Source organism: Coregonus lavaretus (assembly GCF_964263955.1).
Source record: "Coregonus lavaretus genome assembly, chromosome: 5".
In the NCBI taxonomy this organism is placed as follows: domain Eukaryota; kingdom Metazoa; phylum Chordata; class Actinopteri; order Salmoniformes; family Salmonidae; genus Coregonus; species Coregonus lavaretus.
The window spans coordinates 55,057,653-55,201,831 of NC_139992.1; the positions used below are offsets into that span (position 1 = coordinate 55,057,653).

A 144,179-nucleotide genomic window follows, 5' to 3' on the forward strand; every position below is an offset into this window, starting at 1 on the left:
AGAGTTTGGAATCTGATTGATTGCTTCTGTGGACAGGTGTCTTTTATACAGGTAACAAACTGAGATTAGGAGCACTCCCTTTAAGAGTGTGCTCCTAATCTCAGCTCGTTACCTGTATAAAAGACACCTGGGAGCCAGAAATATTTCTGACTGAGAGGGGGTCAAATACTTATTTCCCTCATTAAAATGCAAATCAATTTATAACATTTTTGACATGCGTTTTCCTGGATTTTTTTGTTGTTATTCTGTCTCTCACTGTTCAAATAAACCTACCATTAAAATTATAGACTGATCATTTCTTTGTCAGTTGGCAAACGTACATAATCAGCAGGGGATTAAATACTTTTTTCCCTCACTAGCTAGCTCAGAGATGATGAAACTATGAAAACCAGGGTCTAAACAGCTCTCCAAGTTATAATTAAAGCATGTTTTTATAAGAACCATACTTGCCAATGACATAATTAAGTTGCAGAAGCTTTCCTTACCTGTAAATATTACACTGTACACTCCCGATCAAAAGCTCAAGGACAATTTCCCGCCAAATCCAGGACTTTCAACTGAAAACTCCCGGGAAAGGTTTTGGGTTTGGCTTGTGCACTCAGTCTCAGTTAAAATCACAATTGAAAGGGTCACACTGTATGATGTGGGGTTCTGAATCACTATTAAAATGCAACGCGTACCACATTCACCATTTGAATGGTGGGAAAAAAAATGGTCTCTGAAATGACCGGAACTCTAATCAAAGGCTCGAGTTCCTTGCGGAGTATATTAAGTGACACTCCCGCGGATTTTTTTTTTTGCCTTGCGTAGTTAGCTAATGCTCTACTACTAGCGAGTTTATTTTCTTACGATAGTTTTATTTGTCACTGAATGATAATGTTACGCTTTGATTTTTAAAGGGAGCATTAGGACCATCACAATGAATCTCGACAGACTTCGAAAACGTGTACGACACTACATTGATCAGGTAACAAACGTAGACTAACTGGGCTAAGTAGGTAACGTTAGTTGGCTAGTTTGCCGCTGTCAGATTGGCGTAATTTGTTGCACCGGCTAGTTAGCTAAGTGAATGGACTACTGTTCGTAATGACAAGTCTACAGTTTCCAGCTGTGCAACATACATTTGCGTTAGCGAGCTTAGAAATCAACATTATGCTAACGTTAGTACCTAGTTAACTTCCCTACTACCCAAGTCAGTGAATGACCAGAACTAGCTAACGTTGGCTACTACTGTAACGTTATGTACTTGGGCTACGGTAACGTTAACTATCTACCCTATTCATAGCTCTCAAACTCTATGCGGCATTCTGCCTTCTCCCTACAGTTCTCAGCCGTGAATTTCGCCCACGACGGCCTTATCTGAACTACAATCCCGACGCTGTGTTAAGGTTTAGAAACGTCAACCATCGCTTGCGAGATGTCTTTCGAACCATATGGCCCTCAACTTTAATCAGCAAGAAATAATCATTCAAATAAAAGTTACACGTGTAGCAGTTTTGCACAGATCCATACAGCTATGGTTGCCTCCATCCGACGAAACTAACGTTACACTTCCACTCCGCTTCCACACAGGTGTTCGGAGCATGCTAGATGGCTAATTAGCACATGTGGTCGCCTCTTGTTTACCGTAAACAAGTGCTGTAACATGGAGATATGGCCATATGGGAACCCTATCAAGTTGTGTATCAATTTAACATTTTTGTTTGTTTCTCGCTGACATGAAAGATAAGATTATTATGCTTACAAAACCATTCAACTTGCCATTCACCAGCTTTTCAAGCTTAATGTCAAAATGCGTTTGGTACTTACCATAGTCTGGAGTTTCGCTGAGCAATTATCGTCATTACTGCCGTCATGGCCGGTATGTACTTCTAAAAAAGGTCTAAATGTTACATTCAACCGAAAAAAATGCCTTGTCTGGTATTGTTTTTGACCAAGTGTGCATCCACCTCTTCTGCACCTCCAATAAAATCACTAATTAATGCCATGCACAGCTCAACTGATCCAGCAACAGAAAATGTGATTTATTTTATCCAGAGAGGAAGAGGTGAAACGAGAGGTTTCACTTTGGTCAAAATCTGTCAAAAATAAGCCCAATGCGTTTCTATGGGCTTATTCTGGACCTAAGCTTGTCGTCTACCTTCACGCATCTGTTAACAATGACTCCCATTGTTAGTGCGAAGACATGAGCATCTCGTCATTATATACAGATCTCTGTTTGATCACCTACAACAGTGTATGCATGTCATATTAATCTGTTTCACCCGCGCTACACAGAATACAATAATATTTCATGTAAGTGAATTAAGTAGACAATGTACGGTACGTTTTTACAATGTTTGTATATTTCTAGATATGCTTTATTGTGTGTATTTTAATTGAATTACTAATATTGCAGAAGAGGTAGATTTGCTGCATGCGAACTAAGTCAAAATATTTTTTTGGGGTTGCATGTAACTTTTTATTTCGAAATTTCTTTGAAGATATCGGTGTGATGGTAGTAATGACAAGTTGCTTGAAAAGCTGGTGAATGGAAAGTTGAATGGCTGCTTCCTGGTCTTAAATGAGAATCGCCATATTCAACTTCTCCTGTAAACCCAGAATCTGGTTAAATTCTTGGGCTACTTGGAGGGTAGCCACATATCAAGGCTAGCTAACTGCTAACTTGTATCAGTGAGTATTGACAGCTTCTGACAGTATCAGTTTCATACTTCTAGTCAACACATTCAGAGTGTTTGGTTTCATGCTGCCTTTCCTGTCTGTTTTGTTTGCAGCAACAGTATCAAAGCGCTTTATTTTGGGCAGATAAGATTGCATCCCTGTCTCATGGTGAGTGATCTTCTTGACTGATGAGATCATCTGGCTAGTTACTATAGAAGGTATGTTAGTAGTCTATTTAACTGAAGTTGTACCTTTCACAGAAGACCCCCAGGATATATACTGGCTAGCACAGTGCCTTTACCTCACCTCCCAGTACCACAGAGCCTCCCATGCCCTCCGCTCACGCAAACTAGATAAGGTAAGACCAGCTGGTTGGCTCCCTGGGTACCTGCATATTTCTGTGTCAACTCCGCACTCACTGAAGGGCACTCAGGCTTGCATGCAGCAGGACTAATGACATGTTAATGATATGTAGGGCTACATTATGAGTCCGTCCAGTCTACACATCACATTCTTCTCTGTAGCTTTCAAAACTTTGTGCTATCCAGATTATGCGCTTGTTCTTTTTTTATAAGAAGTATTGTACTGGGTTAGCTCTCGAGAACCCAAGGGGGCATACAGCCATCCCTAGGGTTCTCAGTTGAATGAATGGAACACAGCTGGCTCAATGTGGACTACAATCCCGACGCTCTGTTTTAATGTTTAGAAACGTTAACAATTCTCACTTGCGATACGGTTTTTAAAACCTTTGGAACTTCCATTAGTGAGATGTTATTATTTTTTTATACATAAAAAATACTTATTGTTTGCAGTTTTAGCACAGTTGCACATGGCTGTGTTTTGAATAACACATGCATTCAGCCGGTGTAAGGAATTTCCTTCCACTATGCACTCAAATGTCGTACTTCGGCTGCTGAAGCATGTAATGTGTTATTCAAAACAGCTGTGTGCAACTACAACTGTGTACAGTAAGCGTGTCTTTTGTATTCAAATAGATTTTCTCTCGCTGATATGAAAGTAAAGTTCTAAATGTTTCCAAAACCGCATCGCAAGCGAGGTGTATTAAGGTTTAGACCAGGGGTATTCAACCGGGGGTCCACGGAGGTACTGCAGGGGGTCTGTGAAAATATGAAGTAACTTATTTTATGTTTTTATGAATATCGCTAGCAACAACGGATAACAATACATTTGAATGAGATAGCTACTAGGGATGTGACAAATTCTGCACTTTTTGAGTTACGGGTATGTATCACCATATCTATCAATTTAATACATAGTCGGACGACTGTATGATCACACTCTCCGTATCCGATCTGAGTAAGCCCTTTAAACAGGTTAACATCCACAAGGCCGCGGGGCCAGATGGATTACCAGGACGAGTACTCAGAGCATGTGCTGACCAGCTGGCAAGTGTCTTCACTGACATTTTCAACTTCTCTGACCCAGTCTGTAATACCTACATATTTCACGCAAACCACCATAGTCCCTGTGCATAATAATGCTAAGTAAGGCTGCACGATATATAGTTTCAGCATCGACATTGCGATGTATGCATCCGCAATAGTCACATCGCAGAACGTGCGATTTAGTAAGGTAAACATATCAGTCTACAATATATATATATATATATATATATATATATATATTTTTTTTTTTTTTTTAAATGTTAAACTAGCATTATATCTCTGATATAACGTCATTTACTCAGATTTATGGGTTATTGGATACACAGTTTATTATTATTTTAAACACGGAGTTCGTTGCTGCACGTGGTTGACATGCAGGCTCTGCTTGCGCGTGACGAAATGATGAGCGAGGAACAGGCAAAAAAGACACATGGAGAATTTGGTTGCAAAAAGAAATGCATCGTCAATTATATGGAAATATTTCAGCTACCGACAGGATGATATTGACCAAAAACAGGTACTTTGTCGAGAGTGCCTTGCAATTGTTGCCACAACACGAGGCAACACGACCAATTTGTTCGATCATTTAAGGCGGCACCACAAATCTTCGTATGACGAGTGAAAAGCATCTCAATGCCCTCCAAAGCAAAAATCTATTTTGGATGCCTTTTCCAGTATTACACCATACGAGAAAGGTTCCAAACGGCAGAGGGAAATCACAGATTCAATAACATTTCACATCGCCAAAGACATGGTACCAATTAACACGTTTACCAAAGAGGGTTTTAAAAACATGATCCGGTCGCTTGACAAGCGGTATGTAATGTCATCACGCAACTATTTTTCTCAAGTTGCCATCCCAGAGTTGTACGAGAAATGCAAGGCACAAGTTGAAACCGAGATGTCACAAGTAGAATATTATACAGCAACAATGGACTTGTGGTCCAGCCCTACATAAGTCTGACCGTACACTTTATTAATGAGGACTTCCACCTGAAAAGTCGCTGTTTGCAAACTGCATTTTTCCCAGAGGATCATACAAGTGAGAACATTGCAACAGGGATGAGAGAAGCTTTAGCTGATTGGGGCCTAGATGAGAGTTGTCTAGTCTGTATAATAACAGACAATGCCGCGAACATGGTGAAGGCTGCCGCCCTGAACAAGTGGACCAGATTGCAGTGCTTTGGCCACAGATTGCATCTTGCAGTTGGTAAGTTATACCCAATTGCGCATTCTATTTACTACTGTTGAAAAATCACCCCAATCATTCTAGAATAATTAATTATTCTCAAATGGAGCTTTTCAAGTCATCTGGTGAAGACATCCTATATTTTTTCATATCGCTATATATATATATATATATATATATATATATATATATATATATATATATATATATATACACAGTGGGGGAAAAAAGTATTTAGTCAGCCACCAATTGTGCAAGTTCTCCCACTTAAAAAGATGAGAGGCCTGTAATTTTCATCATAGGTACACGTCAACTATGACAGACAAAATGAGAAAAAAAAAATCCAGAAAATCACATTGTAGGATTTTTTATGAATTTATTTGCAAATGATGGTGGAAAATAAGTATTTGGTCAATAACAAAAGTTTCTCTACTTTGTTATATACCCTTTGTTGGCAATGACACAGGTCAAACGTTTTCTGTAAGTCTTCACAAGGTTTTCACACACTGTTGCTGGTATTTTGGCCCATTCCTCCATGAAGATCTCCTCTAGAGCAGTGATGTTTTGGGGCTGTCGCTGGGCAACACGGACCTTCAACTCCCTCCAAAGATTTTCTATGGGGTTGAGATCTGGAGACTGGCTAGGCCACTCCAGGACCTTAAAATGCTTCTTACGAAGCCACTCCTTCATTGCCCGGGCGGTGTGTTTGGGATCATTGTCATGCTGAAAGACCCAGCCACGTTTAATCTTCAATGCCCTTGCTGATGGAAGGAGGTTGTCTTGCACTGCAGGATTTGAGTCCCTGGTGGCGTAGTGTGTTACTGATGGTAGGCTTTGTTACTTTGGTCCCAGCTCTCTGCAGGTCATTCACTAGGTCCCCCCGTGTGGTTCTGGGATTTTTGCTCACCGTTCTTGTGATCATTTTGACCCCACGGGGTGAGATATTGCGTGGAGCCCCAGATCGAGGGAGATTATCAGTGGTCTTGTATGTCTTCCATTTCCTAATATTTGCGCCCACAGTTGATTTCTTCAAACCAAGCTGCTTACCTATTGCAGATTCAGTCTTCCCAGCCTGGTGCAGGTCTACAATTGTGTTTCTGGTGTCCTTTGACAGCTCTTTGGTCTTGGCCATAGTGGAGTTTGGAGTGTGACTGTTTGAGGTTGTGGACAGGTGTCTTTTTATACTGATAACAAGTTCAAACAGGTGCCATTAATACAGGTAACGAGTGGAGGACAGAGGAGCCTATTAAAGAAGAAGTTACAGCTCTGTGAGAGCCAGAAATCTTTCTTGTTTGTAGGTGACCAAACACTTATTTTCCATCATAATTTGCAAATAAATTCATTAAAAATCCTACAATGTGATTTTCTGGATTATTTTTTTCTCATTTTGTCTGTCATAGTTGACGTGTACCTATGATGAAAATTACAGGCCTCATCTTTTTAAGTGGGAGAACTTGCACAATTGGTGGCTGACTAAATACTTTTTTTCCCCACTGTGTGTGTGTGTGTGTGTGTGTGTGTGTATGTATATATATATATATATGTATGTATGTATGTATGTATGTATGTATGTATGTATATATATATATATATATATAAAAATATAGCAATGTCAGTTATTTCCAATATCGTGCAACCCTAATGCTAAGGTAACCTGTCTAAATTACTACCACCTCTAGCACTCCCATCTGTACCCATTAAACAGATCCACAGATTACGCAATCGCTATTGCACACCACACTGCCCTTTCCCACCTGGACAAAAGGAACACTTACGTGAGCATGCTGTTCATTGACTACAGCTCAGTGTTCAACACCATAGTGCCCTCCAAGCTCATCACTAAGCTATGGACCTTGGGACTGAACACCTCCCTCTGCAACTGGATCCTGGACTTCCTGATGGCCCGCCCCCAGGTGGTGAGGGTAGGCAACAACACATCTGCCACGCTGACCCTTAATCCGGGGGCCCCTTGGGTGCGTGCTCAGTCCCCTCCTGTATTCCCTGTTCACCCATGACTGCGTGGCAGCGCAATATTCCAACACCATCAAGTTTGCCGACGACACAACGGTGGTAGGCCTGATCACCGACAACGATGAGACTGCCTATAGGGAGGAGGTCAGAGACGTGGCAGTGTGGTGCCAGGACATCAACTCTTCCACAACGTGAACAAGACAATGGAGCTTATCGTGGACTACAGAAAACGGAGGGCCGAACACGCCCCAATTCACAGTGACAGGGCTGCAGTAGAGTGGGTCAAGAGCTTCAAGTTGCTCGGTGTCCACATCACTAAGGACCATGGTCCAAACTCACCAACACAGTCGTGAAGAGGGCACGCCAACGACTCTTCCCCCTCAGGAGGCAGAAAAGATTTGGCATGGGCCCTCGGATCCTTAACGCACTACAGCTGCACCATTGAGAGTAATCTTGACTGGCTGCATCACCGCTTGGTATGGCAACTGCTCGGCATCCGACCGCAAGGCGCTATAGAGGGTAGTGCTTACGGCCCAGTACATCACTGTGGCCGAACTCCCTGCCTTCCCGGACCTCTATGCCAGGCGGTGTCAGAGGAAAGGCCCTAAAAATTGTCAGACTCCAGCCACCCAAGTCATAGACTGTTCTCTCTGCTACCGCATGGCAAGCGTTACCGGAGCGCCAAGTCTGTGACCAAAAGGTACTTGAACAGCTTCTATCCCCAAGCCATAAGACTGCTGAACAGTTCATCAAATGGCTACCTGGACAATTTACATTGACCCCCCCCACCCCTCTTTCTTTATCTGAATTATTTTATACTGATTCCACAGCTCTATGCACACTCACTAGACTACCCAAACACCCACACATACTACACTGACACGCCAACACAGACACTACATACGGTCACACGCATAAAACACACACACATGCATATTGACACCACTCGCACAGCTGCTGCTACTCTTTTTTATTATACAGTGCATTTGGAAAGTATTCAGACCCCTTGACTTTTTCCACATTTTGTATTACGTCCACAATACTGTGTTACATCAATTACCTCGTACCCCTGCACATTGACTCTACTGGTACTCCTTTCATATAGCCTTGTTATTGTTTTTGTTACAATTTCCTTTTTTAGTGAGCAAATATTTGTATTTTTATCTCTGCACTGTTGGGAATGGGCTCGTAAGTAAGCGTTTCACTGTAAAGTCTACACCTGTTTTATTCAGCGCATGTGACAAGTACATTTGATTTGATTGAACAACTTCTGCAGCAAAACATATTTGACAACCTTCCATTTCATATATGGGAGACCTTAGAGATATGGATAAACATGGTTGTGCTTTGTTATACCTTGGGTAGTGGTATCTCAAAAACTAAAACCCTTTATGAGGATTTGACACTTAACTAATATGTTATTCAAAACACAGCCGTATCATATGCAACTGATTAAACAGGGTATGGTAAGTACTTTTGTATTAGAAGAACTGTATCAAAAGCCAGGCTTATTAAAGGGGAAACGTGCATTTTTCAACTTCATAATCTCCAGCACCACCCCAACATCAACATATGTAAAAATGGTGCGTTTATATGTGCTGTAGTAAAAATGATCGAGGAAGATAAGTGTTTCCAATGACCTCATCGGTGTGCATCTTGTGATTTTGACCAATTGTTAGTAGGCATTGCCTACTAATTCTCTAAGAATTTCTTGATGTCTTTTGAAACGTCGATTTGACTACAAAACATAAACGCGCCATTTTAACATACTTTGGTATGTATGTAGACACGACTTCAAATTAGTGGATTCGGCTATTTCAACCACACCCGTTGCTGACGCGTATATAAAATCAAGCACACAGCCATGCAATCTCCACAGACAAACATTGGCAGTAGAATGGCCATACTGAAGAGCTCAGTGACTTTCAACGTGGAACCGTCTTAGGATGCCACCTTTCCAACAACTCAGTTCGTCAAATTTCTGCCCTGCTAGAGCTGCTGTTATTGTGAAGTGGAAACTTCTAGGAGCAACAACTGCTTAGCCGCGAAGTGGTAGGCCACACAAGCTCACAGAACGGGACCGCTGAGTGCTGTAGCACATAAAAATCATCTGTCCTCAGTTGCAACACTGACTACCGAGTTCCAAACTGCCTCTGGAAACAACGTCAGCACAAGAACTGTTCGTCGGGAGCTTCATGAAATGGTTTTCCATGGACGAGCATCCGTGCGCAATGCCAAGCGTCGGCTGTAGTGGTGTAAAGCTTGCCGCCATTGCACTCTGGAGCAGTGACACGCGTTCTCTGGAGTAATGAATCACGCTTCACCATCTGGCAGTCCGATGGACAAATCTTGGTTTGGCGGATGCCAGGAGAACGCAACCTGCCCCAATGCATAGTGCCAACTGTAAAGTTTGGTGGAGGAGGAATAATGGTCTGGGGCAGTTTTTCATGGTTCGGCTAGGCTCCTTAGTTTCGGTGAAGGTAATCTTAACGCTACAGCATACAATGACATTCTAGACAATTCTGTGCTTCCAACGTTGTCAAGTTTTGGGAATCCCTTTCCTGTTTCAGCAAGACAATGCCCTTGTGCACAAAGCGAGGTCCATACAGAAATGGTTTGTCGAAGGGTGAGGAAGAACTTGACTGACCTGCACAGAGCCCTGACCTCCAACCCATCGAACACCTTTGGGATGAATTGGAAGGAGACTGCGAGCCAGGCCTAATCGGCCAATATCATTGCCCAACCTCACTAATGCTCTTGTGGCTGAATGGAAGCAAGTCCCCACAGCAATGTTCCAACATCTAGTGGAAAGCCTTCCCAGAAGAGCGGAGGCTGTTATAGCAGCAAAGTGGGGACCAACTCCATATTGCTACCCATGATTTTGGAATGAGATGTTCGACGAGCAGGTGTCCACATACTTTTGGTCATGTCGTTTATTTTGATGTGGGGGTGGTGCTGGAGATGCTGAATATGAAGTTCAACATTTTTTAAATGTCCCTTTATCTTTAGACAGTCTTCATTCCCCCTCACATGGCAGATATTTGTAAATAGATGCTAACCTGCTAGTGTTAGTCTATGAATGGGCAAGTACTGGGTATGCTGGTGCCATTGAGGTGAAGAGTTGTCTGTCAGCTTGTGTGCTTTGGTTTACATTTTTCCAATATGTATCTTTCATTTCACAGTTATATGGCGCGTGTCAATATCTCGCTGCTGGATGCCACGTAAGTATTAACGTTAAGCTACTTCTTGTGATGAAATATACCTGTTCAAGCTCTCCATACTAAATGTAGTTCACTTTGGGTTGGAAAAGGTTTGATGGTGTTAAATCTTTCCCCACAAGCCCCTGATCAAATTGATATATGATAGCCAGTCTAATAGTAGCTTTTTTATATATATATATATATATATACACACACACGCACAGTGGGGAGAACAAGTATTTGATACACTGCAGGTTTTGCTACTTACAAAGCATGTAGAGGTCTGTAATATTTATCATAGGCACACTTCAACTGTGAGAGACGGAATCTAAAACAAAAATCCAGAAAATCACATTGTATGATTTTTAAGTAATTAATTTGCATTTTATTGCATGACATAAGTATTTGATCACCTACCAACCAGTAAGAATTCCGGCTCTCACAGACCTGTTAGTTTTTCTTTAAGAAGCCCTCCTGTTCTCCACTCATTACCTGTATTAACTGCACCTGTTTGAACTTGTTACTTGTATAAAAGACACCTGTCCACACACTCAATCAAACACTCCAACCTCTCCACAATGGCCAAGACCAGAGAGCTGTGTAAGGACATCAGGGATAAAATTGTAGACCTGCACAAGGCTGAGATGGACTACAGGACAATAGGCAAGCAGCTTGGTGAGAAGGCAACAACTGTTGGCGCAATTATTAGAAAATGGAAGAAGTTCAAGATGACGGTCAATCACCCTTGGTCTGGGGCTCCATGCAAGATCTCACCTCGTGGGGCATCAATGATCATGAGGAAGGTGAGGGATCAGCCCAGAACTACATGGCAGGACCTGGTCAATGACCTGAAGAGAGCTGGGACCACAGTCTCAAAGAAAACCATTAGTAACACACTACGCCGTCATGGATTAAAATCCTGCAGCGCACGCAAGGTCCCCCTGCTCAAGCCAGCGCATGTCCAGGCCCGTCTGAAGTTTGCCAATGACCATCTGGATGATCCAGAGGAGGAATGGGAGAAGGTCATGTGGTCTGATGAGACAAAAATAGAGCTTTTTGGTCTAAAATCCACTCGCTGTGTTTGGAGGAAGAAGAAGGATGAGTACAACCCCAAGAACACCATCCCAACTGTGAAGCATGCAGGTGGAAACATCATTCTTTGGGGATGCTTTTCTGCAAAGGGGACAGGACGACTGCACCGTATTGAGGGGTGGATGGATGGGGCCATGTATTGCGAGATCTTGGCCAACAACCTCCTTCCCTCAGTAAGAGCATTGAAGATGGGTCGTGGCTGGGTCTTCCAGCATGACAACGACCCGAAACACAAAGCCAGGGCAACTAAGGAGTGGCTCCGTAAGAAGCATCTCAAGGTCCTGGAGTGGCCTAGCCAGTCTCCAGACCTGAACCCAATAGAAAATCTTTGGAGGGAGCTGAAATTCCATATTGCCCAGCGACAGCCCCGAAACCTGAAGGATCTGGAGAAGGTCTGTATGGAGGAGTGGGCCAAAATCCCTGCTGCAGTGTGTGCAAACCTGGTCAAGACCTACAGGAAACGTATGATCTCTGTAATTGCAAACAAAGGATTCTGTACCAAATATTAAGTTCTGCTTTTCTGATGTATCAAATACTTATGTCATGCAATAAAATGCAAATTATTTACTTAAAAATCATACAATGTGATTTTTTGTATTTTTGTTTTAGATTCCGTCTCTCACAGTTGAAGTGTACCTATGATAAAAATTACAGACCTCTACATGCTTTGTAAGTAGGAAAACCTGCAAAATCGGTAGTGTATCAAATACTTGTTCTCCCCACTGTATATATGTGTTGTATGGGAGACTATACAAAATAATCTTTGCAGGCTGATAAAGGAAATCTGAGACAAGGTGGAATGTAAACATGCTCATTGAAACTGACTATCAAACAACAATTTAACATTTTATTGGGTGGAGTTCATCTGAAAAACCATGGGGTTTGGTTAATTTTCTAATGAATTACCTAGACTGACTCATCTTTTGAAACAACAATGTTAGAAATAGCAGAACTACATATTTGTTTTAGGAAAATTGGTCATGGCCTACTGGGAAATAATACCAAGAGATCCAAATCTGGTATCATATTGGTTTTATAGTTGTCACCTGTAATAGTCAGTATAGCAATGCTAAGATGAAATGTGTGCTATGTCATTTTAGTTGTCCCAGCAAGTTAACACACAGATTTAGGTAAACACAAATTATCTCTAAAAAGGAACATTGGTGATTATAATCTCTTCTGTCCTTGACATCATGATTTTTAAATGATGCTCTCTAACCTTCAACCTTACAAGTTATTTAATGACGTATTACGTAATTTTGTAGCCGTTAGTTCTACGGCTGGTTGACAAATTTGTATAGAAATTATGCAATTGGTGATTAGAAAAAACCCAGCCTATGGGCTTCCCGAGTGGCGCAGCGGTCTGAGGCGTCACTCCAGACCAGGGTTCGATCCCAGTCTGTCGCGCAGCCGGCCGCGACTGGGAGACCCATGAGGCGGCGCACAATTGGCCCAGCGTTGTTCGGGTTAGGGGAGGGTTTGGCCGGCCGGGATGTCCTTGTCCCATTGTGCTCTAGCGACTCCTTGGGGTGGGCCGTGCGCATGCACGCTGACACGATCGCCAGTTGTACAGTGTTTCCTCTGACACATTGGTGCAGCTGGCTTCCGGGTTAAGCGAGCAGTGTGTCAAGAAGCAGTGCGGCTTGGCAGGGTCATGTTTCGGAGGACGCATGGCTCTCGACCTTCACCGTACGGGAGTTTCAGCGATGGGAAAAGACTAACTTCCAATTGGATATCATGAAATTGGGGAGAAGAAATGGGTTAAAAGTACAAAAAATTAAAACAGCCTTTGTGCAATTGGACCATTGCTGATGCCCTCTACAACCCTCGGCAGTCTCTAACCCAGGGCTCTCCAACCCTGTTCCTGGCAAGCTACCCTCCTGTAAGTTTTCACTCCAACCCCAGTTGTAGGTAAGGTGATTTAAGCTGATCAACCAGGTAATTATTAGAATCAGGTGTGCTAGAATAGGGTAGGAGTGAAGCTACAGACGGTAGTGCCCCAGGAACACGGTTGTAGAACCCTGCTCTAACCAGTACATATTTCAGTAGGACCTACACTACAATGTATTATTTTCCCATAAATAGTGTAACTAGACACCATCTATAAAGGCTGTAAACCTAATGTAAGGCTTTAATACACCAGCTATGGAAGTTGATGTCCCCTAATCATCAGGTAGTTTGTTCGAAACTTATGTTGGAATGCAGTGTAGTGTATATGACAGCATTCAATACATAGCTTTTATATTTCACAATATGGCGTAATATTGTATATCATTATAATCACTCCAAAACAGTTAAAGATCCTTTTATGATTATTATACGTAAAATATATTTTTTGCAAATGTATAAATACAGACAAACAGTTGAGGGTTTTTAAAAAACATTTTGCTAGTATTTTACAAAGATTTAGAAATTTGGCAAACCTGGCTGAATTGGTTATCTGCATAACTAAAATATTTGTTTTAATTATCATTAGGCATATTCCAACTATTATTAAAACCAGTGGAGCTGGTTGGTGTCTATATTCGGAAATGTGTACCCTATGCTTAAATCAGCAATAGCTAGGCATCATTGTTTAGACTTTTCCTACCTTGATGTAAAGTTTGGTGCGCTCATTATGAAGGTATTTTGTGAAAATGGGTTCCCTGTACCTCTTTGCTGGACGTAATGGGATTTCATATAGTGCAACGTGTGGGGCAGGTTTCACCTCACATTTCATTGTTAACACAATTTATAGAATAATATTACATATCATAATTATTAGACATCAGTGAATGTTTCTTGAATATTTTCTAAGTGTTTTAATGTACTATATTTGAAATGGCTACAAAACTTTGCAATTCGGACACTTTTTTTTTGGCATTTTCCTACCACTATTCTGGTTATATTTAGCTAAATACATATAACTGGCATGGGCCGTCATTTTGGGTTGTCCTCATTGTAACACACATTTTCAAGACATTATTGGTCTTATTACACAAATGATTTATTCAGTTATGGCCATGCAAAATCAATGCAGTTTCTATGAAATAACACACATGGAATCATGTAGTATCCAAAAATTGTTAAATCAAAATATTTTATATTTGAGATTCTTTAAAGGAGCCACCCTTTGCCTTGATGACAGCTTTGCACACTCTTTACAAAATGTTTTGATTTTGTTTAACACTTTTTTGGTTACTACATGATTCCATATGTGTTATTTCATAGTTTTGATGTCTTCACTATTGTTCTACAATGTAGAAAATAGTAAAAAGAAAAGAAAAACCCTTGACTGAGTAGGTGTCCAAACTTTTGACTGGTACTGTATATAGTCATCATAGACTTTGTCAATCAGTCCTAGCAGCCTATTTCCAAGATTGCCTCCATTCCTTTCAATGGGAATAAACTACATTGATTTTGCATGGCCATAACTGAATAAATAATGTGTGTAATAAGAGGTGTCCAAACTTTTGACTGGTACTGTATAGCTTAAAAAAAAACTTTCCCAATGGGTCTCCTGGTGTAGTCATCTAGGGCAGCCGTACTCAACTGGCAGACCGCGGTCCGGGTCCGGACCCAGAATGGGGTCTGACGGACAGTGTTTAAAAATAAATAATAATAATAATAGGAACTCAGTCAGGTGTTTAACTTATTGCTTTTGAGAGATATTTTTAACCTGTCAAATGTCCAGTTGATCTACTACTGGCCATGTTAGCAAGATGGGTAAGATAGGCTAACCAGCTACAGTGAGGAGAAAAAAGTATTTGATCCCCTGCTGATTTTGTACGTTTGCCCGCTGACGAAGAAATTATCAGTCTATAATTTTAATGGTAGGTTTATTTGAACAGTGAGAGACAGAATAACAACACAAAAATCCAGAAAAAGGCATACATTTTTTTATAAATTGATTTGCATTTTAATGAGGGAAATAAGTATTTGACCCCCTCTCAAAGATTTCTGGCTCCCAGGTGTCTTTTTATACAGGTAACGAGCTAAGATTAGGAGCACACTCTTAAAGAGTGCTCCTAATCTCAGTTTGTTACCTGTATAAAATACACCTGTCCACAGAAGCAATCAATCAGATTCCAAACTCTCCACCATGGCCAAGACCAAAGAGCTCTCCAAGGATGTCAGGGACAAGATTGTAGACCTACACAAGGCTGGAATGGGCTACAAGACCATCGCTAAGCAGCTTGGTGAGAAGGTGACAACGGTTGGTGCGATTATTCGCAAATGGAAGAAACACAAAATAACTGTCAATCTCCCTCGTCCTGGGGCTCCATGCAAGATCTCACCTCGTGGAGTTGCAATGATCATGAGAACGGTGAGGAATCAGCCCAGAACTACACGGGAGGATCTTGTCAATGATATCAAGGCAGCTGGGACCATAGTCGCCAAGAAAACAATTGGTAACACACTACACCGTGAAGGACTGAAATCCTGCAGCGCCTGCAAGGTCCCCCTGCTCAAAGCACATACAGGCCCGTCTGAAGTTTGCCAATGAACATCTGAATGATTCAGAGGAGAACTGGGTGAAAGTGTTGTGGTCAGATGAGACAAATCGAGCTCTTTGGCATCAACTCAACTCGCCGTGTTTGGAGGAGGAGGAATGCTCCCTATGATGACCCCAAGAACACCATCCCCACCGTCAAACATGGAGGTGGAAACATTATGCTTTGGGGGTGTTTTTCTGCTGAGGGGAAAGGACAACTTCACTGAATCAAAGGGACGATGAACGGGGCCATGTACCGTCAAATCTTGCATGAGAACCTCCTTCCCTCAGCCAGGGCATTGAAAAGGGGTCGTGGATGGGTATTCCAGCATGACAATGACCCAAAACACACGGCCAAGGCAACAAAGGAGTGGCTCAAGAAGAAGCACATTAAGGTCCTGGAGTGGCCTAGCCAGTCTCCAGACCTTAATCCCATAGAAAATCTGTGGAGGGAGCTGAAGGTTCGAGTTGCCAAACTTCAGGTTCAAAACCGTAATGACTTGGAGAAGATCTGCAAAGAGGAGTGAGACAAAATCCCTCCTGAGATGTGTGCAAACCTGGTGGCCAACTACAAGAAACGTCTGACCTCTGTGATTGCCAACAAGGGTTTTGCCACCAAGTACTAAGTCATGTTTTGCAGAGGGGTCAAATACTTATTTCCCTAATTTAAAATGCAAATCAATTCATAACATTTTTGACATGCGTTTTTCTGGATTTTTTTGTTGTTATTCTGTCTCTCACTGTTCAAATAAACCTACCATTAAAATTATAGACTGATCATGTCTTTGTCAGTGGGCAAACGTACAAAATCAGCAGGGGATCAAATACTTTTTTCCCTCACTGTATCTAAATATTGTAGTTATGGCCAGATTACGTATTCGGGGGCCTCGACTTATTTTGTCACTCGGGTATAACACACAAGACATGGCAAAATTTGTAGAATTGCAGGAAATTAACTTCTGTCCACCCCATGGCAAAATATGTAGAATTGAGGGGAATGAGCTTTTAAAATGGTAAAAATGTTCTCTCCGCCAACAGGAGTGGTGTGAACAATTTGGGGTCGCGAGGTGGGGGATTGTTACTATCCATCCGGACCTTTGCCATCTAGGAAATATGTGTGACTGGACCCTCTCAAATAGTAGTTGAGTACCCCTGATTCAGGGTACCATGTGATGATAGAGCACATCCTAATACTGTCCATTCTGGCTCTATATATCCCAAAGTGCATAAATGTATATAGAGATGTCATTACAATTGTTTCATACCTTAATGTGTTGTATTATGAAGTTAATAACATATCAAATTGCCTTAGTTTGTGAAGATTGTTCCCTGATAATACAAAATTACATTTCATACCCTGATCCTGTTGGCCCAACTAATCACATGGGGGTCATAAACATAATCACATCAAATTGTATTTGTCACATGCGCCGACTACAACAGGTGTAGAGCTTACCATGAAATGCTTACTTACAAGCCTTAACCAACAATGCAGAATTTGTTACACAAAAAAATTACAATAATGAGGCTATATACAGGGTGTACTGATACCGAGCCAATGTGCGAGGGTACAGGTTAGTTGAGGTAATATGTATATGTAGGTAGGGGTAAAGTGACTATGCATAGATTATAAAAAGCGAGTAGCAGCAGCGTAAACCCCCCCCCGGGGTCAATGCATTTGCAATGAAAGCCATTTGATTTAACTGTTTAGCAGTCTTATGGCTTGGGGGTAGAAGCTGTTAAGGAGCCTTTTGGACCTAGACTTGGTGCTCCGGTACCTCTTGCCGTGCAGTAGCAGAGAGAACAATCTATGACTAGGGTGGCTGGAGTCTTTGACAATTTTGAGGGCCTTCCTCTGACACTGCCTGGTAAAGAGGTCCTGGATGGCAGGAAGCTTGGCCCCAGTGATGTACTGGGACATACGCACTACCCTCTGTAGCGCCTTCAGGTCAGATGCCGAGCAGTTGCCATACCAAGCTGTGATGCAACCAGGCAGGATGCTCTAGATGGTACAGCAGTAGAACTATAATTGGTTAGGAGCCCGTAAAACTGCAGTCAATCCCCTCTGGCGACATTATTCCTTGCGAACATATAATTCATATAACGCAGTGATAGCCACATTTAGCTACCTCCGATACATGGCTATCATACCAAAATACAATCCACAGACATTACGTTAATGAAAATCATCATTAGACTTTGCCACTCCAAAGTGGCCCTCTGGCCCATGGACAATATGTCCTACAGTGAGGGGGAAAAAAGTATTTGATCCCCTGCTGATTTTGTACGTTTGCCCACTGACAAATAAATTATCAGTCTATAATTTTAATGGTAGGTTTATTTGAACAGTGAGAGACAGAATAACAACAACAAAATCCTGAAAAACACATGTCAAAAATGTTAAATTGATTTGCACTTTAATGAGGGAAATAAGTCAGAAAGAATCAGAAAGATTTCTGGCTCCCAGGTGTCTTTTTATACAGGTAACGAGCTGAGATTAGGAGCACACTCTTAAAGGGAGTGCTCCTAATCTCAGTTTGTTACCTGTATAAAAGACACCTGTCCACAGAAGCAATCAATCAATCAGATTCCAAACTCTCCACCATGGCCAAGACCAAAGAGCTCTCCAAGAATGTCAAGGACAAGATTGTAGACCTACAAAAGGCTGGAATGGGCTACAAGACCATCGCCAAGCACCTTGGTGAGAAGGTGACAACTGTTGGTGCGATTATTCGCAAATGGAAGAAACACAAAATAACTGTCAATCTCCCTCGGCCTGGGGCTCCATGCAAGATCTCACCTTGTGGAGTTGCAATGATCATGAGAACGGTGAGGAATCAGCCCAGAACTACACGGGAGGATCTTGTCAATGATCTCAAGGCAGCTGGGACCATCATGGGTGGGACTGATCATGTATTTGTCAGTGGGCAAACGTACAAAATCAGCAGGGGATCAAATACTTTTTTCCCCTCACTATGTTGTCTATTAGACACTTTTCACCCCTTTTTTTTCTTTTGTATTACAAAAGCTGTTGGCTCTACTTTCTCCCACTCTGTTTTACTTGTACTTGTCTCTAGTCTGCAAGGATAAGTACATCCTATTTGTGTGCTGTTATTCCCGAATATTGTAACGTTATAAAAATTTTTTCCCTATATTTAACCATGTAAGCCAGTTGAGAACAAGTTCTCATTTACAACTGCGACCTGGCCAAGATGAAGCAAAGCAGTGCGATTTAAAAACAACAACACAGAGTTACATATAGGATAAACAAAACGTACAGTCAATTACACAATAGAAAATCTATATACAGTGTGTGCAAATGTAGCAAGTTATGGAGTTAAGGCAATAAATAGGCCATAGTGCAAAATAATTACAATTTAGTATTAACACTGGAGTAAAAGATGTGCAGAATATGATGTGCAAATAGAGATACTGTGGTGCAAAATAAATAACAATATGGGCATGAGGTAATTGGATGTGCTGTGTACAGGTGCAGTGATCGGTAAGCTTCTCTGACAACTGATGCTTAAAGTTAGTGAGGGAGATAAGTCTTCAGAAGCAGGTGCTTCCTATCAAAATGGTCTTACAGAACTGTCAGCATCGACAGTGGCGCAAAAATTAATTATATGTGGCCTATGCAGGAATCAATCCCACAACCCTGAGTTTACCAGCACCATGCTCCTAACTGAGCTGACCCATTGGAAGCACTAACTTATTGTTTGTGTTTTGTGCAGTATGCTGCCAAAGAGTTCCAGCAGGCCTTAGACATCCTGGACATGGAGGAGCCAGCCAGCAAGAAGCTGCTGGACTGGAGTATCAAAGAAGACCACGGGATACAAGAGTCGGCCAAGGACTGGGAGATGAGCCCTGCCTCTGTGAGTCTCCCCTCTTACACAATAGGGTCCAATTTGTTTTTGTGGCCCTGTAATGCCACGTTTGTGTTCAAGCCTCTTACAATGTGATTTTCCAGTCTCTTCACATTTATGGTTTTGTGGTTACAGGTTAACTACAGTATTTGCATTCTGTATTTTAGGTGACTGAGGAAGAGATTGAATACTCAGTTGCCATGTCAAAGACCCTTTTCGTTGCATTTTCATGAATTGTTCCTTTTGAAAGCTATGAATGTTCCTTTTTGTAATAATCACCACCATATTATTAAAGGGTTCTGTCGTTCACCAAGTAGCCACACCAGCTGCCATATTCATACAAAATTAATGTGTGGGTCTTTTTTTATGTCAGAGGCCCCTGGAGGCTTCCCCGACTGATGCTGCTTCATTGGTCCTGACCCCTGTGGTCTCACATCTTTCTTTAGCTCGCTCTCCCTCATTCCTCACCTGCCCTCTCTCAGATCAACAGTTCTATCTGTCTGTTGCGGGGGAAGATCTATGATGCCATGGACAACCGGCCTCTGGCCACATCCAGCTACAAAGAGGCCTTGAAACTGGACGTGTACTGCTTTGAAGCCTTCGACCTTCTAACGTCCCATCACATGCTGACCGCTCAGGAAGGTGATCCTTATGGGTTTTGCACGTGTGTAGCAGGAGTAATATAGATTATTTTGTGCAATTATTTTATGTCAATAATGGTATACTGTACACAGATGTTTCTGTAGGGTAAATGTAGTTGTACCGTATATGCTATGTAGGCAGATGACGGTATGCAGTGCATTCGGAAAGTATTCAGACCCCTTGACTTTTTCTACCTTTTTTGTTACGTTACAGCCTTATTCTAAAATGGATTAAAAAATGTAAACAAAAATCCCCTCTTCAATCTACACACAATAACCCATAATGACAAATCAAAAACTGGTTTTTATAAATTCTAGCAAATGTACATTATTCTAAAAACCTGTTTTTGCTTTGTCATTATGGGGTATTGTGTGTAGATTGATGAGGGGGAAAAAAACGATTTAATCAATTTTTGAATAATGCTGTAGCGTAACAAAATGGGGAAAAAGTCAAGGGGTCTGAATACTTTGCGAATGCACTGTTTATTTTTCTTACCCAAGCCCCTCCATTTTTGTGTGTTGTAGAAAAGGACTTCCTGGACTCACTTCCTCTGAGCCAACAGTGCACCGAGGAGGAAGACAAATTACTTCACTTCCTGTTTGAGAATAAATTGAAGAAGGTACATCCACTGTTATCCTCCATGTCATGACGTCCGTTCTGTTTGTATTCCTATGTTACTGTTCAGTTTTTACACGGTCAATGTTGATCACCATGTTTCTGTATTTGAATACCCAGGTCATCATAGGGCTGTTGTGGTGACTATTACCGCCACACCGGCAGTCATGAGTCATGACCGCAGTAAAATTCCACGTGACCATTGAGTCGCAGTAATCTCCTCTTGTGCACTCTGGACATGTTTTGGTAGTACCCAACTTTGTAAGGACCATCAGGTCCTAATGGCCTGATACTCAGGGCTTGATTGTCCCTCTAACCACTCTGACATCATTGCAAAAGCAATCGCAAATCACATCAAACACTTGTCATCAAAACAGTATCTTGCTTTTAAAACTCACCTCACTGTGATGATCAGTTTGAAGAAAGAAGTTCAACAGCAAATATAAATCCAATATGGATAGTGTTAAGAGATAGATGGGTGGTGTTGAATGGAGTTGAAGGATGGGACTAATAACAACTAATAACAACAAGATAACTAATGTAAAGCATATTGTGTCCATAATAAGTATATAGGTTATAGGTTGAGAGCTTTTGTGAAAGCACAGTTAGAAAGATATGGCATATAGAAGCAAACCGGATGGACATCATGAAAATGATCAGAGAGATTGAGGGTAGAGGAAGTTTATAAGTAAAAACAAACCGCAGTAAAATTGACTGTGTCCATAAAATGTATATAGTATGTATAAGCTGGAAGTAGAGGCCTAAGCATTGTTGTTCACTAGTTTACTCCAATTAGGGAAGGGGTGGTGGGGTTGGAAAGTAATAAAGGGAAATATATTTTAAAGGATATATACAGTGAGGGGAAAAAAGTATTTGATCCCCTGCTGATTTTGTACGTTTGCCCACTGACAAAGAAATGATCAGTCTATAATTTTAATGGTAGGTTTATTTGAACAGTGAGAGACAGAATAACAACAAAAAAATCCAGAAAAACGCATGTCAAACATGTTATAAATTGATTTGCATTTTAATGAGGGAAATAAGTATTTGACCCCCTCTCAATCAGAAAGATTTCTGGCTCCCAGGTGTCTTTTATACAGGTCACGAGCTGAGATTAGGAGCACACTCTTAAAGGGAGTGCTCCTAATCTCAGCTTGTTAACTGTATAAAAGACACCTGTCCACAGAAGCAAGCAATCAATCAATCACATTCCAAACTCTCCACCATGGCCAAGACCAAAGAGCTCTCCAAGGATGTCAGGGACAAGATTGTAGACCTACACAAGGCTGGAATGGGCTACAAGACCATCGCCAAGCAGCTTGGTGAGAAGGTGACGACAGTTGGTGCGATTATTCGCAAATGGAAGAAACACAAAAGAACTGTCAATCTCCCTCGGCCTGGGACACCATGCAAGATCTCACCTTGTGGAGTTGCAATGATCATGAGAACGGTGAGGAATCAGCCCAGAACTACACGGGAGGATCTTGTCAATGATCTCAAGGCAGCTGGGACCATAGTCACCAAGAAAACAATTGGAAACACACTACGCCGTGAAGGACTGAAATCCTGCAGCGCCCGCAAGGTCCCCCTGCTCAAGAAAGCACATATACATGGCCGTCTGAAGTTTTGAACATCTGAATGATTCAGAGGAGAACTGGGTGAAAGTGTTGTGGTCAGATAAGACCATTTGGAGGGTCCGTCACCCTGCAAATAAATGCTCTAAATGACTATTTATTTGGAATTTGGGAGAAATGTTGTCAGTAGTTTATAGAATAAATTGTTTTTAATTTCACCCAAACACATACCTATAAATAGTAAAACTAGAGAAACTTATATTTTTGCAGTGGTCTCTTAATTTTTTCCAGAGCTGTGTGTGTGTGTGTGTGTGTATGTATGTGTATATATATATATATATATATATATATATATATATATATATATATATATATATATATATATATATATATATATATATATATATATATATATATATATATATACATATATACATACATACATACATACATACATACATACATACAGTGAGGGAAATAAGTATTTGATCCCCTGCTGATTTTTTACGTTTGCCCACTGACAAAGACATGATCAGTCTATAATTTTAATGGTAGGTTTATTTGAACAGTGAGAGACAGAATAACAACAAAAAAATCCAGAAAAACGCATGTCAAAAATGTTATGAATTGATTTGCATTTAAATGAGGGAAATAAGTATTTGACCCCTCTGCAAAACATGACCTAGTACTTGGTGGCAAAACCCTTGTTGGCAATCACAGAGGTCAGACGTTTCTTGTAGTTGGCCACCAGGTTTGCACACATCTCAGGAGGGATTTTGTCCCACTCCTCTTTGCAGATCTTCTCCAAGTCATTAAGGTTTCGAGGCTGACGTTTGGCAACTCGAACCTTCAGCTCCCTCCACAGATTTTCTATGGGATTAAGGTCTGGAGACTGGCTAGGCCACTCCAGGACCTTAATGTGCTTCTTCTTGAGCCACTCCTTTGTTGCCTTGGCCGTGTGTTTTGGGTCATTGTCATGCTGGAATACCCATCCACGACCCATTTTCAATGCCCTGGCTGAGGGAAGGAGGTTCTCACCCAAGATTTGACAGTACATGGCCCCGTCCATCGTCCCTTTGATGCGGTGAAGTTGTCCTGTCCCCTTAGCAGAAAAACACCCCCAAAGCATAATGTTTCCACCTCCATGTTTGACGGTGGGGATGGTGTTCTTGGGGTCATAGGCAGCATTCCTCCTCCTCCAAACACGGCGTGTTGAGTTGATGCCAAAGAGCTCCATTTTGGTCTCATCTCACCACAACACTTTCACCCAGTTCTCCTCTGAATCATTCAGATGTTCATTGGCAAACTTCAGACGGGCATGTATATGTGCTTTCTTGAGCAGGGGGACCTTGCGGGCGCTGCAGGATTTCAGTCCTTCACGGCGTAGTGTGTTACCAATTGTTTTCTTGGTGACTATGGTCCCAGCTGCCTTGAGATCATTGACAAGATCATCCCGTGTAGTTCTGGGCTGATTCCTCACCGTTCTCATGATCATTGCAACTCCACGAGGTGAGATCTTGTATGGAGCCCCAGGCCGAGGGAGATTGACAGTTATTTTGTGTTTCTTCCATTTGCAAATAATCACACCAACTGTTGTCACCTTCTCACCAAGCTGCTTGGCGATGGTCTTGTAGCCCATTCCAGCCTTGTTTAGGTCTACAATCTCTCTCTTTGGTCTTGGCCATGGTGGAGAGTTTGGAAGCTGATTGATTGATTGCTTCTGTGGACAGGTAACAAACTGAGATTAGGAGCACTCCCTTTAAGAGTGTCTCAGCTCGCTACCTCTATAAAAGGCACCTGGGAGCCAGAAATCTTTCTGATTGAGAGGGGGTCAAATACTTATTTCCCTCAATAAAATGCAAATCAATTTATAACATTTTTGACATGCATTTTTCTTGATTGTTTTGTTGTTATTCTGTCTCTCACTGTTCAAATAAACCTACCATTAAAATTATAGACTGATCATTTCTTTGTCAGTGGGCAAACGTACAAAATCAGCAGGGGATCAAATACTTTTTTCCCTCACTGTATATTACGCATTGCAAAAAAAATACAATAATAATCAATTACACTGATTTCAAGATGTCTTTGGTACATAATTGGTCTAGCCTATACTCCAAAAGTAAACAAATTCGAGTAATCGCCTGTGAGTGTGGATTGTTGTTGTTGTTATTATTATTATTGACTGGTTACCTTATGTTACTCTCCAAAATATCTATCCATGAGTCTGGTAGAGAACGTATAGCCCTTGGCGATGCTGTTGGTTCATTGATTGTGCAGGGTGGCGTACAGAGTTAGCCTATAATTGTACTGAATTTGATTTTGAAAAGCTTAGTAATTTGGTAACACATTACCTTTTAGCTAAACAGAATATATCTCCACCATGCGTTTCCATCTCTCCTTGCTCTCCTTTATTCCTTTCTAGAGCGCGCAGAGGGGCTGTCAACAGTTTAATTAAATGTTTTGTTGTGAACATTTTACTATCGATGTTCCCGAACAGATTTCACCTCCCAAATTAAGCACTGGGTAGCTGCAGGAACAGGGTTGGAGAGCCCATGGCACACAGTTTAGGCGGAATATCACCTGTCGCACTGTGAGCGCATGCTCCTCAAACAGTGGTTGACACGTGGAGTGGAATAGGTGTTTTTATATTTACTTCTCAGCTGCTCGTATTATGAACATGCTCCGCTATAAAACCGAAGTACCGGCATCATTGAAAAACGGACTGGCGGGAAAGCGCGCGCCTCCATTCACTATTCGAGTGCATACGGATTACGTCTTTTTTCTTCTGCCCATTTGGCCCATTTATCATTCTAATTAATTGTACATATTAGTAAAGACTAGTTTAAATTGAGGATAATCTGATGGGTGAAAATATTATCAATTGATGAGAGAACCGCTGTGCGGCTTGAGGCAAGGAACAGAGCGCAAGCATTTTTTTTGAAGCTTTCTTAAATCATCAATAGCCTATAGTAGCATCATGCAGCCCATGTTTTGATTTCTAAGACATTCGAAGGTTTGTATCATTCACAACTAAAGTTGCCAAATACCTCTAAATCTAGCATATAGGAGCTGTTTCAAATGATCACTTTTATGCTCAACATAGCCACTTCAAATTCACACTCTCCAGAATGGGAAAAATATCCATTCTATTTTATTCAGCTAAGTTAAATTAAATTATTCTTACTATAAAATCATATTATAAAATAATGGCACAGGACTTGTAAGCATATCTATCTCTGCTAAATGAACAAGCCTATGGCATGGAGTATAGCCAGAGAACATACAATAGGCCAACTTGTATTTTGTTCTTCTGAAATACATTTTCTTCATATTTCTTTAGACATGACAAAAATAATGGATTTATTGTGATGGTGTATATTAAATTGATAAATCAGACTTTTAAATGTAGATGTTCCAAAGGCACGCATCAGCAGCTTCTATGCATGGAGGCCTAGAGAGGCTGAACGTGTTTGTTAATTAACGGTCAATTACCGTGAGACCGACAGTCTTTTGCATGACATTAACCGGCTGAAGAAATGTCATTCCCGCCACAGTAGGTCATCGCATATCACTTTGGATTTTGCCCTATAGTTCAGAACGAACCATATTACAATTACTCCTATTTAGTATTGGTCATCTACAGTTGCCCTGTCAGTCGAGCAGTTACCATGACAGCAAAACCCTAAAATGTTCTCCCCTGATTTTTACTAAGGTTAAGAGTGGTCATTTGTCTCAAATTAATGTTGATTCAATTGCTAATGATGGTGCTTTTGTTACAATTCCTAATTTGTTCCCCTCCCTTTTCTACCTCCATCCATCCCTCTTTCCTTCTCTCAGTATAACAAGCCCAGTGATATGGTGGTCCCAGAGATGGTCAACGGTCTCCAGGACAACTTGGATGTGGTGGTCTCTCTCGCCGAGAGGCATTATTACAACTGCAACTTCAAAGTGTGCTACAAACTCACTTCCATGTAAGTTTGATAACTAACCGCTGGCCCACCTTTTAACTAGAAATAAACAGACTGGCCCCTCCTATTTATTGGCAGTCTGCTGGTGTTAATCGGCAAAACTAACCTTTTTTTGTTTCTAACCTCTAAACGTCTAAGCTGTTGGGGGGTACTAAGCTAACATATTGAATGCTTTTAAGATGGTCATACCATGGATCATTTAGCTATTTGATTTAGAATTTTAAGACCCCAGGTCAAACATTTTTTGGGGGGAGGGGATAAAATATTGAATTTGGCCTTTACTACTATATATAGCCTATTGAAGCATTAAATAACACGTTCATAAATGACAAAGACAGTCAAAATAAATCATACGATTTTGAAGTGTCTGTCCTATATCTAGGAGATATAAGAAAGCTCAGGAAATATTTACGTTTTTTCTTTTGGACACATTTAACTCCTTTTTGTTGGCACAAAACTACGTCCGTTCGTTTGTATGGGTTACCTTCAGACGAGTCTGCAGGTGTTAAATCGGCCAAACAAACCTTTTTTTTTGTTTATAAGATCTGATATGATATACACTTGAGTGGACAAACCATTAGGAACACCTTCCTAATACTACGTTGCACCCCCTTTTGCCTTAGAACGGCCTCAATTCGTCGGGGCATTGTCTATACAAGGTGTTGAAAGCGTTCCACAGTGATGCTGGCTCATGTTGACTCAATTGCTTCCCACAATTGTGGCAAGTTGGCTGGATGTCCTTTGGGTGGTGGAACATTTTTGATACACAGGAAACTGTTGTGTGTGAAAAACCCAGCAGCGTTGCAGTTCTTGACACAAACCGGTGCCCCGGCACCTACTACCATACCCCGTTCAAAGGCACTTAAATATTTTGTCTTGGCCATTCACCCTCTGAATGGCACACATACAGAATCCATGTCTCAAGGCTTAAAAATCCTTCTTTAACTTGTCTCCTCCCCTTCAAAACACTGATTTGAAGTGAATTTAGCAAGTGATCCCAATAAGGGATCATAGTATTCACCTGGCCAGTCTATCATGGAAAGAGCAGGTGTTCCTAATGTTTTGTATTCCAACAAACATGTTTTGTATGTTTATTGGAATATTATTCTCTCAGCTCGGCTCAGTTCTGTGAAAAGGGTATGTTTCATACTGATAATTTGGCCCGTCTACATATCCTGAATGTTTTGTTTCTTCAAGGGTGATGGTGAAAGACCCATTCCATGCCAACTGTTTACCTGTTCATATAGGAACACTGGTGGAGCTCAGCAAAGCAAATGGTAAGCCTGTTGATGCTCTCCTTTTAAGTGTGTTTATTCATGCATACTCATGAATCTCATAAATCAAAATTGTTTGAGAAAAAATATGTACCATGATTCTCTGCTCTTTATACACCCACAGAACTGTTTTACCTTTCACACAAGCTTGTGGACTTGTATCCCAACAACCCAGTAAGTATAACCCCTGCTTTGTATACCACTACTCTCCTCTGCTATGAGTATACCCGCCACATGAAGCTGCTGAGGGGAAGACTGCTCATAATAATGGCTGGTGCGAATGGAATGGCATCAAACACCTGGAAACCATGTATTTGATACCATCCTGCTCCCAGCCATTACCACCAGCCCATCCTCCCCAATTAAGATGCCACCAACCTCCTGTGATACCCGTCTATACTTGCATATTGACAGTGCACATATCCAAGCTCTAATTGGTACAGTATGTTTGTTTTCTTTATGCATTAACATTTGCCCACTAATCAAATGGTAAACATTGTTTTCATCCAGGTCTCTTGGTTTGCTGTGGGATGCTACTATCTAATGGTCGGTCACAAAAATGAACACGCGCGTCGATATCTCAGGTACATGATGCAATGACTTTTCTCATTGCCAGGCCTATTCTATTTTCAGCAGTCAGACGTTGGTATTCAATAGAATGTAGAATAAAATATATTTTGATTAATTCGCTTGCTGCTGAATCAAATCTACACATTGCAAAGTACTATTTACATACACTACCATTCAAAAGTTTGGGGTCACTTAGAAATGTCCTTGTTTTCGAAAGAAAAGCTATTTTTGTTGTCCATTTTTAAAATAACATAAATTTGATCAGAAATACAGTGTAGACATTGTTAAAGTTGTAAATGGCTATTGTAGCTGGAAACGGCTGATTTTTAATGGAATATCTACATAGGCGTACAGAGGCCCATTATCAGCAACCATCAATCCTGTGTTCCAATGGCACGTTGTTTTAAAATGATAAACTTGGATTAGCAAAGGCTAATTGATCATTAGAAAACCCTTTTGCAATTATGTTAGCACAGCTGAAAACTGTTGTGCTGATTTAAAGAAGCAATATAACTGGCCTTCTGGAGACCAATTGAGTATCTGGAGCATCAGCAATTGTGGCTTCGATTACAGGCTCAAAATTTCTTCTGAAACTCGTCAGTCAATTCTTGTTCTGAGAAATGAAGGCTATTCCATGCGAGAAATTGCCAAGAAACTGACGATCTCGTACAACGCTGTGTACTACTCCCTTCACAGAACAGCGCAAACTGGCTCTAACCAGAATAAAAAGATGAGTGGGAGGCCCCGGTGCACAACTGAGCAAGAGGACAAATACATTAGTGTCTAGTTTGAGAAACGGACGCCTCACAGGTCCTCAACTGGCAGCTTCATTAAATAGTACCCCCAAAACACCAGTCTCAACGTCAACAGTGAAGAGGCGACTCCGGGATGTTGACCTTCCAGGCAGAGTTGCAAAGAAAAAGCCATATATCAGACTGCCCATCTTAATCTTTTCTTTTTATTGACCAGTCTGAGATATGGCCTCCCACTCCTCTTTCTATTCTGTTTAGAGCCAGTTTGCGCTGTTCTGTGAAATTGCTTGTCTTTCGAAAACAAGAAAATGTCTAAGTGACCCCAAACTTTTGAACGGTAGTATACATACATACATACATACATACATACATAAACGCAGCAAAAAAATAAACGTCCTGTTACTGTCAACTGCGTTTATTTTCAGCAAACGTAACGTGTAAATATTTGTATGAACATACCAAGATTCAACAACTGAGACATAAACTGAACAAGTTCCACAGACATGTGACTAACAGAAATTGAATAATGTGTCCCTGAACAAAGGGGGGGTCAAAATCGAAAGTAACAATCAGTATCTGGTGTGGCCACCAGCTGTATTAAGTACTGCAGTGCATCTCCTCCTCATGGACTGCACCAGATTTGCCAGTTCTTGCTGTGAGATGTTACCCCACTCTTCCACCAAGGCACCTGCAAGTTCGCGGACATTTCTGGGGGGAATGGCTCTAGCCCTCACCCTCCGATCCAACAGGTCCCAGACGTGCTCAATGGGATTGAGATCCGGCCTCTTCGCTGGCCATGGCAGAACACTGACATTCCTGTCTTGCAGGAAATCATGCACAGAACGAGCAGTGTGGCTGGTGGCATTGTCGTGCTGGAGGTTCATGTCAGAATGAGCCTGCAGGAAGGGTTCCACATGAGGGAGGAGGATGTCATCCCTGTAAAGCACAGCGTTGAGATTGCCTGCAATGACAACAAGCCCAGACCATGACGTACCCTCCACCTCCAAATCGATCCTGCTCCAGTGTACAGGCCTCACTCATTCCTTCGACGATAAACGCAAATCCGACCAGCATCCCTGGTGAGACAAAACCGCGACTCATCAGTGAAGAGCACTTTTTGCCAGTCCTGTCTGGTCCAGCGACGGTGGTTTTGTGCCCATAGGCGATGGTGTTGCCGGTGAGGACCTGCCTTACAAGCCCTCAGTCCAGCCTCTCTCAGCCTATTGCGGACAGTCTGAGCACTGATGGAGGGATTGTGCATTCCTGGTGTAACTTGTGCAGTTGTTGTTGCCATCCTGTACCTGTCCCGCAGGTGTGACGTTCGGATGTACCGATCCTGTGCAGGTGTTACACGTGGTCTGCCACTGCGAGAACGATCAGCTGTCCGTCCTGTCTCCCTGTAGCGCTGTCTTAGGCGTCTCACAATACGGACATTGCAATTTATTGCCCTGGCCACATCTGCAGTCCTCATGCCTCCTTGCAGCATGCCTAAGGCACATTCACACAGATGAGCAGGGACCCTGGGCATCTTTCTTTTGGTGTTTTTCAGAGTCAGTAGAAAGACCTCTTTAGTGTCCTAAGTTTTCATAACTGTGACCTTAATTGCCTACCGTCTGTAAGCTGTTAAAGACAGCAAAAAAAGAAACGTCCCTTTTTCAGGACCCTGAGTTTGCATTCATACATACAGTTGAAGTCAAAGTTTACATACACTTTAGCCAAATACATTTAAACTCAGTTTTTCACAATTCCTGACATTTAATCCTAGTAAAAAATTCCCTGTTTTAGGTCAATTTGGATCACCACTTTATTTTAAGAATGTGAAATGTCAGAATAATGGTAGAGAGAAATGATTTATTTCATCACATTCCCAGTGGGTCAGAAGTTTACATACACTCAATTAGTATTTGGTAGCATTGCTTTTAAATTGTTTAACTTGTGTCAAACGTTTCGGGTAGCCTTCCACAAGCTTCCCACAATAAGTTGGGTGAATTTTGGCCCATTCCTCCTGACAGAGCTGGTGTAACTGAGTCAGGTTTGTAGGACTCCTTGCTCGCACACGCTTTTTCAGTTCTGCCCCCATATTTTCTATAGGATTGAGGTCAGGGCTTTGTGATGGCCACTCCAATACCTTGACTTTGTTGTCCTTAAGCCATTTTGCCACAACTTTGGAAGTATGCTTGGGGTCATTGTCCATTTGGAAGACCCATTTGCAACCAAGCTTTAACTTCCTGACTGATGTCTTGAGAATGTTGCTTCAATATATCCACATAATTTTCATTCCTCTTGATGCCATCTATTTTGTGAAGTGCACCAGTCCCTCCTGCAGTAACCACCCCCGTGCTTCACGGTTGTGATGGTGTTCTTCGGCTTGCAAGCCACTCCCTTTTTCGTCCAAACATAACGATGTTCATTATGGCCAAAAAGTTATATTTTTGTTTCATCAGACTAGAGGACATTTCTCCAAATAGTACCACCTTTGTCCTCATGTGCAGTTGCAAACCATAGTCTGGCTTTTGTATGGCGGTTTTGGAGCAGTGGCTTCTTCCTTGCTGAGCGGCCTTTCAGGTTATGTCGATATAGGACTCGTTTTACTGTGGATATAGATACTTTTGTACCCGTTTCCTCCAGCATCTTCACAAGGTCCTTTGCTGTTGTTCTGGGATTGATTTGCACTTTTCGCACCAAAGTACGTTCATCTCTAGGAGACAGAACGCATCTCCTTCCTGAGTGGTATGACTGCTGCATGGTCCCATGGTGTTTATACTTGCGTACTGTTGTTTGTACAGATGAACGTGGCACCTTCAGGCATTTGAAATTGCTCCCAAGGATGAACCAGACTTGTGGAGGTCTACCATTTTTTTTCTGAGGTCTTGGTTGATTTCTTTTGATTTCCCTTGATTTCCCCATGATGTCAAGCAAAAAGGCACTGAGTTTGAAGGGAGACCTTGAAATACATCCACAGGTACACCTCTAATTGACTCAAATTATGTCAATTAGCCTATCCGAAGCTTCTAAAGCCATGATGTCATTTTCTGGATTTTTCCAAGCTGTTTAAAGGCACATTCAACTTAGTGTATGTAAACTTCTTACCCACTGGAATTGTGATATAGTGAATTATAAGTGAAATAATCAGTCTGTAAACAATTGTTGGAAAGATTACTTGTCTCATGCACAAAGTAGATGTCCTAACCAACTTGCCAAAACGATAGTTTGTTAATAAGAAATTTGCGGAGTGGTTGAAAAACTAGTTTTAATGACTCCAACCTACATGTATGTAAACCTCTGACTTCAACTGTACGTACATACATACAGTACCAGTCAAAAGTTTGGACACCTACTCATTCAAGGGTTTTTCTTTATTTTGACTATTTTCTACATTGTAGAATAATAGTGAAGACATCAAAACTATGTAATCATGTAGTAACAACAAGTGTGTGTGTGTGTGTGTGTGTGTGTGTGTGTGTGTGTGTGTGTATATATATATATATATATATATATATATATATATATATATATATATATATATATATATATATATATATATATATATATATATATATATATATATATATATATATATACTAATTGACTCTGCATTCGCTCCGTGACAGACTAGAATATCTCTGATTTACACTAACGTCCTAATTCTGTCTCCCGCAGCAAGGCGACAACTCTGGAGCGGACGTACGGTCCGGCATGGATCGCCTACGGTCACTCGTTTGCGGTGGAGAGTGAACACGACCAGGCCATGGCTGCGTACTTCACCGCTGCTCAACTGATGAAGGGGTATGTACTGTTATTGTACCCAGACCCCCCTTCCACACACGCACATAGACACCCCCACATCCACTGAACAGGATGTGTGCTAAAAAGCAAAGTTGAGTGTGTTCAAAGGCATCTTGCTAAACAGGGCTGCCTTGGTCATTGAAAACAGTGAGAAATGTACAGTGTCATAACAAACTGATGCAAATAAAATATCTTCATAAGCATATAACTTGTACTTGCACAACCTTCCTTGCCCATTAGCATTTCCCCTAACCTTTGCATTCATCTCTCCTGTCCAGGTGCCATCTCCCTCTGTTGTACATAGGGCTGGAGTATGGCCTTACTAACAACTCTAAACTGGCCGAGCGCTTCTTCAGCCAGGCCCTAAGCATCGCACCAGAAGACCCCTTTGTCATGCACGAGGTGGCCGTAGTGGCCTTCCAGAACGGAGAGTGAGTAACACGCATACTATTATTTTTGCACAGTCTCAATGCACACTCGCAGGGCCCTGCACACTGACACTCCAACACGAACACTCACTCCATAATTTGCTCACACACACATAATATGCACATACATTTATACTGACTCTACACACGCATACCCACTCACATACAATCATCATATATGCTGCTGCTACTCTGTTTATCATATATCCTTACGCTTATACATATCTACCTCTATCACTCCAGAATCCCTGCACATTGTAAATATGGTACTGGAACTGACTGACCCGTGTGTGTGTGTGTGTGTGTGTGTATATGTGTATATATATGTGTGTATGTATATATAACACACACACACACACACACACACACACACACACACACACACAAAATAAAGGGAACACTAAAATAACACATCCTAGATCTGAATGAATGAAATAATCTTATTAAATACTTTTTTCTTTACATAGTTTAATGTGCTGACAACAAAATCACACATAAATTATCAATGGAAATCAAATGTATCAACCCATGGAGGTCTGGATTTGGAGTCACCCTCAAAATTAAAGTGGAAAACCACACTACAGGCTGATCCAACTTTGATGTAATGTCCTTAAAACAAGTCAAAATGAGGCTCAGTAGTGTGTGTGGCCTCCACGTGACCTCCCTACAACGCCTGGGCATGCTCCTGATGAGGTGGCGGATGGTCTCCTGAGGGATCTCCTCCCAGACCTGGACTAAAGCATCCGCCAACTCCTGGACAGTCTGTGGTGCAATGTGGCGTTGGTGGATGGAGCGAGACATGATGTCCCAGATGTGCTCAATTGGATTCAGGTCTGGAGAACGGGCGGGCCAGTCCATAGCATCAATGCCTTCCTCTTGCAGGAACTGCTGACACACTCCAGCCACATGAGGTCTAGCATTGTCTTGCATTAGGAGGAACCCAGGGCCAACCGCACCAGCATATGGTCTCACAAGGGGTCTGAGGATCTCATCTCGGTACCTAATGGCAGTCAGGCTACCTCTGGCGAGTACATGGAGGGCTGTGCGGCCTTCCAAAGAAATGCCACCCCACACCATGACTGACCCACCGCCAAACCGGTCATGCTGGAGGATGTTGCAGGCAGCAGAACGTTCTCCACGGCGTCTCCAGACTCTGTCACGTCTGTCACATGTGCTCAGTGTGAACCTGCTTTCATCTGTGAAGATGAATTTGCCAGTGACGAATTTGCCAATCTTGGTGTTCTCTGGCAAATGCCAAACGTCCTGCACGGTGTTGGGCTGTATGCACAACCCCCACCTGTGGACGTCGGGCCCTCATACCACCCTCATGGAGTCTGTTTCTGAACGTTTGAGCAGACACATGCACATTTTTGGCCTGCTGGAGGTCATTTTGCAGGGCTCTGGCAGTGCTCCTCCTGCTCCTCCTTGCACAAAGGCGGAGGTAGCAGTCCTGCTGCTGGGTTGTTGCCCTCCTACGGCCTCCTCCACATCTCCTGATGTACTGGCCTGTCTCCTGGTAGCGCCTCCATGCTCTGGACACTACGCTGACAAACACAGCAAACCTTCTTGCCACAGCTCGCATTGATGTGCCATCCTGGATGAGCTGCACTACCTGAGACACTTGTGTGGGTTGTAGACTCCGTCTCATGCTACCACTAGAGTGAAAGCACCGCCAGCATTCAAAAGTGACCAAAACATCAGCCAGGAAGCATAGGAACTGAGAAGTGGTCTGTGGTCACCACCTGCAAAACCAGTCCTTTATTGGGGGTGTCTTGCTAATTGCCTATAATTTCCACCTGTTGTCTATTCCATTTGCACAACAGCATGTGAAATGTATTGTCAATCAGTGTTGCTTCCTAAGTGGAAAGTTTGATTTCACAGACGTGTGATTGACTTGGAGTTACATTGTGTTGTTTAAGTGTTCCCTTTATTTTTTTGAGCAGTGTGTGTGTGTGTATGTGTGTGTATGTGTGTGTGTGTGTGTATATATATATATATATATATATATATATACAGGTAAAAGTCAGTAAATTAGAATATTTTGAAAAACTTGATTTATTTCAGTAATTGCATTCAAAAGGTGTAACTTGTACATTATATTTATTCATTGCACACAGACTGATGCATTCAAATGTTTATTTCATTTAATTTTGATGATTTGAAGTGGCAACAAATGAAAATCCAAAATTCCGTGTGTCACAAAATTAGAATATTGTGTAAGGGTTACATTTTGAAGACACCTGGTGCCACAAAATAATCAGCTGATTAACTCAAAACACCTGCAAAGGGCTTTAAATGGTCTCTCAGTCCAGTTCTGAAGCCTACACAAACATGGGGAAGACTTCAGATTTGACAGCTGTCCAAAAGGCGACCATCGACACATTGCACAAGGAGGGAAAGACACAAAAGGTTATTGCAGAAGAGGCTGGCTGTTCTCAGAGCTCTGTGTCCAAACACATTAATAGAGAGGCAAAGGGAAGGAAAAACTGTGGTCAGAAAAAGTGTACAAGCGATAGGGATCACCGCGCCCTAGTCAAGATTGTGAAAAAAAACCCATTCAAAAATGTGGGGGAGATTCACAAGGAGTGGACAGCTGCTGGAGTCAGGGCTTCAAGATCCACCACCAAGAGACGCTTGAAAGACATGGGTTTCAACTGCCGCATACCTCGTGTCAAGCCACTGTTGACCAAGAAACAGCGCGAAAAGCGTCTCACCTGGGCTAAGGAAAAAAAGAGCTGGACTGCTGCTGAGTGGTCTAAAGTCATGTTTTCTGACGAAAGCAAATTTTGCATTTCCTTTGGAAATCGAGGTCCCAGAGTCTGGAGGAAGACAGGAGAGGCACAGGATCCACGTTGCCTGAAGTCTAGTGTAAAGTTTCCACCATCAGTGATGGTTTGGGGTGCCATGTCATCTGCTGGTGTCGGTCCACTCTGTTTCCTGAGATCAAGGGTCAACGCAGCCGTCTACCAGCAAGTTTTAGAGCACTTCATGCTTCCTGCTGCTGACCTGCTCTATGGAGATGGAGATTTCAGGTTCCAACAGGACTTGGCGCCTGCACACAGCGCAAAATCTACCCGTGCCTGGTTTACGGACCATGGTATTTCTGTTCTAAATTGGCCAGCCAACTCCCCTGACCTTAGCCCCATAGAAAATCTGTGGGGTATTGTGAAAAGGAAGATGCAGAATGCCAGACCCAACAACGCAGAAGAGTTGAAGGCCACTATCAGAGCAACCTGGGCTCTCATAACACCTGAGCAGTGCCAGAAACTCATCGACTCCATGCCACGCCGCATTAATGCAGTAATTGAGGCAAAAGGAGCTCCAACCAAGTATTGAGTATTGTACATGCTCATATTTTTCATTTTCATACTTTTCAGTTGGCCAACATTTCTAAAAAATCCCTTTTTTGTATTAGCCTTAAGTAATATTCTAATTTTGTGACACACGGAATTTTGGATTTTCATTTGTTGCCACTTCAAATCATCAAAATTAAATGAAAAACATTTGAATGCATCAGTCTGTGTGCAATGAATAAATATAATGTACAAGTTACACCTTTTGAATGCAATTACTGAAATAAATCAAGTTTTTCAAAATATTCTAATTTACTGACTTTTACCTGTGTGTGTGTGTGTATGTATATATATATATATATATATATATATATATATATATATATATATACACACACACACACACACACACACACACACACACACACACACACACACACACACACACACACACACACACACACACACACACACACACACACACACACACACACACACACACACACATCTATACAGTGAGGGGAAAAAAGTATTTGATCCCCTGCTGATTTTATACGTTTGCCCACTGACAAAGAAATTATCAGTCTATAATTTTAATGGTAGGTTTATTTGAACAGTGAGAGACAGAATAACAACAACAAAATCCAGAAAAACACATGTCAAAAATGTTAAAAATTGATTTGCATTTTAATGAGGGAAATAAGTATTTGACTCCCTCTCAATCAGAGAGATTTCTGGCTCCCAGGTGTCTTTTTATACAGGTAACGAGCTGAGATTAGGAGCACACTCTTAAAGGGAGTGCTCCTAATCTCAGTTTGTTACCTGTATAAAAGACACATGTCCACAGAAGCAAGCAATCAATCAGATTCCAAACTCTCCACCATGGCCAAGACCAAAGAGCTCTCCAAGGATGTCAGGGACAAGATTGTAGACCTACACAAGGCTGGAATGGGCTACAAGACTTGGCAGCTTGGTGAGAAGGTGACAACAGTTGGTGCGATTATTCACAAATGGAAGAAACATAAAAGAACTGTCAATCTCCCTCGGCCTGGGGCTCCATGCAAGATCTCAGTTGCAATGATCATGAGAACGGTGAGGAATCAGCCCAGAACTACACGGGAGGATCTTGTCAATGATCTCAAGGCAGCTGGGATCATAGTCACCAAGAAAACAATTGGTAACACACTACGCCGTGAAGGACTGAAATCCTGCAGCGCCCGCAAGGTCCCCCTGCTCAAGAAGGCACATATACAGGCCCGTCTGAAGTTTGCCAATGAACATCTGAATGATTCAGAGGAGAAGTCGGAGAAAGTGTTGTGGTCAGATGATGCCAAAGAGCTCCATTTTGGTCTCAACTCAACTCGCCGTGTTTGGAGGAGGAGTAATGCTGCCAATGACCCCAAGAACACCATCCCCACCGTCAAGCATGGAGGTGGAAACATGCTTTGGGGGTGTTTTTCTGCTAAGGGGACAGGAGATCTTCACTGCATCAAAGGGACGATGGACGGGGCCATGTACCGTCAAATATCCTTCCCTCAGCCAGGGCATTGAAAATGGGTTGTGGATGGGTATTCCAGCATGACAATGACCCAAAACACACGGCCAGGGCAACAAAGGAGTGGCTCAAGAAGAAGCACATTAAGGTCCTGGACTTGGTACTTGGTGGCAAAACCCTGGTTGGCAATCACAGAGGTCAGACGTTTCTTGTAGTTGGCCACCAGGTTTGCACACATCTCAGGAGGGATTTTGTCCCACTCCTCTTTGCAGATCTTCTCCAAGTCATTAAGGTTTCGAGGCTGACGTTTGGCAACTCAAACCTTCAGCTCCCTCCACAGATTTTCTATGGGATTATGGTCTGGAGACTGGTTAGGCCACTCCAGGACCTTAATGTGCTTCTTCTTGAGCCACTCCTTTGTTGCATTGGCCGTGTGTTTTGGGTCATTGTCATGCTGGAATACCCATCCACGACCCATTTTCAATGCCCTGGCTGAGGTTCTCACCCAAGATTTGAGGGTACATGGCCCTGTCCATCGTCCCTTTGATGCGGTGAAGTTGTCCTGTCCCCTTACCAGAAAAACACCCCCAAAGCATAAAGTTTCCACCTCCATGTTTGACGGCGTGGATGGTGTTCTTGGGGTCATAGGCAGCATTCCTCCTCCTCCAAACACGGCGAGTTGAGTTGATACCAAAGAGCTCCATTTTGGTCTTATCTGACCACAACACTTTCACCCAGTTCTCCTCTGAATCATTCAGATGTTCATGGGCAAACTTCAGACGGGCCTGTATATGTGCTTTCTTGAGCAGGGGGACCTTGCGGGAGCTGCAGGATTTCAGTCCTTCACAGCGTAGTGTGTTACCAATTGTTTTCTTGGTGACTATGGTCCCAGCTGCCTTGAGATCATTGACAAGATCATCCTGTGTAGTTCTGGGCTGATTGCTCACCGTTCTCATGATCAATGCAACTCCACGAGGTGAGATCTTGCATGGAGCCCCAGGCCGAGGGAGATTGACAAGTCTTTTGTGTTTCTTCCATTTGCGAATAATCGCACCAACTGTTGTCACCTTCTCACCAAGCTGCGTGGCAATGGTCTTGTAGCCCATTCCAGCCTTGTGTAGGTCTACAATCTTGTTCCTGACATCCTTGGAGAGCTCTTTGGTCTTGGCCATGGTGGAGAGTTTGGAATCTGATTGATTGCTTCTGTGGACAGGTGTCTTTTTATACAGGTAACAAACTGAGATTAGGAGCACTCCCTTTAAGAGTGTGCTCCTAATCTCAGCTCATTGCCTGTATAAAAGACACCTGGGAGCCAGAAATCTTTCTGATTGAGAGGGGGTCAAATACTTATTTCCCTCATTAAAATGCAAATCAATTTTTAACATTTTTGACATGTGTTTTTCTGGATTTTGTTGTTGTTATTCTGTCTCTCACTGTTCAAATAAACCTACCATGAAAATTATAGTGATCATTTCTTTCAGTGGGCAAACGTACAAAATCAGCAGGGTATCAAATACTTTTTTCCCTCACTGTATGTGTGTGTGTGTGTGTGTGTGTGTGTGTGTGTGTGTGTATATATATATATATATATATATATATATATATATATATATATATATATATATATATATATATATATATATATATATATATATATATATATATATATATATATATATATATATATATACATATATATATTATTATTTTGTCGTTAACAAACTATAGTTTTGGCAAGTCAGTTAGGACATCTACTTTGTGCATGAGACAAGTAATCTTTTTCCAACAATTGTTTTCAAACAGATTATTTCACTTATAATTCACTGTATCACAATTCCAGTGGGTCAGAGGTTTACATACACTAAGTTGACTGTGCCTTTCAACAGCTTGGAAAATTCCAGGAAATGATGTCACGGTTTTAGAAGCTTCTGATAGACTAATTGACATAGTTTGAGTCAATTGGAGGTGTACCTGTGGATGTATTTCAAGGCCTACTTTCAAAATCAATGCCTCTTTGCTTGACGTCATGGGAAAATCTAAAGAAATCAGCCAAGACCTCAGAAAAATAATCGTAGACCTCCACAAGTCTGGTTCATCCTTGGGAGCAATTTCCAAACGCCTGAAGGTACCACGTTCATCTGTACAAACAATAGTACGCAAGTATAAACACCATGGGACCACACAGCCGTCATACCGCCTTGGAAGGAGACGCGTTCAGTCTCCTAGAGATGAACGTACTTTGGTGCGAAAAGTGCAAATCAATCCCAGAGCAACAGCAAAGGACATTGTGAAGATGCTGGAGGAAACAGGTACAAAAGTATCTATATCCACAGTAAAATGAGTCCTATATCGACATAACCTGAAAGGCTGCTCAGCAAGGAAGAAGCCACTGCTCCAAAACCGCCATACAAAAGGCAGACTGCGGTTTGCAACTGCACATGGGGACAAAGATTGTACTTTTTGGAGAAATGTCCTCTGGTCTGATGAAACAAAAATGGAACTGTTTGGCCATAATGACCATCATTATGTTTGGTGGAAAAAGGGGTTTTCTTGCAAGCCGAAGAACACCATCCCAACCGTGAAGCACGGGGGTGGCAGCATCATGCTGTGGGGGTGCTTTGCTGCAGGAGGGACTGGTGCATTTCACAAAATAGATGGCATCATGAGGAAGGAAAATTATGTGGATATATTGAAGCAACATCTCAAGACATCAGTCAGGAAGTTAAAGCTTGGTCGCAAATGGGTCTTCTAAATGGACAATGACCCCAAGCATACTTCCAAATTTGTGGCAAAATGGCTTAAGGACAACAAAGTCAAGGTATTGGAGTGGCCATCACAAAGCCCTGACCTCAATCCTATAGATAATTTGTGGGCAGAACTGAAAAAGCGTGTGCGAGCAAGGAGTCCTACAAACCTGACTCAGTTACACCAGCTCTGTCAGAAGGAATGGGCCAAAATTCACCCAACTTATTGTGGGAAGCTTGTCGAAGGCTACCTGAAATGTTTGACCCAAGTTAAACAATTTAATGGCAATGCTATCAAATACTAATTGAGTGTATGTAAACTTCTGATCCACTGGGAATGTGATGAAAGAAATAAAAGCTGAAATAAATCACTCTACTATTATTCTGACATTTAACATTCTTAAAATAAAGTGGTGATCCTCACTGACCTAAAACAGGTTATTTTTACTGGTATTAAATGTCAGGAATTGGGAAAAACAGAGTTTAAATGTATTTGGCTAAGGTGTGTGTAAACTTCCGACTTCAACTGTACATACATACATACATAGTATGCTTACTTTCTCGTGTTTTTATTTTGATTTCTCGTGTGTTCGTTGTACTTTGTTATTTTTAGTATTAGATTGTTATTGATTACCGCATTTTTGGGCATTTCACTATACTTGTACATGGGACATTAAAACTTAAGATGATACCAGTATTGCAATATATTTTTTCCATAGCAAAAATGATAACACAAAGCAGACCACAGTCTTTAGTCCTTTAAAAACCTGCTGTATGTCATATATTATGTGCTATAGCTTGGAAAATAAATAAATGTCACTCTAGATAACGGCGACATGTTTGTTTCCAACATTGTGGTTGTTTTCCTAAAGAAGTTACTTTCGCTTTGTGTTTTCTTTCCTTGCCACGATACTAACGAGTATTGCGATACTGGTATCATCCCGGCCCTAACACATACTGGGATAATATGTATTTCTACTCACCCACACTGGGAAAATGTACGCATGTGTACACTCACACGTGTGCTCCGAAGATGATGTATAACACACTAGAATACCTCAACGTGCACACATTTGGCTGAGAGCTTTTCCTTTTGCGAGGGTCGAGACATCTTTGCCGGAAATGTCAATTTCTAACACTTAGACCCAGAAGTTTATCACACAGCTACCAAATTACGCAAGATTTTACTTCTGGGTTAACCGAGATTAGGTTGTGACTAGAAATGTGAGTTCTGTCTATTTAGTAGGAAACGATGATCCAACAGCTGGACCTGGCAATGCGTCCACCATAGTTGCTGGAACTGTGCCGGAAAGGACCATTTGAAAAGACAAAATCTGAGCTAGCACAGTACTGTTCAGGCTGACACGATAGTGTGTGAAAGGTACTATTGCTTTATTTTTAAAATGTATTCATGTGTGGATTTTGCTGAAATGTCTTTTGATTCTTCCCTTTTCAGCTGGAAAACAGCCGAGAAGTTGTTCCTGGATGCCATGGACAAGATCAAAGCCATTGGGAACGAGGTAGCTGGTCATTTGAATCGAGTCCCACATGTATCATGCTCCATCTTTATGTTTTGGGACTTCTTAATCATACTATCAACATATTTTACATACATGGATAACCAACTGGTTTCATTTTGACCCAAAGAAGAAACTATTGGAAAAAGCAACAATCATAGCAAAGTATCAACTTAATTCTTATTAGAACATTATTAGACATGTAAATAATGTTATCTGAAGAAACAAAATTACGAAAATACTTTTAGCACAATTACAGCACATTTGCATATTCTAGAAAACGAAAATATAAATTTTCCTCTTAAATAATGTGCAGCCCTTTTCATTATGTATTTACTTACCTCACAGGCAGCGTTAGCATTGCTGCTAGTGAAACAATGGGAGTGGTAGGGCCTACAGTAGGATGCTTCAAAAAGCATGTACAGTAACCCAAACACCATAACAAGTCTCTCACACAGAATATTATAGGAATTCTGGTATTTATAACACTTCCTGTAAAATATTTTTTTGGGGGGAGAATACACACCAATAGAGCACTGTATACATATCGAGGGTAGCTGGTTTCTGTATTAGTTCTACCAAGTATTTACAGTGAGGGGAAAAAAGTATTTGATCCCCTGCTGATTTTGTACGTTATTTGAACAGTAAGAGACAGAATAACAACAACAAAAAATCCAGAAAAACGCATGTCAAAAATGTTATACATTTATTTGCATTTTAATGAGGGAAATGAGTATTTGACCCCCTCTCAATCAGAAAGATTTCTGGCTCCCAGGTGTCTTTTATACAGGTAACGAGCTGAGATTAGGAGCACACTCTTAAAGGGAATGCTCCTAATCTCAGCTTGTTAACTGTATAAAAGACACCTGTCCACAGCAGCAATCAATCAATCAGATTCCAAACTCTCCACCATGGCCAAAACCAAAGAGCTCTCCAAGGATGTCAGGGACAAGATTGTAGACCTACACAAGGCTGGAATGGGCTACAAGACCATCGCCAAGCAGCTTGGTGAGTAGGTGACAACAGTTGGTGCGATTATTCGCAAATGGAAGAAACACAAAAGAACTGTCAATCTCCCTCGGCCTGGGGCTCCATGCAAGATCTCACCTCGTAGAGTTGCAATGATCATGAAACGGTGAGGAATCAGCCCAGAACTACACGGGAGGATCTTGTCAATGATCTCAATGCAGCTGGGACCATAGTCATCAAGAAAACACTTAGTAACACACTACGTCGTGAAGGACTGAAATCCTGCAACGACCGCAAGGTCCCCCTGCTCAAGAAAGCACATATACATGCCCGTCTGAAGTTTGCCAATGAACATCTGAATGATTCAGAGGAGAACTGGGTGAAAGTGTTGTGGTCAGATGAGACTAAAATGGAGCTCTTTGGCATCAACTCAACTCGCTGTGTTTGGAGGAGGAGGAATGCTGCCTATGACCCCAAGAACACCATCCCCACCGTCAAACATGGAGGTGGAAACATTATGCTTTGGGGGTGTTTTTCTGCTAAGGGGACACGACAACTTCACCGCATCAAAGGGACGATGGACGGGGCCATGTACCGTCAAATCTTGGGTGAGAACCTCCTTCCCTCAGCCAGGGCATTGAAAATGGGTTGTGGATGGGTATTCCAGCATGACATTGACCCAAAACTCACGGCCAAGGCAACAAGGAGTGGCTCAAGAAGAAGCACATTAAGGTCCTGGAGTGGCCTAGCCAGTCTCCAGACCTTAGTCCCATAGAAAATCTGTAGAGGGAGCTGAAGGTTCGAGTTGCCAAACGTCAGCCTCGAAACCTTAATGACGATCTGCAAAGAGGATGTGTGCAAACCTGGTGGCCAACTACAAGAAACATCTGACCTCTGTGATTGCCAACAAGGGTTTTGCCACCAAGAACTAAGTCATGTTTTGCAGAGGGGTCAAATACTTATTTCCTTCATTAAAATGCAAATCAATTTATAACATTTTTGACATGCATTTTTCTGGATTTTTTTGTTGTTACTCTGTCTCACTGTTCAAATAAACCTACCATTAAAATTATAGACTGATCATGTCTTTGTCAGTGGGCAAACATACAAAATCAGCAGGGGATCAAATACTTTTTTACCTCACTGTAGTACTGACAGACTTATGCGCTTTAATATATCAAGGTAATATTTATTTTGTACACGGTCATACCTAGTTTTAACCATAGGTGAGTACATAAGGTGCGTTGTCTCTGCAGGTGTTCTGTCTATACAGGTCCTCCTTCACCCTCTGGTGGATAACTTAATATTATGTCTCCAGAGAATCCTGGATTCAAATAAAGATGTTTTTTAGATTTGCCCTAGAATTACTACCTTTTTAGACAATACACACATGGGGAGATATCTTGTTATTATATCTCCAGATAAACCTAGATTCAAATAAAGGTGATATCTATGAAATTACTAAAGGCAGATATTTTTTTTTTTTTTTTTGGGGGGGGGGGGGGGGTTCAAAAAGTCCATATTGATACAGAAACACTAAACCATTATTTAGATTGTCAAATTTAAAGAATTGAATAAGTCACCTTTGGGCTATGATAAACAATATGACCCCAGTCATTATCTTCAATACCCCCCCAAGGGTTATCTTCAATGCAAACATTCCTATTTTTTCCATGATTTTCAAGCTTTTGTATTTATCAGGTAACTGTGGACAAGTGGGAGCCTCTCCTGAACAACCTGGGTCACGTTTGTCGAAAACTGAAGTGAGTATGGAGATCCTCCCGGCAAGTGTTTCCTCATCAGGACACCAGAGGGGTATGTCACGAAGCGGGATGATGAGTTGTGAGCTCTCTTTGGTTTATTCTGAATTCAACGTTGTCATGAAGATGGCATCACCGTTTACCTAGGTAAGTCGCTGGGCTATCCACGTGCGACATTTAGTGGCAGGTGTTGGATAAATATCCACCTTTTGTGATCTGGATGAAGCCTGAGCTAGAATGTGGAACAAACTGAAGTTAGCTAGTTTTAGCTAATCCAGAATATTTGTAGCTGGCTTTGTGACATTCCCTTTGAGGGTACGGAACTGAACAGAATGGAAGTTCTGACTGGCATCTCTCCTATGACATCATAGTTGTTGTCCTATCCTTGTTCTCACCACACTTATGGGTTAGGTAGGCATGCATTTCTCTATTGTCTTCCAGGTACCACGTTAAAGGACAGGGATCCAAAATTAACCTGAGTGGTATTTCAGGTGGAGAGCTCGAGGTAATGAGAGGACCTATCTCCCGCTCTTTTTTTCTTTCTCTCTCCTCTGACTATTTTCAGAGACACGCACTTGCTCTCCTCAGTCCGTCTGTAGAAGTAGGACTCTAATTGAGTATTCATGCGTAGACCTGTTCATGAATAATGCCTAGTAGCCACTCAGCAGATCTAGGGAGAGGCTTTGCGGTACAAGTGGCAGTTTTGAAAAGGTTTGGGTACTTTTTATGTAAAGGTCCATCTTTGGTAATCTACACCTTGCAGTTAATGTTTTGTTTTTATTTTAATAAAGGCTTCTTAACAGGACTGCAGTGTTTACTGACCAATTGATTGAATCCGTTAAGTCAAACCCATGCGAACAACATACACATGGTAAAGTATTTGATTTGTACAAGACCTGATGGGGGTGTTTTTCCTATGTGGTGAATTTGAAAACGACGACTATTTGGACCTAGGTCTGAGAGGGGATAGTATTTGGTAACATAATTTTTTGGATCTCTGAACACACCACAGGAGACTGCTGAGGGGAGGACGGTGACTGGAATGCTATCAAACACATGGAAACCATGTGTTTTGATGTATTTGATACCATTATCAGGAGCCCGTCCTCCCCAATTTTAGGTGCCACCAACCTCCTGTGGAACGCACCCAGACCAGGTAGAGCTCTAGTTTGGCTCTGGGAGAACTGTCTGATTGGTTGTTTTGTTCTGTCCTCCAATAGGAAGTATGACCAGGCTTTGGAGTACCACCGCCAGGCCCTGGTTCTCATCCCTCAGCACGCCTCAACCTACTCCGCCATCGGATATGTGCACAGCCTCATGGGAGACTTCGAGAGCGCCATCGACTACTTTCACACGGTACTGGTTATTCCGGGTTTTTTTCTTCTTTTTTTCTTTCATTTACATTTTTTTATCCGTTGACACCGAACCTGTGTGACATGTTGAATAAATATTGCTATACATTCTTTGTATGTTACTATTACAGCAATTTATGAGTTTTGCTTCCGTTTCTGACAGGCACTCGGTCTTAAAAGAGATGACACGTTTTCTGTGACGATGCTCGGCCACTGCATTGAGATGTACATTGGAGACACGGATGCCTACATAGGTCAAACTTCCTACATAGGTAAAACGACTTCTTTTGCAACCCATGCTAGAACAAATATGCAAAAAATATTAACTTTTATTTGTTATATTTCTAACAATGAACAGACTTGATGCAAGGTATTTAACAACTGTTGACTTAACTTTTCCGTTTTGCTTTTTCTGAGTGTAGTTGCTAGCGTGTGCCTTGCTGGTGAATTACATATGTTAAAGGGGCAGTGCAGTTAAAAACGTGATATTTCCACACTATAGCTGGTTTTCCATCCATTTGGTGAACATATTTTCATGTGAATATTCTAAAATCTACATGCATTTTCCAAACCAGAGATGTTTTCATCAAATTTACTTGTTGCGGATAAAAGGCGGTGCGTGATGTAGTGCACATAAAAATAACTTTTGCTGTGAAATTCCCATGTAGTTAAATGTGTTTCCATCGCATTTGTCACAAAACATTTTTTAGCAAGTGTGCCCACTGATATAGGCACGTGTGCTCTAGCCAACAGCTCGCAGATACGGTGCAGGTATAGCCGACATGATGAGATTATTATGCACAAAAGATAGATTATTTTTAGTTGTCAAATGGCAGCCGAACATCGATCATCATGTCACCAGAAGAAGACCCTCTATTTATTGGAAAGGAGCATCAAGGTCCTCACCGTGCACTTTCGCCACCCTGTGATAACTTATTGAATCTGTAGCCAAATAAACTGCATGCTTTCCTGAGTCGTAGTGGGAGGAACGCACCAAGTCATCGCGTGACTACAAGTTTACTTCGATATGATGGTTATTATATCTATTTGCTCATAATGCCATTTCTCGCATTATTAATTTTACAGACAAAAATATCCCACTTTGTCTAGCATATTTTGTTTTGTTGACGTTTGGAAAATGTACTGACGAATTTGATGTTTAAATCAGGCCTGTCGTAAAAAAAATATCCGACATGTACTTTACTTGCATAAAAAGGTTGGATGGAAACCTGGTTAATGAGGTCGAAATAACACTCAAACTGTGAAAATGATGATGCCCTTTTTGTGTAAGAGCTGTGGATAGTAACTGAGGATAGTCTAGACTCTAGAGCCTGCCAATCAGGGCTGTGTACAGTGCATTCGGAAAGTATTCAGACCCTTTACTTTTTCCACATTTTGCTATGTTACAGCCTTATTCTAAAATTGATTAAATAGTTTTTTCCCCTCATCAATCTACACACAAAACCCCATAATCACAAAGCAAAGCAGGTTTTTAGAAATTAAGTATTCAGACCCATATTCAGTACTTTGTTGAAGCTCCTTTGGCAGCGATTACAGCCTTGAGTCTTCTTGGGTATGACGCTACAAGCTTGGCACACCTGTATTTGGGGAGTTCCTCCCATTCTTCTCTGCAGATCCTCTCAAGCTCGGATGGGTTCAAGTCTGGCCTCTGGCTGGGCCACTCAAGGACACTTAGAGACTTGTCCCGAAGCCACTCCTGCGTTGTCTTGGCTATGTGCTTAGGGTCGTTGTCCTGTTGGAAGGTGAACCTTCGCTCCAGTCAGGTCCTGAGTGCTCTGGAGCAGGTTTTCATCAAGGATCTCTCTGTACTTTGCTCCGTTCATCTTTCCCTCGATCCTGACTAGTCTCCCAGTCACTGCCGCTGAAAAACATCCCCACAGCATGATGCTGCCACCACCATGCTGCACAGATCTGTACCTCAACACAATCCTGTCTCTGAGCTCTATGGACAATTCCTTCGACCTCATAGCTTGGTTTTTGATCTGACATGCACTGTCAACTGTGGGACCTTTCTGTGCCTTGTCAAATCAATTGAATTTACCGCAGGTGGACTCCAATCAAGTTGTAGAAACATATCAAGTATGATCAATGGAAACAGGATGCACCTGAGCTCAATTTCAAGTCTCATAGCAAATGGTCTGAATACTTATGTAAATAAGGTATTTCTGTTTTTTATTTTTAAGAAATTAGCAAAAATGTCTAAACCTGTTTTCAATTTGTCATTGTGGGGTATTGTGTAGATATTGTGTAATATTTAATCAATTTTAGAATAAGGCTGTAACATGAAAAAATGTGGGAAAAGGGAAGGGGTCTAAATACTTTCCGAATGCACTGTATGTAAATATATTTACATTATCGACATGCCCACATGATCAGACTGAACATTTCAATGGCAAATGGGAGGCTCAGAGAAATAAATGATAAATATATTCATGAAATAAACAGTGATTTATTAGATATAGTGATTACATTTTGTATTTTATTTTTAAACTGTATGGGGCTTTAAGAAATAGTATCTCTTTGTCTCAGGGACTCTGCGCGTCATGCGCTGGGAGTGCGACTCTAGTCCCTGTGTCTTCTGATAGAAAGATGCTGCACGTTAGCGCTGGATTTCTTAACACGCGACGAATGGGAGATTTGCGCAGAGTTAAAGTGGGTGTCAGGTAGCCTAGCGGTTAGAGCGTTGGGCCAGTAACCGAAAGGTCGCTGGTTCGAATACCCGAGTGCTTATAAACTGGTAGCCTTATTGAAATGTATCTCCAATTCACCATTCAAGTGCAGGCAACAGGCTATCAGGCCTCCTGTAGCTCAGCTGGTAGAGCATGGTGCTTGCAACGCCAGTGTTGTGGGTTCGATTCCCACGGGGGGCCAGTATGAAAAATGTATGCACTCACTAACTGTAAGTCGCTCTGGATAAGAGCGTCTGCTAAATGACTAAAATGACTTAAATGTAAATGTCACCACCACTTTACAATGTGAGCTGGAGTTACTATGCATTTTCAAAACATAGGCCTGCTTAGTTTTTTGAAACCTGAATGTTTTACCACATTTTATGAGGCATGTCTTACCTTGCTACAAAGTAGCCTATAGGCAAATCCGACCATGGAAACGTGGAGGCAATTCTTTAAAAAATACTTAATAGGTGGCACGTGAGTTTCAAGTTTGGGGACGCTTTTCATATGCTTGATTTTCATGTGCGCATTTTCGTGGAACAATAATGTATTCGTTTCTCGAGCATTGTCATGTGGTTAATCATAAAAATCTTAATTAAAATGGTAACAATCTCAAAGTAAAAATTCAACTAATTCAATGATTTGATTTCTGTATAGAGGAGTAAATATATACAGTAAATTTGGCAAATTTACTTCCTTAGCTGACGCCTATGAAAGACTTCCTCATATGCCTTTTTCTCCTGTTCTACTATTGGTTTTCATATTAACTTTATTTTGTTGTCCAGAAGCCAAAGGAATAATCCTAGTCATATCAGCAACCCATCCTAGTTGTTTCATCTTAAGATTCTTTCTAAGTTTCTAACTGAGGTTTTCATTTATGTCACATATGGAACTGCTCTCATCAGGTGCGCAGTTTACAATGGCATTTTCCCGCGAATTGCGTTTTTGCAAATGTTTGAAAATGACGTTTTATTGGCTGCTTCATTACAGGAGTTGCATGTTCTATTAAGATGAATTACCATAATCTAATTGTTATTTCTGGCATTCTGAGCACCGTGGGTGGATGCCCTAATGGGTTACGCACCCAATGCGTATGGGTCTCAAATGGCCGGTAAATTAAAATCTTCCTGGTCATGTTGTCCAGCGCCACATTTTCCTATTTTCCTGATAAGTGGAGTAGCATCAGTTTTCGCTTATCACAGCCATTAAACTCTGTTACTGTTTTAAAGTCACCATTGGCCTCATGGTGAAATCCCTGAGCGGGAAGGACGCCTGTATCTTTGTAGAGACTGGGTGTATTGATAACCATCCGAAGTGTAATTAATAACTTTACCATGCTCAAAGGGATATTCAATGCCTTCCCCAAACTGTTGCCACAAAGTTGGAAGCACAGAATCGTCTAGAATGTCATTGTATGCTGTAGTGCAGGGGTACTCAACTCTCACCCTACGAGGTCCGGAGCCTGCTGGTTTTCTGTTCTACATGATAATTAGTTGCACCCACCTGGTGTTCAAGGTCTAAATCAGTCCCTGATACAATGAAAACAATGAAAATACGCAGTGGAACGCTTAGAGGTCCAGTTGAGTTTGAGGGCTGTAGAGTTAAGATGTCCCTTCACTGGAACTAAGGGGCCTAGCCTGAACCATGGAAAAACAGTCCCAGACCAGTATTCCTCCTTCACCAGACTTTACAGTTGGCACTATGCATTGGGGCAGGTAGCGTTCTCCTGGCATCTGCCAAAACCAGATTAGTCCGTTGGACTGCTAGATGGTGAAGTGTGATTCATCACACCAGAGAACGTGTTTCCACTGCTCCAGAGTCCAATGGTGGTGAGCTTTACACCACTCCAGCCAGCGCTTGGCATTGTGCATGGTGATCTTAGGCTTGTGTGCGGCTGCTCGGCCATGGAAACCCATTTTCATGAAGCTCCCAACGAACAGTTCTTGTGCTGACGTTGCTTCCAGAGGCAGGTTGGAACATTTTTACGCCTTCAGTACCACTTAACGACTGAGTCGTTGTTGCTTCTAGACGTTTCCACTTCACAACAACAGTTTTACAATTGACCAGGGGCAGCTCTAGCAGGGCAGAATTTTGACGAACTGACTAGTTGGAAAGATGGCATCCTATGACGGTGCCACGTTAAAAGTCACTGAGCTCTTCAGTAAGGCCATTCTACTACCAATGTTTGTCTATGTAGATTGCATGGCTGTGTGCTCGATTTTTATACACCTGTCAGCAACAGAGTATGCAAAACTGCCATCAAGGAAAAGGGTGGCTACTTTGAATAATCTCAAATATAAAATATACTTTGATTTGATTAACAATTTTGGGTTACTACATGATTCCATGTGTTTAAAAGGCTAATTGATCATTACAAAACCCTTTTGCAATTATGTTAGCACAGCTGAAAACTGTTGTGCTGATTTAAAGAAGCAATAAAACTGGCCTTCTTGAGACCAGTTGAGTATCTGGAGTATCAGCAATTGTGGGTTCGATTACAGGCTCAAAATGGCCAGAAACAAATAACTTTCTTCTGAAACTCGTCAGTCTATTCTTGTTCTGAGAAATGAAGGCTATTCCATGCGAGAAATTGCCAAGAAACTGAAGATCTCGTACAACGCTGTGTACTACTCCCTTCACAGAACAGCGCAAACTGGCTCTATCCAGAATAGAAAGAGGAGTGAGAGGCCCCGGTGCACAACTGAGCATAAGGACAAATATATGAGTGTAGTTTGAGAAACAGACGCCTCACAGGTCCTCAACTGGCAGCTTCATTAAATAGTACTCACAAAACACCAGTCTCAACGTCAGTGAAGAGGCGACTCCGGGATGCTGACCTTCAAGGCAGAGTTGCAAAGAAAAAGCCATATCTCAGACTTTTTTTATTTATTGGCCAGTCTGAGAGATGGCTTTTTCTTTGCAACTCTGCCTAGAAAGTCAGCATCCTGGAGTCGCCTCTTCACTGTTGATGTTGAGACTGGTGTTTTGCAGGTACTATTTAATGAAGCTGCCAGTTGAGGACCTGTGAGGCGTCTGTTTCTCAAACTACACTAAAATATTTGTCCTCTTGCTCAGTTGTGCAACGGGGCCTCCCACTCCTATTTCGATTCTGGTTAGAGCCAGTTTGCAGTTTGGTTGCAACGAAAACAACAGCGGAATAAACTACACTGAACAAAAGTATAAACACAACATGCAACAATTTCAAAGATTTTATGGAGTTACAGTTCATATGAGGAAATCCGTCAATTGAAATAAATTCATTAGGCCCTAATCTATGGATTGTACATGACTAGGAATACAGATATGCATCTGTTTGTCAAATACCTTTTTAAAAAAGGTAGGGGCGTGGATCAGAAAATGAGTCAGTATCTTGTGTGACGACCATTTGCCTCATGCAGCTCCAACACATCTCTCCTTTGCATAGAGCTGATCAGGCTGTTGATTGTGGCCTGTGGAATGTTGTTCCACTCTTCAATGGCTGTGCAAAGTTTCTGGATATTGGCAGAAACTGGTACATGCTGTCGTACACGTCGATCCAGAGCATCCCAAACAGGCTCAATGGGTGACATGTCTGGTGAGTATGCAGGCCATGGAAGAAATGTATACAGATCCTTGCGTCATGGGGCTGTGCATTATCATGTTGAAACACGAGGTGATGGTGGCGGATAATTTGCACGACAATGGGCCTCAGGATCTCGTCCAATATCTCTGTGCATTGAAATTGCCATCGATAAAATGCAATTGTGTTCATTCTCCGTAGCTTATGCCTGCCCATACCATAACCCCACCATGGGCACTCTGTTCACAATGTTGATATCAAACTGCTCGCCCACATGACGCCATACATGCTGTCTGCAATCTGCCCGGTACAGTTGAAACCGGGATTCATCCGTGAATAGCACACTTCTCCAGCGTGCCAGTGGCCATCGAAGGTGAGCATTTGCCAGCTGAAGTCGATTTACGACGCCGAACTGCAGTCAGGTCAAGACCCTGGTGAGGACGACGAGCACGCAGATGAGCTTCCCTGAGACTGTTTCAGACGATCCCGCAGGTGAAGAAGCCGGATGTGGAGGTCCTGGGCTGGCGTGGTTACACATGGTCTGTGGTTGTGAGACCGATTGGATGTACGCCATATTCTCAAAAATGACATTTTGAGGCGGCTTATGGTAGAGAAATTATCATGCAACAGCTCTGGTGGACATTCCTGCAGTCAGCATGCCAATTGCACGCTCCCTCAAAACTTGAGACATCGGTGGCATTGTGTTGTGTGACAAAACTGCACATTTTAGTGTGGCCTTTTGTCCCCAGCACAAGGTGCACCTGTGTAATGATCATGCTGTTTAATCAGCTTCTTGATATGCCACACTTGTCAAGTGGATGGATTATCTTGGCAAAGGAGAAATACTAACAGGGATGTAAACAAATAGGTGCAACATTTTAGAGAAGCTTTTTGTGCGAATGTAATATTTCTGCAATCTTTTATTTCAGCTCATGAAACATGGGACCAACACGTTACATGTTGCGTTTATATTTTTGTTCAGTGTAGCAGACCATCTGATCTGACGTTGTTACGGTGTCAAGCCATCTTGATACTAGACAGCGGAAATGGTCATTGTCTGCATTCACCATTTCCACCCCAATTAATTAACATCCTATCAGGAACAACAAAATCGAAATAGGAAAAAGATAAATGGAAGAATATAACATTGTTTAGCAAATTCTTTTTGTGACTTTTTTTTTGGGGGGGGGTTACAGGGTACAATATGTATCAGTTAATATTCTGTTAATATATTGTCAATTCATTATTTTACACATTGTACCTGTGGACTGCCACTCAGAATAAGAAAACAAACAACGGTACATAACTACAAAGTATTGATGAGATTCTAAATTCAATATATACAGAATGGAGAAAAAAAGTGGGCCTCCACCCCCGATCTCCCAACCCCTCCCAGCCAACAGCTTTCCAAAAGTTGTTAAAATGTTATAAAGATAAGTGATTTCTGGAGCCCATGGGATTTATTAATAAATCCCATCATTGGATGGCCTGGTAATTGGGTTTCCCGAGGGACCCCAGAGGCCAGCACAGCTGACCGAAGTTTTAAATATAGAAAAAAGGAGTTGCCTGGTAATGTCTCTTTTCAAATCATGGAAGGTTCTCAAACCATTACTGTCCGTGATATTGGCAAGGGTACAGATTCCACATTTGGACCATTGGGGGGATGCAAAAGCACACGCCCTCAAGACATTATTGAAAAATATTGGAGTATGGGCATGCCATTTTGATTCCCAGTTACATTGTTTTTCAATTTTGCACCAAATAGAAATTGTGTGAGCAATAATGGGACCAAAGCGTATTTTACATTGTTTATGGGATAAATCAGTGAAGACCACTTATAGGTGTTACGATCCCCAGCAAGAAAACCAAAAATGTCGCTCAAACAGAAGGGGGAACTAAGAAAGAGTCATTGACCAACAACCAAAATGAAACAGGTGGGGTTTTAGAAAGGGTTCTGAAAGACACTCATGGGGGGGTGTCCACTGAAAGTTGACTAAGAACAACAACTGGAACCTAAGAGACCCACCGTGAGTGCCCAATAAATTTGCCCAAGAGGCGGCAATCAAAAGAAAAACCCACACCAAACTTAAAGACAGGAAGCAAACCAAAAAGCTGGAGCAAAACAAAATCAGGGAAATCAGATAAAGGATTGTTTGTCTAGAAATCAAAATAGGGAAAGCAAACTAAAGGTGTTAACCCTCCACATCTATCAAGACAACTGGAGCACTGGGCCAGCCGCTCTTAAATAGCACCTGGGCCAGCACAGGTGAAGCGCCTTCCCACTAACAAGATGGCAACCAGCACCGGTGTAACACATACTGACTAACGAGGTGACACCAACTGGTGCGCCCTACGTGCTAACGAGCTATACGTGCTAAAGTCCAACCTCAAAACATAAATGGAGGGCCTCCCGAGTGACGCAGCGGTCTAAGGCACTGCATCGCAGTGCTTGAGGCTTCACTACAGATCCGGGTTCGATCCCGGGCTGTGTCGCAGCCGGCCGTGACCGGGAGACCAATGAGGTGGCGCACAATTGGCCCAGTGTCGTCCGGGTTCGGGGAGGGTTTGGCCGGCTGGGATGCTCTAGCGACTCCTGTGTTGGGCCGAGTGCATGCACGCTGACACAGTCGGCAGTTGTATGGTGTTTCCTCCGACATATTGGTGCAGCTGGCTTCCGGGTTAAGCGAGCAGTGTGTCAAGAAGCAGTGCGGCATGGCAGGGTCGTGTTTCATAGGACACATGGCTCTCGACCTTCGCCTCTCCCGAGATTGTGCGGGAGTTGCAGCGATCAAACCCACTACCTTGGCGTTTCAAGTGACGTGCTCTACCAGCTGAGCTACAGAGGACCACTACTCAGTCCATCTACTGAGGTCTGATTTAATTGATTTGAGCGTTCTGTGAAAGTTTCTGCCAGTGGTTTTATCTAAGGAAGGAAATATCTACTCCCAAATATTTAAAATGGGAAACGATTGCGATTCCGTAAGTAGAGATGTAGTCCTCCATCAGGGTTTTGAGAGGTAGTAAGGCTGATTTTGGTTAGATGAATTTTAACTATGTTCTTCAATGCGTTGGGAGTGATTTGAGATGCATTATCTAGATTTTAAGAAATTGTCTGCGTATAATGATATGAAGTGATCAGTTGATTTAAAAATAACTATTAGAATACAATATAATTTTATAAATACAACGCAAGATTTAGTTTGAAATGTGTAGCCTACAGTTCAGGAATATTTCCTTTTCCCCCTTTTTTTAATGGATTACATATAAATCGGAAACGGTAAAAAATATATCCTACACCATGATATTTCCATTCATAAAATGTGTAGGGTAGGCTACATTGCCATAGTAGTAGATATGCCATGGTAAACGAGGAAATGAAATATTTTGTCAGTTTTATGGAATGATTGTGAAATAGATAAATCACCCTTATTCTGCTAAAATGGCAGGATTAAGTTGTTCCAACGAGATCTACCAGAGGGCGAAATGGTCATGAACATTTTTGGCAGCAATCAGGACTGAGTACACCCCGACGTCCGCTTTAGGGAGAGGTACATTGATTGATGGTTTGACGAGAGCTCAGCTGGTGATTTAATCTTGTGGCCATCGATAGTTGCAATTCACCCTATAAGGAATATGCATATTTTTTAGTTGGCATAATAAATTGTGCCACTAAATGGCGGGAGATCCCTGTAACAGCCAGGGGAGAACAACTGTCCCCTCTCATTGAAGCCACAGACTTTCAAGGCCGACCGTGGTACTGCAGACATTGTTAGCAGAAAACAGGATCCCCCATTTATAGTGAATGGAAAAATGGCAATCTTTGTGTAAATAAAATGTTTCAAAGACAATCGTGGTACCGTCCCAATAATTGCTTTTAATACACCAGATGTATGTCCTTGAACTGATTTTTTACAAAAACGCATACAGAAGTTATAATTTAGTTGCTAATGGCAGCGTGCCATTTGAGTTACTCAACGAGAGGGGGCAGCACTGAGCTAGCCTTTGTCACTTCCTGGAGTAGCTCAAACTGCACATGTAGTCTCCATGAGACACCATCTTAACCGACTTCATTTGGCTTCAATGCGCTATTGAGTCTTCACATAGGAATGAATGATGTCACGTGATCGATGGCTTTGTCCATTCATATATATATATATATACAATCATTGGTAACAGCTCTGTATGGCTGACATTCCATGAAGATGCCAGAAAGGGCAGAGCTAGAGAAGTACATTTACACTATATGTGTGTGTGTGTGTGTATATATATATATATATATATATATATATATATATATATATACACAAAAGTATATGGACACCCCTTCAAATTAGTGGATTCGGCTATTTCAGCCACACCCGTTGCTGACAGGTGTATAAAATTGAGCACACAGCCATACTATCTCCATAGACGAACATTGGCAGTAGGATGGAGCTCAGTCATAGGATGCCACCTTTCCAACAACGCAGTTCGTCAAATTTCTGCCCTGCTAGAGCTGCCCCGGTCAACTGTAAGTGCTGTTATTATGACGTGGAATCGTCTAGGAGCAACAATGGCTCAGCCACGAACTGGTAGGCCACACAAGCTCACAGAATGGGACCGCCGAGTGCAACACTCGCTACCGAGTTCCAAACTACCTCTGGAAGCAAGGTCAGCACAATAACTGTTTGTCGGGAGCTTCATGAAATGGGTTTCCATGGCCGAGCAGCCGCACACAAGCCTAAGATCACCATGCGTAATTCCAAGCGTTGGCTGGAGTAGTGTAAAGCTCGCCGCCATTGTTCTCTGGAGCATTGGAAACGCGTTCTCTGAAGTAATGAATCACGCTTCACCATCTGGCAGTACAACCGATGAATCTGGGTTTGGCGGATGCCAAGAGAATGCTACCTGCCCCAATGCATAGTGCCAACTGTAAAGTTTGGTGGAGGAGGAATAATGGTCTGGAGCTGTTTTTTAGTTCCAGTGAAGGGAAATCTTAAATACAATGACATTCTAGACAATTCTGTGCTACCAACTTTGTGGCAACAGTTTGGGGAAGGCCCTTAAATGTTTCAGCATGACAATGCCCCCGTGCACAAAGCGAGTTCCATACAGAAATGGTTTGTCGAGATCAGTGTGGAAGAACGACTGGCCTGCACAGAGCCCTGATCTCAACCCCATCGAACACCTTTGGGATGAATTGGAACGCCCATTGCCAGCCAGGCCTAATTGCCCAAAACCTCACTAATGCTCCTGTGGCTGAATTGAAGCATGTCCCCGCAGCAATGTTCCAACATCTAGTGGAAAGCCTTCCCAGAAGAGTGGAGGCTGTTATAGCAGCAAAGGGGGGACCAACTCCATATTAATGCACATGATTTTGGAATGAGATGTTCAACGAGAAGTTGTCCACATACTTTTGGTCATGTAGTGTAACTAGCATAGGGCTAACCATTATAAATTAGCAAGGCAAGCTAGCACATGGTGGAATGTTGCAAGGAGTTATAACTTGGGATAACTGTGGCGATATATACAACTGACATAATACGGTCAGATATTATGACATATTGAAGAAATACTCATGTAGAACTTCAAAATATAGGAAAAGAACACTGGATAATGTTCAAAAGGTGCCATAGTGTAGCTGCGCTGGAATCCAAAGGATGGAGAGAGCGTTGCGTGTGCAGACTTTCACCGGTTTGATACCACAACTCATGACTGAGGGAGCAGGGAGTTCTTCACAGACCGACTATAAGAATAAGGTGGTTAAGACCCTGAACACTGATAGTATATACAGCATTTAATAGTAATATGTGTCTTTCAGGGACGGACATAAAGGACAAAGTCCGCGGGAAGCTGAGCACACCAGCGTTGATGAAGATGCTGAACATGTCAACGGAACCCAGTGACCCTCGAGCCACGCCACTTCTGGAGGAGAGCGGCATCATGGCCCTGGAGACGCCTCCGTCCAATCTGGACAAGGCCTCGTTGGACACGCCCCTGCGGCGCTCGCTGCCTCTGGAGTGTGACATGTATGAGAGCGACATGATGCTTGAGACCTCGATGTCCGACACCAGCACGTGATGTCATTGATGATGACTTGATCGACGTAGTGACCGGTTGTGGGATCAATTCCAAACCAGACCTTTGGCACTTATCTTTAGGTTTCTTGTCGACTTCCCCTCTTGGATTTTAAATTATTGGATTGGTGTAGCCTAAGCGGTGGGGAAGAAACTAGGCAAAGCTTAATAGAAGGTAAGGCAGAGCTTTTTGCATAAATTTGAGCTCTAGTCCAACTGGTTTTGTTGAAAAAGACGACGTCACACTCAATACCGTATTGTAAAATATATATATATTTTTTTGTCTGAATTAATATTGCTCCCAATAATCCAATCCTTTCAGATTCACAAGGGGAAGTTGACAAGGGCCCAGGGATGTGGGGTGAGCGATTTGGTTTGGAATTGGGGCTCAGGCAGGTAGTCTGAAGAAATGGGGAAAAGTGGGGAAAGCAGAGACATTGTCCTTGGATGCTTGACTGAACGGAATTAATGCAGCAGCAACACCTTTGAACTCCACAACTGACTGTGCCCTGTATCCCTGCCTCCTAGCAGGAACATGTGGGTTGCATACCTGTGGATTTTAACTTTGAATAAACAAAACTGTCTGAATGCCAGAACTTTTTGATGAAAAGATTTACTGGTAATTCCTACAATAAACCATACATTTATATTTTTATATTATTTTATTCTGTGTGATCATTGAAATCCTGGCACACTTTGTCTCTTGATATAGTAATAATTCAAAGCATTGACAGGGAGATGAAGATCTCATGTTTTCAATTGTCCCTTGAATTTAACTGTTAATTTCAGAAACAAAAAACCCTTGAGAGGTGAAGTTTGTCAACAGACCCCAATATTTTAAACTTCCCCTAGTGTTATTGATATGGTAATTATACAGTACATTGTGTCAACTCGTCAACCTATTTGCGTTATCAATATTGTGTAATTATGCAACACCTACATGGCTACATCAATTTGATGGTAAAAACTAAATCTCATTGTAAGTCAACACACTACACATTATGCACAGCCCCCTTGAACTTCAGTTTCATAAATAATCATGGTTGATGGGAGTTACGCACACCCAAACAGAAGCTAGGACAGACACAAATACATAATGGCATCGAATAGAACCTAAATCAATGGTTCCTGTTCCAAGTAATGATCTTGGTCGATAAACAAGTGGGCGTTCATTTTTCCATGAATTTCAAGCAGCCGAGCCCAATGATTGTTACTGATAAGCGTACCATGCCCTTATTTGGACCCTACTTAACCACTTCCTCCACCTCTTGTGTGTCCTCACCATCGACTAAAGTGATGCTCAGTGTGTGTGTGTGTGTGTGTGTGTGTGTGTGTGTATTTGTTTTACATAATCTCAAGAGCTGTCGGGATATAGTGCTCAAGCCTACTCACAGCCATGTAATAGAGAAAAGCAAGTTTCGGGTTGTGTTTGTGTGACACCGTCTCATTGGAGAGCTGAGGCAAAACGTCACAAACACACATAAAGGTCTTTAAAGGTCAGATGGAAGGGAGGGATGATATTTAATTTCTGAGAATTCTCCTTGTGCTGCTTCAAATGAGGGCTGGCTACTACTCTCCACTCGGTCTTCTTCCTGACAACTAAAGCAACTATTCTAGCTGCACCCCTGACAACCACCAGAGTTGTCGCTCTCAACCACTCCACTTATCTCGCTCTCCCTCTCTATCCTCTCTCACACACAGACACACCTCCTATAAAGCTCACCTACTCCACTCTACTAGCCTTCCTCTCGCCCCTCTCTTTCACCCTCTCTCCTCCCCCACTCAGGCTCTCAGCAGAACACATGTAGTGAGTGCTCCTTTCCTCATGGAGTATAGTAGCAGCAAGCAGAAGGGGTAGTAATGGGCTGCACTCCGTCTAAGTCCTCCATCACCTACACCCAGGAGAGGGTGTGTCGGGACTTGGACACCTGCTCCACCTTCGTCCCCAGTCTCAAGAGCTCTGTGTCTACCCCAGAGAGACCCTCGCCTCAGCTCTGTGTGGAGACCAGCAGCGGCAAACAGACCTTCCTCAGTGGTGAGTAAGGAGAGAGGATTGTCACTCAATGACTTTATCTGAAAGTTTGGAGAAATAAAGTATATATAACAGGGGGCACTATATTGTGAGTAGCCACCAGTCACATGTAGATGCTTCTCGAAGTACTTAAAGCGCATTGTAAGGGGCTAACACACCCTATTTTCTATTTTAGCATTGTTGATTGTAATTTATTGGTGTTTTAAAATATATAGTGTTTAGGCAATAGGCTTAGGCTGATGTGTTAAGCTATTAGTAGCTCAATTGGTAGAGCATGGCGCTTGTAACGCCAGGGTAGTGGGTTCGATCCCCAGGACCACCCATACGTAAAAATGTATGCACACATGACTGTAAGTCGCTTTGGATAAAAGCATCTGCTAAATGGCATATTATATTATTATAAATAAAATCCTGTTAAACGGCTAGTAGACATTAATGTAAATTAATTGCGAGTGCAGACACCTGTGAGTGATCACTTTGATATGGTCATTACAGTTAATCTCTGCTCTATATGCAGTTCCGTACCGTGACAGCTATGGGCGGTCTATAAGCCAGCCTTCCAGCCCGGACGCGTGGAGCACTTTCAGCACCACGACCACCGCCAGCCCGCTCTGCCTGCCGCACTCTATCCTCAAGCCCAGCTGCAGGGAGAGAGACAGCGACTCAGACGGGGATGAGACTCCCACATGCGGCTAGAGGTGACGGACGGGGGACAGTCTGCGGAGAGAGATTTGCCTCTATACTGTAGGACTGCCAGCAACATCGGACGCATGGCCGGCGTACTGAGGTCCATGAGGAACCAACATGCTAATTTAGTTTCTTAAGATCTTTGAGAATGTTGATTTCCCTTATGAATGTCACTGATGTTATCCTTTATTGCTAAGAATGTCCAGGGAAAGGACACAGTACATCTTTAAAAATGTTATTAAAGGCCCAATGTAGCTGTTTTTATCTCAAAATCATTTCTGGGTAATTAAGTACCTTACTGTGATAGTTTTCAATCAAAATGGTCTAAAATAAACAAACAGCTTCTTAGCAAGAGTAATTTATCAAGCAAGAATTTTGCTAGGGCTGTGGGAGTGGTCCTAGTGGGGATGGGAAAACTGAAAACTCTGTTATTGGCAAATAGGTTTGGAACTCTTTCTTATTGGTCTATTAACTAATTTTACTGCCTGGTGAGGTCAGACAGTAAACTACAGGGAGGCCAAAACTCCATCCCCAACCTGGACTCAGGGGTAGACTTAACATAGTAAACTTAAATCCGGGACACTCCAATTAGTATGATATGGCATTTATTAATTTGTGAATGTCCATCCATTTTGTATGATATGTTACGAATTGCAATTTGTTGTGGTTAACGTTAGCTAGGTGGCTAATGCTAACATTTAATCTAATTATTCATTGTCCTATCATGATGGAAAGATCCCTAACCCTATAACCTGGACACCCACCTGAGCGACCCATACACCAAAGAGAAGTTCCCATCTATTTTATGGACCTGCTGTGAATATGCAGCCTAAACAGAGAAATAAATGCGGTCAGAGACCTACTTGAGCAGCACCGCCCCCTCAAGATTCTGAGCCTGCCTGGCAGGGTTGGTCCTACAAAGCCAGAGCCCCCTGATGGGAGAGCATAATATACAAGGAAATTCTCAAAGCTGCTAATGAGAACCTTGACGACCTTTTACCTAGCCGGTGGGGATTCCAGTGGGGTACGCCCACCCAGGTAGTGGCAGTGCTGGCAACACTGGCTGCAGTAACCCATGGGGAGGGGGTCACACTCGGACAATCAGAGAGGGGGTTTATCATTGTGGCCCAGGTGGCACAAAATAATCAAAGGTCTGACCGCATGGAGATGCTTGGGAAAATGGTTACAACAGGGGATCAGAGTGTTTGTGTCTCAGGTGAAGAGGGTGGATCTGATCTCCATCACCTAGGACTTGACATAGATTAAGTAGATTAATCAAATCTCACATTGTTATCAATTTCTGCTCAATCTGCATGCTTTCTCAATCAGCTTTAACTGTATGTGCACTCGTAGATCAAGTTATTTCTCGGGTTGGGCTCTGGGATATAACAGCCGTTGAGTATCTGATTTTATGGTGGATTGTGGAGGAGGGGGGTTGAGTGTGTTGGAGTATGTGAGTATGTGCGTGTGTGCTTGTCTGGCATCTGTTGTGGGGGGGTGGGGATATGGGATGGACCGCGGGAATTATTTGCTAGGATAATAATTGCTTGTCAATGAATTAAATGTAATACAATGGCAATCCGGGTTATATGTTAGAATCCTATGCGTGAACTGCCGACATTATTACGCATATTAATTGATAATGATGGAAAATAGGATATGCATAATAAATAAATAAATAATAGTTATATATATATATATGAGGTGAAAGCATTGGAAATGCTTTTGGCGGTTAATCTGCTTCTGTTTTGTTGGTGGCACTGTGTGCTGTTTTCGATGGATGGGTCCTGGCCTCTCGGGGCCTTAGGGATACGGAGGGACGTGGGTGGGATGCTGATCACTGGGATGACGGCTCAACTTGGGATGGGGAGGGGCTTTAGCGGGGGAATTAGTGGAGAACAATTGAAGGGTTACTCCGTAGCAATGCAAATATCACAGTACAGCTATATGGACACTCAATCATTACGCTATTTTTTTATTGGTAAATTTACAAACATATATAATGATAAATAGACTTGAAACTTGTATCTCATTATGGTGTATGGTGAAATAAGTATAAACAGTTATAATTGTAATGGCTTAGCTGATAATAACAAAAGAAGAACAATATTTACATGGCTCAAAGAGAAGGAATATAATATCTATTGTATACAGGAAACTCATTCAACAATTCGAGATGAAGTAGCGTGGAAAAAAGAATGGGGGGGGGGGGGGGGGAATATACTTCTCCCATGGGCAAAGAAATTCAAAAGGGGTGATGATATTAATTAATAGTAATTTCGATCCGAATGTGCAAATTGTCCAAATAGATACGCAAGGTAGATGGATTATTTTAAATATGGTATTGGACCATAAACAGATATGGCTCATTAACCTTTACGGACCAAATAATGATGATCCACAATTCTTTGACAATATATATAATAAATTATCAAGCCTGCAAGCAACTCAAGACAATATTATTATGGTGGGGGATTATAATACTGTTTTAAATAGCTCAATGGACCGAAAAGGAAATCACACCACAAACAATCACCCACATGCTCTTAAGGAAATTGTGAATGTCATGGATACATTAGAACTAGTAGATATATGGAGGCTTAAATATGCTGATCTAGTGAGATATACATGGCGGAGACTGAATCAAGCTAGTCGTCTTGACTTCTTTCTTTTCTCATTCTCGTTGGCACCAAAAGTAAAAAAAAGTGTTGATAGGGGACAGAATGCGGTCGGACCATCATATAATAGGCATATACATTACTCTGACTGAATTTCCACGTGGGCGAGGATATTGGAAATGTAATCAAAGCCTATTGGATGATAATTTATTTATAATTAGAACAAAGGAATTTATAACTGACTTTTTCCAACATAACATAGGTACAGCGAATCCCCTTATTGTATGGGACACCTTTAAATGTGCCTTTAGAGGCCATGCAATTCAGTACTCATCTCGAAAACAAAAGCAATTTAGGTCAAAAGAGTTTATACTAAGAAAGGAAATAGAAAGTCTAACAGAACAGATAGATGGCAATAAAAACTGTAACATAGAGGCTCAGAATAAATTAGAGGAAAAACAAAAAGAAATGGAAAAACTTATTCAAGAAAGATCAAGTGTAATATATTATAAAAATAAAGCAAACTGGATGGAATATGGGGAAAAATGCACAAAATTCTTTTTTAATCTTCAACATAGGAATGCTACCAAAAAGAACTTAATGAAACTGGTTACAATTGACGGAGTCACCCATAATTCACCAAATGATATTTTGAAGGAAGAAACAAAGTACTTTAAGCATATGTTTTCTTTTCCGTCGCCTCCATCTCCTCTAACTGAAGCTAATTGTAGAGATTTTTTTTCTATTGATAATGTCAAATTAACAGCCACACAGAAAGACTCATGTGAAGGTGAAATTACAGAGGAGGAACTTCTGGATGCAATTAAAGACTTTAAGTCCGGGAAAACTCCAGGGTTGGATGGCATACCAATCGAGGTATACCAAACCTTTTTTGATATACTAAGAGGACCGTTATTAGCATGTTTTAACCACTCCTATGTAAATGGTAGATTATCTGACACTCAAGAAGAAGGTCTGATCTCATTATTACTGAAACAGGATACAAGTGGAAAATATAAAGATCCAGTCCATTTACAAAATTGGAGGCCCCTTACACTTCAGTGTTGTGATGCAAAAATCCTAGCAAAATGTATAGCGCATAGAATTAAAAAGGTATTGTCGGATATTATTCATTCTAATCAGACAGGTTTTTTACATGGAAGATACATTGGAGATAATATAAGGCAAGTATTGGAAACAATAGAACACTATGGAAAATATGGGAAACCAGGCCTGCTATTCATAGCAGACTTCGAAAAGGCATTTGATAAAGTTCGACTGGGGTTTATATATAAATGCCTGGAGCATTTCAATTTTGGAGAATCTCTTATAAAATGGGTCAAAATCATGTATAGTAACCCTAGGTGTAAAATAGTAAATAATGGCTATTTCTCAGAAAGTTTTAAACTGTCAAGAGGAGTGAAACAAGGTTGTCCACTATCGGCATATCTATTTATTGTGGCCATCGAGATGTTAGCTATTAAAATCAGATCCAATAATAATATCAGAGGATTAGAAATACAGGGCTTAAAAACAAAGGTGTCATTGTACGCAGATGATTCATGTTTTCTTTTAGATCCACAACTAGAATCCCTCCACAGCCTCATAGAGGATCTAGATACATTTTCTAACCTCTCTGGATTAAAACCAAATTATGACAAATGTACTATATTACGTATTGGATCACTAAAAAATACAATTTTTACATTACCATGTAGTTTACCAATAAAATGGTCTGATGGTGATGTGGATATACTCGGAATACATATCCCAAAGGAAATAAATGATCTCACTTCAATAAATTTTAATAGAAAGTTAGCAAAAATAGATAAGATCTTACTACCATGGAAAGGAAAATACCTGTCAATTTGTGGAAAAATCACCCTGATTAACTCTTTAGTATTATCCCAGTTTACCTATTTGCTTATGGTCTTGCCTACGCCTAGCAAACAGTTTTTTAAATTATATGAGAAAAAAATATTCAATTTTATTTGGAACGGCAAGCCAGACAAAATTAAAAGAGCATATTTATATAATGAATATGAATTCGGAGGACAGAAATTATTAAATATTAAAGCATTAGACCTATCACTAAAATCTTCAGTCATCCAAAAGTTATACTTAAATCCGAACTGGTTCTCAAGCAAATTAGTAAGATTGTCTCACCCACTGTTCAAGAAAGGCCTTTTTCCCTTTATTCAGATTACAACCTCTCACTGTCAGTTATTTGAAAAGGAAATAATCTCCCAAATGTCACTATTTCTAAAACAAGCCATAGAAAGTTGGTTGCAATTTCAATTTAATCCTCCAGAAACGACAGAACAAATAATGCAACAAATATTGTGGTTAAATTCAAATATACTAATTGACAAAAAACCTTTATTTTTTGACAGAATGTTTAAAAAAGGTATAATCTTCGTAAATGATATCATCGGTAGGACTGGTGGAGTTATGTCGCACATGCAGCTAACAAAAACATATGGAAATGTCTGCTCTACCCAAAATTACAACCAAATAATTGCAGCCTTACCGCAAAAGTGGAAGAGGAAAGTTGAAGGGGGAGAAAGTAAGGAACTTGTCTGTCGGCCTTGCATTAAAGAACATAATTGGTTAAGGAAAACTGTGATAAATAAAAAAGTATATCAGTTTCACTTAAGGACCAAAGGATTGACAGCCGTCCCATATAGATTGCAAAATAGTTGGGAAGAGATCTTTGACGTACCGATCCCATGGCATAGTGTTTATGAACTGACACGCAAAACGACACCGGATTCAAAAATTAGAATCTTTCAATTTAAATTATTATATAAAATTCTTGCTACCAATAGAATGTTATTTATATGGGGGATACAATCTTCCCAGCTCTGCAGATTTTGCTGTGAAGAGACAGAATCATTAGATCATTTGTTTTGGTTCTGTCCATTTGTAGCTTGTTTTTGGACACAGGTCCAGGAATGGCTAAAGGATTGCAATATTTACCTGGAACTAACCTTGCAGATAGCATTACTGGGTGATCTGAAAAGTCATAGTCAATCAATCAATAATACAATAATACTTTTAGCAAAAATGTTTATTTTTAATTCACAATCTGTAGAAGCAATGAGAATAGAAAGGTTCAGAACTTTTGTAAAACATCACAGTACGGTTGAAATATATATGGCAAATAGAAATCCTATATGGATGGTGTTAAGAGATAGATGGGAGGTATTGAATAGAGTTGAAGGATGGGACTAATAACAAATAACAACAAATAATAACAAAGATAGCTAATAATGTAAGCATACTGTGTCCATAATAAGTATATAGGTTGTATTTTGGGAGCTTTTGGGAAAGAGCACAGTTAGAAAGATATGGTATTTAGAAGCAAACCGGATGGACATCATGAAAATGATCGGAGAGGTTGAGAGTAGAAGAAGTTCAGGAGCAAAAAAAAAATATATATATATATACACACACACACAGTGGGGGAAAAAAGTATTTAGTCAGCCACCAATTGTGCAAGTTCTCCCACTTAAAAAGATGAGAGAGGCCTGTCATTTTCATCATAGGTACACATCAACTATGACAGACAAATTGAGATTTTTTTTTCCAGAAAATCACATTGTAGGATTTTTAATGAATTTATTTGCAAATTATGGTGGAAAATAAGTATTTGGTCACCTACAAACAAGCAAGATTTCTGGCTCTCACAGACCTGTAACTTCTTCTTTAAGAGGCTCCTCTGTCCTCCACTCGTTACCTGTATTAACGGCACCTGTTTGAACTTGTTATCAGTATAAAAGACACCTGTCCACAACCTCAAACAGTCACACTCCAAACTCCACTATGGTCAAGACCAAAGAGCTGTCAAAGGACACCAGAAACAAAATTGTAGACCTGCACCAGGCTGGGAAGACTGAATCTGCAATAGGTAAGCAGCTTGGTTTGAAGAAATCAACTGTGGGAGCAATTATTAGGAAATGGAAGACATACAAGACCACTGATAATCTCCCTCGATCTGGGGCTCCACGCAAGATCTCACCCCGTGGGGTCAAAATGATCACAAGAACGGTGAGCAAAAATCCCAGAACCACACGGGGGGACCTAGTGAATGACCTGCAGAGAGATGGGACCAAAGTAACAAAGCCTACCATCAGTAACACACTACGCCAGGGACTCAAATCCTGCATTGCCAGACGTGTCCCCCTGCTTAAGCCAGTACATGTCCAAGCCCGTCTGAAGTTTGCTAGAGTGCATTTGGATGATCCAGAAGAGGATTGGGAGAATGTCATATTGTCAGATGAAACCAAAATATAACTTTTTGGTAAAAACTCAACTCATCGTGTTTGGAGGACAAAGAATGCTGAGTTGCATCCAAAGAACACCATACCTACTGTGAAGCATGGGGGTGGAAACTTCATGCTTTGGGGCTGTTTTTTTGAAAGGGACCAGGACGACTGATCCGTGTAAAGGAAAGAATGAATGGGGCCATGTATCGTGAGATTTTGAGTGAAAACCTCCTTCCATCAGCAAGGGCATTGAATATGAAACGTGGCTGGGTCTTTTAGCATGACAATGATCCCAAACACACCTCCCGGGCAACGAAGGAGTGGCTTCGTAAGAAGCATTTCAAGGTCCTGGAGTGGCCTAGCCAGTCTCCAGATCTCAACCCCATAGAAAATCTTTGGAGGGAGTTGAAAGTCCGTGTTGCCCAGCGACAGCCCCAAAACATCACTGCTCTAGAGGAGATCTGCATGGAGGAATGGGCCAAAATACCAGCAACAGTGTGTGAAAACCTTGTGAAGACTTACAGAAAACGTTTGACCTGTGTCATTGCCAACAAGGGGTATATAACAAAGTATTGAGAAACTTTTGTTATTGACCAAATACTTATTTTCCACCATCATTTGCAAATAAATTCATAAAAAATCCTACAATGTGATTTTCTGGATTTTTTTTTCTCATTTTGTCTGTCATAGTTGACATGTACCTAATGATGAAAATTACAGGCCTCTCTCATCTTTTTAAGTGGGAGAACTTGCACAATTGGTGGCTGACTAAATACTTTTTTTCCCCACTGTATATGGAATTATTGTAAAATTAACTCTGTCCATAAGGTGTAGATAGTAAGTATAGACCGGAAGTAGAGGCCTGGGCGTTGTTGTTCACTAATTTACTCCAAGTAGGGAAAGGATGGTGGGGTGAAAAGTAATAAAGGGGAATATATATATATATATATATATAAAAAATAAAAATAAAACATGGGGGATTGGAAGTGATGCAGACAATTACATTGATAGAAGATACAATCTATCTGCAATATTAAGCTGATCCATTCCCCCCGAAAAAAAATAAAATTAAAAATTAAAAAAATTAAAAAAAATTAAAAATTAAAAAAAAAAAAACATTAGCTAGGTGGCTAATGTTAGCTATGCTAGGGGTGAGGGGGAAGGGTTAGCTAACATGCTAAGTAGTTGCAAAGTAGCTCAAAAGTAGTAAGTAGTTGCTAATTAGCTAAAAGTGGTCCTTTGATGAGATTTTAACACGCAACCTTTGGGTTGCTAGACGTTTGCGTTATTCACCAACCCAGGCCAACCACCCTACTTTCGTTTTTGCCTTAAGTAACCTGTCTTCTGTAACAATACCAAATGTAACATCATACTAATTTGAGTGTCCCAGATTTACATTCACTATGTTAGGTCTAGTATATGGAACCAGGCTGCCATCCCACCAAAACAGGCTGAAATTTCATGTGGTCTTTTCAAATAGTTCTTACACTAAAAGGGCATTCTCATCAATTTCACAATTTCAAACTCATAGTTTGGAAATATACATAAAACACAGCAAAATCACGTTTTTGAGTGCACTGGGCCTTTATGTTCTGTTGTGACGGTTTTATAAGGCTAGATACACTACTCTCTCACTAACCAGCACACCACCGTCCAGCCTATCAACAAAATATAGGCCTATTCGCAGCTCACACCTGTAAAGACTGTTTCATAATTAACGATTGTAGCCGAATTAACTGCACCCAATAATTTTGTCTCTTTGCGCCAAGTCATCCTTATTATATGAACGTGTTTTCTAATAGGCCTTTTTTTTTTACGCACTTCTACATAATAATTTAAGGAATGGTGTGTGAGAAAGGAGAAGACCGCGCACGGCATAAACACAGCAGCACCAGCTCTTGCAGACAGCGTTTGGAACTCTCGCGAGGGGACATTACTTTCACAGGAGAAGGAGTGATGAGGTCTGAAAAGGACCAAATGACCCGAGCCAGGGAGAAAAGTGTCGTCGAGATACAATTCAGAGAAATTCCAAGGGGACAGGACGCCGTCTCTGTCAACTCAAAGCAGAAATAAGAGAAGGAGGTCTTTACTAAGGTAGGCAGAGCACTGATGGCGTGTTAGTTATTGCTATCGAGCGCAGATATGAGGAGCAAGGTAATCAGCACCACAGACAGCGAACGCGAGCAGGATGCGAAGGCATGCAACGATCTGCATTGACAGGCGCATGCAATATATGTCAACAACAACAGATCTGATGTATGCTTGTTTGTACAGAGCAATATAGCTGTAATTTGCTGTAAAACTGTCGTAGGTTTATGCATGTAAATGTATTTACTGTAGTTTATGCCATGCTCTGTTAAAAAGGCAAAGACAAGCTCTGCACCGGTGCCCCAAAGTTTAAATTCAATGAACAGCGCCTGTAAACAAGCGCATACTTGTGTTTTGTTGACTGTATTTGGGCCTACCTGTCAAAGGCAACGGAAGTTGTTTATAACTAGATATGAACATGTCATTATGTAGCCTAATCAAACAACATCCGAAACGCTCAGTGTAGAATGCAGTAACAAAGATGGCCCAAATGCCGGCAGATGGCGATATTGAGTCGTATCTTACCGTCCAAATGCATTGTATGTAGCCGGCAATACATTCGTCGACCTGTTCGTACCTACAACATTCTCCATTCAGGCTGCATAGGCTTCGATTTCGTCCTTAACTTTATTTAATGTCAAGGAGCCGGAAAAAACTGGGAAAATGTGTACTTTCCCAGGGCGGCCAACTTTAGAAAATGGCTTGGAGTGAGATTTCAATGGCTCCACCGCTAACCAAAGTAACCCCCCCCCCCCCCCACCACTATAATTTTTGTTTTAAAGCTAATTTCCTGTAATTCTACATATTGTCACATTGCTTAGGCCCATGATCACGTTAATAGAATCACAGGTCAGGTGTATTCGGGATTATTTTAAAGTTGAATACACAATCAAAACTTGAGATTATTTGGGCATGGAATTTAGAGTAGGCTAACTGGGGGACATTGAATTACATTGTTTTTTTGTTACAACATGCTAATATTAATGGTTGGTGGCAGTGGCTAACCATAGGATGGATTGCAGTCTCTTATTGTCCATAAGAAACCAACATGTAAATAATGAATTAATTTGGGTGAACTATCCCTCTAAAATAGGACCGTAGAAAATACTGCCTAGAGGTACAGTGCATTCAGCATTTTGTTACGTTACAGCCTTAAAAATCAAAAACAGAAATACCTTATTTACATAAGTATTCAGACCCTTTGCTATGAGACTCGAAATTGAGCTCCAGTGCATCCTGTTTCCATTGATCATCCTTGAGATATTTCTACAACTTGATTGGAGTCCACCTGTGGTATATTCAATTGCTTGGACATGATTTGGAAAGGCACACACCTGTCTATATAAGGTCCCACAGTTGACAGTGCATGTCAGAGCAAAAACCAAGCCATGAGGTCGAAGGAATTGTCCTTAGAGCTCCGAGACAGGACTGTCTCGAGGCACAGATCTGGGGAAGGGTACCAAACAATTTCTGCACCATTGAAGGTCCCCAAGAACACAGCGACCTCCATTCTTAAATGGAAGAAGTTTGGAACCACCAATACTCTTCCTAGAGCTGGCCGCCTGGCCAAACTGAGCAATCGGGGGAGAAGGGCCTTGGTCAGGGAGGTGAACAAGAACCTGATGGTCACTCTGACAGAGCTTCAGAGTTCCTCTGTGGAGATGGGAGAACCTTCCAGAAGGACAACCATCTCTGCAGCACTCCACCAATCAGGCCTGACCTTTATGGTAGAGTGGCCAGACGGAAGCCACTCCTCAGTAAAAGGCAAATGACAGCCCATTTGGTGTTTGCCAAAAGGCAACTAAAGGACTCTCAGACCATGAGAAACAAGATTCTCTGGTCTGATGAAACCAAGATTTAACTCTTTGGCCTGAATTCCAAGTGTCACATCTGGAGGAAACCTGGCCCCATCCCTACGGTGAAGCATGGTGGTGGCATCATCATGCTGTGGGGATGTTTTTCAGCGGAAGGGACTGCGTGACTTGTCAGGATCGAGGGAAAGATGAACGGAGCAAAGTACAGAGATATCCTTGATGAAAACCTGCTCCAGAGCGCTCAGGACCTCAGACTGGGGTGAAGGTTCACCTTCCAACAGGACAACGACCCTAAGCACACAGCCAAGACAACGCCGGACTAGCTTCGGGACAAGTTTCTGAATGTCCTTGAGTGGTCGAGCCAGAGCCAGAGACCTGAAAATAGCTGTGCAGTGACACTCCCCACCCAACCTGACAGAGCTTGAGAGGATCTGCAGAGAAGAATGGGAGAAACTCCCTAAATACACGTGTGCCAAGCTTGTAGCGTCATACCCAAAAAGATTCTAGACTGTAATCGTTGCCAAAGGTGCTTCAACAAAGTACTGAGTAAAGGGATCTGAATACTTATGTAAATGTGATATTTCAGTTTTTGCAAACATTTCTAGAAACCTGTTTTTGCTTTGTCATTATGGGGTATTGTGTGTAGATTGATGAGGAAAAAAACAGTTTTATCAATTTTATAATAAGGCTGTAACGTAACAAAATGTGGAAAAAGTCAAGAGGTCTGAATACTTTCCGAATGCACTGTAGCTCTCCAAGAGTGTTGGCCGCCCACCCCTGATCCAAATACTAGGGGTTTGAATATGTTCACGTGACATTTGACAATCGACTAATTATCCCACTTTTTAAGAAAAATCAAATAAATATAAATCTTCAGGTAGTTGAGGCTAATTTGCAAAACCATGCCATCATCTTACTCTACATAGACAAGATATTTTGCAATTATGCCTACTGTTTCTGTCTAGCAGCTTGTGCACAATACAAAAATGACAAAACAGGATATTTGAGTTAAGGGGCATTTAAATATAGCCTATTCTCTAATGTTATGACTTAACCTATATTCAAAACTGTCCATAAATGCTTACAAAAATGCATAGCCCTCATTGAACTTTTTTTTTTCAAAGACAAGTTGGCATATCAGATTTCAAAAAGCCTAATTACACCAGCAAAATTGGTAAGAAGTGAAATAATAAAATATGGGGAATAACAGTAGTGTTCTTGCTGAGATAAGCACAGTAAGTAATTATTCTAAATTTCAGCCCAATGTAGGGGATGGGAATTGTTCTAATGACTTACATCAGCTGTTGTGAAAGACCAAATAAATTAAACAGATAATAAAATCTTCTGAAGACAAGACGACACAGCCTAAATCTGTCCATCCATCCAACACAAATTATCTTTCAGTGTATTGTCCCCCCACTAGAATCAGTTACACATTTGGTATCACAATCTGTTTTGGCAAAATACTGCTCATAATACAATACAAATCAGGTTACCCTACTAAAATGTATGCTCAATGCTGCCTTTTCATTGTTACAACCTAATGAACCTAGTGCTAAATTTCCAATGACCAAACAAGGTGAATAATGTAGCCAATGGATATGGGCTAATGCAAGTGGTGGGGTTAAATCACTAGTAGTAGGCTATATTATTACATGCAGTCATAAGGAAGCATTCTGCGACAGGGACAGGAGTGACCGCAAATTAATTTGTTGACAATTATGTGTACAAAACAGCGCTACAAGACAAGTTGCCGTGCTGCTCTTTTGGCAATTGAGTTCATAACATTTGCTCAGCAGAGAACAAACGTGCCTGTCCGGTCTGCCGTGGCTGCACGGCACTCTAAAGTGGCTGAATGCTAATCCCGGATGTTGTGTATCGCGTTCAGCTAATCAGGTTGCAGAAGTTTTTTCACCCCAAACCTAACGCAGGAACAGATTATCCATTATATTGACCAGATACTCTAGTGGCCGCTCGAAGAATGAAAATAAATCTATTAAAAAATGGAAGGCAGTCGTGAGGTGGCAAGTTCAGGTGGGACCATTCTAGCCAATGAGAGGGTAGATACGCATGTGAACAACAGGCACAACGGTTTCCACTAGTTACCACAGACTAGAGGTCTTTATGCATATCGGGCTGGGTGGGAAAGCCATGGGTCCATTTCGGAACGGGTGCAACTTTTTGGACCCGTTCCGAAATGGACCCATGGCCTTCCCACCCGACCTGATATGCATAATTATTATTATTTTTAAATGGAGACCCGTTCCAAATGGACCCGAGGACAGTCAGACCCGTTCTGAAAAACAGGCAAAAACAGACCAGTGCCCGTTCGGATCCGAGAGACCCATTAAGAACCAAAAGTAGAGAGAGCCAGCACCATTAATAAGCAATAGCTTATTGGCCAAATGAGCCACAGTTAGGCGAAGTGTCCTTAAAAATAGCCTATAAACAATTACAAAAACAATTAGTTGGGTTTGATGTGTAGCATATTCAAAACTTTATATAGCCTATTGTTTTATTTCTTTTTACTTTCCTAAAACAATAATTGTCCACCTCGGTGTTCATAATACCGACATGCAATTCTTTATCATTGTCTGCTAGGCTACTACTGCTATACAGATATAGGCCTACAGAAGGAGGCTAATTCGTTAATTTTCAATCAGCATATTTTTTAAATAAAGATAAGCATTATTATAGGAGTAACTTTGGTAGGCCTAAAACATTCTTCCTCAGCCAAAGTTCAACTGTCGTAGTCCGAGGGAGCTTCTAGTGCACGCTGCCTTCATAGGCCTGCAGTAGACTATCCACATCACACCACACCAAATGTTGTGTTTCGATGTATAGCATATTCAAAACGTCATAGCCTATTGTTTTATCGGTTTTTACTTTCCTAAAACAATAATTGTCCTCACTGTTCAGCTGTCGGAAATTTGAGCACTAAATGCATCAGGGCACTGCATGCATAGGCCTATAGGCTTAGGCGTCCACTCACTGTATGATATGAATATTAAAAAATATATATATAAAGGACAAAGAGAAGCTTAGCTTATGTCCATCAGAGAGAGAGCCTGAGAGAGAGAGAGATATGCTGGCAGCATGTTCACAATACCGACATGCAATTCTTTATCATTGTCGGCTACTACTGCTATACAGATATAGTCATACAGAAGGAGGCAAATTAGTCCATTTTCAATCAGCATATATTTTTAATAAAGATAAGCAATTCATTGTTAGATTATAGGAGTAACTTAGAGTATGAGGGAGCACCAGTGAGCACTGCCTTATAGGCCTGCAGTAAAAATAGCCACACCACACCAAACCGTCACAATAGTTTCTAAACTTTATTAGGGTAATATCAAAAGTAATGAATACAATGTATTTAATAATTATATACAATAATAATGATAAAACAAAACAAAAATACAAAAATTACAGTTAGAAACTTGCTGTCCAGTTTTACAAAGACCGTCAGTAAAGTGTGTAAACTTGTGGTAGGCCTTATTGGCTGAAATACCCTCTTAACGTAGGGGGGAACTTTTAATATATAGAACAAATAAATAGGCCTACAATAAGAATAATTATATACAATAATAATAATGATAAAACAAAACGAAAAATAAATATATTACACTTAGACAATTGCACTGCAAATGTTGCAAGCACTGTAAACATTTGTTTGGCCTTGGTGGCTGAAATACCCTCTTATCGTATGGGGAAACTTTTAATTTATACAGTGCATTCGGAAAGTATTCAGACCCCTTGACTTTTTCCACATTTTGTTATGTTATAGCCTTATTCTAAAATTGATAAAATCGATTTTCATCAATCTACACACAATACCCCCAAAACACGTTTTTAGATGTTTTTGTAAATAACAATAAAATACAAAAAGGAAATATCACATTTACATAAGTATTCACAGGCCCTGTGTAGCTCAGTTGATAGAGCATGGCGCTTGCAACACCAGGGTTGTGGGTTCGATTCCCACGGGGGGCCAGTATGAAAAAAATAAAAATGTATGCACTCACTAAGTCGCTCTGGAGTCGCTCTGGATAAGAGTGTCTGCTAAATGACTAAAATGTATTCAGACCCTTTACTCAGTACTTTGTTGAAGCACCTTTGGCAGCGATTACAGCCTAGATTCTTCTTGGGTATGACGCTACAAGCTTGGCACACCTGTATTTAGAGTTTCTCCCATTCTTCTCTGCAGATCCTCGCAAGCTCTGTCAGGTTGGATGGGGAGCGTCACTGCACAGCTATTTTCAGGTCTCACAAGAAATGTTCGATTGGGTTCAAGTCCGGGCTCTGGCTCGACCACTCAAGGACATTCAGAAACCTGTCCCGAAGCCATTCCTGTGTTGTCCTGGCTGTGTGCTTAGGGTCGTTGTCATGTTGGAAGGTGAACCTTCGCCCCAGTCTGAGGTCCTGAGCGCTCTGGAGCAGGTTTTCATCAAGGATCTCTTTGTATTTTGTTCCGTTCATCTTTCCCTCGATCCTGACTAGTCTCGCAGTCCCTGCCACAGAAAAACATCCCCACAGCATGATGCTGCCACCACCGTGCTTCACCGTAGGGATGGTGCCAGGTTTCCTCCAGATGTGACGCTTGGCATTCAGGCCAAAGAGTTAAATCTTGGTTTCATCAGACCAGAGAATCTTGTTTCTCATGGTCTGAGAGTCCTTTAGGTGCCTTTTGGCAAACACCAAATGGGCTGTCATTTGCCTTTTACTGAGGAGTGGCTTCCGTCTGGCCACTCTACCATAAAGGCCTGATTGGTGGAGTGCTGCAGAGATGGTTGTCCTTCTGGAAGGTTCTCCCATCACCACAGAGGAACTCTGAAGCTCTGTCAGAGTGACCATCAGGTTCTTGTTCACCTCCCTGACCAAGGCCCTTCTCCCCTGATTGCTCAGTTTGGCCGGGCAGCCAGCTCTAGGAAGAGTCTTGGTGTTTCTAAACTTCTTCCATTTAATAATGATGGAGGCCACTGTGTTCCTGGGGACCTTCAATGCTGCAGACATTTCTTGGTACCCTTCCCCAGATCTGTGCTTCAACACAATCCTGTCTCGGAGCTCTACAGGCAATTCCTTCGACCTCATGACTTGGTTTTTGCTCTGACATGCACTGTCAACTGTGGGACCTTATATAGACAGGTGTGTGCCTTTCCAAATCATGTCCAATCAATTTAATTTACCACAGGTGGACTCCAAGTTGTAGAAACCTCTCAAGGATGATCAATGGAAACAGGATGCACCCGAGCTCAATTTCGAGTCTCATAGCAAAGGGTCTGAATACTTATGTAAATAAGGTATTTCTGTTTGCTAAAACTTCTAAAAACCTGTTTTCGCTTTGTAATTAAGGGGTACTGTGTGTAGATTGATGATTAGTCCATTTTAGAATAAGCCTGTAACGTAACAAAATGTGGAAAACGGGAACGGGCGTGAATACTTTCCGAATGCACTGTATGTTATATCAGAAAAGTACAAAAAGACCAAGTAGGCTAATCTACGCAACTCGCTGAAAACAGTGAGACTTGAGTGGACTCTACCCCTCCTAGGCTGCATGTCTGTGCTGGGGTCGAAGTGTTGTTGCGTTTCTGCTGGTGCCATCTAATGTGAGAAGAGGCGACACAACAGAAATAGCCTACTAGTTCATGTTTTTTAATATAAAGTTTATGATATGGATGCAATGGTTTCTAAACAAGAAAATACTGTCTTGTTTAAAGAATAAAACGTGTTTACTTCAATAGATATGAATACAATTATTTAGGCCTAAGCTACAATTACATTTCTTACCTTATTCGAGGTTGCTGTTCAGGAAAAGCAATGCATTGACACTTGCTGTCCCAAGGGAGGTGCGTCTGGTCTTCAGGGCTCGTCCAGAGATGCTGAAAGCAGACTCACAGCTCACACGCAATGCTGGAACACACAGAATCTTCCGTGCCAATCTGGCCATCATTGGGACGTTTTTTCCATTGTTTCCATAATGCTAAAATGTCTCTGTCATCCGGCATAGTCGATTTATGTTTCAAGTATGCGTCCACCTTATCCTCTCTCTCCAAGGTCATGTCCTCCACGTCCTCCCACTGGCTGAAGGAGGGCTCCGCTGGGCTTCCTCCTGTTTCTTCTGCAGCTTGGGCTGTGCCAGTCTGTGCCTCTTCACCTGGGGGGCAGGCTCACAGGGAAAGCTGGCCACCTCATCCCGAGCACTTTGATAGATCTCCTCCCTCTCCTCTCTGGTGAACATTCTGAGCTGTTTAAACTTCGGTGACCGCATCACTCCCAGATTTGCGTGCAGGTCCAGGACAATGCGGTCATTCAGTATGCGTTTGCACCTGTACTTGAGGATTTCAAGGGGTCTCAGGTCGGCGGGGTTGATCTCACAGTGTGTAATGAGCGTGGATTTCTACAGTGCCAGCAGGTTGATGGTGGGATAATTTGATCCGCTCTGCTCATCACTTGCTTGTTTGAAAGGTGACAGAAAACAAACTAACATCTGGAGCAAGTCTATGGTGATGTTGCTTATCTTTTGAATTTCTCCCCTGGCCAGCAGAATTTGTTGTACCTCCTCAAAAGAGTGCCGTACAAACTCCACCATTGCCAGTTTAGTGTTCCACCTTGTTTCACACTCCTGCTTCAGGGAGCAGGGGAGATGCAGCTGTAACCCGAATGCTTGAAGTATGTTGTCAGAGATTTGCATTGTTCAAGACACGCTCTCACAGGTTGCAAATCATCTTCCTCTTCCCATGAAGACCTCAACCACAGACACAAAGTCAAAATTGGCTATGTTGTAAAAATTCATGATAACATAAAATTGCTTTTTGGTTTTAATTTAAGGTTAGGGTTAGGCATAAGGTTAGCATTTTGGCCATTACATTTTTTGTTAACCAAATTCAACACGCACTCATTGACCTCCATACAAAAATTCCTCGCTTTGTGAGTAAAGAAAAAAGAAAGAACGCCACCTGCTGAAGAAGACAGATTTTGGGTCCAGTTATCCCTCTCGCTTCGGATCTTCCTCTCTGACGCAGCGCTGTATCGCTTTAGTGGGAACCAAGACTGTTCTCAGGGTGGGTCTGCTAGTCAAAACTGGAAGACCCACCCTGAGAAGTGACTTTTCATAGCAGGTGAGGAGAATTAACGCTGCATATTAGGAGAATTAACATGGCAGGTTAGGAGAATTGGGTTAAGATTAGGAAAAGGGTTAGGATTAGCTAAAATGCTAAAATTGTCCCAGACACGACTCAAACAGGTGGTGAAGGTAGGCAACATTACCTCTTCTCCCTGCTTCCATCACGCAGACGTGGAACACTAGTCACTTTAATAATGTTTACATACTGCTTTACTCATCTCATATGTATAGACTGTCTTCTATTCTACTGTATTTTAGTCAATGCCACTCCTAATATTTATGCATTTCTTAATTCCATTCTTTTACTTTTAGATTTGTGTGTATTGTTGTGAATTGTTAGATACTACTGCACTGTTGGAGCTAGGAACACAAGCATGTTGCTACACCCGCAATAACATCTGTTAAATATGTGTAATGGACCAATAAAATTTGATTTGATTTTGATTATAGGAGCATTATAAAAACTGTAAGACTGTTGTAAATATGTATATACTAATATTTTTATTTTTAATTATTGTTTCATACACTTCTCTTTTTGGCCTGCACTGTTGGAGCTCGTAGATTAAGAACATCGCTGTACTCTGCAAATACATCTAATCTAAACATATCTAGCTACAACCAGGTCTGCCATGAGTACAGACTTGGTTTACATTAATGCGATGCTGCTAAAGCAGCGCAGCAGGCGTAAAAGAAACGGAATCCCTGTTCTTATAGTTTTAATCTGATTGTCTGATCGCGATACACAACACCCGGGATTAGTATTTAGCCACTCTATCATGGTGGTAGAAAATGGTGTTTCATAAGGAAAGTGCACATATTTCCCCTGTTTTATTCCGGCTTATCGCCATTAAATAAAGTTAAGGAGGAAATCGAAGCCTATGCAGCCTAAATTGGTATTTATTTTTAAGTACGAACGATCCACGAGGGAATATGAATGTATTGCCGGCTGCATACAATGCATTTGGACGGTAAGATGACACAACTTAATATCGCTATCGCTATAGCCTTTGGGCTATAATAAAGAAGACATTCCAACTTTGCGCATGACATTGAATGTCTTTGGTGTCTTGCCAATTCTAGTGTAATTTCAACCCACTATTCTGTGTTTGTGCATGTATGTCCTTCTCGGTTCCAGGTAGTAATAAGGCGACTTCCACCCAACCTGTCCAAGTACCTGCTGGAAGAACAGCTCAGTCCTCTTCCATCCTATGACTACTTTGAGTTTTTCCCTGCTGATCAAAGGTGAACATTTAATGAAATGACAGAGTGCCTGCCAGGCGCAGACTGGGACCCCACACCGGCCCATTTCTTTCCTCAAGGCCCCCACACAGAGGGTGTTCTTTAATGGAAGCCTCTCCAACATAATCCAGGTAGAATCAAGAATTCCCCAGGGCAGTTGTCTAGGCCCCTTACTTTTTTCAGTCTTTACTAATGACATGCCACTGGCTTTGAGTAAAGCTAGTGTGTCTATGTATGCAGATGACTCAACACTATACACGTCAGCTACCACAGCAACTGAAATGACTGCAACACTTAACAAAGAGCTGCAGTTAGTTTCAGAATGGGTGGCAAGGAATAAGTTAGTCCTAAATATTTCAAATACTAAAAGCATTGTATTTGGGACAAATCATTCTCTAAACCCTAAACCTCAACTAAATATTGTAATGAATAATGTGTTTATTGAGCAAGTTGAGGAGACTAAACTGCTTGGAGTAACCCTGGATTGTAAATAGTCATGGTCAAAACATATTGATACAACAGTAGCTAGGATGGGGAGAAGTCTGTCCATAATAAAGTGCTGCTCTGCATTCTTAACAGCACTATCAACAAGGCAGGTCTTACAGGCCCTAGTTTTGTCGCGCCTGGACTACTGTTCAGTCATGTGGTCAGGTGCCACAAAGAGGGACTTTGCAATTGGCTCAGAACAGGGCAGCACGGCTGGCCCTTGGATGTACACAGAGCGCTAACATTAATAATATGCATGTCCTGGCTCAAAGTGGAGGAGAGATTGACTTCATCATTACTTGTATTTGTGAGAGGTATTGACATGTTGAATGCACCGAGTTGTCTGTTTGAACTACTGGCACACAGCTCGGACACCCATGCATACCCCATAAGACATGCCACCAGAGGTCTCTTCACAATCCCCAAGTCCAGAACAGACTATGGGAGGCGCACAGTATTACATAGGGCCATGACTACATGGAACTCTATTCCACATCAAGTAACTCATGCAAGCAGTAAAATTTGATTTAAAGATGGCGGCAGGGTTGTTTAGCTGAGCGTGTTGTGTCACACTGTTTGTTGGTTTCAAGTGTTACAAGTTTTTATTACTTAGCCAAACCGTTATAGGCTGCTAGAGTTGTCATTAAACAATAAGCTAAATCTAAAATCCTACAGGATCAAAGCAATCAAAGCGTTAAAATCAATAGTAAACCAAGCAGTGACATCTGCTGGGTTCTATACAAGGAGATAGTGCCGGTGTGGTGCCCTCCCTGAAAGCCGAGAGAGGATACATCTGTGCTGTGACTGGCTGTCTAGACACGTTGGGTCGATTAGCCTTGGATACTCCCCGACGGTCAGGTTTTTCATCTGTGTTCCGTCAATCTACCCGAGTCCTCTGACTCCTCTCCTGCCTTGCTGTGCTGTGTGGTGGAAGCCGGAGGTCGGTATCTGCGCTGTGACATAACGTCTAGATGCGCTGGGCTTCATAGCCCAGGATATCCCCGCCGGTTGGACTCACCACCGGTGATTGGATGGTCTACTGGGCCCGCTGCTGCCTCACTGTGCGGTAGCCTACTGCAAGGCGACTGGGCGCATTGGCCAGATCCACACACTGTGTGAAATCCCTGTCCGCACATTCCTGCAGCGGCTGTTGAACACGCTTGCATTCTAACTAAGGCAACAACACTCGGGCACATTTTTAGGTCATTTATGTTTTCAAAAGACTGACTCAGCATATTTTAAGTATTTTTTGTTTTAGTTAATTGTTGGATTCAGTGGTTAAAATGGGTATTTTTGTGCAAATGGTTTTAATTGCTGCCTACATGGGTTATGGCTCATTGCATAGTCTCAGTTATCAAAAACAATCTAATCTCCTTACCCCAGAGATACCGCTAAACCCTACTTTGACTGATGGTATAGCAGTTTTGATCTTTCAGAGGGATCTGATTGTGTTACCATTTGACTCCTACTGTGACATGCTCATAAAACTTTCTCATCTACAGGGTTTGGTTTGGCTAAAAATTGTGTTTGTTGTATCAGATGATTGTAGTTTGGATTATTTTAAATCATCTAAGTGCAGAGAGATTTTAGGAAGCAACAAATCAAGGTGTTTTATTATTCTTCTGCTTTTGGTGTCAGGAAACATCACCCAAACCCAGGCCCGTTGGCTATGGACTCCGACTCCAAATTATTTTATAACTAGATCAGGGTTGGGACTGATGCATATTAATGTGAGGAGTCTGATGCCGAAAATGGACATCATAAAAGTCTGGGTTCACACTGCTGACCCAGATGTCTTAGTTCTGTCCGAGACCTGGCTTAAGAAATCTGTTCTAAATCAGTCTATAGGCTTGGATGGTTATAATGTTTATCGATGTGACCGACAAAGTAAGGGGGAGGTATAGCCATTTATATTAAAGATGTGGTTACTGAACAAAGGTCTTTATCTAAACCAAAACAGTGGGGATTCCGGTGGGGTACCCCCACCCAGGTAGTGGCAGTGCTGGCAACACTGGCTGCAGTAACCCATGGGGAGGGGGTCACACTCGGACAATCAGAGAGGGGGTTTATCATTGTGGCCCAGGTGGCACAAAATAATCAAAGGTCTGACTGCACGGAGATGCTTGGGAAAAATGGTTACAACGGGGGACCAGAGTGTTTGTGTCTCAGGTGAAGAGGGTGGATCCAAACACTGCATTCTACAGTACGAACATCATACCAAAGGTCAAGCATGGTGGTGGTGGTGTGATGGTTTGGGGATGCTTTGCTGCCTCAGGACCTGGACGACTTGCCTTAATAGAAGGAACCATGAATTTTGCTCTGTATCAGATAATTCTACAGGAGAATGTCAGACCATCCGTCTGTGAGCTGAAGCTGAAGCGCAGCTGGGTCATGCAGCAAGACAATGATCCAAAACACACAATCAAGTCTACATGAAAATTGCTAAAAAGCAACAAATTGGAAGTTTTGGAATGGCCTAGTCAAAGTCCAGACCTAATCCCAATTGAGATGATGTGGCAGGACTTGAAATGAGCAGTTCATGCTTGAAAACTCACACATCACTGAGTTAAAGCAGTTCTGCATGGAAGAGTGGGCCAAAATTCCTCCACAGCGACGTGAGAGACTGATCAACAACTACAGGAAGCATTTGGTTGGAGTCATTGCAGCTAAAGGTGGCTCAACCAGTTATTGAGTGTAAGGGGGCAATTACTTTTTCACACAGGGGAATTGGGTGTTGCATAACTTTGGTTATGAAATAAATATGTAATTGTTGTGTTATTTGTTCACTTATGTTCCCCTTATCTAATATTAGGTTTTGGTTGAAGATCTGATAACATTCAGTATCACAAATATGCAAAAGTAGAGAAAATTAGAAAGGAGGTAAATACTTTTTCATAGCACTGTATATATCAAATGAAATGAAATCAAATCAAATTTTATTGGCCACATGCGCCGAATACAACAGGTGCAGATATTACAGTGAAATGCTTACTTACAGCCCTTAACCAACATTGCATTTATTTTTAATAAAAAAAGTAGAATAAAACAACAAAAAAGTGTTGAGAAAAAAAGACAGTAGGGAGGCTACATATACAGGGGGGTACCGGTGCAGAGTCAATGTGCGGGGGCACCGGCTAGTTGGAAATGATTTTGGCGGTTAATCTGCTTTTTTTTGTGTGTGGCACTGTGTGCTGTTTTCGATGGATGGGTCCTGGCCTCTCGGGGCCCTAGGGATCCGGAGGGACGTGGGTGGGATGCCGATCACTGGGATGACGGCTCAAGTTGGGATGGGGAGGGGCTTTAGCGGGGGAATTAGTGGAGAACAATTGAAGGGTTACTTAGTAGCAATGCAAATACCAAGGTACAGCTATATGGACACTCAATCATTACGGTATTTTTTATTGGTAAATTTACAAACATATATAATGATAAATAGACTTAACTTGTATCTCATTATGGTGTATGGTGATATAAGTATAGCCAGTTATAATTGTAATGACTTAGCTGATAATAACAAAAGAAGAACAATATTTACATGGCTCAAAGAGAAGGAATATAATATCTATTTTTTACAGGAAACTCATTCAACAATTCTAGATGAAGTTGCATGGAAAAAGGAATGGGGGGCGAAATATACTTCTCCCATGGGCATAGAAATTCAAAAGGGGTGATAATATTAATTAATAGTAATTTCGATCCGAATGTGCAAATTGTCCAAATAGATACACAAGGTAGATGGATTATTTTAAATATGTTATTGGACCATAAACAGATATGGCTCATTAACCTTTACGGACCAAATAATGATGATCCACACTTCTTTGACAATATATATAATAAATTATCAACCCTGCAAGCAATTCAAGACAATATTATTATGGTGGGGTATTATAATACTGTTTTAAATAGCTCAATGGACCGTAAAGGTAATCACAACATAAACAATCACCCACATGCTCTTAAGGAAATCGTGAATGTCATGGATACATTAGAACTAGTAGATATATGGAGGCTTAAATATCCTGATCTAGTGAGATATACATGGCGGAGACTCAATCAAGCTAGTCGTCTTGACTTCTTTCTTATCTCATTCTCGTTGTCACCAAAAGTTAAAAAGTGTTGATAGGGGACAGAATGCGGTCGGACCATCATATAATTGGCATATACATTACTCTTACTGAATTTCCACGTGGGCGAGGATATTGGAAATTTAATCAAAGCCTATTGGATGATAATTTATTTTTAACTAGGACAAAGGAATTCATAACTGACTTTTTCCGACATAACATAGGTACAGCAAATCCCCTTATTGTATGGTACACCTTTAAATGTGCCTTTAGAGGCCATGCAATTCAGTACTCATCTCGAAAACAAAAGCAATTTAGGTCAAAAGAGTTTATACTAACAAAGGAAATAGAAAGTCTAACAGAACAGATAGATGGCAATAAAAACTGTAACATAGAGGCTCAGAATAAATTAGAGGATAAACAAAAAGAAATTGAGAAACTTATTCAAGAAAGATCAAGTGTAATATATTATAAAAATAAAGAAAACTGGATGGAATATGGGGAAAAATGCACCAAATTATTTTTTAATCTTCAACACAGGAATGCTACCAAAAATAATTTTATGAAACTGGTTACAATTGACGGAGTCACCCATGATTCACCAAATTATATTTTGAAGGAGGAAACAAAGTACTTTAAGCATATGTTTTCATTTCAGTCGCCTCCATCTCATCTACCTGAAGCTAATTGTAGAGATTATTTTTCTATTGTTAATGTAAAATTAGCAGCCATACAGAAAGACTCATGTGAAGGTGAAATTACAGAGGAGGAACTTCTGGATGCAATTAAAGACTTTAAGTCGGGGAAAACTCCAGGGATGGATGGCATACCAGTTGAGGTATACCAAACCTTTTTTTGATATACTAAGAGGACCGTTATTAGCATGTTTTATCCACTCCTATGTAAATGGTAGATTATCAGACACTCAAGAAGAAGGTCTGATCTCATTATTACTGAAACAGGATACAAGTGGAAAATATAAAGATCCAGTCCATTAAAAAAATTGGAGGCCCCTTACACTTCAGTGTTGTGATGCAAAAATTCTAGCAAAATGTATAGCGCATAGAATTAAAAAGGTATTGTCGGATATTATTCATTCTAATCAGACAGTTTTTTTACATGGAAGATACATTGTAGATAATATAAGGCAAGTATTGGAAACAATAGAACACTATGGAAAATCTGGGAAAACAGGCCTGCTATTCATAGCAGACATCGAAAAGCGAATTTGATAAAGTACGATTGGGGTTTATATATAAATGCTTGGAGCATTTCAATTTTGGAGAATCTCTTATAAAATGGGTCAATCATGTATAGTAACCCTAGGTGTCAAATAGTAAATAATGGCTATTTCTCAGAAAGTTTTAAACTGTCAAGAGGAGTGAAACAAGGTTGTCCACTATCGGCATATCTATTTATTGTGGCCATCGAAATGTTAGCTATTAAAATCAGATCCAACCATAATATCAGGGGATTAGAAATCCAGGGCTTAAAACAAAGGTGTCATTGTACGCTGATGATTCATGTTTAATTTTAAATCCACAACTAGAATCCCTCCACAGCCTCATAGAGGATCTAGATACATTTTCTAACCTCTCTGGATTACAACCAAATTATGACAAATGACTATATTACATATTGGATCACTATAAAATTAAACTTTTACATTACCATGTAGTTTACAAATAAAATGGTCTGATGGTGATGTGGATATACTCGGAATACATATCCCAAAAGAAATAAATGATCTCACTTCAATAAATTTCAATAGAAAGTTAGCAAAAATAGATAAGATCTTGCTACCATGGAAAGGTAAATACATGTCAATTTGTGGAAAAATCACCCTGATTAACTCTTTAGTATTATCCCAGTTTACCTATTTGCTTATGGTCTTGCCTATGCCTAGCGAACAGTTTTTTAAATTATATGAGAAAAAAATATTCCATTTTATTTGGAACGGCAAGCCAGACAAAATTAAACGGGCCTATTTATATAATGAATATGAATTCAGAGGACAGAAATTATTAAATATTAAAGCATTAGACCTATCACTAAAAGCTTCAGTCATACAAAAGTTATACTTACATCCGAACTGGTTCTCTAGCAAATTAGTAAGATTGTCTCACCCAATGTTCAAGAATGGCCTTTTCCCCTTTATTCGATTACAACCACTCACTTTCAGTTATTTGAAAAGGAAATAATCTCCCAAATATCACTATTTCTAAAACAAGCCATAGAAAGTTGGTTGCAATTTCAATTTAATCCTCCAGAAACAGAACAAATAATGCAACAAATATTGTGGTTAAACTCAAATATACTAATTGACAAAAAAACTTGTTTTTTTTTCACAAAATGTTTAAAAAAGGTATAATCTTCGTAAATGATATCATCGGTAGGACTGATGGAGTTATGTCGCACATGCAGCTAACAAAAACATATGGAAATGTCTGCTCTACCCAAAATTACAACCAAATAATTGCAGCCTTACCGCAAAAATGGAAGAGGAAAGTGGAAGGGGGAGAAAGTAAGGAACTTGTCTGTCGGCCATGCATTAAAGAACATAATTGGTTAAGAAAAACTGTGATAAATAAAAAAGTATATCAGTTTCATTTAATGACCAAAGGATTGACAGCCGTCCCATATAGATTGCAAAATAGTTGGGAAGAGATTTTTGACGTACCGATCCCATGGCATAGTGTTTATGAACTGATACGCAAAATGACACCGGATTCAAAACTTAGAATCTTTCACTTTAAATTATTATATAAAATTCTTGCTACCAATAGAATGTTATTTATATGAGGGATACAATCTTCCCAGCTCTCCGGATTTTGCTGCGAAGAAACAGAATCATTAGATAATTTGTTTTGGTACTGTCCATTTGTAGCTTGTTTTTGGACACAGGTTCAGGAATGGCTAAAGGATTGCAATATTTACCTGGAGCTAACCTTGCAGATAGCATTACTGGGTGATCTGAAAATCGATCAATAATATAATAATACTTTTAGCAAAAATGTTTATTTTCAATTCACAATCTGTGGAAACAATGAGAATAGAAAGGTTTAGAACTTTTGTAAAACATCACAGTATAGTTGAAATATATATGGCAAATAGAAATCCTATATGGATGGTGTTAAGAGATAGATGGGAGGTGTTGAATGGAATTGAAGGATGGGACTAATAACAACTAACAACAAATAATAACAAGATAACTAATAATGTAAGCATACTGTGTCCATAATAAGTATATAGTTTGTAGTTTGGGAGCTTTTGTGAAGGAGCACAGTTAGAAAGATATGGCATATAGAAGCAAACCGGATGGACATCATGAAAATGATCGGAGAGGTTGAGAGTAGAAGAAGTTCAGGAGAAAAAACAAACAAATATAATTATTGTAAAATTGACTCAATCCATAAAATGTAGATAGTAAGTATAAGATGGAAGTAGAGGCCTAAGCATTGTTGTTCACTAGTTTACTCCAAGTAAGGAAAGGGTGGCGGGGTTGGAAATAATAAAGCGGAATATTTTTTTTTTTTAGGATATGTATGTGTATGTACAGTGAGGGGAAAAAAGTATTTGATCCCCTGCTGATTTTGTACGTTTGCCCACTGACAAAGACATGATCAGTCTATAATTTTAATGGTAGGTTTATTTGAACAATGAGAGACAGAATATCAACAAAAAAATCCAGAAAAATGCATGTCAAAAATGTTATAAATTGATTTGCATTTTAATGAGGGAAATAAGTATTTGACCCCTCTACAAAACATGACTTAGTACTTGGTGGCAAAACCCTTGTTGGCAATCACAGAGGTCAGACGTTTCTTGTAGTTGGCCACCAGGTTTGCACACATCTCAGGAGGGATTTTGTCCCACTCCTCTTTGCAGATCTTCTCCAAGTCATTAAGGTTTCGAGCCTGACGTTTGGCAACTCGAACCTTCAGCTCCCTCCACAGATTTTCTATGGGATTAAGGTCTGGAGACTGGCTAGGCCACTCCAGGACCTTAATGTGCTTCTTCTTGAGCCACTCCTTTGTTGCCTTGGCCGTGTGTTTTGTGTCACTGTCATGCTGGAATACCCATCCACGACCCATTTTCAATGCCCTGGCTGAGGGAAGGAGGTTCTCACCCAAGATTTGACGGTACATGGCCCTGTCCATCGTCCCTTTGATGCGGTGAAAGAAACGTCTGACCTCTGTGATTGCCAACAAGGGTTTTGCCACCAAGTACTAAGTCATGTTTTGCAGAGGGGTCAAATACTTATTTCCCTCATTAAAATGCAAATCAATTTATAAGATTTTTGATATGCGTTTTTCTGGATTATTTTGTTGTTATTCTGTCTCTCACTGTTCAAATAAACCTACCATTAAAATTATAGACTGATCATGTCTTTGTCAGTGGGCAAACGTACAAAATCAGCAAGGGATCAAATACTTTTTTTCCCTCACTGTATATACAGTGGGGAGAACAAGTATTTGATACACTGCCGATTTTGCAGGTTTTCCTACTTACAAAGCATGTAGAGGTCTGTAATTTGTATCATAGGTACACTTCAACTGAAAGAGACGGAATCTAAAACAAAAATCCAGACAATCACATTGTATGATTTTTAAGTAATTAATTTGCATTTTATTGCATGACATAAGTATTTGATCACCTACCAACCAGTAAGAATTCCGTCTCTCACAGACCTGTTAGTTTTTCTTTAAGAAGCCCTCCTGTTCTCCACTCATGTGTTAACTGCATCTGTTTGAACTCGTTACCTGTATAAAAGACACCTGTCCACACACTCAATCAAACAGACTCCAACCTCTCCACAATGGCCAATACCAGAGAGCTGTGTAAGGACATCAGGGATAAAATTGTAGACCTGCACAAGGCTGGGATGGGCTACAGGACAATAGGCAAACAGCTTGGTGAGAAGGCAACAACTGTTGGCGCAATTATTAGAAAATGGAAGAAGTTCAAGATGACGGTCAATCACCCTCGGTCTAGGGCTCCATGCAAGATCTCACCTCGTGGGGCATCTATGATCATGAGGAAGGTGAGGGATCAGCCCAGAACTACACGACAGGACCTGGTCAATGACCTGAAGAGAGCTGGGACCACAGTCTCAAAGAAAACCATTAGTAACACACTACGCCGTCATGGATTAAAATCCTGCAGCGCACGCAAGGTCCCCCTGCTCAAGCCAGCGCATGTCCAGGCCCGTCTGAAGTTTGCCAATGACCATCTGGATGATCCAGAGGAGGAATGGGAGAAGGTCATGTGGTCTGATAAGACAAAAATAGAGCTTTTTGGTCTAAACTCCACTCGCCGTGTTTGGAGGAAGAAGAAGGATGAGTACAACCCCAAGAACACCATCCCAACCGTGAAGCATGGAGGTGGAAACATACTTTTTTGGGGATGCTTTTCTGCAAAGGGGACAGGATGACTGCACCGTATTGAGGGGAGCATGGATGGGGCCATGTATCGCGAGTTCTTGGCCAACAACTTCCTTCCCTCAGTAAGAGCATTGAAGATGGGTCGTGGCTGGGTCTTCCAGCATGACAATGACCCGAAACACACAGCCAGGGCAACTAAGGAGTGGCTCCGTAAGAAGCATCTCAAGGTCCTGGAATGGCCTAGCCAGTCTCCAGACCTGAACCCAATAGAAAATCTTTGGAGGGAGCTGAAAGTCCATATTGCCCAGCGACAGCCCTGAAACCTGAAGGATCTGGAGAAGGTGTGTATGGAGGAGTGGGCCAAAATCCCTGCTGCAGTGTGTGCAAACCTGGTCAAGACCTACAGCAAACATATGATCTCTGTAATTGCAAACAAAGGTTTATGTACCAAATATTAAGTTCTGCTTTTCTGATGTATCAAATACTTATGTCATGCAATAAAATGCAAATGAATTACTTACAAATCATACAATGTGATTTTCTGGACAATTGTGTTTGTTCTTTACTGGTTACCCTTTTCTTGCGGCAACAGGTCACAAATCTTGCAGCTGTGATGGCACACTGTGGTTTTTCACCCAGTAGATAAGGGAGTTTATCAAAATTGTTTTTTTTTTTCGAATTCTTTGTGGATCGCTGTAATCTGAGGGAAATATGCGTCTTTAATATGGTCATACATTTGGCAGGAGGTTAGGAAGTGCAGCTCAGTTTCCACCTCATTTTGTGGGCAGTGTGCACATAGCCTGTCTTCTCTTGAGAGCCAGGTCTGCCTACGGCGGCCCTTCTCAAAAGCAAGGCTATGCTCACTGAGTCTGTACATAGTCAAAGCTTTCCTTAAGTTTTGGTCAGTCACAGTGGTCAGGTATTCTGCCACTGTGTACTCTCTGTTTAGGGCCAAATAGCATTCTAGTTTGCTCTGTTTTTTTGTTTGTTCTTTCCAATGTGTCAAGTCATTCTCTTTTTGTTTGTTTGTCTCTCTCTCTCTCTCTCTCTGTCTCTCTGTCTCTCTCTCTCTCTCTCTCTCTCTCTCTCTCTCTCTCTCTCTCTCTCTCTCTCTCTCTCTGTGTGTGCTCTAATCTTCTTTCATGAGACGAGGATTCTCCTTCTACAGCCCTAGGTGCCATGGTAATGGTTTGATCAGTGTGTCAGGTGTTGTCTAATGATGATCTGTCTCTATGTCAAGAAGAAGAAGCTCAAAAAGAAAGATGCCAAAGCTGGAAGCATTGAAGAAGGTAGGTGCTGGACTCGTCTCTTTAGAAACTATCCAGACATACATCCTGGATGCCTGATTGTTTCTGCATTCATTGTCAAAACACGTTGGGACAGACAGACACAGACTGGCAGCGATTTGAAGAAACATTCCAAAACATTTACTGTACATTGTGAAGGCTACAACCTTCTCTATCTTTCTGTTGTAACAGATATTGCAGTTGCACAACCAGGACGGAGTCCCTACACTTTGCCACAAAAGCAATCAGTTTTGTGTGGTGATGTAGCCTAATCTTTGTAGTTCCGGAAAAAAGAACACTACTTGACTGCCTGTCTGCCGTCTGCGCAGCTTAGCCAACGTTTGCAATGATGATGAATAAATAACATTCAATCGCTAATTAGACTACATGTCTGTGTCTTGCTGCGTTCCACCTCTGGGCAGCCATACGTTCTAGGCAGCCGAGCGTGTATCCCGACTGGTAAAAAGAGTCTGACAATGGGCGAGTTTGTTTTTCATCGCCCGGTGCCATAGTTATGCCATGTACACTGAGGGTACAAAACATTAAGAACACCTGCTCTTTCAATGACATAGGCTGACAAGGTGAAACCAGGTGCGCAACACACTATTAGGACGGTGTTCTTAATGTTTTTGCTGCTATATCGTGGCAAGGGTAAATAGCTGCATGTAACTCGGCAGCTAAGAAGAACATGAAATCGCTAGACTGCCTGTTTGTGTCTAGTTTATGTTTGTAATACTGACAACAAAGTTTGTACGAACATGTCAAGAATGTAGGCCTATTCCGTGTAAAACATGTAAATAGCTGCATGTAGCCTACTTCACTCCTGCAAAAAGAACATGAAATCACTCTTATGCTTACTGAGGAATGTAATGCAAATGCCCCCAACATTTTTTTTTTATCGTTTGTTGGAAAACACGCTTATGCTTAATAGCCTACTGAGGGAATACAATAGCTTGAACAGTTTTGTGTACAATATGATCAAGGAGTGGGAAGCGGCAGCAGAGCACTGAGCACAGCAGCTACTTAGGCAGCAGCATGGGCACTCAGCTACGTAAAAATGCGCAGAAATATCTCTATTTTTATCATGGGCAAATTGGGATACAGAAACTCCGTATCCATTACCACTGCATAAAATATATCAATACGGGACGTAGTGAAGGATAAACGTAGATAAATGCCAATAACATACCTTTCTATTTTGTGAATAGAGATACGCACCTATTACATCAAATTACCCTATTTAGCATTAGCGTGGCCGTTCACAATAACGTTACCGCCTGTCAGCTCGAGCTTTTACTCTTGATCTTTACCCACCTTTTTCTTTACCACTACATCCTTGGTAACAAAGTGACTAAAAAACACAAAATGTTACTGATGGACGTCCTCCCTCTTTTTGACTCAATGTTATAATGAGTTTCTCGGGTATCAAGTAATTGATGATGCAAGAAGATATTTAACAGATGGAGAGTTCATACAAATATTAATAGATTCGGTACCGGGTTCATCTAAAAAAAAAAGGCGCGTGCTTTGCCTCTTGTCATCTGAACTACCAGACACCGTTACACGTTTCTTCATCAACATCTGTTAACCATCAGTGGGCACTCCCTTCTTTGATGTTATTACCTTGTACCCCAAGTCAGTATATCATGTCCAACAATCATTCGAAGATAAACCTCAGTAAGCTCCCTCGACATAATGGAATCCTTGGTATTCAGACTGTTCTGCACCCAGAATCACTTATCTACTAAATTTAACCTGGTTTCCACAACACTATGAAAAGACATCATAACAATCCTTCTTTTTTTTTTCATTGTGGTAAGCAACATTACTCAGATATAACATTACTTAACCCCAACAATTCACATATAACTTTATATAAAATAAAATGTTCTCCAATCAGTAGTGTATATATATACAGTGAGGGGAAAAAAGTATTTGATCCCTGCTGATTTTGTACGTTTGCCCACTGACGAAGAAATGATCAGTCTATAATTCTAATGGTAGGTTTATTTGAACAGTGAGAGACAGAATAACAACAAAAAAATCCAGAAAAACGCATATCAAAAATGGTATAAATTGATTTGCATTTTAATGAGGGAAATAAGTATTTGACCCCTCTGCAAAACATGACTTAGTACTTGGTGGCAAAACCCTTGTTGGCAATCACAGAGGTCAGACGTTTCTTGTAGTTGGCCACCAGGTTTGCACACATCTCAGAACGGATTTTGTCCCACTCCTCTTTGCAGATCTTCTCCAAGTCATTAAGGTTTCGAGGCTGACGTTTGGCAACTCGAACCTTCAGCTCCCTCCACATATTTTCTATGGGATTAAGGTCTGAAGACTGGCTAGGCCACTCCAGGACCTTAATGTGCTTCTTCTTGAGCCACTCCTTTGTTGCCTTGGCCGTGTGTTTTGGGTCCTTGTCATGCTGGAATACCCATCCACGACCCATTTTCAATGCCCTGGCTGAGGGAAGGAGGTTCTCACCCAAGATTTGACGGTACATGGCCCGTCCATCGTCCTTTTGATGCAGTGAAGTTGTCCTGTCCCCTTAGCAGAAACCCCCCCCCCCCCCCCCCCCCAAAGCATAATGTTTCCACCTCCATGTTTGATGGTGGGGATGGTGTTCTTGGGGTCATAGGCAGCATTCCTCCTCCTCCAAACACGACGAGTTGAGTTGATGCCAAAGAGCTCAATTTTGGTCTCATCTGACCACAACACTTTCACCCAGTTCTCCTCTGAATCATTCAGATGTTCATTGGCAAACTTCAGATGGCCCTGTATATGTGCTTCCTTGAGCAGGGGGACCTTGAGGGCACTGCAGGATTACAGTCCTTCACGGCGTAGTGTGTTACCAATTGTTTTCTTGGTGACTATGGTCCCAGCTGCCTTGATCCTCCTGTGTAGTTCTGGGCTGATTCCTCACCGTTCTCATGATCATTGCAACTCCACGAGGTGAGATTCTTGCATGGAGCCCCAGGCCGAGGGAGATTGACAGTTATTTTGTGTTTCTTCCATTTGCGAATAATCACACCAACCGTTGTCACCTTCTCACCAAGCTGCTTGGCGATGGTCTTGTAGTCCATTCCAGCCTTGTGTAGGTCTACAATCTTGTCCCTGACATCCTTGGAGAGCTCTTTGGTCTTTGCCATGGTGGAGAGTTTGGAATCTGATTGATTGATTGCTTCTGTGGACAGGTGTCTTTTATACAGGTAACAAGCTTAGATTAGGAGCACTCCCTTTAAGAGTGTGCTCCTAATCTCAGCTCGTTACCTGTATAAAAGACACCTGGGAGCCAGAAATCTTTCTGATTGAGCGGGGGTCAAATACTTATTTCCCTCATTAAAATGCAAACCAATTTATAACATTTTTGACATGCATTTTTCTAGATTATTTTGTTATTCTGTCTCTCACTGTTCAAATAAACCTACCATTAAAATTATAGACTGATCATTTCTTTGTCAGTGGGCAAATGTACAAAATCAGCAGGGGATCAAATACTTTTTTCCCTCACTGTAAATTATTAGAGTCTAAACTATGCTAGATAACTGAGAATTCATCCCCCTCTCTCCTATACCTGAATCCAACCAGATGTTCAATATATTTAATCAACAAAGGTATCAATTCTCAGTCATCTATCTCATGCACAATCAAACCTCTAAAACCTTTATGTAGTCAGTCTGAGTAAAATATCGATACATTATTAACTACAATATATTCATGCAAAAAAAATCTATGTAGTCAAAACCTTACTGATATATAAGGAAAAATCCCTCATAGACTATCCCTGTTTTTTTAAATGACCCCCCTGTATACATAATTTTCATATATACCCATCCTCTTAGACATGCTACCAAGAAACACATACATATAAATACATTCTTAACATCATGACATCATCCACACAAATACAGTGATACATGACACTTTCTAAATTACATGGAGATTATAATATAGTCAGATGAATATATCTCAATAAAAATAACATCAGTCGTCTTCATCCATGTTCATTCAGAGGAACCTCAAGCTTTTCTCTGGTCACTTGGGCCGCTATCTGATCGATTGACTTAGTCTTGTTTCCACATCTTCAATCATTTAAACCTTAAATTCCACGTTATACAGTTCCAACTTAACATTCCCCATTCCTCAATCAACATGATCAATGGACTCTAAACTGGAATATGATGATATAGATGAAGAATTAGTACTTTCCCTCCTTGCATTAATATTGACTGATACATCTCTATTCGTACTCTTCATACCTTCCTGTATGTCTCTAATATTTCCCATAGCTTTATTTAAATTCCCAATACCTTCCTCATTCTGATGGCCATTCTGATGAACATATCTTTCTCCATTCTCTCTCAATGGTGGACTCCTGTGCCACTCCCTCGAGATAAAAACATGAGAGAAAATCCGTTGATAGCTTCGATTGGCTGTTGTAGACCGGTTGCATGTAGAAGTGGTACATTACAGGAACGTCTTCAACGCCTCTGATACTCATCTTCAGCCGGGTCAGAGGTTGTTTATTTTATTTACGTTCACACCATTCTAGGCCAAATTATCCCTGCTATGCATCAAGACACCATCTGTATTTACCTCACTAGAAGACAAAACATAACAGTTTAATTGATTTAATTTCTAATCCAAGAAATCCATATAAGCATTGACTATATGACAAATTATTATGTTTTACCAATTATTCTTAATACCAACTTCTAATATACTCCCCATTTTCTATTAGGTAAACCCTCCAAATACAGATAAGTGATTATTGAAATTCTGGAAGATCTTGAAGATCTTGGAGGTCTGTAGGTCTGTCCCTCCACCGAGGGAATCGGCCAGAACACGTAGCTCATCAGTAGCATTCCCATAGCCCTTGTATTCTGGCCAGCACATCATCCTCAGCTCCCTCATTTCTAGATCGTCGTTTCCTTGTAGTACACTGTTGCAGTGGTTAAAATGATACCAGGTCGATCTCCCCTCTATCCATACATCCGTTGGTGTAGACTGGGTGACGATGTATCCTTTTATCTCTGAATCTTCTTCCGTCACTATGGTCTCTGGATCAGCCAGAATAATTCTCCATTTATCAACATCGCTCTGTGGAGTGTGTCCTTCTTGCATCTTACCAATAGGGAAGTTGAGAGTCTCTGCTGCAAAAATACACAGACACAGACACAAAAACAATGCTCCGCAGTGGCGATGCCATCTTCCTCCTCTGGATTTAAACACTCCTACAGTGGGACGCATAGATCTAGGAATCTGTCTCTGCTACTTTCCCCTCCATCGAGGTAGCCAGCAACACCTAGCACTGCCCTCCCTACCTATGTTTTGTCCATCTCTGACTTCTGTAATCCTTTATATCCACAAAGCCTCCAAGGTGCATACAATGCCCAGATTCTCCTGTTAGGTCTGGCAGAGAAGCCTTCACCCTTTGGAAGAAAGTCTTCAGAACTTTGTTAGGTGAGACACAGTATGCTACATTACCCTGTCTTCTTATCAGTCAGGAGAAGCCTTGAGATTAGGAAGTGCACAATTTTGCAGCTTGTTGCAGTCCACTCATTTCATAGACAGGCCACCTCTACATCCCGCCTTATACCACAAATACACTTTCACCTAAGAAAATGTAATTTAACCCATAACACATGAATTACTACTGCTCATATTCTTACTACAATTTGCATATTTACCAAAAATCCTCATGCGATCAGTACTTCCCCCCTTTGGACACATGACTCACATCGTGATTCATGCGTTTAAAAACAAAACAACTACATTGTTTGTTAAACCAAAATAATAAATGACATTAAAATGACAACATTTGATAATACCTTAACTTAATTGTATGCCATAAAGTAACTCAAGAATAGTAAAATTGACTAGCGACAGGTATCTCTCATTCCAGACTAGCTCTCACTCTGACCTTATTATGGTCCGAATCATATATATGACTATTGCCAAATTATAAACTTCTTCAGAATTATCAGTATTATAAATTACCCTCAACCCAGTATAATAAATTACCTTAAATTCCTCATCCCATGCCTCTATGATTTCCAGTGTGGGTGATCAATTCACACTAGAAAGTCAAGACAGATTTCAGAGGTCATTGAAATCCTTCAAAGAAGTGTTCCATTTTATAGTAGACTAATCATTACCAACAGTCAAAACATTTCATACATTTTTTTTCCGAAGTGTACAGTAAGTCCTCATTACATTTCTTCTCAAAAGAAATTGCGTGTTTACCCAAAACTCACTCAAAAAAAAAGAAATATTCATAAAGCGCCATGTGTGTGCTCCTTTAAGACGTATCATCTTTGAGCCGTTAAAACCCCCTAAAATCAAAATAACAACCCTATATAACCATTGTATTAGGTGGGTTGTGTGTGGTTATTTGAAAAACCCTATTGGAAAAAACCAAACAAAAATGGCCAGGCCTTATTTAATTTGGTAGCTCCCTCTTATGACCTAATTATAAGACTGCCAAATTTTACTAACTGCTCCCCCCAGCCCACAGACTTGGGAAACATTCCAATGAGAGATAAGGAAATCCCCATTCTCCTGGAAGAGAAAGTATATATTTCGTTAACATTCAGTTATAATCAGCAATCCAAAAATGGTAATTACACACTAAACATGATACAGATATACACTGTCCTAGCTCACATCAATAATCATTTGTATCAATCTAATTCCTCATAACTACTCCAGAAGAAGATTACCTAAATTCTCTCAAAAGATAAAAACCACTCAAGTTTCTCTGAGTTTACAATGAGTATTTTTACTTGATTACCCTTTAGACTTCATCCTCTGTAATGCTCACAATGATTATTCAACCCCTAAATCTGCTCCTTTTGATCCCATATCAAATGATCCTAGTATCGTTACTTGATCAACAACATAGGAAAAATCTGTTTCCCCTTATACAGTGGGGAAAAAAGGATTTAGTCAGCCACCAATTGTGCAAGTTCTCCCACTTAAAAAGATGAGAGAGGCCTGTAATTTTCATCATAGGTACACGTCAACTATGACAGACAAATTGAGATTTTTTTTCTCCAGAAAATCACATTGTAGGATTTTTAATGAATTTATTTGCAAATTATGGTGGAAAATAAGTATTTGGTCACCTACAAACAAGCAAGATTTCTGGCTCTCACAGACCTGTAACTTTTTCTTTAAGAGGCTCCTCTGTCCTCCACTCGTTACCTGTATTAATGGCACCTGTTTGAACTTGTTATCAGTATAAAAGACACCTGTCCACAACCTCAAACAGTCACACTCCAAACTCCTCTATGGCCAAGACCAAAGAGCTGTCAAAGGACACCAGAAACAAAATTGTAGACCTGCACCAGGCTGGGAAGACTGAATCTGCAATAGGTAAGCAGCTTGGTTTGAAGAAATCAACTGTGGGAGCAATTATTAGGAAATGGAAGACATACAAGACCACTGATAATCTCCCTCGATCTGGGGCTCCACGCAAGATCTCACCCCGTGGGGTCAAAATGATCACAAGAACGGTGAGCAAAAATCCCAGAACCACACGGGGGGACCTAGTGAATGACCTGCAGAGAGCTGGGACCAAAGTAACAAAGCCTACCATCAGTAACACACTACGCCGCCAGGGACTCAAATCCTGCAGTGCAAGACGTGTCCCCCTGCTTAAGCCAGTACATGTCCAGGCCCGAAGTTTGCTAGAGTGCATTTCGATCATCCAGAAGAGGATTGGGAGAATGGAACTTTTTGGTAAAAACTCAACTCGTCGTGTTTGGAAGACAAAGAATGCTGAGTTGCATCCAAAGAACACCATACCTACTGTGAAGCATGGGGGTGGAAACATCATGCTTTGGGGCTGTGACAATGATCCCAAACACACCGCCCGGGCAACAAAGGAGTGGCTTCGTAAGAAGCATTTCAAGGTCCTGGAGTGGCCTAGCCAGTCTCCAGATCTCAACCCCATAGAACATCTTTGGAGGGAGTTGAAAGTCCGTGTTGCCCAGCGACAGCCCCAAAACATCACTGCTCTAGAGGAGATCTGCATGGAGGAATGGGCCAAAATACCAGCAACAGTGTGTGAAAACCTTATGAAGACTTACAGAAAACGTTTGACCTGTGTCATTGCCAACAAAGGGTATATAACAAAGTATTGAGCAACTTTTGTTATTGACCAAATACTTATTTTCCACCATAATTTGCTAATAAATTCATAAAAAATCCTACAATGTGATTTTCAGGATTTTTTTTCCTCATTTTGTCTGTCATAGTTGACGTGTACCTATGATGAAAATTACAGGCCTCTCTCATCTTTTTAAGTGGGAGAACTTGCACAATTGGTGGCTGACTAAATACTTTTTTTCCCCACTGTATTGTTCCTGTCACCCCTCTAAATGTCATATTTCATTCATTCGCCACTATAATCAATTACTCCGCGTAAGGAATCAATGATATTCCAAGCGTCTATTAAAAAGTTGTTTGAGACCATCTCCTACTTTCCCTTTAACATATATAAAAAAAATCCCACTCAAAACACATCAGATAATACCATGTTTCATTAAGTTCACTACACCTTCTAATATAAACCTATAACCCCTTTCTGGTAATGTAATGATCTCCACTTGTTGCATTGATGTTTTAAAATAACAACCTATTGTTTAATAACTTCAGAACATACAAAAAAGGCTTACTACTCCATCAGCCTAATAGTAAAAACGATCTCCCATTGTTCAACGCACCAGAAACAGATTATTGTTTTTAGAATGAATGAACTGTCTGCATAACTCACTATAGAATTTAATAATTAAAAATAGTCAAAGAACGTTCTATATTCAATTATCTAGATATGTGCTCCACCTTACCCTCTGCTTCCTTTATATCCCGATATAGCACAACCAGCACGACTCTCTTTCACCCATTTACTAAATCATGGCATTAGTAAATTCTATCCACAAACCACTACTACCTAATAACATATTTTCATTCACATAACTATAAATAATTATTTTAATACCAGTCTATTCAAACAATCCAATTCAACATTTCTCATCACCCAATTAACCTACTTTCATATTTAACACAGAAAACCCTCTACAATCTCTATTATCCTCTACCGCTGTCTTTCCATCTAACGGTACTTTAACAGATGACAAATTATTGTGAAGTTATAGTCAAAACAAACAAAACATCTATTCACAGAGATGTAACTTTAATTACTATGTTATACTATCCGCCATGGGTTAGTAAGACAATCTCTTTCGTATAATCTTATCAATTAAACCAGTGATTCAGGTCAACAGCATCAATGTAACAGTTTTGCTTCCATCCCTACCTGGGCTTGAACTAGGGACCCTCTGCACACATCGACAACAGTTACCCTTGAAGCACCGTTATCCATCGCTCCACAAAATCCGCGACAACTACTTCCAGGTCACAGAGCAAGTTACGTCACCACTCTAAACGCTACTTGTTCGCACAACTAACTAGCTAGCCCTTTCACACTGGTAACATTCACCCCCCTTTTGACTTCCTCCTTTTTCGCAGCAACCAGAAATCCCACTACACCAAATGTAACCCATTATGTCCCTTACAGTCCGCTCGAGTTCAGCGAGCCCGTGGCTAACACCTAGAAATTCTCCAGACAACAAATAAAAACCATTCTCAAAAAGCATTCTGCATTTACCTCTATCGTAGGGTTTAAAAACGAACTTAACACCTTTCACAATCCTAAATTGCTGTAGTAGCTTTATGTTTGCTTCAGTTGATCTTTTACGAGATTGTGTCAGTAATACTTCTGTAGTCACCTCAACCCAAAATTTGCTATATTCCTCAGTCAATGTTATCTTTCATACTCTGCTTCTTTCCAACACTGCTTCATTATCCCTAGTGTTTGTTTCTTAGCCACAGCTCTTCTGAAACCACCAATCGGCCATTATTAGAATACAGCAGATCTAGGTAACTGTCCTTTCTAAGTAGGCTACAAGCAATAAACCAAAAACTTGCTGTAGTTGAGAAGCATATATTGAATTTATATCCATAATATCAATATCCAATTCATTGATAGACATTACGCCACCATTCTCAATCGTCTAATCTAGCAAACCCGTAGGCAACGCAAAAAAATGACTACCACGAAATCGTCTCGCTATTCCTGTTAAATAAGTGAGTCTTTCCATTTGAACCAAGCACGCTACAAACCTTCCATTCTTCATCACCAAACCAAATACTTTGTAGTATCCATCTAAGCAACACATACCAACAGTAGAGTTACACTCCGAAACCCAGATTTTACTCTGACATTGAAATGACAAAGGTATCCTGCACATAGCTCAATTACACTATTTGTCGTCTTACCATCTGATACAAAATGAAGTTCCTTCACTTCACCAACTTAGCTCCGCAATGATAATTAGTTTAATGGAAACCCTAAATTTGCTTTGTACAATATTATAAGTTACGTCTATAAATTCCACTCCTTATGGGCAGTTAATTTCTTAAACCTTATCTCTATCAAAGGATCTAACAACGGTACGAACTTAGAAAACCCGTATTCATTATTTCCCAACCATGATGTACGTCTACGTTTGGGTGAGCATGTTAATACATACTGTACATAGTACTCTAATTTTCTCACTTCTCTAGTAATCGATTACTCATATAAACTTCATCCTATTTCCACATCGTCACAAACTCCATATAGAACGTTAGAAACTTCTAGGTACTCACATCAAAGAATACTTTTGTTTTTAACTATTCTCAATCGACACAAATCAACTTCTACAAACATACTCCCATCGGAACCAAAACAAAACAGACTGTAATTTCCAGGACACTGCCCTGCCTGTCCCAGAAAATACAGACTTTTCCACTACTCTCTAAAATAACCTCACGCTCTCCATACCCCTCTTTGATATTATATGATAGGCATTGATGTACGAAACCACAATATAATGTTATATCAAAGCTTATTATCCAAACTTATATCAACCTATCATACACATTCATATAATTTTAATCTGTCCATACTGATAAATTGTCTGATTTACATTAATTTACAAGAGACTTGTTCTAAATGCGGATTTGTTTGTAATAATTTTGTTATTTCCTGTCTCTCTCTTCGAGGTAAATGAAGCTCTGATTTACTCTTAATGGTGACTGTTTTTCCAGATACCAGTCTACTAAGCTGGCCATTCATTACTGCTATTAGTTCATGCAATATTAGTAATCAAATACTTGCATCAAATCCCCACCTTGATCTTTATTTAAAATTTAGTTTGCCTATTTTGTCTTTGGTGCTATGATTCAACAGGTTCACTTGTATCTGCCCTGAGTCTCTCACAAAAAAACGTATTCTCTCCTAACCAAGGTATTCAAATCTAATGATGATACAACACATCAGAGGTCCATAACCTATTTCTTTAATTCTCTCTCTTTACCAAGGTATTCAAATGATGATACAACACATCTCAATGCTTATTTCATGACTTATTCCACGATGATACTACACATCAGAATACTTATATCATGATTCATTTCATGATGATACAACACATCTCAATGCTTATTTCATGACTTATTTCATGATGATACAACACATCTCAATACTTATTTCATGACTAATTTCATGATGACACTACACATCTCAATGCTTTTTTCATGACTTACTCCATGATGATACTACACATCAGAATACTTATTTCATGATGATACAACACATCTCTTTAAGTCCTACACCCACTCCTGTATTCTTTTTTTGTCTTTGTACTCTTAACACACCCTGTTTCGAATCATAGCACCATGTCATTGTCTAATTTGATATTCCCCTTACATCCCTTTACATAATTCAATACCACTCATTTTTTCCCTTTAAAATATTGATTTTAAATGTTCGTTACAGCTCAGCTTTACCACAGATAAGCAGATTTTGACATAATAAAAAAAAAAAAAAGTATGCTTACCTGTTAGTTTGGCTGTAAACTGCATCCTGTTCGTTCAGACGCCAATCTGTTATGATGAGTTTCTCGGGTATCAAGTAATTCATGATGCAAGAAGATATTTAACACTTAGATGGAGAGTTCATACAAATATTTAATAGATTCGGTACCGGGTTCGTCTAACAAAAGGCGCGTGCTTTGCCTCTTGTCATCCTAACTACCAGACAAAGAAAACCTCTCAGTTTATATACAGTACATCATGTTACACGTTTCTTCAACAAAATCAGTTAACCATCAGTGGGCACTCCCTTCTTTGATGTTATTACCTTGTACCCCAAGTCAGTATATCATGTCCATCAATCATTCTAAGATAAACCTCAGTAAGCTCCCTCGACATAATGGAGTCCTTAATATTCAGACTGTGCGGCACCCAGAATCACTTATCTACTAAAGTTAACCTGGTTCCCACAACACTATGAAATGACATCATAACACTCATCCGTACCCTTCTCCCCCTTACAGACCTGGAGTACCGGCGGTTTCTGGAGAGCTACTCCTGTGACGAGGAGAAGTCCATGGCCAACCCTGAAACCCTGCTGGGAGAGATAGAGGCCAAGACAAAGAAACTCATAGGTACTGGATCAAGCAGAAAATCAGTCAGTCAGTCTGTCTATCAACCAATAAGTCAGGCAGTCAATCAATCTGACTTTGCATTATATGTGATTCAATTTCAGCCAAAAGAACAACACCTCTTCGGGAGTACATCAAGAATAAGAAACTTGAGAAGCAGGTAAGAGTAATGTAACAGTGAAAAATAATCCATTTATAGTTGCCCTTTGTGGACTTCTATCCAGATGTAGATCAACTCTCACAATAAGGTGCCATTTTTCTGTAGAGGATAAGAGAGGAGAAGAGAGAGGAGCGGCGATGCAGGGAGCTGGAGAAGAAACGCCTGAGGGAGGAGGAGAAGAGGAAGAGGAGGGAGGAGGAGAGGCGCAAACGCGAGGCGGATAAACAGAAGAAACTATCAGAGAAGGAGATAAAGATCAAGGTGGTCACTGGTTCTGTTGACACAAAGTTCAAATCAAAGAACATTTTGAGTGGTATATGCACATTCACCAAATGAAAGCTTTTAGGAAGCCCTTCGTGAGCTGGATTTTGTTAGTTGTAACTATTAGTCAGATAGACAGTAATCTTGCCACCCAGAGTTAAGGCTGTGTCAAGAGATTTTATAGTTAGTGACTGTGTTTTGTTAATAACTGTTGGTAGTTGTTGGATAGTAAGTGTATTTTGGGCTTGCCTCAGCTCCTGAAGAAGAGTGACCGGGACGATGACGTGGACTCCGACAGGCTCAAGGACAAAGGAGACAGTGGGGACACAGAGAGGGCCAAGTGGGACAAACCCAGTGGACACATGAAGTCAAAGGAAACCAAGGACAAGTAAGGAGCTTTTACTGCACTATTTGTGATGTTTTTGTTTTATATCAGTCTCCGATGCTTTGTTTTTCTCAGTTATGACAAACCCAAGTTGGAGTTAGCTAGTGGTAAAGGACGGGATGTTTTATATGCCTTACTGTGAGTTTTCTATCCTTATCACAGTGGGATGCCAAATTTGGCCTTGACCCACCTGGAGCCTTTACAGCTTTATGTGACAAAACCAATGTTTATAGCCAGGGCCTGGTCATAAGCTGATACCACAACCCTCCAGTGTCATAACTAGGGCTGTTGCGGTGACCTTATTACAGTCACACTGGCAGTCCTGAGTCATGACCGCAGTAAAATTGCACGTGACCCTTGAGTTACGGGAATCTCCTCTCAGGATATGTGTTGGTAGTACCCTAATGAACATTAGGTCGCTAAATGGCCTGGTACTCAGGGCTCTATTGTCCCTCTAATCACTCTGACATCAATGCAAATGCAATCAAAAATCACATCAAACACTTTTCATCAAAACAGTATCATGCTTTTAAAACTCGCCTCACTGTGATGAAAAAAGTTCAAAAGCAGGTTGAAACTGAGTGTAAAACATGGTCGGTCATTGTGGATGTTGTTTCAAAGCCTAACACAACAAAATGGACAATGCCTTCTATTAGAGCTTATGCATAGGCTTATAAGCCCAAGCCCGGAAAAAAAAACCTGAATAAAAATTATGATTGTGCTGTTATACAATACATAGCCTACTGCATATTACGCATCGCAGAAAAACATTAAAAAAAACTGATTTAAGTTGTCTTTGGTACATAATTGGTCTAGCCTATAGGCCTACTCCACAATTACATTTGAGTAATTGTGTAGAATGTATTATTATGCAAACTGGATGGACTGGGTTACCGTATGCTACGCTCCAAAATTTCTATCCACGAGTCTAGGAGAGAATGTATACAACTAGGCGATGCTGTTGGTTCATTGATTGTGCAGGGTGGCTTACAGTTCTGGTGATTTTTTTATATTTTCATAATTAATAGGCCGACATATTACCTTTAGCTACAGAATATCTCACCACCAATTGTTTCCATCTGCTCCTCTCTCTCCTTAATTCCTTTCTCAAGCGTGCAAAGGGGGTGTCAACAGTTTAGTGAAATATGTTCAGTTGCGAAAACATGTTACAATCGATGTTCCCGAACAGATTTCACTTGGTTTCCCAAATTAAGCACTGGGTAGCTGCAGGAACAGGGTTGGAGTCCATGGCATACAGAGTTTGGGCGGAAAATCACCTGTTGTGTAGCGAGAACATGCTCCTCAAACAGTAGTTGATGTGTGGAGTGAAATAAGTGTTCTTATATTTATTTCTCAGCTGCTCATATTAAGCACAGCTCCCCTATAAAACCGAAGTAACCGAAGTAGCCTATCCGACATCATTGAAAAGCGGACCTCCATTTGCTATTCGAGTGCGGATGACGTCTTTTTTTTCCCCCGGGCCCCTGCCCGTTTGATTACGGGCCATTCTAAATCGAGACTAATTTGACATATTAGTAAAGACAAGATTAAATTGAGAATAGTCTGATTGGTGAATATATGATCACTTGATGAGAGAACAGCTGTGCAACCTGAGGCAAGGAACAGAGTGCAAGCTTTTTTTCCGACTTTCTCAAATCATCAATAGCCTATAGTCGCATCATGCAACCCATATATGTTTTGATTTCTAAGACATTCTAAGATTGTATTATTCACAACTAAAGTTGCCAAGTAACTCTAAATCTAGTGTATAGGACCTGTTTCAAATGATCACTTTTACGCTCAACATAGCCACTTCATATGCGCACTTGCTCCGGAATGGGAAAAATATCCCTTCTATTTTATTCAGCAGAGTTCAATTATATTCTTCTTACTATAAAATCATACAAAATAATGGCACGGGACTGATGAGCATATCTTGTCAGCTAAATGAAGACGCCTACAGCCTATGGCATGGAGCATATAGATAAAATACATTTTATGTATATCATAATGTTTCTTTAGACCTGAATAAAAATATATAATGTATTTATTGTTATAGTGTATATTAAATTGATTTATTCAACTTTTTAAATGTAGATGTTCCAAAGGCGCACATCAGCGGCTTTAAGGCAGCTTGTATGCGTGGAGGCCTGGAGATGCTAAACTTGTTTATGTTAATTAACGGTCAATTATTGCATGACAATAACCAGTGGACAAACTTTCATGATCGCCACAGCCCTAGTCATAACCAGTCTAACTGTGCTTCCCTTTCCTGCCACTAGGGTTCCGATGGAGAGCGATAAGGAACAGAGAGAGCATGGCTGCAGGCAGAGAGACAAAGACCACAGAAGAAAAGACGAGGAGAGAAAACGACAGCGCCACCACTACGAGTTCGACAAGTTCATGCGGTGCAAGGAGGAGACCAAGTGGGGTAAAGGCTACTGCCAAGACCGGGCCAAGAAAGATGGCCACCACCACAGCTCCTACTCCTACTGCCCCAACACGGGCGACAAGGAGGACAGAGAGGACATTGGCGGTAGCAGGAAGGACCGTGTCTGGAACAAGGTGAGCGACAAGGTGAGCAAGAGAGGTAGGTTGTTTTTTTGTGGTTGATTTTTATTTAAAGAACAATGATAATATAAAGTAGGTTACGCATTATTACTGTGTAATTATTCCTGTAAGTACCATGCAGCAAGTATTGTTGCAAGGTTTGATTCCTTTGGAATTCTTTGAGGATTTCAACCTGTCATTATACTGATTGAAATATTTTCAAGTAAACAAAGGTGGTTTTACGTTGTTGTGATATATTCTGTTTTTTTTTACGATACAACCCCACCACACACATTTCCAGCTGCTTGTCACACTGCTTGTATACCCTAGTCTGTGTTTCATCAGCTGTGCAAACAGACAGTGCTATACTGTTACAGTGCAGTGGAGACATTTTTATTTCAATATAACTTTATTGTCCACGAGATGATAGATTTACAGTTTAAGATTATCATATGTACAGTCATCCTACATTGTGTTAAAAACGGTGAGAATTGCAGTACATATATATGCACTACACATAAGAGCACACATACATACAAACTCACATAACAAATACCTTGACATAATATTACATATTTGCATGTAACTCCCATTGATCGAGGCCTGTGTCTCTCAGTCTGTGTTAGCCTATCAGGACAGAGGGACGTCCCAGTCAGAGGGGCCACACCAGATAGGAGGACCTCTGCCAAACAAGGTATAGTCAGCTAGCCTTTCCACCACCAGCCAAGGTACAGCCAGCCTTTCTACATGGGGGATGAGGGGGGGCACACAAGGTAGTAGGAGGGTGCACCAAAGTACAGATGTACAGCTACTCTTCTACCCTTTGGTCCTTTCTACATAGGTGGCATATCTTGGTTCAAATAGTATTTGCTGCCTTTCAAATACCTTTTGGTGTTTGGTTGAGCCTGCCTGGAATGCCAGATGGGCAGGGTTTGCACTTTTGGGAGTAATGTATTGCACCAGGCAAGCTCAATTAAGAGCAGATAAAGAATAAAAAAATACTATTTGAAAATCTGCTAGTACACCTAGCTTTTCTATACTGTGTGAGGTTACCAGCCAATGGACTGCTAGTCTTACTAGTCCCTTTGACATTTTAAATAGAAATTGTGCACCAATTTTGACTTTAAAAAGCCAGTTATATTAAATGAAGTTGGAAAATTCAGTAAATCAGATTTTCAATATGAATAAAGTGCCAAAATTCTGCAATTTGATAATTCTCTTTGCTCTTTATGATAATGTTACAATGCTACATTTGTGTAATGACCCAGTTGCTTTACTACTGAAAGAAGTGAAAGCATCACACCACATCTTTTGGAGGCTCCATTATCAACGACATAAATATAAATTAATATACACTGAGTGTACAAAACATTAAAAACACCTTCCTAATATTGAGTTGAATCCCCACCTCCTTTTAACAGCCTTAATTCATCGGGGCATGGAAAGCGTTCCACAGGGATGCTGGCTCATGTTGACTCCAATGCTTCCCACAGTTGTGTCAAGTTGGCTGGATGTTCTTTGGGTGATGGACCATTCTTGATACACACGGGAAACTGTTGAGCGTGAAAAACCCAGCAGCGTTGCAGTTCTTAACACAAACCAGTGCCCCTGGCACCTACTACCATACCCTGTTCAAAAGGCACTTAACTATTTTGTCTTGCCCATTCACCCTCTGAATGGCACCCATACACAATCCATGTCTCAATTGTCTCAAGGCTTAAAAATCCTTATTTCATCTGTCTCCTCCCCTTCCTCTACACTGATTGAAGTGGATTTAACAAGTGACATCATTAAGGGATCCTAGCTTTCACCTGTATTCACCTCGTTAGTTTGTCATGGAAAGAGCAGGTGTTCTAAATGTTTTGTACACTCAGTGTAGACACTCCCTTTCTCAATTATTAAAATAAATATATTGTACTGTACAGAACAGGCACAAAAAACATTATCAGCCACTTACAGTAAACTCCAAGAGACATGTTGCATTAGATTTTTGTCCCCTATCAGTATGAATGTTATTCACTTACTTTATAGCACTCTTAGGGATGGTTTCCCGGACAGAGATTAAGCCTAGTCCCTGGCCAGTCTCCCCAAAGCATCTCAGAAAAACTCCCATCTCAGAGTAGGTTTTAGGATGATGTTAAGACAAAGACGTGAGCCAGGAGTAAAATCAAGTCATAAAAGTTTATCTCAGCTGGTGATCACGACAATTTGAGGTACCGCAAAGGAAAAATAGTGATTTACGATTGCAAATGATGGGGAATAACCAATCGCGATGAAGCATTGCCTGCTGTGCACGCTTCAGACAACCACTGTGAATGTGACTGTACATCTAATGTTGCAATCGTAAAACATTTGATATAATATTCACCTGATACGATCACTTTGCCTACTCTTAATTCTTTGCTAATATGTTGGCATGCATAACCTTTTTTTAAATGTTTTATTCTGATTGTTGTTAAAAGGGGATTTTTGTAAAAATATTACCGTTATATGAACACACTCGTCACTCCCATTTTAACAACTCTAAATCGCTGTGGCACAGTGGCATCAAATCACTTTTGAAAGTTCTATCATTTTCATTGAACACAAACAAAGTTAACATTGGCCCTAGATGCTTTCAAATTGCCCCACTTATAGGCATGCCCAATTTAGGCATATTTTTTAACAAAGGGATAACTTGAAATAACATGATGTAGGGTAATTAAATAATCAAAAGAAAAATCTGAGACTATTTATCAGCCTATGTGGTTGTGCATTGCCTTCAGATAGTATTCACACCACATGAATTTTTACACATGTTGTTGTGTTACAGCCTTAATTTGAAATGGATTACATACAATACCCCATAATGTCAAAGTGGAATTATGTTTTTCAATATTTTTTCTCTCAAATCAATTAAAAATGGAAAGCTGAAATGTCTTGAGTCAATAGGTATTCAACCCCTTTGTAATGACAAGCCTAAATAAGTTCAGATGTAAAAATGTGCTTAACAAGTCACATAAGTTGCATGTACAGTCGTGGTCAAAAGTTTTGAGAATGACACAGGTATTGGTCTTCACAAAGTTCGCTGCTTCAGTGTTATGAGATATTTTTGTCAGATGTTACTATGGTATACTGAAGTATAACTACATTCCATAAGTGTCAAAGGCTTTTATTGACAATTACATTACGTTTATGCAAAGAGTCAATATGTGCAGTGTTGACTCTTCTTTTTCAAGACCTCTGCAATCCGCCCTGGCATGCTGTCAATTAACTTCTGGGCCACATCCTGACTGATGGCAGCCCATTCTTGCATAATCAATGCTTGGAGTTTGTCAGAATTTGTGTGTTTTTGTTTGTCCACCCGCCTCTTGAGGATCGACCACAAGTTCTCAATGGGATTAACGTCTGGGGAGTTTCCTGGCCAAGGACCAAAAATGTTGATGTTTTGTTCCCTGAGCCACTTAGTTATCACTTTTGCCTTATGGCAAGGTGCTCCATCATGCTGGAAAAGGCATTGTTCGTCACCAAACTGTTCTTGGATGGTTGGAATTTGCAAAGTTCCTTTTACCACGTGTTCAGGGTCACCGGTAGCTCTACAGATATCAATATAAATAGAGTACATGGTCCCCTTCAGATCCAAAATGGGAAGTATGAACTTGCAATATATCATAGGGCAAATGCCATTGTAACATATTGCAATTGGACAGCAATCAATTCAGCCATATCATTGCTTAAAATCATCATAAACAATCAAAGGACAGCACATATGAATTGTATTTGTACAGTAGAGTGTCCCAGTAGTGGACTTTATTAGTTTAAACCCTTTAACTGCATGTCCAATTTGTGATGGTAAATGCCCATTGTAATATATTGTTAATGGACAGTGTCCACTTGCCATATGATATATTGCTAGCGCCAATATGTTATACTGGACATATTGGCACTGGCAATATATCACATGGCAAATGGACACTGTCCATTTCCAATATGTTTAAACAGGGATTTACCATCACCAAATGGACATGCTGAAATCAATACCAACGAGCAAGGGAGAGGAACCACTATCACTGCTAGGCCGTTCCAAGTTCAACAATGTGCCCCACTTGACCGTAGCTCGTTTGATCTGACCGCAGCAACTGTGCAAAAAAGTAGGCCCGGAATGAAGCCTTACTAGTAGTGATTTCAACATGCTTTTCACATATTACGGCCTCTGGATCACGCAGAGACACGCAGTTTTTGACTGGGGTCATCGGGGAAGGTTTGGAGTGGACAATTCACATAGTTATTGTAGCTGCGCTCGGCAGTTCATGTAGTTTGACCCATCCAAGTTTCTCCCTTAGGATAACATTGGTTTACAGGGTATGCTCTAACGTTGCTTCCGTGCATGCAATTTGCAAAGATCCTTTTGCCACATGTTCAGGGTCACCAGTAGCTCTACAGATATCAATATAAATAGAGTACATGGTCCCCTTCATATCCTAAATGGGAAGTATGAACTTGCAATTATATCATAGGGCAAATGCCATTGTAACATATTGCAATTGGACAGCAATCAAGTCAGCCATCTCATTGCTTAACATCATCATAAACAGTCAAAGGACAGCACATTTGAATTGTATGTGTACAGTAGAGTGTCCCAGTAGTGGACTTTATTAGTTTAAACCCTTTAACTACATTTCCAATTTGTGATGGTAAATGCCTATTGTAACATATTGCTAATGGACAGTGTCCGTTTGCCATATGATGTATTGCCAGTGCCAATATGTCCATTATAACATATTGGCGCTGGCAATATTGCATATGGCAAATGGACACTGTCCATTTCCAATATGTTTAAGCAGTGATTTACCATCACCAAATGGACAGGCTGAAATCAACACCAACGAGCGAGGGAGAGGAACCACTATCACTGCTAGGCCATCCCGAGTTCAACAAGCCAGACCATTGGGCATTTCAGCAATGTAACAGCATGTCCAATTCGTGATGGTAAATGCCCATTGTAATATATTGCTAATGGACTGTGTCCATTGCACATAATACATTGCCAGTCTTAACATGTTATGATGGACACTGTCCATTTCCAATATGTTTAAGCAGTGATTTACCATCACCAAATGGACAGGCTGAACTCAACACCAACAAGTGAGGGAGAGGAACCACTATGTCTGTTTGACTCATACTGTATATTGCTAATGGACTTTTTGTGGTGCGACAGGGACTTGTGCTCAGACTGCAAGCGGAGCAGCCCAGTGTGTGTCGTGAGGGATGTGCTGGCCTCGCTGTACACTGACGCGCTGGAGGGTTTGTGGCCCCAGCAGGGACATGAACAACACCTCCTCCACGACTCCAGGATGTTCCCCGACCACACCCACACCCTTGAGGTGATCCCCACCACCAGTACTTGAGCATGAAGATGGCGTGGTCTGGCCCTAGGACTAGCCTCTGTCTCTCAGCCTGGCAGGAGCAGGAAAGTCCTGTGTCCCACTGGGGCCTAAGGTGCTGCTCGTACACCAGACAGGTCACCACCACCGCGGCAGGGACCGTGTAGAGGACTATAAAGAGGCCCAGCCTTAACATCAGCTTCTCCAGCTTGTCTGTCTTGGTCCCCCCCTGCTTGATGACACTGCGGATGCGGAACAATGATACAAACCCCACTAGGAGGAAGAGGGAGCCTGTGAAGAGGTAGACCACTAGGGGAGCAAGCACAAAGCCCCGCAGGCTCTCCACGCTCTGGTTGCCCACGTAGCATATTCCTGCCACAGGGTCTCCGTCTGCGGCACTCAGGGCCAGCACATCGATGGTCTTGACGCTGGACACCAGCCAGGCGGCCAGGTGGAAGTACTGCGAGTACCCAGCGATCGCCTCGTTGCCCCACTTCATGCCCGCCGCCAGGAACCAGGTGAGCGAGAGCACCACCCACCAGATGGCACCATGCCGAAGAAGTAGACCAGCAGGAACACCAAGGTGCACAACCTGGTTGTCTGCTTTCCACCAGACACAGTCATCCAAAATGTTATACTTTTGACTCATCTGTCAATAGAACATTCTTCCATGAGTCTTCATGATCATCCAGGTGCTTCCAGGTGCTTTTTGGCAAACTTGAGTCAACTTTTTGGACGAGATGGGTCCCATTATGTCTGGCGAAAAACAAATACTGCATTCCACAGTAAGAACCTCATACCAATGGTCAAGCATGGTGGTGGTAGTGTGATGGTTTGATGGTTTGGAGATGCTTTGCTGCCTCAGGACCTGGATGACTTGCCTTAATAGAAGGAACCATGAATTCTGCTCTGTATCAGATAATTATACAGGACAATGTCAGGCCATCTGTCTGTGAGCTGAAGCTGAAACACAGCTGGGTCATGCAGCAAGATGGTTAAAAAGCAAAACATTTGACGTTTTGGAATGGCCTTGTCAATGTCCAGACCTAATCCCAATTGTGATGTTGTGGCAGGACTTGAAACGAGCAGTTTCAAGTCCTAAACCCTAAGGACTTGTTGCTGAGTTAAAGCAGTTCGGCATGCAAGAGTGGGTCTAAATTCCATCACAGTGATGTGAGAGACTGATCAACAACTACATGAAGCATTTGCTTGCAGTCATTGCAGCTAAAGGTGGCGCAACTGGTTATTGAGTGTAACGAGGCAATTACTTTTTTACACAGGGGAATTGGGTGTTGCATACCTTTGTTAATTAAATAAATAAAATAGGTTTTTTATTTATTTTTTATTCGTAAACTCAGGTTCCCTTTATCTAATATTACGTTTTGGTTGAAGATCTGATAACATTCAGTCTCAAAATACTTTTTCACGGCACTGTATGTAAATGAGATTTCTGTATTTCATTTTCAATACATTTGATAACATTTCTAAAAACGTTTTCACTTTGTCATTATAGGGCATTGTGTGTAGATGGGTGAAAAATAAATATATTTAATACGTTTTAAATTCAGGCTGTAACACAACAACATGTGGAATAAGTCAAGGGGTATGAATACTTTCTGAAGGCACTGTAAATTTGATTGAAATGTTTACTTCCAATTACTACAACAAAGACGTCTCAACCGATGGCGGGCAGAACACAAACAACTCAGATTAGAATGAATGTTTCTGACTCATTTCGATGCTACATCGGACATTTAAAACCAGAGAAGTTTACCTTTAACCTTAAATGTCAATTATCCAAAAATGCGTAAACTCCGAAATTGACTACAAATTGTAAATAGGATAATTTTGGTCAAAAAGTCGGCCTCATCCAAAACAGAATTTTGTAAGTGAGTTCGTTACGACTTACTGGAGGATTGGGTATGGATTACTTGCAATAGGGAGTCTAATCAACAGTGGTGTAAAGTACTTATGTAAAAATACTTTAAAGTACTACTTAAGTCGTTTTGGGGGGTATCTGTACTTAGGGCTGGGTGGTGTACCATATTTTACGATATACCGGTATTGATGCATGGACCGGTTTGGGTTTTTACTTTACCTTCTATAACGGTATTTTAATGTTTGGTTTGTTAAATGTGATACGCCGTGTGTAACTTCCATTTTTATAGTTTACTTCGCTACTTGTGTCAACTCTCTCTGCTCACTCACTCTCTCCATGTCGCTTTCCACACAGACCTAGCCCTGCCCGCTGTCACTCAAGGAGCGCATTTGTTGTTCCTCGACCATGAGACACCTGCGTTCAGTCTGCATGATCAATGCAGCACATGCAACAATGTTGATATGTGCCTCAACACAATCCTGTCTCTGAGCTCTACGGACAATTCCTTCGACCTCATGGCTTGGTTTTTACTCTGACATGCATTGTCAACTGTGGGACCTTATATAGGCAGGTGTGTGCCTTTCCAAATCATGTCCAATCAATTGAATTTACCACAGCTTCTCCAATAAAGTTGTAGAAACAGCTCAATGATGATCAATGGAAACAGGATGCACCTGAGCTCAATTTTGAGTCTCATAGCAAAGGGTCTGAATACTTATGTAAATAAGGTATTTCTGTTTAACTTTTTTAAATTAGCAAAAAAACCTAAGACCCTGTTTTCACTTTGTAATTATGGGATATTGTGAGTAGATTGCTGAGGAAATGTTTTGATTTAATCCATTTTAGAATAAGGCTGTAACGTAACAAAATGTGGAAAAAGTCAAGGGGTCTGAATACTTTCTGAAGGCACTGTATTTTCCTTCATTACTTACCGTTAACCCTACCACCCCTCCCCTAATTGGAGTAAACTAATGAACAACAAGACTTAGGCTTCTACTTCCAGCTTATACACACTACATACATTTTACGGACACAATCTATTTTACAAGAATTATATTTTATTTGTTTTTAGTCCTGTCCTTCCTCTACCCTCAACCTCTCCCATCTATTTCTGATGTTCATCCAGTTTGATTTCTATTTGCCATATATTTGTAACTGTGCTGTTTCACAAATGTTCTGAACCTACAGTGGGAAGAACAAGTATTTGATACACTGCCGATTTTGCAGGTTTTCCTACTTACAAAGCATGTAGAGGTCTGTAATTTTTATCATAGGTACACTTCAACTGTGAGAGACGGAATCTAAAACAAAAATCCAGAAAATCACATTGTACGATTTTTAAGTAATTCATTTGCATTTTATTATTTAGTGTTTTTTTTCTCACAACTATTCCTAACTTAATCCGCCAAGAATGTGATGTAGGATGTTGGTACCCAGCCAGGCACTAATGCGTCTCTCTCTCCTCACTAAATGAATGACAAATGGATGAATGGGAGATAATTGTGCACCTTACCTCACAATCTCATTTAAATTAACCCTAACTGAATGATAAGGAGGGTGAAGAGGTTGATTTAATTTAGAAAGACAATAGTGTAATGATGAGTTTGTGTTAGGCCTATTAATCAGCAGCAAATAATTTGACCGCACGCCTTGCAGGTTGATACCATTCTACTTTTACATTTTACATTGTAAAAAGAGGCTGTTATGGGACTGTTTTATTTACTATAACTCTATTACTAATCGAATTTAATGTAAGGGAAACGAAAACATGCTACATGTTGCAGTAGGCCTTTAGAATCATGCAAAACATGTCCTTGACTCTATCCAGTGAAGCAAACGATGCCAGCCCACTGAATAAATAACACATGGATGGAATGGCCGATAATTGTGCAAGTTACTTCACAATCCAATTTAGATTAGGCCTAACTGAATGTTGAGGGTGAAGAGGTTGATTTAATTTAGAAAAACATTAGTGTAGTGATATGTTTGTGTTATGCCTATTTATCAGTGTTGGTACTAATGTTAATAATTTAACCACATGGCTTGCAGGTTGATACCATTCTCTTTTAAGTTTTACTTTGTAAAAATAAGCTTTTATAGGACTGTTTTATTTACTGTAACTCTATAACTAATCAAATTTATTGAAATGGAAATGAAAACATGCTATGTGTTGCAGTAGGCCTTTAGAATAAAGCAAAACATATCCTTGACTCTATCCAAGTTGATGAGCGGGAAACAAACGATGCCAGTCAACCTGCACAGCCAAAACTACAGTCGTGGTCAAAAGTTTTGAGAATGACACAAATATTAATTTTCACAAAGTCTGCTGCCTCAGTTTTTATGATGGCAATTTGCATATACTCCAGAATGTTATGAAGAGTGATCAGGTGAATTGCAATTACTTGCAAAGTCCCTCTTTGCCATGAAAATTAACTTAATCCCCCCAAAAACACTGCATTTCAGCCCTGCCACAAAAGCACCAGCTGACATCATGTCAGTGATTATCTCGTTAACACAGGTGAGAGTGTTGACTAGGACAAGGCTGGAGATCACTCTGTCATGCTGATTGAGTTAGAATCACAGACTGGAAGCTTTAAAAGGAGGGTGGTGCTTGAAATCATTGTTCTTCCTCTGTTAACCATGGTTACCTGCAAGGAAACATGTGCCGTCATCATTGCTTTGCACAAAAGGGCTTCACAGGCAAGGATATTGCTGCTAGTAAGATTGCACCTAAATCAACCATTTATCGGATCATCAATAACTTCAAGGAGAGAGGTTCAATTGTTGTGAAGAAGGCTTTAGGGCGCCCAAGAGAGTCCAGCAAGCGCCAGGACCGTCTCCTAAAGTTGATTCAGCTGCGGGATCGGGGCACCACCAGTGCAGAGCTTGCTCAGGAATGGCAGCAGGCAGGTGTGAGTGCATTTGCATGCACAGTGAGGCGAAGACATTTGGGCAATGAGGAAGCTACTTCTCACCAGGAAAAACATCAGGGACAGACTGATATTCTGCAAATGTAACAGGGATTGGACTACTGAGGACTGGGGTAAAGTCATTTTCTCTGATGAATCCCCTTTCCGATTGGTTGGGGCATCTGGAAAAAAGCTTGTCCGGAGAAGACAAGGTGAGCGCTACCATAAGTCCTGTGTCATGCCAACAGTAAAGCATCCTGAGACCATTCATGTGTGGGGATGCTTCTCAGCCAAGGGAGTTTTCTCACTCACAATTTTGCCTAAGAACACAGCCATGAAAAAAGAATGGTACCAACACATCCTCCGAGAGCAACTTCTCCCAACCATCCAAGAACAGTTTGGTGACGAACAATGCCTTTTCCAGCATGATGGAGCACCTTGCCATAAGGCAAAAGTGATAACTAAGTGGCTCGGGGAACAAAACATCGACATTTTGGGTCCATGGCCAGGAAACTCCCCAGACCTTAATCCCATTGAGAACTTGTGGTCAATCCTCAAGAGGCGGGTGGAAAAACAAAGACCCACAAAATCTGACAAATTCCAAGCATTGATTATGCAAGAATGGGCTGCCATCAGTCAGAATGTGGCCCAGAAGTTAATTGACAGCATGCCAGGGCGGATTGCAGAGGTCTTGAAAAAGAAGGGTCAACACTGCAAATATTGACTCTTTGCATAAACTTAATGAAATTGTCAGTAAAAGCCTTTGACACTTATGGAATGCTTGTAATTATACTTCAGTATACCATAGTAACATCTGACAAAAATATCTAAAATCACTGAGGCAGCAAACTTTGTGAAGACAAATACTTATGTAATTCTCAAAACGTTTGACCACGACTGTACATCTAAACTATACCAAAACTAATTTCACACATAATAAGAGTTAGCCTATAGACAATATTTTAATTGACAATAATCTGATGAGTGACAATATTAGGCCTATTAGTTGTCAAATTGTACATGAAGAGATTGACGCATCTTGTAATTGACAGATGCAGGGAAAAGAGCATTGCTTTATCAAATCCTCCTTCAGAGTCACATTCAGGTAAAACATTGTGATTTCTATATCCTATCTGAAAGATCATATTCTGCAGTTTCTATCACACTTACCTTTGTCAAATAACTCAAAAAATTCAAGAGGTGCAGCTCTTTTTCCAAATTGCACTTTTTCCAAGAATATCTGTGCTGTCCATGCATTCAGAACATGACCAGTTGTGCGGCAGCATTGCTCTGGCTACTATAAGCAACAACTAGAAACATAATCAACTTAAAATTCAAATATGCTATTCTGTCGTCAATGGATGAATGGGCGCTAAAAACGTATAATGGTGAATGTGACTTCAGTTAAAGTTTTGGTTAGCGCCGATGTCAAAACCAAGTACTTGCTGGCTTTCCATGTCTGGGGAAAGATTAAACCAGGCCAGCGGATGAGCAACTGTCTGAGACTGTGGTTTTGAGACTTGTGGAGCCTTACATAGGCAATGGCAGAAATGTGACCATGGACAACTTCTTCACATCAATTTCTCTGGCAGACAAGTTGATTGCAAAGAAGACCAGCCTCTCGGGGGCCTAGGGATTCGGGGGGACGGGGGTGGTATGCTGAACACTGGGATGACGGCCCAACTTGGGATGGGGAGGGGCTTTAGCAGGGGAATTAGTGGAAAACAATTGGAGGGTTACTTAGTAGCAATGCAAATATCATGGTACAGCTCTATGGACAGTCAATTGCTATGGTATTTTTTATTGGTACATTTACAAACATATATAATGATAAATAGATTTGAAACTTGTATCCCATTATGGTATGTGGTGAAATAAGTATAGCCAGTTATAATTGTAATAGCTTGGCAGATAATAAAAAAAAGAAGAACAATATTTACGTGGCTCCAAGAGAAGGAATATAATATCTATCGTTTACAGGAAACGTATTAAACAATTCTAGATGAAGTTGCATGGAAAAAGGAATGGGGGGCGAAATATACTTCTCCCATGGGCAAAGAAACTCAAAAAGGGTGATGATATTAATTAACAGTAATTTCGATCCGAATGTGCAAATTGTCCAAACAGATATGCAAGGTAGATGGATTATTTTAAATATGTTATTGGACCATAAACAGATATGGCTCATTAACCTTTACGGACCAAATAATGATGATCCACACTTCTTTGACGATATATATAATAAATTATCAACTCTGCAAGAAAGTCAAGACTCTATTATTATGGTGGGAGATTATAATACCGTTTAAAATAGCTCAATGGACCGTAAAGGACATCAAACTACAAACAATCACCCTCATGCTCTTAAGGAAATTGTGAATGTCATGGATGCATTAGAACTAGTAGATATATGGAGGCTTAAATATCCTGATCTAGTGAGATATACATGGTGGAGACTCAATCAAGCTAGTCGTCTTGACTTCTTTCTTATGTCATTTTCGTTGGCACCAAAAGTTTAAAAAGTGTTGATAGGGGACAGAATGCGGTCGGACCATCATATAATTGGCATATACATTACTCTTACTGAATTTCCACGTGGGCGAGGATATTGTACATTTAATCAAAGCCTATTGGATGATAACTGATTTTTCCCGACATAAAATAGGTAAAGCAAATCCCCTTATTGTATGGGCCACCTTTAAATGTGCCTTTAGAGGCCATGCAATTCAGCACTCATCTCGAAAATAATAATAATATGCCATTTAGCAGATGCTTTTATCCAAAGCGACTTACAGTCATGCGTGCATACAGTTTTACGTATGGGTGGTCCCGGGGATCGAACCCACTACCCTGGCGTTACAAACACCATGCTCTACCAATTGAGCTACAGAGGACCACATTGAAAACAAAAGCAATTTAGGTCAAAAGAGTCCACACTAACAAAGGAAATAGAAGGTCTAACAGAACAGATAGATAGCAATAAAAACTGTAACATAGAGGCTCAGAATAAATTAGAGGAAAAACAAAAATAAATGGAGAAACTTATTCAAGAAAGATCAAGTGTAATATATTATAAAAATAAAGCAAATTGGATGGAATATGGGGAAAAATGCACCAAATTCTTTTTTAATCTTCAACATAGGAATGCTACCAAAAATAATTTATTGAAACTGGTTACAAATGACGGAGTCACCCATGATTCACCAAATGATATTTTGAAGGAGGAAACAAAGTACTTTAAGCATATGTTTTAGTTTCAGTCGCCTCCATCTCCTCTAACTGAAGCAAATTGTAGAGATTTATTTTCTATTGATAATGTAAAATTAACAGCCATGCAGAAAGACTCATGTGAAGGTGAAATTACAGAGGAGGAACTTCTGGATGCAATTAAATACTTTCAGTCCGGGAAAACTCTAGGGTTGGATGGCATACCAGTCGAGGTATACCAAATCTTTTTTGATATACTCAGAGGACGGTTATTAGCAAGTTTTAACCACTCCTATGTAAATGGTAGATTATCAGACACTCAAGAAGAAGGTCTTATTTCATTATTAGTGAAACAGGATACAAGTGGAAAATATAAAGATCCAGGCTATTTAAAAAATTGGAGGCCCCTTTCACTTCAGTGTTGTGATGCAAATATTCTAGCAAAATGTATAGCGCATAGAATTAAAAAGGTATTGTCGGACATTATTCATTCTAATCAGACAGGTTTTTTACATGGAAGATAATATAAGGCAAGTAATGGAAACAATAGAACACTATGAAAAATCTGGGAAACCAGTCCTACTATTCATAGCAGCCTTCGAAAAGGCATTTGATAAAGTACGACTGGGGTTTATATATACAGTGGGGAAAAAAGTATTTAGTCAGCCACCAATTGTGCAAGTTCTCCCACTTAAAAATATGAGAGAGGCCTGTAATTTTCATCATAGGTACACGTCAACTATGACAGACAAATTGAGATTTTTTTTTCTCCTGAAAATCACATTGTAGGATTTTTAATGAATTTATTTGCAAATAATGGTGGAAAATAAGTATTTGGTCACCTACAAACAAGCAAGATTTCTGGCTCTCACAGACCTGTAACTTCTTCTTTAAGAGGCTCCTCTGTCCTCCACTCGTTACCTGTATTAATGGCACCTGTTTGAACTTGTTATCAGTATAAAAGACACCTGTCCACAACCTCAAACAGTCACACTCCAAACTCCACTATGGCCAAGACCAAAGAGCTGTCAAAGGACACCAGAAACAAAATTGTAGACCTGCACCAGGCTGGGAAGACTGAATCTGCAATAGGTAAGCAGCTTGGTTTGAAGAAATCAACTGTGGGAGCAAATATTAGGAAATGGAAGACATACAAGACCACTGATAATCTCCCTCGATCTGGGGCTCCACGCAAGATCTCACCCCGTGGGGTTAAAATGATCACAAGAACGGTGAGCAAAAATCCCAGAACCACACGGGGGGACCTAGTGAATGACCTTCAGAGAGCTGGGACCAAAGTAACAAAGCCTACCATCAGTAACACACTACGCCGCCGGGGACTCAAATCCTGCTTAAGCCAGTACATGTCCAGGCCCGTCTGAAGTTTGCTAGAGTGCATTTGGATGATCCAGAAGAGGATTGGGAGAATGTCATATGGTCAGATGAAACCAAAATAGAACATTTTGGTAAAAACTCAACTCGTCGTGTTTGGAGGACAAAGAATGCTGAGTTGCATCCAAAGAACACCATACCTACTGTGACGCATGGGGGTGGAAACATCATGCTTTGGGGCTGTTTTTCTGCAAAGGGACCAGGACGACTGATCCGTGTAAAGGAAAGAATGAATGGGGCCATGTATCGTGAGATTTTGAGTGAAAACCTCCTTCCATCAGCAAGGGCATTGAAGATGAAACGTGGCTGGGTCTTTCAGCATGACAATGATCCCAAACACACTGCCTGGGCAACGAAGGAGTGGCTTCGTAAGAAGCATTTCAAGGTCCTGGAGTGGCCTAGCCAGTCTCCAGATCTCAACCCCATAGAAAATCTTTGGAGGGAGTTGAAAGTCTGTGTTGCCCAGCGACAGCCCCAAAACATCACTGCTCTAGAGGAGATCTGCATGGAGGAATGGGCCAAAATATCAGCAACAGTGTGTAAAAACCTTGTGAAGACTTACAGAAAACGTTTGACCTGTGTCAGTGCCAACAAAGGGTATATAACAAAGTATTGAGAAACGTTTGTTATTGACCAAATACTTATTTTCCACCATAATTTGCAAATAAATTCATTAAAAGTCCTACAATGTGATTTTCTGGATTTTTTTTTTCTCATCTTGTCTGTCATAGTTGACGTGTACCTATGATGAAAATTACAGGCCTCTCTCATCTTTTTAAGTGGGAGAACTTGCACAATTGGTGGCTGACTAAATACTTTCCCCCCACTGTATGTATATATATATATATATATATATATATATATATATATATATGTATGTGTATATATATATTTGCGAGAAAAAAAACATATGGGGGATTGGAAGTGATGCAGACAATTACATTGATGGAAGTTACAATCTATCTGAAATATTAAAGCTGATCTACCCCCCCCCCCCCACCCCCAAAAAAAAAGAAGACCAGCCTGCTCGGAAGAGTGAACAAAGAAAGGCGGGAGCTGCCCCCCATCTGTGCAAAACAACATACCAGCGGAACTGTACACACATCAGTGATGGATAGTGTTAAAGCAACACTCATGGTGTACAGATGTAAAAGAAATAAGAGTGTTTGCATCCTCAGCACCATGCATCCCACTGGATCTGGCATGTGAGCTTCGTCAGAACCACATGAACGCCAAGATAGAAGCTACAGCCGCCAAGCATTCCGCAGGTCCTGCTCTGCCTCTTTCCCAAGCACCACAGCTCACACTTGGGAAAAACAAGACACAATGTCAAGTCGGCAGGTAGACATGAAACAAGGCCCATGAAAACTGTTTGCAGTGCAACCAATTTGATTGTGGGGCTTGCTCACACAAAGCCCCGAAGCTGTGTGCTTACATTTGACATTTTAGTCATTTAGCAGACGGTCTTATCCAGAGCAACTTACAGGAGCAATTAGGGTTAAGCGCCTTGCTCACGGGCACATCGACAGATTTTTCACCTAGTCGGCTCGGGGATTAGAACCAGAGACCTTTCGGTTACTGGCACAACGCTCTTAACCACTACGCTACCTGCCGCCGTGTGCTGACTGTGGACCCGAACCATAAAGAGAAGACAATATTGATTAATGTGTAAAGGTACGGGTATGAGGGCACAATACAGTGTCTGATACAATCAACAAATGACTGTCATTAATATATTTCCACGTATATTTCTTTATGCAATTCATCATTTATAATTGTTCATGCATTGGTGTTTTTGTTCAGGAATACAGCAAATAATATCACATGTGCACCTGGTTGGTTATATTATTATTATCATATTTTTCATTTCTACTTTGTCAAAAGAAGCTGTAACTGGACTTTATTCATTACTATAACTCTATTATAGTCTACAACGTTGATCAAATGGATTACATTGTAACGTTTTTATTGTAAGGGAAACGAATATAGGCAATTGGTCTACGTTTTTTCTGGGACTTTGTAGAATTATCGATACACATGAAACAAGGCCCATGAAAACTGTTTGCAGTGCAACCAATTTGTTTGTGGGGCTTGCTCACACCAAAGCCCCGAAGCTGTGTGCTTACATTTGACATTTTAGTAGACTTAGAATACAGCAAATAATATCACCTGTGCACCTGGTTGGTTATATTATTATTATAATATTTTTCTTTGTCAAAAGAAGCTGTAACTGGACTTTATTCATTACTATAACTCTATTACTAATCAAATCTACAACGTTGATCAAATGGATTACACTGTAATGTTTTTATTGTAAGGAAACGAAAATAGGCAATTGGTCTACGTTTTTCCTGGGACTTTGTAGAATTATTCCAAACATATCTTTGACTATCTAAACAAATAACTACTCTTGTTATTTATTTAAATTGATATATTTCTATGAATATTTCTAATTAATAATTTACAATAGTTTATGCACTATTTATCAAGCATTTATTTATCAAGCATGTTTGCGCATGTTGATATGCATCTGATGCATATGCTAAAGGGACGGCCGGCAACGTTCTCTAGAGGGTACTTATATGCTGAAAGGCCAGGTGGTTCTAGTGTTAAGCTGCAGCTGGCCCAGAACAGAAAGGCACGTCTTGCTCTTCATTAATCAGAGGGCTAATATACAGTGCCTTCTGAAAGTATTCAGACCCCTTGACTTTTTCCAAATTTTGTTACGTTACAGGCTTATTCTAAAATAAATTAAATAAATACAAATCCTCAGCAATCTACACGCAATACCCCATAATGACAAAGTGAAAACAGATTTTTAGAAAAACAGAAATAGCTTATTTACATAAGTATTCAGACCCTTTGATATGCGACTCGAAATTGAGCTCAGGTGCATCTTGTTTCCATTGATCGTCCTTGAGATGTTTCTACAACTTGACTGTAGTCCACCTGTGGTAAATTCAATTGATTGGACATGATTTGGAAAGGCACACACCTGTCTAAATAAGGTCCCACAGTTGACAGTGCATGTCAGAGAAAAAACCAAGCCATGAGGTCGAAGGAATTGTCCGTAGAGCTCAGAGAGAGGATTGTGTTGAGGCACAGATCTGGGGAAGGGTACCAAATAATGTCTGCAGCATTGAAGGTCCCAAAGAACACAGTGGCCTCCATTATTCTTACATGGAAAAAGTTTACAACAACCAAGACTCTTCCTAGAGCTGGCCGCCCGGACAAACTGAGCAATACTGGGAGAAGGGCTTTGGTCAGGGAGGTGACCAAGAACACGATGGTCACTCTGACAGAGCTCTAGAGTTTGTCTGTGGAGATGGGAGAAACTTCCAGAAGGACAACCATCTCTGCAGCATTCCACCAATCAGGCCCTTATGGTAGATTGGCCAGACGGAAGCCACTCCTCAATAAAAGGCACATGACAGCCCGCTTGGAGTTTGCCAAAAGGCACCTATAGACTCTCAGACCATGAGAAACAAGATTATCTGGTCTGATGAAACCAAGATTGAACTCTTAGGCCTGAATGCCAAGCGTAACTTCTGGAAGAAACCTGGCACCATCACTACGGTGAAGCATGATGGTGGCAGCATCATGCTGTGTGGATGTTTTTCAGCGGCAGGGACTGGAAGACTAGTCAGGATCGAGGCAAAGATGAACGGAGCAAAGTACAGAGAGATCCTTGATGAAAACCTGCTCCAGAGCGCTCAGGACCTCAGACTTGGGCGAAAGTTCACCTTCCAACAGGACAACGTCCCTAAGCACACAGCTAAAACAATGCAAACGTGGCTTTGGGACAAGTCTCTGAATGTCCTTGAGTGGCCCAGCCAGAGCCCGGACTTGAACCCAATCGAACATATCTGGAGAGACCTAAAAATAGCTGTGCAGCAACGCTCCCCATCCAACCTGACAGAGCTTGAGAGGATCTTCAGAGAAGAATGGGAGAAACTCCCCAAATACAGGTGTGCGAAGCTTGCAGCGTCATATCCAAGAAGACTCGAGGCTGTAATCGCTGCCAAAGGTGCTTCAACAAAGTACTGAGTAAAGGGTCTGACTACTTATTTAAATGTGATATTTAAGTTTTTTCAAATCCTGTCTTTGATTTGTCATTATGGGGTATTATGTGTAGATTGATGAGGGAAAAATACAAGTTAATCAATTTTAGAATAAGGCACAAACCTACCAAAATGTGGAAAGGGTCAAGGAGTATGAATACTTTCCGAATGCACTGTAAATACTATGCTTGCCAGTCTCTCTTGGCTAAGAGTTGAGTAGAGACTGACTGCATCACTTCTTATTTTTATGAAACGTTAATGTGTTGAAAATTCCCAATTGTTTGCATAGTCAACTTACACACAGCTCTCACACACACACTTACCCCACCAGACATGCCACCAGGGGTCTTTTCACAGTCACCAAATCCAGAACAAATTCAATAAAGTGTACAGTACTATATAGAGACTTTCTCCTGGGGTCCTGGTACACACACACAAACCCACGCACACACATACAGTGGGGAAAAAAAGTATTTAGTCAGCCACCAATTGTGCAAGTTCTCCCACTTAAAAAGATGAGAGAGGCCTGTAATTTTCATCATAGGTACACTTCAACTATGACAGACAAATTGAGAAAAGAAAATCCAGATAATCACATTGTAGGATTTTTAATGAATTTATTTGCAAATTATGGTGGAAAATAAGTATTTGGTCACCTACAAACAAGCAAGATTTCTGGCTCTCAAAGACCTGTAACTTCTTCTTTAGGAGGCTCCTCTGTCCTCCACTCGTTACCTGTATTAATGGCACCTGTTTGAACTTGTTATCAGTATAAAAGACGCCTGTCCACAACCTCAAACAGTCACACTCCAAACTCCACTATGGCCAAGACCAAAGAGCTGTCAAAGGACACCAGAAACAAAATTGTAGACCTGCACCAGGCTGGGAAGACTGAATCTGCAATAGGTAAGCAGCTTGGTTTGAAAAAATCAACTGTGGGAGCAATTATTAGGAAATGGAAGACATACAAGACACTGATAATCTCCCTCGATATGGGGCTCCACGCAAGATCTCACCCCGTGGGGTCAAAATGATCACAAGAACGGTGAGCAAAAATCCAAGAACCACACGGGGGGACCTAGTGAATGACCTGCAGAGAGCTGGGACCAAAGTAACAAAGCCTACCATCAGTAACACACTACGCCGCCAGGGACTCAAATCCTGCAGTGCCAGACGTGTCCCCCTGCTTAAGCCAGTACATGTCCAGGCCCGTCTGAAGTTTGCTAGAGTGCATTTGGATGATCCAGAAGAGGATTGGGAGAATGTCATATGGTCAGATGAAACCAAAATAGAACTTTTTGGTAAAAACTCAACTCGTCGTGTTTGGAGGACAAAGAATGCTAAGTTGCATCCAAAGAACACCATACCTACTGTGAAGCATGGGGGTGGAAACATCATGCTTTGGGGCTGTTTTTCTGCAAAGGGACCAGGACGACTGATCCGTGTAAAGGAAAGAATGAATGGGGCCATGTATCGTGAGATTTTGAGTGAAAACCTCCTTCCATCAGCAAGGGCATTGAAGATGAAACGTGGATGGGACTTTCAGCATGACAATGATCCCAAACACACCGCCCGGGCAACGAAGGAGTGGCTTCGTAAGAAGCATTTCAAGGTCCTGGAGTGGCCTAGCCAGTCTCCAGATCTCAACCTCATAGAAAATCTTCGGAGGGAGTTGAAAGTCTGTGTTGCCCAGCGACAGCCCCAAAACATCACTGCTCTAGAGGAGATCTGCATAGAGGAATGGGCCAAAATACCAGCAACAGTGTGTGAAAACCTTGTGAAGACTTACAGAAAACGTTTGACCTGTGTCATTGCCAACAAAGGGTATATAACAAAGTATTGAGAAACTTTTGTTATTGACCAAATACTTATTTTCCACCATAATTTGCAAATAAATTCATAAAAAATCCTACAATGTGATTTTTTGGATTTCTTTTTCTCATTTTGTCTGTCATAGTTGACGTGTACCTATGATGAAGATTACAGGCCTCTCTCATCTTTTTAAGTGGGAGAACTTGCACAATTGGTGGCTGACTAAATACTTTTTTTCCCCACTGTATCTCAAATGAACAGCAAACCTGGTTTCAAAAAACAAATAAAACAACACCTCACAGCACAACGCCTCTCCCCTATTTGACATAGAAAGTTAGTGTGTATGTATTGATATGTAGGTAGACCCCAGGAAGAGTGGCTACTGCTTTTGTAACAGCTAATGGGGATCCTAATAACATACCAAATTATTATTGATTTAACCATAATTGTGTGTGTCCATAGCTGATATCATGTACACTGGCAATTTGGACTGCTGGAGGAAGATTGCCCGTGATGAGGGAGGCAAGGCCTTCTACAAGGGAGCTCTGTCCAACGTGCTGCGAGGCATGGGTGGAGCCTTCGTCTTGGTCCTCTACGATGAGTTAATAAAACAAACTAACTAAACTAACCCTTCCCACCGCCAAACCAACTGGTTTAGACAAACTCTGACCAAGTAGACCAGCTTTTACAACTGATGTTATTTAAACTTGAACCCAAACCCTGTCATTTCAGCGCAGTACTGTATTGGGGTCTAGGTTATTGTACATTTGGAGAGTCGAGGCGAACTTATCCCCAGTATAAATCTCTTAAATCCTGTTTTTGCTTGGTCATTATGGGGTATTGTGTGTAGATTGATGAGGAAGTGTGTTTATTAAATCAATTTTAGAATGACTGTATTTTAACAAAATGTTGAAAAAGGGAAGGGGTCTGAATACTTTCCGAATGCACTGTATATTACTTTTATTTCCTCTGAACTTGAGCCCTCCCATAATACAATTGTGAGGAACATAGTACTTTTTTATACTTCTTATTGCTTAACTGTGAAGCCCACATTCTCAGTGAGATGTGATATCCCTGGAATGACCCTATAAATATTTGCTTTGCAGTTTGGAGTCATTTGTGTAATGTCTTGCTATGTCTGAAATGCTCCTCAAGATTGCGTCACTGAACCACACTTCCCTCATGCCTCTCCAATTTTCTTTGAAGAGAAACACAGACCTCGATATTTTGTTACACAATTTAGACATCTCCAAAAACTGGGAATGCATACTAAAGCAATTTTATGACAATAAAGGGAATAAAGAGTTTTATGTTGTCAAGTTTGGGATTGGTAAAGTGTTGGAATCAGATTCTTATGTCTTATAGGCTCTCGGCAACATGAAAGTCTTTAATTCTTCGCAGACATGTTTTTTGTCTCTCAGCACAGACAAAATGTAGACAGAATAAATCGCTCTCTCTTACTATTCTTTTTGACATGTAAAGTGTATTTGCATTATTATTCGTTTTGGATCGCCTAAGTATTTTCCTAGTTGGGTAATAAGTGGAATCATATTCATGGCTATTTTCCTGTCAGTCTGAGATGAGGCCGTTGGTGGTATCAAACTGACTTTAATTATCTAGACATAAGTCTTGGGAATAAGAGGAGACTGAGGAAGGGTGACTTGTACAGTTGTGTAGCACATTTAAGGTATATATTGTCATATATTGTCACACATTCTGAATGCATTGAGGGGCCATATATTTGCAATGTATGAGGAAGGGTGACTTGTACAGTTGTATAGCACATATAAGGTATATATTGTCATATATTGTCACACATTCTGAATGCTTTGAGAGGCCATATATTTGCAATGTCATGGTCCCGCACTGACTAAACATTGTGAATGCTTTTATAAATTCAATACAATTCGATACCTCATCAAGTCCTTGTGAAATAAACTTAATTTACAGTGGGGAAATAAAGTATTTAGTCAGCCACCAATTGTGCAAGTTCTCCCACTTAAAAAGATGAGAGAGGCCTGTAATTTTCATCATAGGTACACGTCAACTATGACAGACAAATTGAGAAAAGAAAATCCAGATAATCACATTGTTGGATTTTTAATGAATTTATTTGCAAATTATGGTGGAAAATAAGTATTTGGTCACCTACAAACAAGCAAGATTTCTGGCTCTCACAGACCTGTAACTTCTTCTTTAAGAGGCTCCTCTGTCCTCCACTCGTTACCTGTATTAATGGCACCTGTTTGAACTTGTTATCAGTATAAAAGACACCTGTCCACAACCTCAAACAGTCACACTCCAAACTCCACTATGGCCAAGACCAAAGAGCTGTTAAAGGACACCAGAAACAAAATTGTAGACCTGCACCAGGCTGGGAAGACTGAATCTGCAATAGGTAAGCAGCTTGGTTTGAAGAAATCAACTGTGGGAGCATTTATTAGGAAATGGAAGACATACAAGACCACTGATAATCTCCCTCGATCTGGGGCTCCACGCAAGATCTCACCCCGTGGGGTCAAAATGATCACAAGAACGGTGAGCAAAAATCCCAGAACCACACGGGGGGACCTAGTGAATGACCTGCAGAGAGCTGGGACCAAAGTAACAAAGCCTACCATCAGTAACACACTACGCCACCAGGGACTCAAATCCTGCAGTGCCAGACATGTCCCCCACTTTTTGGTAAAAACTCAACTCGTCATGTTTGGAGGACAAAAAATGCTGAGTTGCATCCAAAGAACACCATACCTACTGTGAAGCATGGGGGTGGAAACATCATGCTTTGGGGGTGTTTTTCTGCAAAGGGACCAGGACGACTGATCCGTGTAAAGGAAAGAATGAATGGGGCCATGTATCATGAGATTTTGAGTGAAAACCTCCTTCCATCAGCAAGGGCATTGAAGATGAAACATGGCTGGGTCTTTCAGCATGACAATAATCCCAAACACACCGCCCGGGCAACGAAGGAGTGGCTTCGTAAGAAGCATTTCAAGGTCCTGGAGTGGCCTAGCCAGTCTCCAGATCTCAACCCCATAGAAAATCTTTGGAGGGAGTTGAAAGTCCGTGTTGCCCAGCCTACTTAACAGAGTAGCAGCAGCGTAAAAAGGATGGGGTGGGGGGGCAGTGCAAATAGTCTGGGTAGCCATGATTAGCTGTTCAGGAGTCTTATGGCTCGGGGGTAGAAGCTGTTGAGAAGTCTTTTGGACCTAGACTTGGCACTCCGGTACCGCTTGCCGTGCGGTAGCAGAGAGAACAGTCTATGACTAGGGTGGCTGGAGTCTTTGACAATTTTGAGGGCCTTCTTCTGACACCGCCTGGTATAGAGGTCCTGGATGGCAGGAAGCTTTGCCCCAGTGATGTACTGGGCCGTACGCACTACCCTCTGTAGTGCCTTGCGGTCAGAGGCCAAGCAGTTGCCATACCAGGCGGTGATGCAACCAGTCAGGATGCTCTCGATGGTGCAGCTGTAGAATTTTTTGAGGATCTGAGGACCCATGCCAAATCTTTTTAGTCTCCTGAGGGGGAATAGGCTTTGTCGTGCCCTCTTCACGACTGTCTTGGTGTGTTTGGACCATGATAGTTCGTTGGTGATGTGGACACCAAGGAACTTGAAGCTCTCAACCTGTTCCACTACAGCCCCGTCGATGAGAATGGGGGCGTGCTCAGTCCTCTTTTTTTTCCTGTAGTCCACAATCATCTCCTCTGTCTTGGTCACGTTGAGGGAGAGGTTGTTGTCCTGGGACCACACGGCCAGATCTCTGACCTCCTCCCTATAGGCTGTCTCATTGTTGTCGGTGATCAGGCCTACCACTGTTGTGTCGTCGGCAAACTTAATGATGGTGTTGGAGTCGTGCCTGGCCATGCAGTCATGGGTGAACAGAGAGTACAGGAGGGGACTGAGCACGCACCCCTGAGGGGCCCCCGTGTTGAGGATCAGTGTGGCAGATGTGTTGTTACCTACCCTTACCACCTGGGGGCGGCCCGTCAGGAAGTCCAGGATCCAGTTGCAGTTGGAGGTGTTTAGTCCCAGGATCCTTAGCTTAGTGATGAGCTTAGAGGGCACTATGGTGTTGAATGCTGAGCTGTAGTCAATGAATAGCATTCTCACGTAGGTGTTCCTCTTGTCCAGGTGGGAAAGGGCAGTGTGGAGTGCGATAGAGATTGCATCATCTGTGGATCTGTTGGGGCGGTATGCAAATTGGAGTGGGTCTAGGGTTTCTGGGATTATGCTGTTGATGTGAGCCATGACCAGTCTTTCAAAGCACTTCATGGCTACAGACGTCAGTGCTACGGGTCTGTCGTCATTTAGGCAGGTTATCTTAGAGTTCTTGGGCACGGGGACTATGGTGGTCTGCTTGAAACATGTTGGTATTACAGACACAGTCAGGGACATGTTGAAAATGTCAGTGAAGACACTTGCCAGTTGGTCAGCACATGCTCGAAGTACACGTCCTGGTAATCCGTCTGGCCCTGCGGCCTTGTGAATGTTGACCTGCTTAAAAGTCTTACTCACATCGGCTACGGAGAGCGTGATCACATAGTCATCCGGAACAGCTGGTGCTCTCATGTATGCTTCAGTGTTGCTTGCCTCGAAGCGAGCATAGAAGTGGTTTAGCTCGTCTGGTAGGCTTGTGTCACTGGGCAGCTCGCGGCTGTGCTTCCCTTTGTAGTCTGTAATAGTTTTCAAGCCCTGCCACATCCGACGAGCGTCAGAGCCAGTGTAGTATGATTCAATCTTAGACCTGTATTGACTCTTTGCCTGTTTGATGGTTCGTCGGAGGTCATAGCGGGATTTCTTATAAGCGTCCGGGTTAGAGTCCCGTTCCTTGAAAGCGGCAGCTCTACCCTTTAGCTCAGTGCGGATGTTTCCTGTAATCCATGGCTTCTGGTTGGGGTATGTACGTACTGTCACTGTGGGGACGACATCATCGATGCACTTATTGATGAAGCCAGTGACTGATGTGGTGTACTCCTCAATGCTGTCTGAAGAATCCCGGAACATGTTCCAGTCTGTGCTAGCAAAACAGTCCTGTAGCTTAGCATCTGCGTCATCTGACCACTTTTTTATTAACCGAATCACTGGTGCTTCCTGCTTCAGTTTTTGCTTATAAGCAGGAATCAGGAGGATAGAGTTATGGTCAGATTTGCCAAATGGAGGGCGAGGGAGAGCTTTGTATGCGTCTCTGTGTGTGGAGTAAAGGTGGTCTAGAGTTTTTTTCCCTCTGGTTGCACATTTAACATGCTGGTAGAAATTAGGTAGAACGGATTTAAGTTTCCCTGCATTAAAGTCCCCGGCCACTAGGAGCGCTGCATCTGGATGAGCGTTTTCCTGTTGATTAATGGCCTTGTACAACTCATTCAGTGCAATCTTAATGCCAGCATTGGTTTGTGGTGGTAAATAGACAGCTATGAAAAATATAGATGAAAACTCTCTTGGTAAATAGTGTGGTCTACAGCTTATCATAAGATACTCTACCTCAGGCGAGCAAAACCTCGAGACTTCCTTAGTATTTGATTTTGTGCACCAGCTGTTGTTTACAAATATACACAGACCGCCACCCCTTGTCTTACCAGAGTCAGCCGTTCTGTCCTGCCGATGTAGCGTATAGCCTGCTAGCTAAATGTTATCATTGTTGTCGTTCAGCCACGACTCCGTGAAACATAAGATATTACAGTTTTTAATGTCCCGTTGGTAGGATAACCGTAATCTTAAATCGTCCATTTTATTCTCAAAAGCTTGAACGTTGGCTAATAGGATTGATGGAAGAGGCAGTTTACTCGCTCGCCGTCGGATCCTTACAAGGCACCCGGATCTGCGTCCGCGATATCTCCGTCTCTTCCTCACGCGAATGACGGGGATTTGGGCCTTGTCGGGTGTCTGTATGATATCATTCGCGGCCGCCTCGTTGAAGAAAAAATCTTCGTCTAATGCGAGGTGAGTAATCGCTGTCCTGATATCCAGAAGCTCTTTTTGGTTATAAGAGACGATGGCAGAAACATTATGTACAAAATAAATTACAAATAACGCGGAAAAACACACATAATAGTACAATTGGTTAGAGGGTTGGTTAGAGGGCTGTAAAACGGCAGCCATCTTCTCCGGCGCTGTCCTCTCCCTCAATGTGAGTAAGACAAATGAGCTGATCTTGGACTACAGGAAAAGTCAGGCCGAACATGCCCCCATTAACATCGACGGGGCTGTAGTGGAGCGGGTCGAGAGTTTAAAGTTCCTTGGTGTCCACATCACCAACAGACTATCATGGTCCAAACACACCAAGACAGTCGTGAAGAGGGCACGACAAAACCTTTTCCCCCTCAGGAGACTGAAATTATTTTGGCATGGGGTCCCCAGATCCTTAAAAAGTCATACAGCTGCACCATCGAGAGCATCCTGACTGGTTGCATCACCGCCTGGTATGGCAACTGCTCGGCATCTGACCGTAAGGCGCTACAGAGGGTAGTGCGCACGGCCCAGTACGTCACTGGGAGCAAGCTTCCTACCATCCAGGACCTACAGTTGAAGTCAGAAGTTTACATACACTTAGGTTGGAGTCAATAAAACTCGTTTTTCAACCACTCCACAAATTTCTTGTTAACAAACTATAGTTTTGGCAAGTCGGTTAGGCCATCTACTTTGTGCATGACATAAGTAATTTTTCCAACAATTGTTTACAGACAGATTATTTCATAATTAATTGTATCACAATTCCAGTGGGTCAGAAGTTTACATACACTAAGTTGACTGTGCCTTTAATCAGCTTGGAAAATTCCAGAAAATGATGTCATGGCTTTAAAAGCTTCTGATAGGCTAATTGACATCATTTGAGTCAATTGGAGGTGTACCTGTGGATGTATTTCAAGGCCTACCTTCAAACTCAGTGCCTCTTTGCTTGACATCATGGAAAATCAAAAGAAATCAGCCAAGACCTCAGAAAAGAAATTGTAGACCACCACAAGTCTGGTTCATCCTTGGGAGCAATTTCCAAACGCCTGAAGGTACCACGTTCATCTGTACAAACAATAGTACGCAAGTATAAACACCATGGGACCACACAGCCAACATATCGCTCAGGAAGGAGACACGTTCTGTCTCCTAGAGATGAACGTACTTTGGTGCGAAAAGTGCAAATCAATCCCAGAACAACAGCAATGGACCTTGTGAAGATGCTGGAGGAAACAGGTACAAAAGTATCTATATCCACAGTAAAAGGAGTCCTATATCGACATAACCTGAAAGGCCGCTCAGCAAGGAAGAAGTCACTGCTCCAAAACCGCCATAAAAAAGCCAGAATACGGTTTGCAACTGCACATGGAGACAAAGATCATACTTTTTGGAGAAATGTCCTCTGGTCTGATGAAAAAAAAATAGAACTGTTTGGCCATAATGACCATCGTTATGTTTGGAGGAAAAAGGGTGGGGGGGGGGGGGGTCTTGCAAGCCCAAGAATATCATCCCAACCATGAAGCACGAGGGTGGCAGCATCATGCTGTGGGGGTGCTTTGCTGCAGGAGGGACTGGTGCACTTCACAAAATAGATGGCATCATGAGGAAGGAAAAAAAAATTGGATATATTGAAGCAACATCTCAAGACATCAGTCAGAAAGTTAAAGCTTGGTCGCAAGTGGGTCTTCCAAATGAACAATGACCCCAAGCATACTTCCAAAGTTGTGGCAAAATGGCTTAAGGACAACAAAGTCAAGGTATTGGAGTGGCCATCACAAAGCCCTGACCTCAATCCTATAGAAAATGTGTGGGCAGAACTGAAAAAGCATGTGCGAGCATGGAGGCCTACAAACCTGACTCAGTTACACCAGCTCTGTCAGGAGGAATGGGCCAAAATTCACCCAACTTATTGTGGGAAGCTTGTGGAAGGCTACCCGAAACGTTTGACCCAAGTTAAACAATTTAAAGGCAATGCTACCAAATACTAATTGAGTGTATGTAAACTTCTGACCCACTGGGAATGTGATGAAAGAAATAAAAGCTTAAATAAATCATTCTCTCTACTATTATTCTGACATTTCACATTCTTAAAATAAAGTGGTGATCCTAACTGACCTAAGACAGGGAATTTTGACTAGGATTAAATGTCAGGAATTGTGAAGAACTGAGTTTAAATGTATTTGGAGAAGGTGTATGTAAACTTCCGACTTCAACTGTATATACTAGGCGGTGTCAGAGGAAGGCCCAAAAAATTGTCAAAGACTCCAGTCACCCAAGTCATAGACTGTTCTCTCTGCTATCGCACGGCAAGCGGTATCGGAGCGCCAAGTCTAGGACCAAAAGGCTCCTTAACAGCTTCTACCTTGAAGCCATAAGACTGCTGAACAATTAATCAAATGGCCACCCGGAATATTTACATTGACAACCCCCCTCCCTTTGTTTTTACACTGCTGCTACTCGCTGTTTATTATCTATGCTTTACCCCTACCCACATGTACAAATTACCTCGACTAACCTGTATCCCTGCACATTGACTCTGTACTGGTACCCCCTGTATATAGCCTCGTTTTTGTTATTTAATTGTGTTACTTTGTATTTTTTACAATAAAACGTTAGTTTATTTAGTAAATATTTTCTTAACTCTTTCTTGAACTGCATTGTTGTTTAAGGGCTTGTAAGTAAGCATTTCAAATACAATTTGACAAATACAATTTGATTTGATTTGATCACAGCACCAGATCAGGTGTTGCTAATGTGTGCTTATACAGGTTCAGGAGTAATGCTGGAAAAGGTACTTTCTTGTATACTGGAGCCTCAGAGTGGAATGAGTTTCCTCTGCCCATAAAAACAACGTCCTCTCTGGGCAGCTTAAAAAATACGTTTTCTGTGCCCATATGAATGTACCCTACGATGAAACTGCAATGATGAGATAGATGTTCTTCTTCTTTGTTTTTATGTTTTATTATCTCGCTATCATACTGTGTTCAACCGTGTTCGATCCAAACACCATAGATACAGAACAAAAAGACTGAACGACTGGCTTGAGTCTCTGGCAACCGAACCGATAGAACAAATGACCAGCCGGCTTGTGTAGTAACCCTAGATTTGTGTCGGGACTATATCTTGTGGAAGGATGAAATAGTATGAATAAATTCATCAAAATAAAGTTTTTAATGAAAATAGGTCTATCATTATTTGAATATGTTGGTAACCCGTTGTATAAAAGCGATAATGCACTCAAAGCCGGAGTTTGGACTTTGTCTCAGGCCTAACAACACCCTTGCCAATATATACTCCAAACACCAGCTTCTCTGGCATTATCTCTACTTCCAGACACAAAGCTACTTCCAGACACAAATGAGAGAACAACTCACTCTGACAATTTTACGCGCCCTAGCAGAGCTGGTTAGGCTGTTTTCATGTTATCTAGAGCGTTGGTGACTGTAACTGTGCTGCTGGCAACAATTTAATTACGTTTTTTTGCTGATGTTTACTGACACTGGTCATATTCGTCGGGTGTTGTGCGTTTGTAAATTAATCAGTTATTCTGCGCTCTGGCACACTCAGACAAGAGTGCTTTCGGAGTAGATAGCCAGAGTGAATTTACGAACGCACCATTAAGCAGACTTTAACTCTACACTAGAGGTCGGGTCGGGCGGGGAACCGGCAAGGCCTGTCTAATGCCTCCTGCGGACTCCTACGGCCTACTCCTGTGATGCCTGGACTGGACACCCTGGGACGACGGGTGCCTGCAGACAGGGCAGCTGGTGGACTGTCTGCGTTTTCTGGGCATTTTGATTGATAGGCTAAATAATAGGTCTGTTATGTTGGGGTAGTGAAGTTATAGTAGGGATAAATGATGATGCAAAAACTACCGTGCCTATCCAAAACACAAAAATACAAAACACAGCAAAATATAAATTGGGCTCCCGGATGAGCCTAAAATGAAGAAAATCGGTCCAACATTCTAGGAGGAGATAGCCCCGCAGCTAGAATCCTTAGTGTAATATATTTATGCAATAAGGCCCTAGGGGGTGTGGTATATGGCCAATATAACACGGCTAAGGGCTGTTCTTATGCACAACGCAACGTGGAGTGCCTGGATACAGCCCTTAGCCATGTTATATTGGCCATTTACCACAAACACCCAAGGTGCCTTACTGCTATTATAAACTGGTTACCAATGTAATTAGAGCAGTAAAAATACATGTTTTGTCATACGCATGGTATACTGTCTGATATACCATGTCTGTCAGCCTATCAGCATTCAGGGCTCGAACCAACCAGTTTATAATAATTGATAGGCAATAGCCTAAATCTATGGCTGCAGCAGCCAGCCCTCAAGGAGGCAATGCAAAGTCATCACCCACTGCAAAAAACAAAAACAAAATCAAACCTTGCTATATGAACATAAGTAGAAACCAATAGAGTTCATTGCATACAGTGGGGAAAAAAAGTATTTAGTCAGCCACCAATTGTGCAAGTTCTCCCACTTAAAAAGACGAGAGAGGCCTTTAATTTTCATCATAGGTACACGTCAACTATGACAGACAAAATGAGATTTTTTTTTTCCTGAAAATCACATTGTAGGATTTTTTATGAATTTATTTGCAAATTATGGCGGAAAATAAGTATTTGGTCAATAACAAAAGTTTCTCAATACTTTGTTATATACCCTTTGTTGGCAATGACACTGGTCAAACGTTTTCTGTAAGTCTTCACAAGGTTTTCACACACTGTTGCAGGTATTTTGACCCATTCCTCCATGCAGATCTCCTCTAGAGCAGTGATGTTTTGGGGCTGTCAACTTTCAACTCCCTCCAAAGATTTTCTATGGGGTTGAGATCTGGGGACTGGCTAGGCCACTCCAGGACCTTGAAATGCTTCTTTCGAAGCCACTCCTTCGTTGCCCGGGCGGTGTGTTTGGGATCATTGTCATGCTGAAAGACCCAGCCACGTTTCATCTTCAATGCCCTTGCTGATGGAAGGAGGTTTTCACTCAAAATCTCACGATACATGGCCCCATTCATTCTTTCCTTTACACGGATCAGTCGTCCTGGTCCCTTTGCAGAAAAACAGCCCCAAAGCATGATGTTTCCACCCCTATGCTTCACAGTAGGTATGGTGTTCTTTGGATGCAACTCAGCATTCTTTGTCCTCCAAACACGATGAGTTGAGTTTTTACCAAAAAGTTCTATTTTGGTTTCATCTGACCATATGACATTCTCCCAATCCTCTTCTGGATCATCCAAATGCACTCTAGCAAACTTCAGACGGGCCTGGACATGTACTGGCTTAAGCAGGGGGACACGTCTGGCACTGCAGGATTTGAGTCCCTGGCAGCGTAGTTTGTTACTGATGGTAGGCTTTGTTACTTTGGTCCCAGCTATCTGCAGGTCATTCACTAGGTCCCCCCGTGTGGTTCTGGGATTTTTGCTCACTGTTCTTGTGATCATTTTGACCCCACGGGGTGAGATCTTGCGTGGAGCCCCAGATCGAGGGAGATTATCAGTGGTCTTGTATGTCTTCCATTTCCTAATAATTGCTCCCACAGTTGATTTCTTCAAACCAAGCTGCTTACCTATTGCAGATTCAGTCTTCCCAGCCTGGTGCAGGTCTACAATTTTGTTTCTGGTGTCCTTTGACAGCTCTTTGGTCTTGGCCATAGTGGAGTTTGGAGTGTGACTGTTTGAGGTTGTGGACAGGTGTCTTTTATACTGATAACAAGTTCAAACAGGTGCCATTAATAGAGGTAACGAGTGGAGGACAGAGGAGCCTCTTAAAGAAGAAGTTACAGGTCTGTGAGAGCCAGAAATCTTGCTTGTTTGTAGGTGACCAAATACTTATTTCCCACCATAATTTGCAAATAAATTCATAAAAAATCCTACAATGTGATTTTCTTGATTTTTTCCCCCTCAATTTGTCTGTCATAGTTGACGTGTACCTATGATGAAAATTACAGGCCTCTCTCATCTTTTTAAGTGGGAGAACTTGCACAATTGGTGGCTGACTAAATACTTTTTTTCCCCACTGTATCTCTATAGAACACAAAACCATTTAGTCTGACAAGCTGTCATGCATTGTACAGAGGCTAAACATTTTTTAAATAGCGAAATAAGCTATTTTGCTTCCTGTTTAAGAATTATAAATTGCCAAAATAATGGGGTTTCACTGTGAAGCTAATATTGGATTGCATTAGGACTGCTCACGTATGCATTTTTCACAATGCAACTCTGCTCATAGGAAATAAAACAACTATAACACCTGTGCATATTATTAAATGACACTGATGTTCAAGATAAGTTGGTTTTATATGCACCTTATGCATTGATAACAAATATTGATTGGTGATATGATGCAATACAACTATATTAGAAGTCAGACTACTTCATCCTAATGTAAGCTGAATTTTACATTTAAGTCATTTAGCAGACGCTCTTATCCAGAATGACTTACAGTTAGTGAGTGCATACATTTTTCATACTGCCTCCCTGTGGGAAACGAACCCACAACCCTGGCGTTGCAAGCGCCATGCTCTACCAACTGAGCTACAGGAGGCCTGAATTGTCACGCCCTGACTCAGGGGACTCTTATATGTTGAGTCAGGGTGTGTATATTCCTTGTTGTGCTTTTTCTATGTGTGGTATTCTAGTATGTGTATTTCTATGTTGGCCGGTGTGGTTCCCAATCAGAGGCAGCTGTCGCTCGTTGTCTCTGATTGGGGACCATACTTGGGCAGCCTTTTGGCACTGTCTAGTTGTGGGATCTTGTTCTGTGTAAGGTTTGTTGTGTTGTACCTTTGGACTTCACGTTTCGTTTCCTTTGTTGTTTTGTCGTGTGTTTATCGTTAAATAAACATGTCGCATATCACGCTGCGCCTTGGTCCGACCTGTCTTTAAACAACGTGACATGAATGCAATGGATACAAAACAAACACTGGCATATTATAAAGGAGAACATGTCCAATTGAATTATATGGATGAATTTCAAACAGGAATATATATTACATTAAATGAACACACCATTGTAATATTATTAATGCCTTTCTCTCTCCTTGCAGGGGATTAGACAGATTAACTACAGCCCCCAGATGCCCAAGTCTCAAAACTGGAACCATGGGAAGACATCAACGCATATGAACCCTTTTATTGGTTTTCCTGTATCTCTGCATTAATCCTTAGAACACACTCTGTTGTACAAAACAAGTCAAGTTTCAAGTTGTATAAGGATGTATATAGTCCAACAAAATGATTACTTGCAGGTTCCTTCTCGATAATGCAACAACAATAAGAAATAATAATATATTAAGAATACAAACAAAGTAAATGGCTCAGTAGAATATAATAAATATTTTAGCATCCCCAAGTGAGGGACATCAAGGATATTAACATTCAACATTCAAAAGCTTGTTCTGTACACAAGGACAACATTTTGGCATGACAGCAACATGTTTTTTATACCCTGAAAAGGAGATTACAGGTTTTTGTTCCAACCCTTCACTAACACCTCATTCAACTAATTGTGGTCTAAATTGTAGACCATGAATAGTTGAACATGGTGTTTGTGCTAGGCAGGAATAAAACTTGCACACAGTGCAGTACCCTGGGGCAGAAAACACCCACGTCTCTGCATTTTAGAATGAACTTCATACACTATATATACACTATGTTGACATCCCTTCAAATTTGTGGATTCGGCTATTTCAGCCACATCCGTTGCTGACAGGTGTATAAAATCAAGCACACAGCCATGCAATCTCCATAGACAAACATTAGCAGTAGAATTGCCTTACTGAAGAGCTCAGTGACTTTCAACGTGGCACCGTCATAGGATGCCACCTTTCTAACAAGTCAGTTCGTCAAATTTCTGCCCTGCTAGAGCTGCCCCGGTCAACTATAAGTGCTGTTATTGTGAAGTGGAAACGTCTAGAAGCAAGAACGGCTCAGCCGCGAAGTGGTAGGCCACATAAGCTCACAGAACAGGACCACAGAGTGCTGAAGCGCGTAGTGCGTAAAAATCATCTATCCTCGTTTGCAACACTCACTACCGAGTTCCAAACTGCCTCTGGAAGCAACGACAGCACAATAACTGTTTGTCAGGAGCTTCAAGAAATTGGTTTCCATGGCCGAGCAGCTGCACACAAGCCTAAGATCACCATGCGCAATGCCAAGCGTCGGCTGGAGTGGTGTAAAGCTTGCCACTATTGGACTCTGGAGCAGTGGAAACACGTTCTCTGGAGTGATGAATCACGCTTCGCCATCTGGTACTCCGGTAGAAAAGTCTGGGTTTGGCAGATGCCAGAAGAACGCTACCGGCCTGAATGCATATGGCCAACTGTAAAGTTTGGTGTAGGTGGAATAACGGTCTGGGGCTGTTTTCATGGTTCGGACTAGGCCCCTTTGTTCCAGTGAAGGGAAATCTTAACGCTACAGCATACAATTACATTCCAGACAATTCTGTGCTACCAACTTTGTGGTTTGGGGAATGCCCTTTCCTGTTTCAGCATGACAATGCCCCCGTGCACAAAGCGAGGTCCATACAGAAATGGTTTGTCGAGATCGGTGTGGAAGAACTTGACTGGCCTGCACAGAGCCCTGACCTGAACCCCATCGAACACCTTTGGGATTAATTGGAATACCGACTGCGAGCCAGGACTAATCGCCCAACATCAGTTCCCGACCTTATTAATGCTCTTGTGCCTGAATGGAAGCAATGTTCCAACATCTAGTGGAAAGCCTTCCCAGAAGAGTGGAGGCTGTTACAGCAGCAAAGGGGGGACCAACTCCATATTAATGCCCATGATTTTGGAATGAGATGTTCGACGAGCAGGTGTCCACATACTTTTGGTCATGTAGTGTATGTCACAATGAGATGACAATTCTGCATGTGTTATGATGTCTTTTCACAGTGTTGTGGGAACAAGGTTAAATGTATGGGATAAGTGATTCTTTGTGCCACACAGCCACACAAGGATTCCAGTATGTCAAGGAAAGTTACTGTTGTTTATCTTAGAATGATTGATAGATGGGATATACTGACTTGGGGTAAAAGGTAATAACATCAAAGAAGGGAGTGCCCACTGATGGTTAACAGATGTTGTGGATGCAATATGTGACAAGGACTATAAGTAGTTCGGATGTCAAGATGTGCCATTTGTTAAACGAACCCGGTACCGAATCTATTAAATATTTGTATCAACTCTCCATCTAAGTGTTAAATATCTTCTTGCATCATGAATTACTTGATACCCGAGAAACCCATCATAACAGATTGGCGTCTGAACGAACAGGATGCAGTTTACAGCTGAACTAACAGGTAAGCAGACTTTCATTTTTTTGATTATGTCAAATTTTGCTTGTCTGTGGTGAAGCTGAGCTGTAACAAATGTTTAAAATTTTAATATTTTTTTGAGGGGAACAGATGAGTGGTATTTGAGTGCGGAAATGGATGTAAGGAGAATATCAAATTAGACAATGACATGGTGCTATGATTCAAAATAGGGTGTGTTCGAAGTAATGAGTAAAAGCAACAGAGGACAAACAAGTGGGTGCAGGATTCCCTTAAAGATAATACATTATAAAGAGAGTGGGTGTTAGTCCCTTAATGTTTGATAGTACATTATAAAAGAGATGGGCGCAGAATTCCCTTAATGATAATACATTATAAAGAGAGTGGGTGTTATTCCCTTAATG

The 144,179-nt window shown here is 41.2% G+C and overlaps 2 protein-coding genes across 4 annotated transcripts; both read left to right on the forward strand.

Annotated features, from left to right (window-relative positions):
- Positions 1 to 777: 777 nt before the first annotated feature.
- LOC311130097 (cell division cycle protein 16 homolog) lies at positions 778 to 59,564 on the forward strand. 3 transcript variants are annotated; one of them, XM_084162766.1, is made up of 18 exons: positions 778 to 967; positions 2,775 to 2,829; positions 2,922 to 3,019; positions 10,410 to 10,448; positions 19,728 to 19,868; positions 20,342 to 20,501; positions 21,026 to 21,120; positions 26,531 to 26,664; positions 27,859 to 27,938; positions 28,060 to 28,109; positions 28,446 to 28,519; positions 32,918 to 33,043; positions 33,322 to 33,474; positions 42,460 to 42,523; positions 45,191 to 45,252; positions 46,470 to 46,605; positions 46,765 to 46,873; positions 58,654 to 59,564. In XM_084162766.1, exons 1-18 carry the CDS (start codon positions 920 to 922, stop codon positions 58,911 to 58,913), a joined length of 1,884 nt encoding a protein of 627 aa, XP_084018892.1. In that variant the 5' UTR covers positions 778 to 919; the 3' UTR covers positions 58,914 to 59,564. The 3 variants fall into 3 exon arrangements, with proteins under 3 accessions (XP_084018892.1, XP_084018893.1, XP_084018894.1); XM_084162767.1 differs by having other exon boundaries at positions 819 to 967; positions 2,925 to 3,019; XM_084162768.1 differs by lacking the exon at positions 10,410 to 10,448 and having other exon boundaries at positions 819 to 967.
- Positions 59,565 to 60,769: 1,205 nt separating this feature from the next.
- On the forward strand, positions 60,770 to 108,617 carry LOC311129310 (regulator of nonsense transcripts 3A-like; the record flags this gene model as incomplete). Its single annotated transcript, XM_084161590.1, has 11 exons — positions 60,770 to 60,944; positions 61,459 to 61,632; positions 70,589 to 70,608; positions 80,678 to 80,784; positions 91,925 to 92,007; positions 104,454 to 104,564; positions 104,666 to 104,721; positions 104,827 to 104,982; positions 105,237 to 105,370; positions 107,650 to 107,944; positions 108,519 to 108,617. The coding sequence occupies 11 exons, from the start codon at positions 60,770 to 60,772 to the stop codon at positions 108,615 to 108,617; spliced, it is 1,410 nt and encodes a 469-aa protein (XP_084017716.1).
- Positions 108,618 to 144,179: the final 35,562 nt, after the last annotated feature.

Coding starts and splice junctions, on each gene's coding strand:
- LOC311130097 (XM_084162766.1), top strand. CDS start 920: ATGAATCTCGACAGACTTCGAAAACGTGTACGACACTACATTGATCAG. Junction 2,830..2,921: donor GATTGCATCCCTGTCTCATG/GTGAGTGATCTT, acceptor TACCTTTCACAG/AAGACCCCCAGGATATATAC. Junction 28,520..32,917: donor CACGCGCGTCGATATCTCAG/GTACATGATGCA, acceptor TGTCTCCCGCAG/CAAGGCGACAACTCTGGAGC.